At 34.9% G+C, this 124134-nt stretch overlaps 6 protein-coding genes, 1 long non-coding RNA gene and 1 other non-coding gene across 10 annotated transcripts; 4 read left to right on the top strand and 4 right to left on the bottom strand.

Annotated features, from left to right (window-relative positions):
* The first annotated feature begins 3545 nt into the window (after positions 1-3545).
* Positions 3546-8990, top strand: LOC110669893 (protein disulfide isomerase pTAC5, chloroplastic). The gene is made up of 6 exons (XM_021831748.2): positions 3546-4227; positions 6733-6828; positions 6965-7102; positions 7841-8087; positions 8615-8652; positions 8767-8990. Exons 1-6 carry the CDS (start codon positions 3667-3669, stop codon positions 8860-8862), a joined length of 1176 nt encoding a protein of 391 aa, XP_021687440.2. The 5' UTR covers positions 3546-3666; the 3' UTR covers positions 8863-8990.
* A 626-nt stretch (positions 8991-9616) lies between these two features.
* Positions 9617-18938, bottom strand: LOC110669892 (glutathione reductase, cytosolic). Its single transcript, XM_021831747.2, has 17 exons — positions 18614-18938; positions 17924-18083; positions 17245-17309; positions 16824-16893; positions 16145-16216; positions 15455-15658; positions 14525-14598; positions 14349-14432; positions 13461-13548; positions 13219-13300; positions 12831-12904; positions 12000-12107; positions 11815-11879; positions 11269-11382; positions 10780-10879; positions 10074-10127; positions 9617-9909 (listed from the first exon to the last, which is right to left on the bottom strand). The coding sequence occupies exons 2-17, from the start codon at positions 18062-18064 to the stop codon at positions 9814-9816; spliced, it is 1491 nt and encodes a 496-aa protein (XP_021687439.2). The 5' UTR covers positions 18065-18083; positions 18614-18938; the 3' UTR covers positions 9617-9813.
* A 3740-nt stretch (positions 18939-22678) lies between these two features.
* On the bottom strand, positions 22679-24618 carry LOC131173793 (uncharacterized). The gene is made up of 3 exons (XR_009144131.1): positions 24243-24618; positions 23441-23497; positions 22679-22870 (listed from the first exon to the last, which is right to left on the bottom strand). It is a non-coding gene; the product is annotated as an uncharacterized LOC131173793 (long non-coding RNA).
* An 11810-nt stretch (positions 24619-36428) lies between these two features.
* Positions 36429-56606, bottom strand: LOC110669883 (uncharacterized). Of its 2 annotated transcripts, XM_021831725.2 has the most exons (19): positions 56194-56606; positions 55924-56045; positions 54841-54951; positions 54675-54731; positions 54487-54563; positions 54295-54394; positions 53769-53842; positions 53504-53604; positions 53304-53407; positions 52810-52863; positions 52653-52708; positions 52528-52566; positions 50929-51070; positions 49661-49845; positions 48630-48697; positions 48372-48444; positions 42794-42855; positions 37604-38894; positions 36429-37051 (listed from the first exon to the last, which is right to left on the bottom strand). In XM_021831725.2, exons 2-19 carry the CDS (start codon positions 56002-56004, stop codon positions 36793-36795), a joined length of 2934 nt encoding a protein of 977 aa, XP_021687417.2. In that variant the 5' UTR covers positions 56005-56045; positions 56194-56606; the 3' UTR covers positions 36429-36792. The 2 variants fall into 2 exon arrangements, with proteins under 2 accessions (XP_021687417.2, XP_057992140.1); XM_058136157.1 differs by having other exon boundaries at positions 55924-56606.
* A 6019-nt stretch (positions 56607-62625) lies between these two features.
* Positions 62626-62710, top strand: TRNAM-CAU (transfer RNA methionine (anticodon CAU)). Its single transcript is given in 2 exon segments — positions 62626-62663; positions 62675-62710. It is a non-coding gene; the product is annotated as a tRNA-Met (tRNA).
* A 648-nt stretch (positions 62711-63358) lies between these two features.
* On the top strand, positions 63359-67717 carry LOC110669907 (cellulose synthase-like protein D1). The gene is made up of 6 exons (XM_021831764.2): positions 63359-64101; positions 64242-64671; positions 64786-65166; positions 65253-65628; positions 65749-66142; positions 66521-67717. Exons 1-6 carry the CDS (start codon positions 63476-63478, stop codon positions 67470-67472), a joined length of 3159 nt encoding a protein of 1052 aa, XP_021687456.2. The 5' UTR covers positions 63359-63475; the 3' UTR covers positions 67473-67717.
* A 486-nt stretch (positions 67718-68203) lies between these two features.
* LOC110669876 (uncharacterized) lies at positions 68204-82811 on the bottom strand. 2 transcript variants are annotated; one of them, XM_021831717.2, is made up of 23 exons: positions 82231-82809; positions 81974-82035; positions 80964-81101; positions 80579-80854; positions 79734-79820; positions 79214-79315; positions 79065-79130; positions 78395-78505; positions 78239-78300; positions 75645-75689; positions 74387-74460; positions 74063-74130; positions 73261-73329; positions 73074-73168; positions 72905-72986; positions 72745-72823; positions 72552-72639; positions 72313-72466; positions 71471-71662; positions 71332-71391; positions 69871-70169; positions 69179-69284; positions 68204-68441 (listed from the first exon to the last, which is right to left on the bottom strand). In XM_021831717.2, exons 1-23 carry the CDS (start codon positions 82730-82732, stop codon positions 68388-68390), a joined length of 2871 nt encoding a protein of 956 aa, XP_021687409.2. In that variant the 5' UTR covers positions 82733-82809; the 3' UTR covers positions 68204-68387. The 2 variants fall into 2 exon arrangements, with proteins under 2 accessions (XP_021687409.2, XP_057992141.1); XM_058136158.1 differs by lacking the exons at positions 68204-68441; positions 69179-69284 and adding an exon at positions 69408-69725 and having other exon boundaries at positions 82231-82811.
* A 36152-nt stretch (positions 82812-118963) lies between these two features.
* Positions 118964-122851, top strand: LOC110669906 (putative vesicle-associated membrane protein 726). Its single transcript, XM_021831763.2, has 5 exons — positions 118964-119458; positions 121491-121632; positions 121718-121838; positions 122033-122095; positions 122379-122851. The coding sequence occupies exons 1-5, from the start codon at positions 119269-119271 to the stop codon at positions 122520-122522; spliced, it is 660 nt and encodes a 219-aa protein (XP_021687455.2). The 5' UTR covers positions 118964-119268; the 3' UTR covers positions 122523-122851.
* Positions 122852-124134: the final 1283 nt, after the last annotated feature.

A 124134-nucleotide genomic window follows, 5' to 3' on the forward strand; every position in this document is an offset into this window, starting at 1 on the left:
TCTCTTATGGTAGTTATATCATGGACAACATTGATCATATATAAGGTGAAAATTATTAAAGATTGTTCTATGCAAAGATAAAATTACTGGAATTAAAATTTTATTAATTCAATTAAAAAAGTTTTGATTGAAATTTATAAATTTATAATTTTAATTTTATAAATAATTTTAATGCCATTAAATCAAAACCCACAAATAAATTCTATCAAGTCAACAAAAAGAAGAAATCTCCCAAATCCTGAATGAAGAAAATAATTAAAGAAATTACCACACAAATAAAACATGTTTCAATTACGACGGCCCAAGAACATGGTCTCACACCGTACACACAATGTTGAAAATTCAAACCATATGGGGATCGAGAAATCCTCTTGCTTTCATGTCTTTGCAATAATCCTATGTTTTAGATTTATGAATATTTTTCATCTAAATATTATCTTATTATTTTTTTAATATAATAATAAAAAAATCTTAACAGCAATCTTCGGCATTGTGATATAGTCATCTAAATATTAAATTATTATACTAATAAAAAATTACATGTATTTACTTTTTTAAAATTTAAAAGAATAAAATGACAATTTGCTGGTTGTTACAGTTTTTTAATTTTTATTTAGGAAAAAAAGAACACGTGGCAAAGTAAAATGCAAGTAGCAGTTAATTATTTTTCGATGTTGTGTATAGGTAGTTTAAATAGTAAAAAAAAAATATAATTCCATATAGATTTATTATTTAAATATCAAATTATAAAAGTCATAATAATTAAGATAATTTATGTCAAAAAGTATAATAAAAGATACAATAAATTAAATTTAAAAAAAAATTATAATAAAATAAATAATTAAATTTTTAAACACTATATTAATGTACTAAAATTTCAACAAGTAAATTAAAATTTAAAAAAGAAGAAATTCGTCGTATCCTGAAAAAATAATACAATTAAAGAAATACCACAGAATAAAACGTGGTTCAATTACGACGGCCTAAGGATAAAGGTCTCACACCATGTACAAAATGTTCGAAATTTCAAGGAATGTGGTGCGGTGTCAGTGGTCAAGAAATCCTCTGGCTTTCTCATCTCTGCAATAGTCCTAGATTTTATGATTTTTTTTTTCATCTAAATATTATATTTTTTTCTATGTTATAAATTTCTTTAAAAAATTATCATATATTATATAATTTTTTTATTCAATAAAGTCATAATAATTTTATTATAATTGATAGATTACATAATAAAAAATAATTAATTTTTTTTAATATAATAATAAATAATTTTAAAAGAAATGCACAAAGAAATTCGAAAACAATACCTTTCACTTTTCACTTTTTATATCTTTTAAAGATTAAATATAATTAATACATGTTTATTTTTTTATTTAAAATATAATTAATATAATTTTTTTACTTAAAAAAATAAAATGATAAGTTATTTATTGTTACGGTTTTTTTATTAAAAGAAAATGAAATAATTGAAAAAGTAAAATGCACGTGTCAGTCGAGTTGCTCATACTATTTTTTTTTTCCTAGCAATTTCTTAGAATTAAGTTCTGACTATCTTGTTCTTATGATAATTTTTTATTTAAATAATATAATTATAATATATATTAGTAGAAATAAGGAAGTTCTCGGAAGTTGGATAATGATGATGAGATCGTAAAAGATGACTATTATATGATACCATATGTACTTTTCGTTTAAGATGAGAATTCAGTTGGAAGGAAACATATGGATATACCCAGCTAATAAGTTTGACATTTGACCAACCATATGTATATATATATATATATATATATATCTTGTTTTGAATATTTGCATGCATCTCATCCTGATATGATTTTAATAATTCTTTTTCAACTCATTCGTATATTTTTCTTCATTTCCTTTTCATATTAATATTGTTAATGATAAAAAGTTACCAATATCATATTATCATGGCTTTCAAAAAGAGTTATCCATAATTATTGTGGAATTAGTAATATAATAATTAAATATTTATTCGAAGTAAATTATAAAAATAATATATCGACTTAGAGATATATTATATAAAATATAATAATTTTAATTTATAATAAAAAATTATATGATATTTAATTTAAATAACATAAAACTCTATTATAATATTTGGTGGCTAATTTGTAGGTTAATTATACTGGCCTAGCATTTATTAAATTGAAAACTATATTTTCATGTATTGATAATATCGGATAAATAAGTTATGAATTACTAAAGTTTTTGATTTGTATAAATTAAATCGTTGAAGTTGTGAGTAGATACATAACAAAAATAAAATTTTTTTTGATAAATATCAAACTAATAGATATAAAATATAAATTTTAATAAAACAAACATTACATTAACAAAAATAATCTAAAAGTTGACTATTAAATATAATTGACGTTTTATGTTAATTAAATTAAAAATTAAAAATTTTATATTATAAATTAATGTTTGAATGGTTATATTTTCTAAATTGATGTACTGTCTATATAATCTACCCTAATCAAATCAAAAGATTAAGTATATTAACAATTTTTTTTCAAAAAATTAAAATACCAAAAATTTATGAATAATTGGTCGTTTAATTTTAATTTTAAGTCATTTGGTTTTTCCATATTGCCTTAGGAACCGATAAGTTTTGTTTACTACATTCAATGTTATGCAGTTAACAATTACTATAAAATACGATAATTATCCAGTATGCATTTTGATTCTCTTGTGCATGGAATTGCATGTCAAATGTTACCATTCAGGCTCTATTTATTCTATAAAAATTATTTTTTTATATTTTTTAATTTTTAGAATATTTAAAAAACTAATTAATAAAAATATTTTTTATATTAAAAAAAATAAATTATTTAAAAAAAGTTGACTTTCACTTTTTTTAAAAAATAAAATTATTTTTTATACTTTAATAATTTTATTAAAATATAAAAAATATTTATACATACTTGATATTAGTTATTAATTAATGTATACTTTAATAGTAAAATAAATAATGTGCTATATGTTTTTATTTACAAATAATTTTACCAAATGTTTATATATAACAGTTACAATTAACTATCAACAACGACTATGAATTATCAGTTATGTATTATATCTAAAAGTTAATCCAAGCAGTCTGATAGATTTACAGTCTATTTAGTATTGAATTTTGATGACTAAAATTTTTTTTTTTTAATAAAAGTACTATTTTAAATACTATTAAAAAAATAATTTAAAAAAAATTATTTTATATTTTAATATTTTTAAAATTAAAACTAATTAAATTTAATTTTTAATTAATTTTTAATATTTTTTAATTAATATATTTAAAAAAAAGTAATTTTTTCAACTACAACTTTAATAGATACACCAAACGGGCCTTAGTCCTCTGAATACATCTTTATCAAAATCCGGCATTGCTCAAATCGTGAACATTTTCCAATATCATTACCCAGCTTAACGGAAATGGGGCTTGGGCCTGTAAATGGGCCTAAGCCCATTAGCGAAAATATCTTAAATTTATCAGTTTCAATCCTGAGGTTCAACTTCCAAATTCTACACCTAAAATCTTCGTCCCACCTCTCTCTCTCACACTCCACAGTCCACACTTTCTGTCTTTCTTTCCTTTTAATTCCTTCCATTTCCTTTCGTTCCTCGATTCTCTTCCTCTCTCTCTCTCTCATGTCTTTTTCTTCTTTTCCTCTCCCTCTTAATCCTCCCGTTTCCCTCCACCATCCCAAACTCCACGCTTTTTCTCCACTCCCATTCTCCAAGTCCTCCTTCTCACTTTCTTTCTCCATATCTCACGTCTGCTTTTCTTCCTCTTTCCCCTCCCCTTCTTCTTCTTCTTCCGACAGCGAAGACTCACTATGGCTCCGTGAGGAACAACGCTGGCTTCGCGAGGAGCAGCGATGGCTCCGGGAAGAGCAGCGGTGGCTTCGCGAGCGTGAGTCACTCCTTAGCGAGATTCAATCCTTAAAGCTTCAAATTCAAGCACTGGAGAAACGAATTTCACTTCAGGAAGGGGACTTAGTACCAGAGACAATGGCGAATGTTAGGGCCTTCTTGCAGGTTTTGACAGAGAACAATCGGATTGCAGATACTGCGTCGAGCCCGAGCGCCATTGTGTTTAAGGAGAAGGTGGAGGATGTGAAGGAAGTGATCAGTGTTGAAGAGAAAGTGGAGATAAAGCTGAATACGTTGAGGAAAGGAAGTGAAGGAGAGGAGGTGCGAGAGATGCAGGTATGCTCTCAATAAACACATTTTGACGAATATAACTGCCATTGAAATTTGTGTAGTTTGTATTTACAAACATTGAACACGGAGATGAGATTTATGCAGGGGACAGATATATATATATATATATATATATATATATATATATATATATATATATATATATTTTTTTTTTTTTTTTTAATTTTTTGGGAACTATAATGTTTTTAATAATTTTATTTTTAACATGGTAACCAAATGTTAGATCCGCCAGGTTTCGGTTTAAATGAAATTAAAATTGATATCAAATTAAATTGGAATCACCGATTTAATTTTGAACTAAATCAGATTAAAAAAAATTAATTGATAAATGTGCAGCCTATGAATAATATTTTGGTACATTCTATAATTAGGATTTGGATAACATTACTTTTTTAAATTCCTGTTGTTTATACGTATTGTGATGGCTCCAGCATCATATGAGGTTGTCAAAGGCACATGAAATTTAGTGGTATCCTGAAACTGGAATGTCAAGGTGTATTGGTGTCTTGAAATGCTGAACCTTGGCTACTAATTGTTGTAAGATGTGTCATGCATGTTTTCTTTGTTTTGTATTTGATGCTTCTTTAGGGAAAGTTATTCTCTAGCTTCCAAATTCTACATATGCGGAATGCTCATTGCTGATTACAAGACCAAGATTAAATTCCATATGCATTGGGATCCACTAGCGATCATTTTGATATGCATGAGTTGGGATTTTAAGTGGGACAGGACAACGGAAAACAAGTAATAGAGAAATTATTGGAATACACCAACATAAATTACTGGAAATACATACATGTAGCTCTTAGGCAATGGTTTGTTGCCTTGAAAATGTTCAAAGGTTGGCCAAAGGTTTCTTCATATGGCTTCCATCTCGAGGCATGGACTTTGTTATTAGGTAGGCAAGGCTGATGTCACAACTCAATCCCTTTAGCCGAACCGGCACTAGGACCTGGTCTGGCATAAAGCCCCCAACGCCCGTAATAAGCCTTACTGTTCTCAAATCCATAACCAATGCCAAAAAACTGAGGTCCAACATGTAAATAAAATAAAAATAAAATATTTCATTTTAATTCGGGTCAACCTAACTTGATGATTATCAGTTACTAAAGCGAGGGGAGCTCAGCTCAGCCCTATTAACACCATTTACAAATTATTTATATATCAAAAAAATTTTCATTTAGTAAAAACCAATAGCTCAATTTGACATTGTCTTTAATAAGATTCATAATACTGCTAACAAATGCGGAGTTCTATATTATAAATTTAAAAAATAATATTACAAATAAATAACTGTTAATAAACCTGCGAAGAAGAGAACAGGTGTGTCCTGGAAAAATAGGGTGAACAGAAGTGAGCATTCGACTCATAGAGTAAGATATTGATTTTACATACAATTTCTATAACTATTTAACTCTAATGCATCCTTAGAAATGAAATGCGTCATATTCATACAAGCCATACAGATCAGGTCAAAGCACATCAAAGACAATCTCTGCCAGCGAAATCAACTCAAAGCCGGACTTTCTCTTATTATCCAAATGCTGGGGCCAGCGAGATCAACTCAAAGCCGTGCCTACCCCAACTTATCTACAATAAGGATCGGGTCCTAGCGAGTCAAGCTCCATCCGCATCTACTCGTCCTACCTATATCCATAAATACCACATACACACTAACTCACACACCAACTCACACACATAGCTCCAGATTATCATAACACAACAACCAAGGCAATATCATCAAACATAAATGTAAAACAAGGCATGCCTAATATTCCACTGCACACATATATGTATAAGTGATGCATGAGCATGCTTAAAATATATTAATATTGAAATTATAAATGAGATCAATATCTACTCACAGATTAGTTGACTGGACTGCAGCTGGTCCGGCTGAAAGGAGAAGACGGCTGATACCGATCACCTAAACATACACACTGACTTCTATCAAAAGACTGACAAAACTAAATAATTGATTTAAACTATGAAATCAAAATAGTTCCTAAGATCTTACCGAAATCTTGGCAGAGTTTTCCGTGCACCTAGGACTTACCCAACCTACAAAATGGTTCAAATAACACTTTTAGAATCACACTTATCAACTCATATCTCATCAATATCATATGGTCTCTCCTGAGCCATCAAACCAGTCAAAAATTATATAACTACACATAAAATAATTATTTAAAAATTCAAAGTGTTGCAGCTGACATGATGTAATACATATGAAGGAAGACGACCAAATTTGGTTTGTTTAATTATTAAAAAATGTTGTTAACTCAATGCAATGTGTGATATTATTTCAAAGCCGAACTCCTTGTACACACCGTGATTGGCTTCTGAATGCGTCAAACTTGCAATAGGATCTTTTTATCTTTTAGGTTTTGTACCTCTTTCTTTAATGTTTTACTAATCATGTTGACATTATTCAAAACAACTGTATCTTATTTTGATTTCTTGTTCTGTAAATAATTATGATTGCTCCAGGAAGCATTACTAAAATTAGGATTTTACTCAGGCGAGGAAGACATGGAATATTCCAGCTTTTCAAGTGGTACTGAGCGTGCAGTGAAGACTTGGCAGGTAAATGTTAAATTCTCATTTTGTGTAGACAAACAATTTATCAAGAATTATCAAGAACAACATTATATGTTCCATAATCTCAGCTTACAGCTTATTTGAAGCCAAATCAATATATTTACATGAACTTGCCTGACAGGCAACATTAGGTGCCCCAGAAGATGGGATAATGACTGCGGAACTTCTGGAGAGGTTATATATGGAGCAACAGATTAAGGTTGCTGGGTCAAACATCAGCATAGATGAGAAAGGGAGCACTTTAACTGTTTCACAGAAGGTACATTCAAATTGCATCTCTTCTTTCTTCTTCCTTTTTTAAAAAAATTCAGAATATGTTGTCTTTGTTCATCTTCCTATAATTACTAACTTGAATGGTTGACAATTACCTTTTTACCTCTGAATACAAAGTCTTTAAGACATTCTAGCAGTGGACCTTTGCCTTTGAGTGTGCCAATGCTTCATCCTTGCTGTACTTGAGATTTTTCTTTTGAAACAGCATCAGCGTTATGGGTCCTTTAGTTCCCTGTGCAGAGTCATGTTTTAGGCATAAGGGTGATAAGCCAAAACTAAGAAGAAAGTGCCTGCCTTGGACCTTTAGGATGATACATGCTATGGACGATGACCAAGGAGCAGTCTTGTTGGTTCTTTGGATTATCTATCTTCAAGAAATCATGAAAAAAAAAATGCATCAATGTCATATTTGTTCTTTTTCTACAGGAGCATTTAGGGAAGGTATTACAATTTATATCTTCTGTGAGCCTAGAATGAGGCATCTTGCCAAAAATAAAGATTCAGAACCAAATAACATGCAATGTAGCTCTAGATTTGGCACAGTCTGGAATTTGAGAAATGTTATTCTTGATCATATTTTTGACTGATTAGTCATGTTGACGGGAATAATTTGTCACCAAACATTATGAATGCAGCTGTATGTTCACGTTTTTCTTTTTCCTAAATTATGTCCATATATTCTTGAAATATGCTGCTTATTTTCCTGAAATCTGCTGTTTCTTAGAAAGGTCCCAATGGAGCTGCAGTTGTTTCTGTAACAGAAATATCAGAAACACAGCAGAAAGTTGTGAAAGAAGAAGGTGCAACAGAAGTTGAGGTATCTCAACAGCGAGTATTTCTTCTAGGGGAGAATCGGTGGGAGGAACCCTCTAGACTTGTTGGCAAAGACAAAAAAGTTGGAGTAATCAAAACCAAGGATGCCCTTACAAAGTGCCTTTCTTGTCGTGGGGAGGGCCGTCTATTATGCACAGGTAATTGCTGCTGGCAATTCAAGAATATATCGTTTTCTTTTGTTCTGAAAATTAGTTATATATCTTTTTCAAGCTTCCTATCCAATCATTCATGGCAAGGCTGTTGATTGTGATCCTCCATAGTTAAAGAAGGTGTAACATCTACATACTATCTTCCTTGCGTTGTCAACCTGTGTTGTGTACCTTTTCCCCCTCCTACTTTCATATTCCAGACATAATCTGCCTGTTCAAATGAGTTTTTATATTCTTAAATAACAGATAATATTTGAGAATTTACCGATGTTTCAACTAGCTATGAGTACATAAAACAGGTTGCATACTAAGTAGCATATATTTGCTTTTACTTGATGCCTAACCTGTGATTGCTATTTTTGAGTATGATATTAAGAAGATTTAAGTGTGGATAATTACATTGAGATTTGAGAATTGAGATAGTAAGATTTGATTGCCACGAGCAATCTAATGGTAATTTTATTTTTTGCCTCCAGAATTTTGTGTTGTTGTCCATTAATCTTTTTCTGTTGCAGAATGTGATGGGACAGGCGAACCAAATATTGAACCCCAGGTAAGAGGATTTTCCGTTAGTATGCTGCCTTTTTTTTTTTTTTTTATGGGTGCTTGTAAATGTTATTGCAGTGTAATCCTGATATAAGTCTCACAGATGAGTTATCTGATGTAGTTCTTGGAATGGGTGGATGAGGGAGCAAAGTGTCCATACTGTGAAGGCCTTGGATACACAATTTGTGATGTGTGTGAAGGGAAAACAGTGACATAGGTATGATGGTATTTATTCATACTTAAATGTGTAGCGTCTCTCCATCATACGGAAAGAGGGTTGACATATGATACATGTAATACACATCCTGAAGATGAGTAGTTCAAGAAACCTTCATTATTCATTCATCGATTTGGTCAAAAGATAAATTATTTTTGTTGCTTGGCATTAAAAATTCACAGATAGTTGTAGGTCTTGATACAAACCCCACACTTCCTGGAAAATAACTTCTTCAAGGTCGAATGGAGGCTCTTATACTGTGCGGGTACCCAATCCATGCTCTTGGGCTCTATTGGCCATCCAATCTGCATAACGATTTCAATGAATTGCGACATTTGACCTGCCAATTCCTGCTCAACAGTTCCTGGATTGCGCGATCAGGGAATTGTTGGCATGGTTGGGAAACTCACGGCCAAGGCCCAAGGAGTCCCTGAAGGCTGAAGATCCCACTAATCAATAGCGGCCTCCCTAACGATCCTCTTTTAACTGCCCTGTCATTTCTTAAAAGTACCAGGTCTTGGGCGGGGTCAGTGTTCTTCAATCAAACCTTGATTTTAAGAACCCAAGGCCTTACCATTTTTCAGCTTTTTTCTTTTTTTTTTTTCCCTCGACTGAATAAATCTAACAAAATTTTGAATTTTAACTTGAAGAACAATGGCTTGAAATGCCGGGTGGGTATATTGAACAAAGCAGGGTCTCATAGCATTAACACTGCCGTTGGCTGATCTCATTTTTTTCAGATGATGTCGGCTGCTAATCGAACTACTATAATATTATTTCTAAAATCTAAAATAATGTTTATATAAAACAAGAGCGATATTTGGAGAAAAAAAATCACTTCACATCATCTTTCTGAGCATCTGCCCCATTTTTGTCATGCAAATGAAATATGAAAATTTTCAATTCAACCAACGTAATCATACTTTGGTCTCTCTCCCCCTAATAATTTCTTTATATATTTGTATTTGGTTTGCTTCTTGCAGTAACACGCCTGGTCACTGAGCGCATTGTCACAAATTCCTCAGCTGCGGACGGATGTATTCCAACCTGCGCGGAAACGGTGAAAAACCTTATTAATGCAGGTTTGGGGAAAAACGAGAAATGGTAAAATATGACTTTGCGAGCAGTCTCTGGAAAATTTATCGGAAAAAGTGCGGTCATCACCATAACTCATCATTAACCATAACATAGCTTTAGAAAGGAGTACTTACCGTGCTGTCAAATTGGGCCTTTGTCGCTCCACATTTCAGTGCAACAGCAATTCCCTGCAACAAATGCAAAAGCATGATTTTAAATCGAATGCATAAACATATAACTAAGCAAGACGGTAATAGATGGAAATGCTCAATTACATGGACACCGGATTTATGGCTGATAATTAATGAACTTGGTGACTGAAATGATTTTTTCCCCTTTAATCATCCATGACTATGTGTTAAAAATGCTAAAGAAATTAGGTGGCATGCAAGGTCATTCCATACTGTTCTGTGCATGGAATACCACCTTATTACTAATTAGACCCGATCCAAAAACAATATAAAATCGATATCAATCTAAAATTGCTACTAGCATAGATTCCCATAAACAGGTTTTAGGCTAAGCCAATCCTAATTGCTGAATTGTACTAAACTTGCTTATTATGACAAGTTCAAACAATTATTTGATTTGGAGAAGAAAACTACTTGCATTATACATTGGCTTAACAAATAATTTGCTGTTAAATAAAAATACTTGGAATGTTCCAGGAATATTTTCAATGTGTTAAGCTATCTATTCTACAACAATATGAAGTCATTGTCAATGCAAATTTCAACAATTTGAAAAATGGCTCAAAAAAAATAAGGAAATGGTATGTATGCACAAGATAATTGTATCAGAAGAACCATTCATGAAACAAAATCAAAAAGGGAAAATTACCTGTATAATTTCAGGAGCATCTGGCCCACACATGGAAGCTCCAAGAACTTTATCATTCTCAGCATCAACAACAAGCTTCATCACTGTCTTCTCTTGCCGTCTAGAAGCAAAAATAAAGTATATGGAAATAGCATTGAGAAATAATAACTTACACACACACGCGCGCGCGAGATGGAAGTTAAAAATCAACTGAAGCAACACTATTCTGGATCAGTATGAAAATTCTAACTACCAAATTTAGATCTGTCATGAGAAAAATATATAAGATATTAATAATTTTTCTCCAAGTCCATCACATCTTCACACGCATAAAACAAAAGCAAGCCACTTTACATTTCCAAATGAAGAGGTCTTCAGTAACAGCTATATTTCTTTCATACTTGTTCATGTATGCAACACTCTTTAAGTTTCATACTAATGGTTAGCTGCTCTTTCATGGTATTATAACATAATTAGTGAAAAAAAAAATTTCGAATTCGCTGCACATACCCAGAGATAGTATTCTTCATAGGATTGAAGGAAGAAGTGAAAACCAATATATCACTTTTTGCTTGCTTTATTGCCTGCTCTTCACTGAGGCCTACTACAGAAAGTGGTGGTATGCTGTAAAGTAGCAAATCGCATATTAATAAATGGCTATAAAAGGTAAAATAATCAACTAATCACCACAAGCTAGTTGCAATCTGCAGATATGCCTTTTAGATATTTTCATTCTCATTTCTGACCATGTCAGCAAAAACAAGGCTATATTAAGGTTTCAGAAAGGATCCGTACATGGAAGCTCATAAGTGGGCAAAAGACCATGATGCAACATGAGATGTCATTCTGATGCATGCTCTAGGTATTAGGTATGAACAAAATCTATGATTATGACTTATTTCTCTGGGTCCTTTGAAGAAGTTTTCAAGTTCCAAGCGCTACAACCATCTATCAAGTTTCAATATGATTCCATTTAACCAATTGAATTATTAGCAAATGTTCAAACATGAATTTACAGGGACAAGGAAGAACCCATGTGTTTAGAGAAACTGTTACCTAAATACGGCACATGGTACATCACTGTAGTCTGGTTTGCAAGGTTGCCCACCAAAAACAGTTTTCTGCATGCAATAAGAAAGTAAAATGCTGAACATCATGTAATTTATTTTTGGGGATGGCAACATGAAGCAAAATAAATTCAATGGATAAAGAAATGAAAGATATCTCTATGGAAGGCGTACTGCAAAGCATGTTCCCTCCATTAAGGCCACAGGGGTAAGATTCATTCGGTTTGTGACATCACCAACAGCCCATATGCTAGGAATATTGGTGCGTGAGTACTCATCAACCTGAACAAGAAACCAAATGAGATGAGAGATGTTATAACTTGTAGAAAATAGAAATGCATGTAGTATTTTATAGGAAATAGTGCATGACATTGTAATGCCGCTATGGTGTACAATAACTTCCAAATAGATGAAAAAAAAATCCATTGGAAAAAACAACAATATTAAACATAACCATTGATAAACCAAGCACGTGGTATCCAATCCATGCAGCTGGATAACTTGATCAGTTGCTTCCGCTACAATTGGCAGTCATAACTGAATCAAGTTTCAATGCATAAGCACAGGACTGCATTAGAGGTCTTATGTTTTTTCTAAAATCATGTTAGCGATAAAGAAGGTGGTAATATCCCTCTGCAAAATGTTTTAAGGTCTCACAACGCATCCACAGGTTCACCATTCATGGGGCACCCAGCATACAACACAAATATCATAACTACAATGAAGCATTAAAACATGCTTAAGCCTTTCATAAACACTTCACTTTGTGAGAGAGTGAGATTTCAACATCTCAACCACCTACAGTGAAAAACTCATCTCCTCATGAAGCCAAAATAAATTACCCTTATTGTCAAGGACATAAAAAGACACCACAAATACCAGCTGCCTGCATATATGGATACAGTCCATCTAATGAAAAACATGACTAGAATGCAAAAGCTAAATTTTAAATTTACATATCTTGTTTGTGCACTCAATTATAGACAGAAAGCAAAAGCTACAGACCTTAATAGCTCCTGTACTATCAAGCTCCACACCTACGGCCTCCAAATTTAACCTCTTTGTATTGGGTGTCCGACCTGTAACAAATTAAAGAACACTGCCATAAAAAATAGCAATGACAACAATATGAAGACACAAACAAAAGAAGAGAAGAAAGGAGGGAACCCACAACATATAGAGCAACTCTTGGGGTAATTTTGCCCCTTTTTATCCACCTGGCCCAATCTGTCACACTTTACCAAACTTAATTTTTATGGTCCAATCTTAAGATGTGATTTTATCGTACCATGAGCCGATAAAATGTGATTTTGACAAAATTGAGTGAAACTAATGTATTTCAAACACTCACCTTACTTGGAAATGAATGCAATTTAACAACAACAGTTATTACCAGTAGCAAAGAGTACAACATCTGCCAAGAATTCTTCTCCATGATCTGTGGAAACTTTTATGCCATCCTCAGTTTTAATCAACTGTATTTACAGGAACTGTGATTAGCATAAGGTCAATTTTAAATCAAACAATATAAATTGATAAGACTGGAGGATGCTGCACAAGCAGAAACAAATGGGATGAAATCAAAAGTGATGCATGTAGCATCGTCTTGATGACAAGCCCTAAGAAATTATGTACCTGTGTCAAATTTGTCCTAGGGTGCAAATTTATTCCCCTGCCTTCCAGATTTCTTGCAACCACCGCCCTCATTTCATCATCAAAACCTCTGTATAGATAATTGTAGATAAATTGCAGAATCAGACTAAAACCCAAAAAGCCAGAGAAAGATCCTTATTTGCAAGGCGTAGCAAAATTAGATAAGCAGCACACTTGAATCCCAATCACTGTACATGATATGAATAAAAAAAAACTGCTAGCTTCCAACCATCATAAAAAGGCAAAAGAATGAACTTTTCGGCAAGTAAAACAATATTGGTGACGGGATGTAGGGAATAATTCCCAGATATGCAGAAAGAAGGTATCCTCAGTCAATACATTCTTTGCCCTGTTAACTTATAAGAAAACAATGCAGGCTGTATACATAACAAAATTTAAGTACACCCACAGTTATGCAATCTCCATTATTTTGTTACTTCATGGTTCACTATCAATCATCAACATCAGTAATGGACTAAATGAATATATACAAATAAATATATATATATATATATATAGGCATCCTAGGATTTAAGGTATTGCCAATGAGAAGTCGAAAAATATTTGAGCTTCCACAGCAAAGGCATTTATCTTTTCTTGTCAATACTCAATATTTCAAGTGATATGAATGGTCATAACCAAATTTCCAAATGTCCAATTCCATCAGACTCTAAATGTCCAGAAATAATGCTCAAACTTAAGTTTCATCAGCATTGCCTCTAAGTTTACTAGTCTTATATATAGACTTGCTTAAAAACAACTAAGAAAGTACAAGAACAATCAAGAGATGGCAAACAAGAAGCTTCATTTTGAAAATCAAGCCCTTGAACATTCACATTAACAATGCAACATCAAAGCCTAAATAATAACCTTAACGGAAGTTCCTTTCTGAAAACTAGGTCCACAGTGGCACCCATACCACGCCATATTGAAGCAAACTCAACAGCAATGTACCTAAACAAGAACAGGAAATAACCATCCAAAGTGATGGGCACGCTAAGCAAACAAAATTAATAGAGACCATAGCTTATGAAGTAGAGCTTTACCCTCCACCAAGCACCACAGCACGCTTGGGCACATCTTCCAGACTCAATGCCTCGTCGGAGGTTATAGCCAACTCCTTAATGATCGAGGAAACAAATAAGACAAGAAAGAAGGTGGAAAATAAATGCATCTTAAGAACCATCGCACATCAGAAACATTTTGAAGTTGAATATAGTGATTAGTTTTGATTATTAAGCAAATTAGTTTTGATTTAGTAATTTCACCAGGAATAATAAAATTAAACATGCATCCAATCAAATAAACAAAAGATTGGTAGCTAACTGCTAACTAAATCTTGAAACCAAAATTGCAAATTTCAAGGGAATCTGCTACCCTGCCACTATAATCAACTACTTTAAAACCAAGGTCACTCAGTCTCAAATTAATATAACATCTCAGCAACACTCTCTGTTATTCTACTAGGACGAATTTAAGGGAGATAGAACGAGACATGAGACTGCTAATCAGATACACACATTCAAGCATACGTGCAAAATGCCTATCAAAAACTGCAAAATGCCTATCAAAACTAAGTGATTGCAAATTTATAATTTTCAGGCATGAACCACAAAAATGGTACAACCATGTAATGTTTGTAAATCAATATAACTGTGTGCATACTTCATCCGAATTTCTCTAACAATTTCAAAAACATTCCTCTAAAACAGCCACACAAACACATCCTTTAAGAAGAACCTAATAGTTGCCACCCTTTTACCAGTTTACTAATTCAAGTTAAAAACATATAAGCACACAACTAGTACATAGGTTAAACTGACAAAACTACAATACCTTTTTTTATTTTGGTAAAGTAATATAGACCACAGTAATAAGTTATAGGCAAAACCAGGAATATGATTTGGTTGCATAGTCACAAAGAACCCAACAAGCATCAATTTCCAATAGCACATGAAAAGAACCAGGAAATCAACCTGCCCAGAAATACCAGGACGTTGAGCTCTACTTCCAGTTGCAATCAGTATGTGCTTTGCCGAGTAGCTCAATTTAGTCCCATCAAGTTGTGTAACCTCAACTTCATTAGGCCCAACAACCTTGCCCTCTCCTTCAAACAGTTTAACCCCAGCATTAGACAGTAATCGCTTGTAGATTCCATTTAACCTTGTTATTTCATCTGTCTGCAATTTTGACAAACAGAAAAGATAAACAAAATACACAAAAGCAATCATATTCACCTACCTATTTTAAGTTTATTAGCAAAACAGCAAAAGAGATAAGGGGTTCAATATTTCAGGAGTACAAAATACATATAAAGCTGTATAAATTAGAATTCTCTCAAATAGAAATGTTAAAGCCATGAGAAAATAAACATCCTGACCCTATATTTACAAAGATTGTCCAACTGAAGCCTCATAATCTAAACTTGTTTATGGATAAACTGAACCTAGACAGTACCATAAAATAAAAACTTAAGAGCCAAAGTTTGTACTGATAAGAAAGCAGTACTTTTTTTTCTCATCTAGTAAATGCCACCCATGTTTTCATTTGATATCTTCCCAAAATTAATAGCCAAACAAATGAAAGGCAAATAGCACTAGAAAGGGACCATTCAAGATTATGACAATAATCACAATAACAAGTACAAAACTTTAAAATCTATCTACCTTCTTCTGCAACAGCTTTTTCCAGTTGAAGTCCACCTTTTCATTTATTTCCCATCCAAAATTCCTGGCATCCTACAAAATAAACAACATGCATCCATTAAACCATTAAACATTAACAGTTATTCTAACAACATAGAAGGGAAAAAAAACAGACCACAACTCATAAATTACAAAATAAAAGCACGTAATAATGGATCAATTCAATATAGAAACAAAACTGCATTACATCCACAAATTTTTTCTTTTATCTCCTAAAATTCTGTCTAAACAAAAACAATTTTATGGGATAGATGGAAAGAGATAAGAGAGATTGAACAAGTCTGCTAATCAAATGTTTGAATTATATTAATCATGAATATGTTCTCTTCTCTTCCTTAAAGAATAGCAATTTCTAAGGTCTAAAAAGAAAACTGGAAGAATCAATCTAACATCTAAGTAATTTCAAATGCAACATGTCAGACTTCAATGGCGGGGCAACTTTATTTCTCAAAAACATTAAACTAATAGTGAATTTCAGCACTGTTTAACATCAAAACATATCAAAATACAGTCCAATGTCTGCAAGCACTCAAATAATCACAAAGAAGCCTTTCAGAGAGAGAAATTGACCGTTTAATGAGACTTTCAGCTAAACATTCAGCCAACCCAAGCATATGATTCTAATAAATTCAATTCTCACCTCAATATCACCTCCAAAATAGGCTCCATACACCAAAATCTTCTTGGGCACACAACCACGAAGAACACATCTTCAGAAGCAAAATGCAGAAGGATCAAACATCGTGAGCAACTGTGCTTTCAGAGAAAATTCAATTGCAGTAAAATCCATGACCAATTAATATCAAACAAGAAACACAATTTGAAAGTTTGTGCTTGAAATTTTCATAACTAACATGATGCTTCATATAACATTAACACAAAATATAAGTAGCATGTCTCATTACTCAAAATTCATCAACTTCAACTTCCAGAGCATGCTAAATTTTTCTTCCAACATTGGTCTTACTCGAAGAAACTGTATTTAGCACATCTAAAACTCGTTTGCAAAGCCTATGTTCTGTTGTGAGATACACTTAAATTTTTAATTTCAATCAACTTACGTTCCACCAACTCCTCCATCTACATCTGAGCTAATTGGATGAAATGGAAGCTCGCAAATCCCAACCTTGAAACACAACATGAAAAAATTAGTGGGCAATTAACCATTAAATACTTAGAAACTGAAGGAATCAAAACACTGAGAGAAAAATAATAAAAGCATGAAAGTTTCATGATAAGGTAACAACAGAAGGAGATCAGGAGATAAAAACACTTTTTAAATCATTGCAAAAGGCAACATTCATATTTTTTATGCATTTTTATTTTTGGGAAGGGGGGGTTGGGGGGGCCGGGGCCAGAGGTGCAAGGATTCAAAAATGATTTTCGTTTGTCAATATCAACATTACAGGATGGCTTACATGTTTCATGGATTGGTAGTTGGTAGCCCACAAGTCAATAATGAATAACAAAAATGACAAAACTGAACAAAACTCACCAAGCTGTTTTAATTATTGTGAATGTGATGCAATTGGTTTGTGCTGCTGTGCACATGCATTCATATTCATCAAGGTACAAGGCATTATAATCAAAGTACCTATTTGTTCCCTTCATGAATAGTTAGCAAACTTAACAATATCATAAATTAGTAAGGATTTCCCAACCCAAGTAAAAACAGTATGAATTTTCCCCTCTATTTTTCCGACCACGGCCACAGGATTAAATGCTAAGAAGGTAACACACCTTAGCCCCATAGTTAGCTGAGAATCTAGAAGCACGAACACCGCCACTTCCAGCTCCAATGACAAACAAGTCAAAATCATAGTGTGACTCTTGTTCATTAGACTGGTTCAGCTCTCCATCAATTAGCATCTTCCTCGCCATGATTGTAAAATAAGTCGAACTGAATCCACACAAAAGCAATAAAGTTATCACCAAACAATTCAGAAAAAACAGTAAAATTATATATATATATATATATATATCAATTTGCATGCATCTAATGCTTATTTTGCCAACAAAATTGCACAGGTATTCAATGCTTATTCCACTTTGGATACAATAATTGACAGTCAGAATAATTAAATAAAATAAACCGAATCACCAAATTAGAAGAAATCTACACGTTTATAAAGAAAATAAATTAAGTTATACGAGCGCATATAAAAAATATATTACAGAGAAAATCCTAAAATCAAATAAAACACCGAAACTCCGACAACAGAGAATTCCCGATCAAAACACACCACTCCACTGAGTTTAAATTTCTCAGAAAGCCGAGGGAAAAAAAATAAAAATAAAAACACAGCCGTCTAGCACTAGCAGAGGTTGAGTTAAACGAATAAGAAAAAAAGAAACAGTAGAGAAGATGAAAATTCCGATTCATTTCGTGCATTTTCTCGGGAAGCAAAAGGAAAATAAGATAGATCGCACCTTTGCTCAAACTGGCTTCCTTCTTCTTTGGAGACGGATCAGGTGAAGAAAGCAGGGGCACTTTAGGGCTTACGTGAAGAAGAGGAAGATATATTAACGGTGTACAGTTTATACACGATCAATGAGGCGCCACGAGATCGGTGGTCAGATAACAGCGAGAGAAAATAAGCTACTAGCGGAGAAAGAGCATAAATAATTTTTTTTTTCTTTCGTCGGAAGAGCATAAATATTTTAATTTTACGAGGAATGGAGTTTGGAAAGATGGATAATGACGTTAGACTTGGAGGATTCGGGTTTTTATTTTGATTTTGGCTTTCTACGGAACCGGCTGATGGGGACTCGACGCGAAGGTGCATCTTTTTGACTTTTAGGTTTCTTTGTTTGCGGAAGTGGTGTTTTTTATATTTTTATATTTTTTAATATTTAAAATATTAAAAAAGTATATTAACCAAAAATATTTCCTTAATTGAAAAGAAAATAAGTTGCGACCAAACGATTGAGATTTGTTTATAAAAACAAGCTAACTTTCCCTTAGCCAACAGCTCCAAATCTTGTTGAGAATAGTTACCAACTACATTCTACGATTCGATTGTTGGCTCAAGGAGGGTTGGATGCGAGGTGATAGATAGCTTGCAGATGAGTTTCCAAACTTTGTTACGAGCGTATTCCTTGTCAAACTTGGTAAATACCTCAATTGTCACACTGAAATTTTTTTTCAAAAGATAAAATTATTTTCACTCTTATTAAGAAGTGAAAAAAAAATATATATATATTATTAATTAATATTATAATTAAATAATAAAAAATATTTTTTATATATAAATTATTTTTCACGAAATAAATGAAAACTCAGTTCTTGTGCCTTTTTTTTTTTTTAATCATTCTAAATGAAAACTTGATTTAGAACAGGTTTTTTTGAGTAAGCTGCTGTTAATCTTTAATATTATTAAATTTTTTAAATTTTATATTATTTTTTATATAAATAATTAATTTATTTATACATAAATATAATGTTTTAATTTATTCTTTGCTTTTTACTCAATCTCTACATAACCTTTTTATTTCATAAAAATAAAACCCTTGAATTTGTTAAATTTTATTAGTTAATTATTAACTCCGTGAATTATTGAAACTCATGTGCTGTTGAGTAGTTGGACTTTGTCTCTTCGTCCACCTCCAAAATCCTTTCTTTTTTTAAATGCTCTCTCCCTGCAGTCTCCGTCACATCACATGTTGTGTTTCTGCGATTATGGCTCAAAATCGCCTCTTTGATAACCAGCTCGCATCTGCGATTACTTCGTCTAATTTGTTGAGTTTTGATTCCCTTTGATGTCCTCCAATTAATAGCCAACTTCGCCTCTTAAAAAGTCAAAGACTTGAAGACCTTCCATAAAAGCTTGAAGAGCACGAATGGGGAATCCATCTCACTCATAATCACATGAGATCCAGCACGTTTTAAGGCAGCAACACAACTTGATGCGCAAACTATGATTGCTTTTCTTTATTAAAAATATTGTTGCATAGTGCCAATTATATCACTGCTTTGATGTCTTCTTGTTTAATATTAATATCTTAACTAATGTGCAAATTGGATAGCTTTTTCTGTCATTATGGGGAAATTACTCTCTGGGTGGATCTCTAATTTTTGCCCCCAATCTTAAGAGTAAATATTATTCAGTTTAAACTAAATAAATCGAATCGAATCATCTTAATTTGATAATTTAATAATATTTTTAAGATAATTCGATTCGATTTGGTTTTACATTTTAAGAATTTTAGTTAATTCAGTTCGATTTTATTTTGAAGAGAAAAAATTAATTGAATCCAACCAAACTGAATTATTTTTTATTTTTAAATTAATTTATTTTTATAGAGAATTTATAAATTATATATAATTTTATATATATAAATTATTTAATTTTATTGATTAATAATTATTAAGTTTAAACTAATGTTAAAATTAGATCAAATAACTTAAAAATTAAGTATAAATTAAAAAATCATCAAACTCAAAAATTAATCAATTTAAATAGAAATAAATCAAAATAGAACAGTTCGATTTAATTTTTTATTTATTTGAGTTCAATTCAATTTTTAAAATATAATAATTCAATTATAATAATTTAAATCGATTCGATTTTAACCAAATGCTCTCCCACAAAAAAACCTTTAGCCATTTGGCTAAGGATAGGCTGCAACTGCCTGTCTCTTCTTGAATGAAAGTTCTTTTCTAATAAAGCAACAAAGCAGCATCAGCATTCACATAATAATCTTTTTTTAAACCACAGTAAAATAATTTTCTCGAGATGCAAGAAGAATATATTTTTCATCCACACACAAGAAGGTACCACAATGATAATAATTCTCTTAATCATCTCTTATTAATAACTCCCTTTTATATTAATTATTATTTAATTATTTTTTATTTTTCTTTTAATTATCATTATTATTTTTAATATTATCTTAATATTTATAATTTAAATTATTATTTTTTTAAATTTAATTTTTTAAAAATTAACATCTTTTGTAATTAAATTCAATATTTAAAAATTATTTATATTTTTTTTATAAATTTATTTTTGTAAAAATATTATGTATCACATATCACTATCTATTATAATAATAATAATAATAATAATAATAATAATAATAATAGTTTAAAGTAAAAAAAAATTAAAATATGACAATAATAATAATAATAATAAAAAAGTCACTGATAGCTATTAATTTATAATTTCATAATCAAATATCACATAATTTAATAACCTTAAATTATTTTATATTTTTAATAAATATTTTATTATATTATTATATTTTTATTATTTTTATTATGAAATCTTTGTTAAAAAATTTAAGAAATAAAAAGTATAGTCTATATAAAAAGTTATAAAAATAAAATATAGATATTTGACTTACTTATAATTAGTATATATTATTTTTTATGTTAATAATTTAATATTTTTTTTATTTCAATTTCTTAAGATTAATTAGAGACTGTATTGGCATTACTGTTTGAATGACTGTTGATAAAATTACTTTTTAAATATATTAGTTAGAGAATATTAAAAATTAATTTAAAATAAATTTTATAGGTTTTAGTCATAAAAATATTAAAACAATAAAATAATTTTTTTAAACTGTTTTTTTAATAGTATTTAAAATAGTATTTTTATTCAGAAAAAACAGTTTTAATATTCTAAACTCAATATCAAACAGACACTTAATGCTTATTATTATTGTCATTATAGCAAACTTATGGCCATTTAGTTGAAATGGCCAAGTAAATAAAAAATATTTTATTGTTATAAAAATTGAATTTAAACACCTTAATTATCGTTTTTTAATTAAATAGTATTTAATTATAAAATTAAAATTTTCTATAAATTATTTTCATTTGTTTATCTATATATAATATGTCGTATAAGATATTTTATATATCAACCACTCACCTCTCATCAAATTCAATGCCAAACAAACACTTAATGCTTATTATTATTGTCATTATGGCTAATTTATGGCTATTTAATTGAAATGGCTAAATAAATAGAAAATATTTTATTGTTATAAAAATTAAATTTAAATATTTTTATTATTATTTTTTGATTAAATAATATTTAATTATAAAATTAAATTTTTTTTGAATTATTTCTATTTTTTTGTTTATATATGGTATGTCCTATGAGATATATATATATATATATATATATATATATATATATATATATATATATATATATATATATATATATATTAATCAATCTCCTCTCATCAAGTATTTTTATTTGCGCTCAAATCTATTTTTCATTTATTTTATGTCACGACCCAACCTATGGGCCGGACCGACACTAGGACCTGGGCCAGCTTAAAGCCCCCGAGGCCCGTAGTAAGCCTAACTATTCCTCAAATCCATAACCAGGCCCACAATTTAGGCCCAATATGCATATAAAATAATTTAAATCAAACTGTTATAATTTCATTTCGGGCCAACTTAGCCCAAAAATTTTCAGAAACTAAAATCAGGGGAGCCCAGCTCAACCCTGTTACCTTATTTACAAACTGTTTAAATACCATACAAATCTTCATTTATTAATCTCAAAAATTTAAATTAACACAACCTCTACCAAGGTCCACACTATTTCTAACACATGCGGAGTTCTAGATTTTAAATTTAGAAAAGATAGTAAAACAATTAAATAATCGACGTTAAACCTGCGAGGAAGAAAACAGGTTGCTCTGTAAAATAACTCCTCCTGTGGCCTGGAAAAATATTGAACAGGAGTGAGCGTTCGACTCAGAGAGTAAAATATCAATTTTAACCATAATTTCTATAACTATCTAAATCTAATGCACCCTGTAGAGTGAAATGCAACATCAACATCATCTTCACATCATAACATCAAAAAGGTAAATTTGGAGCACTCACGCACCCTGTAACATCAATCATAATATATGGAGCCGATCCTATACTGACTCTCTTAAATCCAACTCAGTGCCCTGAAGAACTCAGCTCGGACTTCCACTTAATAACCAAATCGGGGTCCCAGCGAAGAACTCAAGCCGTGTCTACCCCGAAGGACCGGGTCCCAGCGAAGAACTCAAGCCGTGTCTACCCGTCCTATCCATAGTCCACACCACATCACACGCACGCCAACGCACGCACACTGCTCCAAATTACCACAACAACATCCAAGGCACTTTAACATTTATCAATGCATCAAAAATCGTGCCTAGAGTTTAACTACATAAATATATGCATATAAGTGATGCATGGGCATGCTGAACATATAATAATATCGAAATTACAATTAAAATTAATATTCTACTCACAGTACACCGATGACTATTGTGGCTGCTGGATGCAGAAAAATAGCTGACCTCGATCACCTAATAATTAAATTATAAATTTATTAGTACTAAGTTAAGATAAAAATCTAAAGAGGTAATAGACAGCCTAATTCATGCCGAAAATCCGGCAGAGTCTCCCCTATACCTGGGACCTACCCAACCTGCAAAAGGGCTCAAACAACACTTCTAAATTCTCAATTCCCACAATCACATCTCATCAATATCACATGGCCCCTCCTGGGCCCTCCAAGTCAGACAATACTCAAAATCTTAAAAATTACGTTTTAGTCCCTATAATTGACATTTTTCAAAAATCTACTCAAACAAGCTCTAAAAATTCTAAAATTTTGCCCCGCGGTCCTTAATAATATTATAAGGCTATAGCAAAATGAATTGTAATTTTCTAATCACCCATGAATATTTTATTCAAGAATTTTACTAAATTTCCCAAGTTTTCAACAACTAACATATTCTTAATTCAATCCAATTTAATATTCACATATTTAAACATCCATCCTCAAGCTTCAACCAATCATATAAAATTTAAATATCTTAATTTCAAATAATCTTATATGCCCATATGCTAAAAAATCTAACTAAAATCCATCCATATTCTCAAAAATATTCTACAATCACTCAAAAATTCAACTAACACCATAGAATATCTCCAAATAATTTTACTTTCATCATATATTTTTCTTAGAATTTTTCTCCAATTTTTCCTGTTTAAGAAACACTGTATTTATGCTCCACAGCATAAATGAAATAATGAAAATAGTCTTACCCGAAGTTTATCTGTGTCTCAAAAATTCCAAAAATTTATGAGGAAGCCTCTGGAAGTTGAATCATCTCCATAGCCCACCGGAGCCACCGCCGGAACCACCGCGCACGGTGGCCGGCCGTCGGTCGCCGGCGACATTTGCCGGATCTGATCATACCACCATGTTCCTCTCCTCTTCCTCAGTCCATAGGTGGTCTCGGATCGTCGATCCAACGGTCGGATCTTCGTAGATCTGACGAAAAAGCTTGAAAAACCCGAAACTTCTCTCCTCCATAACTCACTCATCCGACCTCCATTTGCTGCAAAATTGGTATCAAAAGAAAGCTCTCGGAACAAGCTTTCCAACGCCACCTGAATCGCCTCGATCGGACGTCGGATGAAGCCGCATCGCGGAAAAGCACCGCCCATCAGGCGCGTTTTCTCTCTTCTCCCTCTCTTGCCGCAGTTTCTGGTGGTCCTGGACGTCGCCGGAGGGTCGCCGGCCGGTGGGGAGCTGCTTGGGACGTCGCCGGCCGGTCACCGGAAAAAGAAAGAAGAAGAAGGGAGGGAAGGAGAGGGAGAGAAGAGAAATGGGGGGGGGTTTCCTCCCGTTTTTCTTTTGAAATTTTTTTTTTTTTTTTTTTTAATTTTCTGGGTTGTTACATTCTTCCCCCCTTAAGAAAAATTCGTCCTCGAATTCTTGAATAAACAAGAGATATGGAAAAGAATATTATTGAAATAAGTGCAATCATTACTCCTCCAGCTATGCAGATATTGGCAAAACATTTATTCTTCGAACTCTTCATATATTATATATGACATTCTACTGTTCTCTGATTCTACTATAATGTCCTATTTGTCATCATCTCTTTCTAGAGATGCTCTTATCTCTTGGCTATTCATTGACCATTCTTCTGACACTTCAGGTATTCATTATAACTCTATTACTCTCGACTTGATATCTGATAACTTTAATTAACCTTGGCGCTTACCTCACTCTTATTACGCCCTAACGTGTCTCTTGGTGACTTCAGTCATCATTCCTTTGTTTTAATAATCTCTGTTTTCCCCAATGACATAACTTATGTTCCTTATTCCATGGTATCCTATGAGTAGCTTTCCTGTAGCTCCTAATCTAGGCATCTTGTTCGAGATCTTCACTCTACTTATGACCTCAGTGGTCAATACCTATAAATCTTCTCCTCCCATGATACTTCAAATTTTTAATCTCTTTTGTGTCATTACTAAGGTACTTAGACCAACCTCTATCCATCTTATGTAACTAGTCAGGTAGAGTCTCCTCCAAGGGCCAAGTGCATCATTTATCAACATTGGAAAGTAAACTGAGTCTCTTCTCTTATATAACAAAAGTGTTTATATTCCCTGACAACTCAATCCATGCGACTTTATCAATTCTTACTCCTCTGGAATGAGAATATCTAGACATTTTCCTATAGCTTCTTAGTATGTGGCCTATTTCTGACACATTAGCACTCAGATCGAGGCTCTACTACTCCTTTAATCTATCATCTCATAATAACTTGTTTTAAACATCTCTTAGTGTGTTCCTAGCATACCTATTCCTCCTTATCCTCATTATTATAACTAGCTCTATTGAGCTTTCTTCCTATCCTTTGGATCTTATCCACTTCCTTTTCCTATTTCTGCTATTGTTGATATCCTTTCGACCTACTGCACTTATTCCTAAATCTTAATTCTATTTCACCCTTACACCTTTTCCTTCAAGGATGTCCATCCCATCATCAACTTTAACTTTCATTTTTATTTCTTAGTCTTATCTTGATTACTAGTTCTATTACTTCGGGAATTCTAACCTTACGATTTACTCCTACTAGCACATTCTTCACCTTATGTAACACTTATAATTACCCATAGAAATTTCTTTTTGTATCCCCTTTTACCAACTTAACTATCAGAACATTATCATTCCCTACCTCTCTTAGTAGGAAATTACACATCCTAGATGGATATGAGCCCTTGAAACTATAAGTTCCATCTGAACTAACACGGCTGTGGGAAATGTGTGCCATGCCTTAATTCTAAACAAAATACTTCACATGTTCATTCTCCTTAATATAATCACATATACTGCCCATAGCTTTCCAAACTTCAGCCTCATCTTTTCCTATTAGCAACAATCTCATTCGCTATAACTCATTCACAATTAGTATTCTCTCCAGCTCATAATTTAAAATAGTCACAAGCCTTAGTAGCTAACTCAATTTGACTCCTGTTATTACTCTGATCGTCCTTTCATACTTAACACTAGGTATGCACTTACAGTCATTCTCATATCACGAAATTGTATATGAATTGGTGCCTACCAAACTCTCAAATAACTAGGTCTCCTTGACTCAGTCTCTGTTCCTTATATAACCTTTTAGAACCAAAAGCACAAACTAAACTTGAAAAGAAAGAAAAATACTCTTATATTCAACTACGCTCGATTGTCCATATAATAATGTTTAACCTATGTTTCTTGGTTTTTCTCTCCAAATTTCATTATCTCCTAGCACAATTGTGCTCTACCTATAAGGTATCATCTGCATGAACCCTTTACCGTACCATTGTCCTTCCTAACATAATATTTTATAATTTATTAACTTTACTTATACTCGACTTATGATTCATATCTATCATCGTTTATATTGTGCCCTTAACTTTTGTTGATTCCTGAAAGATTTCTCTCACTAATAAATTCTTCCAACACCAAAAATGTTTGCCTAACATTCATAACGAACCTCTAACTACCTTCTCACTATCTCAAAAGTCTAACCTAAAGCTTATGTGTCATTATCTATAATTCTTTCCACTCATCATACCTATTTGATCCCTTAGACTGACTTTGATTCAACTTACTGTTTACTAACTTCTCTTTCTCTACCTAATTAGGTAGTCCGCCATACCATCGTACACCTTCTAGCATTTACTCATTATTATTGTATTCCATACCTCCATCACTGTTCTTACTAATGTGGTCCCATTTTGGGTTTTCCATCCTTGTCATTCTCCTTGCCAAGAATAACACTTAGCCTACCCTATATCTTAACTTTGTTCCTTTTGTTACGCGCCCTTCAGGTTGTCCTTTCATTCATTTCCTTTGTTTTACCCAAAATAGAACTTGACTATTCTATCCCTGGTTCCATTCTTCTTCCTAACATGACAGCTGTACTTGCTGACTATATCTTTCAGAGTCTCTACCGCGTTATCACTTACCTGTGCTACTCGGATTTGGTCTTTTAACCACTCTAGCTATTACTTCCACTGGCATTTAGATTATATTGCATTTGTAATCAATTGTCCAAACCTTCATTCTGCACTTTCTGTATCCATTGGCCTCCTATGATTTATCTTCACTAATTTATTACTCTTACTACTGTTATAATTAGATTATACTATTGTTTTGAACAATATGAAGTTAGAAAAGAACTCAGGAAATTGCAGTCATACTTTTATCGTATGATTTCTATTCTTATCCTTTAGCTTACATAATACCCTTACTACCTCGAGAACTGATTCTGCAGCAATTTTATTTATTTGTTATTATTATTATCATTATTATTATTTATTTATTTTATTATTATTTTATTATTATTATTATTATTATTATTATTATTATTATTATTATTATTATTATTATTATTATTATTATTATTATTATTTTCTATGTTTACTCAATTCGCCAAAACTTAAGATTCCGGGCACCCAAACCTGTCATCCAATTCAAAGGATTTACATCCATCATGATCTGATTATATATGATTTCTATAATGGAACTTGTATCCTCTCTAGGATACCCGAGCCAACTACTCTCTACCACACTCTACAGTCCCATCTAGGACACTATTCCATAAGTCATCATTATTAATAATAACCTTCGATCCCTTCTGAAAAGATAGGACTATACCCTAACTTGCTGCAACAAAGGTACTACATTTACCACCTTGTCCAAAACCATGTCAAATTAATGTCTCTCTTATCACATCATAGCTCTGTAAATCATCAATTCATAGTTTCGACCTTCCCTAGGTAGTAGAGTTGTACTTTACACCTTGCTGATACACAACGGGTATACTATTCTCACTAAGCTCTAAGCAAAACATATGTCGTACAACAAAAACCATCCAAAATTCCATACTGAAGACTAGATGGTCTCACTCTATAGGTGTCACCTTTACTTTGCAACTAGTCCGAAACCTCTGGTCTGATGGCAACTCTTAATGCAACTCTAGCTCATGCTAGGGTAACTGAGTCACTGACTCTAGTTATCACCCAACTGTGACCTTCGATATTCTAGCTCTAGACTCTTAACCAGGAGTTCCCAACTTATCTGCAGATATAGAACTCTATTCTGGTATTACTGTACCAAAACAGAGACTGCCTGCAACATCCTCATCATAAGCACTACAGGGAAGTACGCAGCTCTACACAATAATCTCATGTCGGTACTGTAATCTGCAGCTTACAGAGCAGACATCGAGAACATTGTATAGTTACTACGATACGTCCTGACCGACTAGGCCTCCTAATTTCTTATCTCTCTCGAATCTTCTATTATCATAAACTCATTCTGACTGGGTCATCCACTGATGACTGCTAGCAGTGGTATCCTCATCCTTATCTAGGGCAACTGTACTTTCAAGACTCACCTTTATGTACTCGTGCCTTGCACGAAATGGGCACACCATTTAAACCCATACAGACAGAAACATAGCATTTCTTGGAGTACGTATCCTCATGATAGACCTCACATGTCTACTAACTCTATTTCACATTTCTATGTACTCCACGAAAATCAAGACACTAATTGAGGCACTTTTATATTTCCTGAGGTATAACGCAGAATCTAGAAACAAAGAATTACAAAAAAGACAAAACAGAATCCTATACTCCGCATGTAACATCCTAACAAGACTCCTTTTACACTCCCAAGTTTTTTATTTCCCATGAATCTAGAGCCTAAGCTCTGATACCAACTTTGTCACGACCCAACCTATGGGCCGGACCGGCACTAGGACCTGGGCCAGCTTAAAGCCCCCGAGGCCCGTAGTAAGCCTAACTATTCCTCAAATCCATAACCAGGCCCACAATTTAGGCCCAATATGCATATAAAATAATTTAAATCAAACTGTTATAATTTCATTTCGGGCCAACTTAGCCCAAAAATTTTCAGAAACTAAAATCAGGGGAGCCCAGCTCAACCCTGTTACCTCATTTACAAACTGTTTAAATACCATACAAATCTTCATTTATTAATCTCAAAAATTTAAATTAACACAACCTCTACCAAGGTCCACACTATTTCTAACACATGCGGAGTTCTAGATTTTAAATTTAGAAAAGATAGTAAAACAATTAAATAATCGACGTTAAACCTGCGAGGAAGAAAACAGGTTGCTCAGAAATAACTCCTCTGTGGCTGGAAAATATTGAACAGAGTGAGCGTTCGACTCAGAGAGTAAAATATCAATTTTAACCATAATTTCTATAACTATCTAAATCTAATGCACCCTGTAGAGTGAAATGCAACATCAACATCATCTTCACATCATAACATCAAAAAGGTAAATTTGGAGCACTCACGCACCCTGTAACATCAATCATAATATATGGGAGCTGATCCCCTATACAGCTCTCTTAAATCCAACTCGTGCAGTGAAGAACTCACTCGGACTTCCACTTAATAACCAAATCGGGGTCCCAATGAAGAACTCAAGCCGTGTCTACCCAAGGACCGGGTCCCAAATGAAGAACTCAAGCCGTGTCTACCCGTCCTATCCATAGTCCACACCACATCACACGCACGCCAACGCACGCACACTGCTCCAAATTACCACAACAACATCCAAGGCACTTTAACATTTATCAATGCATCAAAAATCGTGCCTAGAGTTTAACTACATAAATATATGCATATAAGTGATGCATGGGCATGCTGAACATATAATAATATCGAAATTACAATTAAAATTAATATTCTACTCACAGTACACCGATGACTATTGTGGCTGCTGGATGCAGAAAAATAGCTGACCTCGATCACCTAATAATTAAATTATAAATTTATTAGTACTAAGTTAAGATAAAAATCTAAAGAGGTAATAGACAGCCTAATTCATGCCGTAAATCCTACAGTCTCCCTATACAGGACCTACCCAACTCGCAAAGGGCTCAAACAACACTTCTAAATTCTCAATTCCACAATCACATCTCATCAATATCACATGGCCCTCCCAGCCCTCCAAGTCAGACAATACTCAAAATCTTAAAAATTACGTTTTAGTCCCTATAATTGACATTTTTCAAAAATCTACTCAAACAAGCTCTAAAAATTCTAAAATTTTGCCCCGCGGTCCTTAATAATATTATAAGGCTATAACAAAATGAATTGTAATTTTCTAATCACCCATGAATATTTTATTCAAGAATTTTACTAAATTTCCCAAGTTTTCAACAACTAACATATTCTTAATTCAATCCAATTTAATATTCACATATTTAAACCTCCATCCTCAAGCTTCAACCAATCATATAAAATTTAAATATCTTAATTTCAAATAATCTTATATGCCCATATGCTAAAAAATCTAACTAAAATCCATCCATATTCTCAAAAATATTCTACAATCACTCAAAAATTCAACTAACACCATAGAATATCTCCAAATAATTTTACTTTCATCATATATTTTTCTTAGAATTTTTCTCCAATTTTTCCTGTTTAAGAAACACTGTATTTATGCTCCACAGACAGCGAAATAATGAAAATAGTCTTACCCGAAGTTTATCTGTGTCTCAAAAATTCCAAAAATTTATGAGGAAGCCTCTGGAAGTTGAATCATCTCCATAGCCCACCGGAGCCACCGCCGGTCGCCGGCGACATTTGCCGGATCTGATCATACCACCATGTTCCTCTCCTCTTCCTCAGTCCATAGGTGGTCTCGGATCGTCGATCCAACGGTCGGATCTTCGTAGATCTGACGAAAAAGCTTGAAAAACCCGAAACTTCTCTCCTCCATATCTCACTCATCCGACCTCCATTTGCTGCAAAATTGGTATCAAAAGAAAGCTCTCGGAACAAGCTTTCCAACGCCACCTGAATCGCCTCAATCGGACGTCGGATGAAGCCGCATCGCGGAAAGCACCGCCCATGCGGCGCTGCTTTTCTCTCTCTTCTCCCTCTCTTGCCGCAGTTTCTGGTGGTCCTGGACGTCGTCGGTGTAACACCCCAAAATTTTATTATTTATGAGTATTTTTGGTATTTTAATTTTATTTGAATTTTAGGAATTTTTTTGAGATTTTTCGAATTTTAAAAATCGGGTTCGATTTTTCGAAAATATAAACTTTGATGATTTTTAAAAATTAATTTAAAGACCACGTGGCAAAACTAAAAATATATTTGGAGTCTACGTATTTTTCTGAGTTTTACGGAATTTTTTTCGAAATTTTTGGACCTCGTTTTCGGTCCCGAGGCAGAGTAAAAATTCAAAATTTTGTATTTCGAATCGAACCGGCCGAATCGAACCAGACCGGATCGGACCGGTCGAATCGGACCGGTCTCTTCTCTTTTTCTTCCTCCCGCACGCGACGCCCTCTCCTCTCTTCTCTCTCGTTTCTCTCTCCTCTCCTACCAGCCTCACCAACAAGGCGCGCCACCCACCAATGGCCACGCCTAAACCAAATGGCCGGAAAACGCCGCGAACGTCTCGCGCGCCGCGCCGACTTCCTCGCCAAATCCGCCGATCCGCCACCAATTGGACCGGGTCTTGTGTCCAAAATCATCTACTCGAGAGCTTTCCATAGACACCAAGAACGCCAAATCCATCGAGCGGATTGTCCGATTTTTGCTCGGGAAGATTTTAGCCCATTTCGACTTTTGGGCTAGATTTCTGAAAACCGTGAATCCCACGAGGAAACCGAGGCCACCAAAGACGCTCCATTCGCCGAGAGCTTCGCAACGACATAAATTTCGAATTTTTCGACACCGCTTTTCGGTGGGTCCCACGGAACTTCGCAGGTGTATTTTCGAGCATTAAATGAGCTTAGAAAATTCAAAAATTTATGTACTAACCCCGTGTTATGGGCTTCGTGTAGGTATCCTCGATTCGCGAAATTCGACAGCTGATCGGGTGCGCAAATTAGGCGCATGCACTGCACTGGAAAAGTCTCCGAATTGGGCCGAGGTTTTGGCTAGCCCCCATTGTCGACGCCCCGAGCGCCCTCAAGTCGGAATCGGCAAAGGTAAACCCGAACCTAGTTTTTACGTAATTTTCTAGTGCTTAAATAGGATTAAAAATCCATAAAATATTCGTGGTAGCTTAGAAAATTACGATTCTTTTGCAATAGCTTAGTAATATTGCTAAGGACCATGGGCAAAGTTTTATAATTTTTAGAGCTTGTTTGGGCGCTTTTGCAAAAATGATCAATAATAAGGACTAAATTGAAATTTTCGTATTGTGATGGATGATTGATTTGATGGGCCCAGAGGGGCTGTGTGATATGATTGAACTGTTGATATATGGATTGTGAATATAGAAGTGCTTTTTAGCCCTTTGCAGTTGAGTAGGTCCTAGGTATAGGGAGACTCACGGATTTTCTGCACGACTTAGGACGATTTGATATTTTTCTTTGTTTGTATTGAGTCAAATTTATTAAATAGATGTAATGTAATTGTCGTGAGCGGATGACCTTCTTCCTCCGCACCGCCACAAGTAATTTGTCGTCAAGTTTGTGAGTAAAATATTAATTTTAATTGTAATTTCGATATTATTATATGTTCAAAGATGCTCATGCATCACTTATATGCATATATTTATGTAGTTAAACTCTAGGCACGAATTATGTTGCATTCATAATCATAATGTGCCATGAGTGTTGTTGTGGTAATTTGGAGCAATGCGTGCGTTGGCGTGCGTGATGTGGTGTGGACTATGGATAGGACGGGTAGTCACGACTTGAGTTCTTCACTGACCCGTTCCTTCGAGGGGTAGTCACGGCTTGAGTTCTTCACTGGGACCTCGATTTGGTTTATTAAGCGAAAGTCCCGCTTGAGTTCTTCACTGCACCAGTTGGATTTAAGAGAGTCAGATAGGGATCACCCCAATATATTATGATTGATGCTACAGGGTGTGTGAGTGCTCCAAATTACCTTTTTGATGCTATGATGTGAATGTGATGTTGATGTTGCATTTCACTCTACAGGGTGCACTAGTTCTGAGATAGTTATAGAGATTATGGTTAAAATTGATATTTTACTCTCGAGTCGAACGCTCACTCTGCTCAAAAATTTTTACAGTCAGGAGGATATTTTATTCTGGGTTAACCTGCTTTTATACTTCGCAGGTTGTTTATCGATATTTGTGTAATTTTATTTACTCCTAGAATTTTCGCATGTGTTAGCAGTAATTATTTAAATTTGGTCTGTAATACTATTATCATGTTGGACCTGTAAACTTAATATTTTAAGTCTGTTTGATAGATTGGATGAGGGAGCTGAGCTCCCATTTATTATTATGTTGATGAGTATGTGGAGGGTGAGCTGAGCTCCCCAATGGATTGTTTATTGTGTTTACAGGTCGGGTGAGTCAAAAACTCCCCGTTGGTAAGTCCATTTTATGGCTCTGATCATCCGCTTATTTTCTTGAAATTGGGCCCAAATGGGCCTCAACATTGGGTAAATGAACAGTTAGGCTTACTACGGGCCTCGGGGGCTTTAGGCTATCCTAGTGCCGGTCCGGCCCATAGGTTGGGTCGTGACAGCCGGAGGGTCGCCGGCCGGTGGGGAGCTGCTTGGGACGTCGCCGGCCGGTCACCGGAAAAAGAAAGAAGAAGAAGGGAGGGAAGGAGAGGGAGAGAAGAGAAATGGGGGGGGGGGGGGGGTTTCCTCCCGTTTTTCTTTTGAAATTTTTTTTTTTTTTTTAATTTTCTGGGTTGTTACATTTTATTTTTTTATTATTTCTTTCAAAAGTTATTAATTATCATTCTCAAAATTTATTTATTTAAATATATTTAATTAATATTTATTTAATATTATTTTTATAAATTTCCTATTTAATATTTTTAAAATTTTTTAACATTTTATTTCGTTATAATTATATATCAAATACAATTATAAATATTATATTTTGATTATTCATATTTTATTATCATTACTTTTCAATTGAATTATTTTCAAATTTTAATTAAATATCTAAATTTTTATACATAAATTATATCTCAATTATATTTTTATATAAAAGTAAAATTTTAAAGATAGATTATAAATATGGTTATATCAAAAATTTAGCTATAAGTAAAGATAATTAAAAAAATTAAAGTTATAATATCAAAATTATGAGATGTATTTTTAACATTTGTTATATTAATAGAAAATAATGATATTTTAAAAATTTAATTTTTATGAAATATATTTATCTTATATCATAAATTTATATAAAACGATAATCATTTGTGTGAAAAATTATTTTATAAAAAATATATCATATTAATAAAAAAATTTACACTTTATAAATTTTAAAGATATAGTATTTTTAAAAAATAATATAATAAAATATTATTTTTAATTAATAATGATGTTATATATTTTCATCATTATTAAAATTAAATAATTTTAATATATTTTTTTATTATATTAATAACAAAAAAATTATATTTTTATATATTTTGAGAAATAACATTATTTTTTCATTAATAGAATATACTTTATGTAATTTAAAAAATAAATAAATATCAATTTATATAAATTATGAGAAAATATAAAAATGTTATGAAATTTAAATTATATTTTTAATAAAATAATTATAAAAACTAATAAAAAAAGGTCCACCCTCAGAATGAGCTCTCATAATCGATAATTCACGTCCTTGAGGTCCCACATCGGGTGTGGTGTATGTGTGGAGAGTTTATAGGGGATGAGAGATCTTGGTAAAATTGTCATGATTTTATCAAGGTATCAAGTACTGTCGCTGAATTCTGTGTGCAAAATAATTATAAAAACTAATAAAAAGAAGGTTCACCCTCAGAATGAGCTCTCATAATTGACATTTCACGTCCTTGAGGTCCCACATCGGGTGTGGTGTATGTGTGGAGAGTTTATAGGGGATGAGAGATCTTGGTAAAATTATCATGATTTTATCAAAATATCGAGTACTGTCACTGAATTCCGTGTGCAAAATAATTATAAAAACTAATAACAAGAAGGTTCACCCTCAGAATGAGCTCTCATAATCGACATTTCACGTCATTGAGGTCCCACATCGGGTGTGGTGTATGTGTGGAGAGTTTATAGGGGATGAGAGATCTTGGTAAAATTATCATGATTTTATCAAAATATCGAGTACTGTCACTGAATTCCGTGTGCGTATGTACTATCTTAAGACAAAAAAAAAAAAGTAATCTTTGATAGGAGTGTGCATTTGAGTCATCGATGTGTCACGTCATGATTGAGGTCCGTGTTTGCATGAACGTATCTAGAGACTATGTGCATAAAATTTATATAAGATGATTGAGGTCCGTGTTTGTATGAACGTATCTAGAGACTATGTGCATAAAATTTATATAAGATGAATAATCTAGATAAAATTATTATAATTTTATCAGCATGTTAAATCCTATACTTGAATCTCGTATATGTGTACTGTCATGAGAAAAGAAAAAAGGACATTTGACGGCAAAAAATGCGAACCACTAACTAATTTACCCTTGTCTTTCCCAACTACAATTTTTGTTTTTACTTTTACCATCTCCCACCGTGGCTCTCTACTAGCCCCGTCAAAAGCCAACGCCAATAAACACCACAGAATATCTCGCTCTTCATTTTTTTTTTTTTTTCAAAAAGGAATATCTCGCTATCCATAAAGGAGAAAAGTGGGACTGAACTCGATGGGAATAGACCCAGTTTGGGTCCTACTGGAAAAGCTAGCAAAGACAACAAACTTCCAACGAGTCCAATCTTAAGCACTCTTTTAGGACCACCCAACGTTAGCGTCTCATCCGTTAATATCACTAACGCTGGGTGTACCAAATTTTAATTTCATGCAAGTCACTTTCAATCGAGTAGTGGCCCACAAATTTCCCTTGAAAAGAAGCAAGCTTTTTTTTTCATTTTTTGTACACAATCCCTTGTTTTGATGAGGTTTTACAAAGACCAAATCAAGAATTCAAAACTATCCCATCAAAAAGCGAAGCAAATTTCTAAATTATCCATTTCTCTTTCATAATACTTGAATGTTCTAAATTTTAGAAGTACATTGCGCCAGGTCCCCTAAATTCTGGCATGTAATTTAAAGATGGTCTCCCTCACTCAAAACCACCAGGACCTCAAAGTCCTAATTCAAATATTCAGCCTTTTGTAAAAAAATAAAAAAATTGAAAAGGTTATGTCATGTAAATAAATTGACTAATAAGTTACAGCGCGGCTTTTCATAACCCGTCTTGGGAAAGACAGACGTCTCCCAGAGTCTCTCCCAGCTTTCTTCCGGAAGAGTGTTTGGGAATCTATAAAGATATAAAGAACATTTTTCTTTGCAAGGCTGAGGGAACTTGCATGCCATAATTAGCATGCACAGTGGAACACAGAAGCTCCAAAGCATTTAGCTTTATTTGCAATCTTCCTAACTCCTGTTTCGTGAAGGGCGAATCTTGTGCTGGGAGACAAGAGAAGCCTGTCCATTATATTGATCTTTGGGGCCTCGAGAATAGCTTTGGGCAGTGATAATGCCCATTGCATACCCCAGATTGCAAGTGGCCTCATGTAAATAAGGGAACGGAAGTGTCCATCAGTTGTCCATGCCTCTGGTGTCTGGAACCAGTATCTGCATTTGGCAGAAAGGATGATTAGCATACATTTATTGACAAAAATTAATGAATTAATATTCATAACAAAAAAAAGAGAAGACAAACTGTTCCAAGTGGCAATACTGGCAGAAGCATAATTAGAAGTCAATATGGGAAGAGCAGCTAAGGAATGGAATTGACAACAAACAAGAACCACCTTCACCATTCACTAAAAGAATGGTCAATTACAGTGTGATTTTCAATTGAATTTGACAAGATAAAAGAAGCGGACCAGGTCCAAATTCCCAAGTGTCGGGTCAAATTACCCATGAAACAGGCTATTTCAAGTCATGGCTTGTTTTGATTATAACATAAAAGGGACGTGGGGAAGGATCTGACATGTCAAACATTAAAACAGAATTTGTTATGTTCAAACTTAATGTGCTTAAATGAGAGAATATTTGTGTATCCAGTATGAGAATCAATCACTCTTAGATCAAAGACACAAGAAAAAAAATAGATGTACCACACAAAACTATAACCAAATATGACGACATATTTTATGATTGCATCCTGTGCAAGGAACTTACCCATAGCCCTCCTCTGACCAGCCTGCAAGGAATATACCTTCAGCACAAGTGAATGCCTGGTCCTCCATTCCAGCAAGAATCATGGTAGCTGCCACAGCATAGGTGACACCAGTCCATATTTCGCGTGACTGCATACAAGTTTCATCCACCTTTCCATTGGGATGCATTCCATTTACAGCCCCCATCCTGCCTCCTCGTACTTTCATTACATTGAAATCATATATTTTCTGAAGAGAACTTCTAATCTTGACTTCATCAAAAAGTGGAGGTAAGCCCGCAGATGCTGTATACCATTGCCCCGCCAACTGATCTGCTTGTATAGATTTACTGTTACTACTTGATCCGCTGTCATAATTGAAATATGAACCATTCCATAATTTAGCTTCAAATGCTGATTTTGCCTTCACAAATTTGCTTTTGCATAATTCAGCAAAATATTTGTCACCTACTTGAAAGGCCATTGCTGCTGCAGCCTGAAGAGCTGCAAGCCATAAACAGCCACAGTAAGCACTTACACCATGAACTGTCCAGGCATCATATGTTTGATCTGGGAATCCGTCATTTTCAATCAGAGCATCATCATCCCTATCAAACTGTTCCGTGTATTCCATGGCAGTACGAACTGCAGGCCAAACATCAACTCCAAAGGACATATCCTGTGTTGCAGCGAAGTCTCTATACACCTGAAGTACAAACTTTGGATTTAGATCCTTCCACTTGCTTGTATCATGTATATTGTATGCATTCATTTCATTCCAAGGATCATGTGTCCCAAGATCATGAGGGACAGCTCCTCTGACCTTACGGATTCCAACATTACCCTCTGCCAGAAACTTTACTTTCCTTCCATCCTCAGAAAGCACAGCTTTAGCAAAGTCACGCTGAATATTGAGTTCAATTTTGGGAAACAACTCAAGAAGGGCAAACGATGCATAGAAGTGAACATCATATGTGCACCACATGATATATTCCACTCCTTCCAAGTACAGAAACCTACCAACATCATCACTGTCATTCTGGGGTTCCAGAGGTGAGAAAGGCTGTAAAGAGTGGTTGAAATTTCCCTTCTCCTGAGATACTGCTGATTCATCATTGCTTGTACATTCTGCATTTGATGTTTCATCATTGTCCTCAGATCTGACACCAGTCACATTATAACCATTAGTTGTAGTATGCTTGACTGCACCTTTGGTGTGGCTCACTTGGGCTTCAATTATGTTGATAACCATGGTTTCCATTTCTTTTGACTGATGATGGCCATCTCTTGTATCTTCAGTTAGTAAGGGAGAGTCTGTACGAAAAGAACAAAGAGAGAAAATTTCATGCTACGTCTAGTTTTGTTTTACGACCCATAATGCTACCCACCTAAACCCCCCCCCAGAAAAGGGAAACAATAACAAAAAGAGATTATAAAGGCATAATTACAAAAAAAAAAAAAAGGGGGAAAAAAATTTCAAAACTTTTGCGTGAATATGCTTTTAATTTTGGTGATCAACTCAATATCAGTGCAATTTTATCCAAGAGTTGAAATTGATTTAGGGAAGAATGTTATTGCTAACATTAATCGCATGCCAAATGGAATATTTTATGTGTTACAAGTGGCAGTGTCATGTGGATATCACTCATGATAAATAATATTCCATGTGGCATCCATGTAAGCAACAACACACTTTCCCAAATCAATTTCAGCAACTCAATTCAACTAAGCCTTTATCCAAAAAATTTGGAGTCGGCTATACGGATTCGCTTTCTCCACTCTAAACGATTTTGGGTTAAATCCTCAGAAATGTGTAATGCTTCTAGGTCATGTTGTACTACTCTCCTCCAAGTCAATTTAGGACTACCCCTTTTTTTCTTTCAATCCTCTAACCTAATGTGCTCTACTTGTCTAACTGGAGCCTCCGTATGTCTACGCTTCACATTACCAAACCACCTCAATCTCCCTTCTCTCAACTTATCTTCAATTGGCACTACTCCTACCTTTTCTCTAATACTCTCATTATCGACTTTATCTAGTCTAGTATGGCCACTCATCCACCTTAACATTTTCATCTCTGCAACTCTTATCTTAAATGCATACGACTCTTTCAGTGCCCAACACTCACTACCATATAACATAGCCGGTCATATTTTCCTTTCAACTTATTGGGGATCTTACGATCACATACAACTCCCGTGGCACGTCTCCACTTCAACCATCCGACTTTAATCCTATGACTAACATCCTCCTCACATCCTCCATCTACTTGAAGGACTGAGCCTAGATATTTAAAGTGATTACTTTGGAACAGTATCACTCCATTCAAACTAACTCCTTCCCTATCACCAGTTTGGCCTTCACTGAACTTAGAATGCATGTATTCTGTCTTCGTTCTACTTAACTTAAAACCCTTTGACTCTAAAGTACTTCTCCAAAGTTCTAGCTTTCTATTGACTCCTTCTCGTGTCTCATCTATCAGAACAATATCATCCGCAAACATCATGCACCAAGGAATACTCTCTTGTATATGATTTGTCAATTCATCTAAAACTAATGTAAAAGGTAAGGGCTTATGGCTAATTCTTGGTGTAATCCAATTGAGATCGGAAAATCTCGTGTCCCCTCCCACTGTGCGCACAATAGTAGTTGTTCCTTCATACATATCTTTCAACACTAGTATGTACCTAATAGATACCCTCTTTTGTTCTAACACATTCCATAAGACATCTCTTGGAACACTATCATAAGCCTTCTCCAAATCAATAAAAACCATGAGTAGATCTTTCTTCACATCTCTATATTTCTCAATCAAACTTCTAATAAGAAAGATCGCTTCCATAGTTGAACGACCGGGCATGAAACCAAATTGATTGAGAGAGATAAAAGTATCATGATGTAGTCGATGCTCCACAACTCTCTCCCACAACTTCATAGTATGGCTCATGAGTTTAATTCCCTTATAGTTTGAGCAACTCTGTATGTCTCCCTTATTTTTAAAAATAGGTACTAAAATACTCTTCCTCCATTCATCAGACATTTTCTTTGAGTTTAGAATCTTATTAAATAATTTAGTTAATCATGCCACTCCCATATCTCCCAAACACTTCCATACTTCAATTGGTATTTCATCGGGTCCACAGGCTTTACCACTTTCATTCTCTTAACTGATTCTTACTTCTAAAGATCTAATCCTTCTAGTATAATTCACATTATTTTCTATTGTTCTATAGTCTATATTCACGCTATTACCATTTTGACTATTATTAAAGAGATCATTAAAATAATTTCTCCATCTTTCTTTAATATCCTCATCTTTCACTAACATTTTTCCTTCTTTATCCTTAATGCACCTAACTTGATTGAGATCTTGACATTTCCTTTCTCTCCTCCTTGCTAATCTATAATATATATCTTTCTCCCCTTCTTTAGTTCTAAGTTTCTCATATAACTTTTTAAAGGCCTGTGCTCTTGCTTGACTAACTGCCTTTTTTGCCTCTTTCTTTGCTATCTTGTACTGTTCATATGTCTAATTATTATCACATTTAGGTAATTTCTTATACCATTCTCTTTTTCTCTTCACTGCCTTTTGTACTTCCTCATTCCACCACCATCTCTCTTTTGAGGGTGATCCATGTCCTTTAGACTCTCCAAGTACTTTTCTAGCTAGTTCTCTAATCTTTGATGCCATCTGTATCCACATATCATTGGCCTCCATATCCAGCTTCTATACTTCAGACTCGAGAAGCTCATTTTTGAACTTCACTTGCTTTACTCCTTTAAACTCCCACCACTTTGTTCGAGCTATACTATTTCTTCTAACCTTACTTGAATTGTTCCTAAACTTGACATCTAAGACCACCAACCGATGTTGACTTGTTAAAACCTCTCCTGGAATGACCTTGCAATCCTTGCATAGAGCTCTATTTGTCTTCCTAATTAAGAGGAAGTCGATTTAGCTTCTATGTTGCCCACTTTTGAAAGTCACTAAATGTGACTCTTTTTATAAAGTAGGTATTTGCCAGTATTAGGTCGTATGCCATAGCAAAATCTAGGATGTTTTTTCCCTCCTCATTTCGACTGCCAAAACCAAAACCTCCATGAACATTCTCATAACCTTGTCTATCACTTCCTACATGTCCATTCAAATCTCCACCAATGAAAACATTCTCTTCATTCGGTATGCTTTGCATTAAATCATCCATATCTTCCCAAAACCTTTGTTTACTCTCATTGTCTAGTCCTATTTGTGGGGCATAAGCACTAACTATATTTATTGTTTTTCCTTTTAGTACTAACTTTACTAGTATAATTCTATCTCCTTCTCTTTTCATGGCTATTACTGCGTCTTTCAATATCCTGTCTATGATTATGCCCACTCCGTTCTTGTTTCTCTCCTTTTCAGTAAACCACAGTTTGTACCCTGAATTACACACTTCCTTACTTTTCTCTCCTACCCATTCAGTCTCCTCAATGCAAGCAATATTCACCCTTGTCCTTTCCAAGGCATCCACAAGCTCCATTAATTTTCCTGTAAGTAATCCAACATTCCAAGTACCAACCCTGATCCTCCTCCTATCCTGCTCCTTCCTAAGTGGTCTCCTTCTATGATATCTTCTATTGTTTTCTATGTCTATCTTGTGTTCTGTTCTACTATCTGTCCTATGGACTAACTTCTTTACCCACACCCGTCCATGATGTGGGAACCCTTGCTCACTTAACACCACACCCGGGCGCCGGCATGGTGCGTCGCTTTCGGTGAACGCCCTACACCCTTGCATATTTCTCACTACACCCGGGCTTCGATGTAGCGTGTCGTTAGTAGAGGATGCTCCAGCGTTTATATCATTTGAATCCATATCATAAAGGTGTGACAAAATTTTTACGCTGGTTGTCACCTACCGCAACCCTCCTACTTTATCCGGACTTGAGACCGGCTAAGCGCAAACTACTTAGGCGGAGTTCCCAAAGCAATTTTAGCCTTTGGATAAAATTGCACTCAATTTGAGAAATTGAATCTAAATTGCGAAAATTAAAAGCATTGGATTAAAAAGCAATTCCATGCTTTTCTTTTTGTGTAATAAGGCCTATTATAAATGGGTAACAAAAAAAAAAAAAAACTTTGCTTATATAACAAACATTGTTAGAAGCTCTTTTTTTATCCCAGTATTTTATCAAGATGAGAAAAGACTTGCAATGAGACAGATGAGTACCAATCCAGACAGTTCCACCAGCAACCAAAAAGTAGAGTTCATTAAACAATGTGAACTTGTACCTGCAAATATTGAACATGGCATTTAGGGATTAGGATAAATAAAATCCCCAAAAAAAGGTATATGTGCCCACAAAATTTAAGAACATATTTTTAGTATAAAACATAAATGCATAATTAGTACAAACTCTCTAGTACGAAAAATTATACAACTTTTTCTTTTTTTTGTCAAATGAAAAAACATAGCACCTTACCAGTGCAACAACTAAATCACACATGCACGGATAGTTACCACTACATTCTTTTGTTTGTATGTATATCAGGCTCCTAAAGGACAAGAAATAAGTACGAAAATACTTCTGATAGAAATTCAAGCAACATTTAGCTGAGAACAACTTCATCCTTTCAACAAGACAGTTTCCTATGCAACTCTCATTCATTTTCCAGACTAAATGCTGCACATTAAACTGTTAATAGTTTCCAAAAGAGTTACTGTTAGAATCCCTTAATTAGTGCATTAGCTGTAAATTAGAATGTAAATTAGTGATATTAAGAATATTTGTATTTATTAGCTTTTATTTTCTTTCTTATTAAGGCTCTAGCCTTTGTGTATAAATTTAAATCATTGTAACACATTGAAATACACCAAGAAATTCTTCAATTCTCTCTAATCTCAACATGTTATCAGAGCCTTAGCCATTTTATCTGGCCTTTTTTTTTTTTTCACAGAGAGAGAACAGTGAAAAATAGTTAAGGTTTGTGTGGGTAAGCCTTGAAAGCGGGTCTGTCAAGGGAGGTAGTTGTCACTGCCCCTCTAAGAAGGAAGAGAACCTCGTCGCCGTCCTGGCCTGGAGTCTCGCCACCATTCGGTGAAGCGCATGATCCCATGCACCGACAGAAAGTTTCCGCCTCGTGTACACGCGCTGGCTCGTAAGCTTGCTTCTGGTCAATTTTTCCAGTCGCACTTTTTTCCGACGATATCCCTAGTGTACCGCGCCTCTGCCCAACCAATTCCCATCTCTTGATTTGCAATTTTGTTTTTGGGCATTTGTTTTATTGCCTATTGTTTCTTTTTATCAGTTCTCTGAATCACGTCTAATGTAAAAAATTCAATAGTTAAAGGGAAAATGACTACTATAACTGAAAATTCCTCATTAATTATTAGCCCCGTAAAGCTTGATGGGACAAATTACCTTGCATGGTCTAGATCGTCTCCTTTTTATTCAAGCTAGAAGGTTGCAGGGTTATCTTACTGGAGATAAGCAAAAACCAGAAAAGTCTGCTTCTACCTACAGTCAGAGTGGGAGTTAGAAAATTCTCTTATCACGTCATAGCTTATCAATTCCAAGCAACCACATATAGCTCGTGGCTATTTACTGTTGAATAGTGCAGCTGTCATTTGGAATACAGTTTCTCAGACCTATTCTCAAGTTGAGAACGATGCACAAGTGTATGAGCTTCAAAACAAGGTTCATGGTATGAAACAGAGTGAGCTAACTATTGCTCAATATTATGCAGAATTAAGAGGTCTATGGCAGGAACTGGATTTTTACCAGAACTTTCAAACCTCATGTCTTGATGATGCAATTAAATTTCAGAAGTTGGTTAAGAAAGAGCGGATCTATGATTTTCTTGCTGGGTTGAATGTGGAATATGATCAAATTAGGGTCCAAATACTTGGGAAGGATCCTTTACCTACCTTAAGATAGACATACTCTTATGTTCAGTAGGAAAAGAGCAGGAGGAGTGCAATGATTCATTCTATGTCTGTTAATAAGGCAGGGCTAGTTCTAATTCCTCATGTGAACAGTCACATGGTTTATCTGATAAGGATCAACTACATTGTGACTATTGTGGAAAAAACCAACATACTAAGGAATACTGTTGGAAACTGCATGGACACTCCACTAAAGGGCATGGAGGAAAAAGGATGGGCCCTATTAGACCATAAGCTAATGTATCCGAGGCTGTGAATTTGTCTAAAGATACTACTACCACTGGGATGTTTTCCAATGAAGAGGTACAGACTCTAAGGCGTTTGCTATCACAACTTGAATAGCAATCCGCCACAGTTGCTTCTTCTAACTTCGTCAACTCAGGTAATGCTTTTCTTGCCAACCTTAATAATTCTTTTTGGGTTATAGATTTTGGAGCAAACAAGCATATGACAAGCTCTTCAAATAAATTCATATCCTATTCTCCATGTTCAGGAAAAGAAAAAGTCCGCACTATGGATGGATCTTTATCTAGTGTTTCTGGAATAGGTTCTGTTAAATGCACTCCTAATATAAATCTTAGTTCTGTTTTATATGTGCCTAGCTTTCCTATTAACCTCTTGTTTGTTAGTTCAATCACAAAAGCTCTAAACTACAAAATTGAATTTTTCCCGACTCACTGTGTATTTCAGGAATTGACGACAAGGAGAACGATTGGCAGCAGTAAGATGGGCTATATCTCTTGAATGATTATGTTGACCAGGCCATGTTGGGGCAATCTATGGGTGCTGATGAACAAATTATCATGTGGCATAAGAGACTAGGACATCCTTCATTTACTGTGTTAGAAAAATTTTATCATTTTCTGTTTTAACAACACAAATCTGAATTGTTAGTATGAAATGCTTGTGAGTTTGCTAAACATACTAGACAATCTTATCCTGCAATAAATAATAAGGCTTCAGTTTCTTTTTATGACTATGCATTCTGATGTATGGGAGCGTACTCAAACTATATCTTTATCGGGTTACAGATGATTTGTGACATTTATTGATTGTTCCTGCAGGTTAACTTGAGTATATTTGATGAAAGGGAAAAATGAAGTTTTCTCTTGTTTCCAGCAGTTCCATAAATGATTAGTACACAGTTTGATGCTCATGTTAAAATATTGAAACTGATAATGGTACAAAATATATGAATTGAGTCTTTCAGGAATATTTGAAGATACGTGGGATTATACATCAGACTTGTTGTGTTAATACTAGTTCACAAAATGGGGTATTTGAGAGAAAAAATAGACACTTACTTGAGGTTGCTAGGTCTCTTATGTTTACCATGAATGTTCTTAAACATTACTAGAGGAATGCTATTCTTTCTGTTGCATATCTTATTAACAGGATGCCTCTTCGGACATTGGAGTTTTAAAAGTCTTTTAGAGGTTTTGCAAGGTAAAAATTCATATATCGTTCCTCCAAAGGTATTTGGTTGTGTTTGCTTTATTCATAAGCTTAATAGTGGGAAATTAGAACTCGAGCCCTGAAATGTGTTTTTGTTGGTTATTCTAGTACTCAGAAGGGATATAGGTGCTATCATCCTCCTTCACAGAAATATTTTGTGAGTATGGACGTTACCTTCAGAGAATCTAAATCTCATTTCCATCCACCTCTTCAGGGGGAGCATAGGAAGGAAGAGGTGTATTTTCTTTCATCCTCATCCTCTCCCAACCTTCAATTTCAGGGGGAGAATCGGAGTTTAGAGCCTGTACTTAACAATGATACACAGGGAGAGTCACCTAAATCTCGAGAAAGGCTAAAAAGACCAGATTTGAGAACATGTACTCAACGAAACAAGAAAGATACAGCTATCGAGCAAGAGACTACTGATCAAGCAGAATCCCTGGATTCAATTCCTGGACATCTTGAGGTATGTGATAAGTCTCCTTTGGCTCCTGATGAGTATAATTTTGATTCTCAGTCTGTTCTTCCTTCTTCTAATAATGATCTTGATATTCCTATTGCTCTCCAAAAAGGTGTTAAGACCTGTACTAAACATCCCATTTCTAATTTCATCTCCTATAATTCTCTGTCTCCATCCTACAAAGCTTTTCTATTGTCTGTTTCCTCTGTCTCTATCCCATAGGATTGGAAGAAAGCTTGCCTCGATCCAAAATGGAATGCAGCTATGGTGGAGGAGATAAAAGTTTTGGCAAAAAATGAGACATAGGAACTAGTTACTCTCCCACTGAAAAAGAAGCCAGTCAGATGCAAGTGAGTGTTCACTGTGAAGCGTATAGCAGATGGTTCAATTGAGAGTTATAAGGCCAGACTGGTAGCAAAAGGCTTCACACAGACATACGGAATAGATTACCAACAGACCTTTGCTCCTGTTGCTAAAATATCATCATGATTCTGTTGTCATGTGTAGCGAATCTTGAGTGGGACTTGCAGTAGTTTGATGTTAAAAATGCCTTTCTACATGGTGACTTGGAAGAAGAAGTGTATATGAAAATTTCTCCAGGGTTTGAGGGTGAGAAGACCAGAGGGAAAGTTTGCAGATTGAAAAAGGCTTTGTATGGTCTAAAACAGTCACCTGGAGCATGGTTTGATAGGTTCAGTAAACCGATGATCTCCTTTATATACTGTCAAAGCAATGTTGATCATACCTTGTTTATGAGGCATCTTAGAGGCAAAATCACACTACTTATTGTCTATGTGGATGATATTGTGGTAACGGGTGACGATAAGGAAGAAATAACTCTTTTAAAGGAGTGCCTAGCATAAGAGTTTGAAATCAAAGATTTGGAAATGCTCAAGTACTTTCTTGGAATAAAGGTTGCCAGATCAGATAAGGGAATTTTTATTTCTCAAAGAAAGTATATCTTGGATCTGTTGGAAGAAACAAGAATGCTGGGCTGTAAACCGGCAGAGTTCCCTATTGAGGTCAATCATAAATTGCAAGTTGGAGTTGGAAAATTAGTGGATGTAGGGAGATATCAAAGATTGGTTGGCATACTAATTTATCTTTCGCACACTAGACCGGACATAGCATATGTAGTTGGTCTAATGAGCCAATATATGCATGATCCTCGTGAATCTCATTTGAAAGTTGTTTTTCGTATCTTGCGATACCTAAAATCTACACCTGGGAAAGGACTTCTTTTCCCAAAGCATGCTCACCTTCAGATTAAAGCATTTACAGATGCAGATTGAGCTGGGTTTCTTGATGATAGGAGATCGACATCAGGATACTGTACTTTTGTTGGTGGTAACCTAGTCACCTGGAGAAGTAAAAAGCAAAATGTGACAGCTAGATCCAGTGCAGAAGCCGAATTCAGGGCAATAACTCAAGATATCTGTAAGTTATTGTGGTTATGAAAGTTGATGAAAGAATTAAAATTGTTTGAAGCTAATGGTTTGGTTTGTTTTGTTTTGTGATAACAAAGTTGCAATCAGTATAGTTAATAATCCAATTCAGCATGATCGGACCAAGCATATGGAGATTGACAGACACTTCATAAAAGAAAAAATTATGGATGGTTCTTAAGTGTCTCTTACGTAGGTTCGAAAGATCAGTTAGCTGATGTGTTCACAAAGGTGTTAAAGTTATAAGGTGTTTCATAGCCTAGTTTGCAAGTTAGGCATGTGCAACATATATGAACCAACTTGAGGGGGAGTGTTAGAATCCTTGAATTAGTGCATTAGCTGTAAATTAGAATGTAAATTAGTTATATTAGGGATATTTGTATTTATTAGTTTTTGTTTTCTTTTCTATTAAGGCCCTATCCTTTGTGTACAAATTTGAATCATTATAACATATTGAAATACATAAAAAAATTCTTCAATTCTCTCTAATCTCAACAGTTACCATTCTGGTAGCCTTTCATCCTTGAGGGTAGGATTTTGCCACTTCTCAATCTCTTCCTCCCACCACTTGTAATCTGATAAAGATTTCAGAGGTTTAGAATGCTTAAAAACAGAAAGTAAGGAAAGCTAGAAAGAAACAGAGGAAGCAGAATATTAACAATTAATAATAAGATTGAAGAAAGTTTCTTAAGTGATTATTAAGCACCCCAAGCACAGTATAGATAAGTGTTAATGAAACATAAACAAATAAAGAACATACGTGTCAGTGCATCATGCACCAAATTCTGAGCCGCTCTTTCAGAAGTGCCATAAAATTTGGTGTATCTCCTGCATCAAAAGAAACAATATCTATAAAACAGCTTCCATAATGTAGAACCTCTCACTAAAGATATTGCCATGAGCATTTTTTCATTCATTTTTATCTGAAGTTTTGCTAGCAGCATTAATCCATAATTAAAGAGAGAGAGAGAGAGAGAGAGAGAGAGAGAGAGGAGGTGGATGTTTGGTTCAATGCACCTTTTGGTCTTCCCTTTTTATAATTAAAAAACTCTGGTTCTTAGTTCCATAAAATTCGACACTTTAGTCCTGCTATATACCAAAACAGTGTGTTTTCCCTCTTTTTTATTATCAGTGTTTTTGGATTTTTTCTTTTTAAACAAACTTGGGTGATTGCTTTATTTTCCCTAACAGAAGATAGGCATTTTTATGGCATATTAAACTGCACAACATATTCCTAGAAAAACATAATTTAGATTACCACAAAGTAAAACACGGTGTAAACAAAGCCAATTAGTTCTTCATTCCCACATTCAAATATGCATATGCACGGTAAAAAAGACCCAGAATGTAGCCCCCCCAAAAAAAAGGCCACAATCCACTATGATTCATCATTAGCTATCTCTGCTCTATTTGGGTTTGTTATATGTTATTGTTTTGGTCTTTTGAGCACAAAATGTGATATACAAGAAGAGGGGGGGAAAAAAAAAACAACAACAAAAAAACAATAGAGGCTATGCTGCTAAATCATTAAGTTCGAAAGCAATGCAAGTTATCCAATTGGTAAAAGAAGCAGCAGAAAAGAATAATAGTCTACGTAACCACAATCAAATGCTTGATTGTTACATAACCACAATCAAATGCTTGATTGTTACATAACCACAATCAAGTATTTGATTTTGAGCAATCACTGCACTGCCACAGGCGAATAACCCAAGATTGCAGAAAAACTCAAACATGCACTGAAGAACGTGAAAAAGAAAAAGAAAAAGAGAAAAAGAGTTAATCCTTCACCTATGGTATGAGCTTCCCTTCGAGAACTTTATCTTTGGTGATGACCATGCAAGAGCGAATGCAACTGTACACTTTCCATGAGGTTCCACCCATGTGCAAGCAGAAACTGCAGCACAAAGTGTTTCTCCAGGTGATGAAGGCATGCTTGGTCCACAATTAAAGTTCTCCCGATCAAATTGTCCATCCTTGAGAAGCAGCAAAGCAACTTAAAGTTAAACAGAATCTCCAAAATGCAAGAAAACAGGCAACTCCAATCCTTTACAGACAGTGGCCAATGTCAATAATTGTCAACTAAACAAGGAAGGAGACAGCATCACACAACTAGGAGCCCAGAAACAGCACTCTTGCACATGAATTTCAGGAATTCCTAGGTTCAACATTAAAGGTATAAACAGAGTAAAGGAAGTGAGTTTTGCGCTGTTCAAACTTGGCCTAGTCTCTTTAATACCCAACTTAATCCCATCTCAAGCTCAAACAAGCTCTAGCCCCTCTTGTTTGAGCTCAGCTCAAAAGAAAAACAAGCCCCAAAAGAAATGGACTGCTCTCTCATTATTTATTCAAATAATAAGAATTTATGAAAAAATAAATAATGCTGGGACCTGCCCACACAGAGGTTACAGATGCTTCACTTCACAATGCAGAGAAAAGGGATGCCTACTCATTTGATAGTGGAAACAGCCCTCTCATTAGTTTCACGCAAGGACTGTTAGATTCTGTCCCATACTGCTTCCTTTTATTTTTGTGCTTCTTTCAGTTGATAATGGTCATATATTTTATAAATACTGTCTTTCACTTTGGAGCTCCATTTCAGACAAATGACCTATTGTTGAAAAAATTTTGTAATATACTACATTCTAGAACCAATTTCAACAAAATTTATCAGCACAATTATGAATTTTAGCATTCTAAATTTCTAATACTCATTAATGACCAACTGTTATTGAAAACTTTAAACAAACACAAGTGAGCTTAAAATGAGCATGTTCACCGACATAATTGAGCCAAGCTCACCAATGTTCATGTTCATCTGTTCATTAAATGATCTTATTACTTGTGCTCAAACTCATTAATTAATATTAATAAACAAAAATATGGCAAGCATTTATTAAGCCCAATCATGAACAGCTTCCTTAGTGAAACAGTTTACTTAGAGCACAAAGCACCATATATACAGTATAAAGTTCCACATAGATGATAACTTCTAATAGAAATTTCTTTGCAGAAAAAGAAATGTAACATTTACCAACACAAGCACAAGGAACTATTACCTGCACCATTTTACCCCACATATCCTTCGCTGTCATACAACTTGCCTCAGACAGTCCAAAGCATGGCAAAACAGTCACACTTACATTCTGAGTTTCACATGCAGCAATTGCAAAAGTAACCGGAGGGTTACACTTTGCAGTCCTGCAACATTTCTCATTATCATTAGAAATACTTCAAATTTAGTTGCAAAGCTAACCACCTCAGTAATTTAATGCAACAATATCAATGATAGTGAATAAGATAAAGTAAATTGAAAAATCTCCACACGTTAGCAGAAAGTTTCCAAAACACAAAAATTAAGATCTTGTCCTATGAGATTCAATGTAGAAGCAAAGGCCATATGTTGAGCAAGGAACCAAAATTTAAGCATCAAGCAACTGAGTGTGCTCAATTTAACACAAGTCTACCAAACCTTAATCTCAAACTAGCTACATTCAATAATATCGGCTTTTTTTTCCCCTTGCATTCTGTTCCATTAGAGGGAATACTCAGCTAGAGTGATTAAAGCCAACTTCTTTTTTTTTAATCTGAGCAGCAGTATTGACCCTCTTTTAAGTCCACAATTCATTTCAATCAACTCTCAAATCACCCTGGATACTCACAACATCCCATGACATAATGGCCACCTAAATACACCTTCGTAGAAGGTGCTGCAATGATTCTGCTAAATTCTTACAAAAACAACACCTATTGACTACAAATAGTTAATCTTTGCATCAGCAATTGTGATATTTTAGCCTGTTAGCTGCATCTATCATCTTATGTGCTCCCACTGAATTCATGTGGTGCTTCCATAAGCCTACATTAGACATAGTGAAACTATTGCAAGTGACAAACAACTTAACACAAATTTATCATTAATGAATACCGTCTCTGCTTTCCTATAAACACAGTCATTTTAATTTGGTCAACACTTAGCTTTAAAAGGCTTGAAAAGACCTAGAAACTTGCCTAAATGCAAATTATATATATATATAAACATCTCATGGCTAATATATATAATATGAAAGTCTGAGAAAGTTTACACCATGTGAATAAGGCAACTTCAGACAAGCTTTTATGGCCCTCTCATATCAAGAGATTTAATATCTATAATTTTCCTTAATTATGCTACTATGCAACAAATTATCAAGATGCCAGCTCTAAAATTTTTTTTTTTTGGCCTTTTTTTGTTATGAATTCCACAATATAAACCGAATGAAGAGAACAAATAAATCATGTCTGAGACATGACTTTTACATCTTCTCAGCATCAGACCATTTTAAGCTTTGTTTTTATTATTTTTGGAAGTATATTTTATGGAAAACTATAGGTATCGCCCCTCCCTTTTTCCTTTCTAGTGACTTAAATAAATACATGGTCACTTATCCAGTTTCCATTATTTGTAAGCACCATCTTAGTTGATAAAGTTAAACCTAATGCTTCTGCCTACCTTGCCCCCATCTTTTCTTTCAAACTTTTTCTTTCTATTTTCTTCAAAAGAAAAAGATAAAGGATGGTAGGAATTCACTTGTTCTTCACTCCCTATAAGATTGAAACAGCCAAGAGAAATATAAAAACCAACCGTAATATATAGCTATTAAGGTTCAATGACTTGCTTGTGATGTAGAAGTACCCCGGAGACTCCATCTTCACCTCTGTTAAAGAAAATGGAACATGTCAATATATGTTATGGAACATTGATCTACATAAGAAACAAAGGGAACATATCATATGTACTAACATGAACGGTTCATTCACATGATCTCCAGACAAGTGTGAGACTCCTCCAATTGAATTCTGCACAAATCACACAACGACTTGACATTCCATGACCTGTTGTATCTACAAATTGCCAGAACAGTGTAAAAGCAATATGATTAAATGAAAAGAAGACTCACCGCCCATGTGAAGAGGAGGCTAACTTTTGCTCTTTCCTTCCCAGTGTTTACCAACTACAGCAAGGGTAAAAATATATATATAGCAATCTTTTGAGAAAACCAAAATAAATAACTTCATAAATTCACAAGTTAAGAAACTGAACAGTCCAATTAGTATATCTCAATTATAAGATGAACATGATAATACAGTTTAACCGTCTACCGCTTATATTTTTAAACCTGTACAGTGGAGAATCAGTCGTAATAAATTTTAAGTTGACTAGGCAATCAAACTGAATTGTTATTATGTTAGATGAGCGAAAAACTGAAATAATTGCTCTTGACACAGGTATTGAACTGATTTTAATTTGGTGCAAATTTAAGCTACAATAACAATTATTTAGTATCACAGGAATTTGAATCAGTTTCCCTAAGTTATTAAGTATAATCAATGTCATTTAAGCAAAATCCATGTCATTTAAGCAAATATGACATTAGAAGTTGAACGAGTATACCGTATAGACAAAAACAGCAGTAGGAAGGCTGCTGTCTCTATAATTATGTGGTATGAATGGTGATATTTGTCTGCAAGAGACTTTCAGGTCAGCATCTGGTTCACCTGAAAGGCAAAAGTACCAGCCTTAGAACAAAATTTCAAGAGTAATGCGTTGTTAAATTGTTACCCTGCAAAAAGGATAATAAACCAAAAGAATACCATCATATATTGTCCATGCCCTGGGAAATAAAGCATGATATGTAGAATGTTGACCACTTAAGTTCCAGCCCCATGATGATATACCCTGATCACCAGCTTTCCTGTGAGAGATTACACCATAATTAGGGTAAGTATCTCCCGTATCTCCAAATTCTACAAACTTAAATTCCCAGCAACACATTAGCAAACACCCTGTTAAAGAACAAATTGTAATACACGAATTCTTCATGAAGACGGACAGAACTTCACAAAATCTTCATCTTACCCCAAACCTTCATGTTGGCCAGGAGCCAAAACTGATGCATAATTTTTACTCCCTCCATCTCGAGAAATAAAAATCTGCAGTACAAATATATATAAATGAATTAGACTATCACAAGTTAATTCATGGCTCAAATATGCAAAAAGCACAAATCATGAACTAGCAAATGAAAAAAGATTCTCCTGGAAAGAACCATCATAACATATACAGAAATTTAAAAAAAAAAATTGTAATAACATATTGAAGAAATCATCATACAGGCCCCTTACCAAACAGTCCTATCAACAATAATATTGTGAGTGCACCAAGAAATTTTAGTTTGGCTATCACTACTGCCAGTCAACCATTTCATCTGGCTTGGGAGTTTTGATTTATGTTAATTAGGGACACTCAAACCATTTCACCAGTAGTTAATTCAATAAGGACACTCATAAATAACATATAACATCGCAGCCAAAAAGATATAACCATATCAATAAATGGAAAAGCATATAGCAAGTAGATGATAGGTTCAAGTGTAGAGCTTTACGGAGAACTGATTGGCCATGACAGGTGAAGCATCACATATACTAGGTACGATTTGCCACTGCCTGAACTCACCTCTAAAACCTCTAGATATGCTTCCGCTTCTGTATTTTAAAGCAAGAACGATAATATCAGAGAAATCACTTAGAGAAAACAGTAGAAAGAACTGAAGCATGTATTTGACCTCTTTACATACCCCATTCCTCCCAGCGGAACTCCCTGAGATGCTGATGGCTTGCAACTTTCCCGGGTGAAGGGATCTATAGGTGCTTTCTACACAGATGAAGGCCAGTGCAAATTTAATTATACAGTTATTTTTCAATGCACATTATAAAGGAAAGCATATAACCTCTGCATTAAGAAATTGAGATTGGAGAGATTTACCCTTCCATGAGATGCCTCTTCCCTGACATAGGACCACAGCCGTATACCCAATTGAACCTAATATTTCAAATCCAAAGACCAATTAGAGTGAGAGAACCAAGGGAGGAAACAACTAACAGGACTTTTGTCTCGACCCACTTAACACATGCTATAAAGACCATCTCACCATTTTTACTGCTTCCATAAATGTAACACTGAATTCCTTGAGAATATTAGCATGACTGTTTAATCTCCTTCTCCAGGCATGTTCTGGGGGGGCAGCACTTTCAAAATCCAACTACAATACAGGGGGAAAAAAATTAGGTCAAGCGAATAGAACTAAATATCTTTACTGAATCAAAAAGCTATTTAGTACAGGACAATATTGTTTAGCTAAAACCAATGAACCATTCAAGAGTACAATAACACAGCGTTACCAATCTGCCAACCCAATATTTCCTCATTAATGCTTAAATTTTTATCCATTGAGAACTATAATTCTAAGCTTCAAAGTTGGGAACTAACTTATCACGGTTTGATCACAGTATTCAGTATGTTATGGTATAACAGAAAAATCACACGTATAATAAGCGCCATCATTACAACTTGATTGCAGATAGGTTTTACTTCGAAAATCAGAGAGAACTTGGTGATGCAAATCCATATGAAAATACTAAAAAACGGATTCACCATTTGCATGGTCTTAAGAAAGAAGTCTACGAATTGACCAACCAGGTTAAGTTTTATATCCAAAGGCTTTGTTTCAAGAAGAGAAAACCAAGGCCTCAACCTACAAGGTTATTTTGAATTTTCAATTTGCCAACGCAGAATCAAGCTGCTTAACTATATTACAGAATTGCATATTTAAAAGGCAGCAGCAGCAGCAATGGTCAGTAGCTATCAGTGCCAACATTCTATAATCTAAATAAGACTCAAACCCAAACAGCGCTTCACAAGTTCTAAAAGATGTTCTGCACAACGTTTGCAAAACGCAAAAACATCATTTTGTTTTCCACACAAGAATATGCTATTAACTCGAGGCCATGAGCTGATCAAAATCAAATCAATTGATGAGAGAGAGAGAAAGCGAGATTGTTCCCCGATCATACTTCAAGTGAGAGTAACAATTAGAAGTTAATTCGTTTATGCAAACTTTAATCTTAAATTTAACTTTTTATTTTTCTGTCTTTTTATTTTGCTCTCACAAATTTTCTCATCAGCCAAACAGAGCACCGAATAACAGAAACGCAGTGAGATAGAGAGAGCTTACTAATTGCAAGGTAGTTCTGCTGACATACTCCTCAGGCGGCCATGAATTCTTTCTACAGTGAAACAAATTGCTAGTAACCATCTCGATAACTTCTCCCTACCGTTTGGCCTCTCAAACAAACGCTACAAAATCAAATGTACAAATTCCGTTTTTCTTTAAAGCTAATATAAAACCAAACAGAGCCTTTACCTCCAAACAACAACTCACAAAAGTGTACACCTAAATCCAAGTAACCTCACTATCAAAAACAACAATAAACGCCCAAAATACCTTCCTGGAAAGATCTCTCACTCTCTCCAACGTGCCGTTTAGAGGAGAGATCAAGTCCAGCTACAATGAGTCAGTGATATAGGATCGGATTTCACCGATTGCGCGTCATCAAAAAAATCAAAAGAAAATTCGGGAAATTGATTGATCGAACGATACTAATTTGTTAAACAAAATGGAAAATATCTGAAAATCCAATTTCGATGGGGCTGCGTAGCTTGCTGTGGCGTGGCGTGGCGTGCAGAAGATCAGCCGCTAGGACCCTTGACTGCCAGCAACTCCGTCTCTGAGATCGCCAGGTGGTGCAAAATGAATTAAGAAAAATTAATGGCGTCAGCTGCGGTAGGTGATGCGTAATGTTTATGACAGGGGGACGGTTGTACAGTGTTGGGTGGCGTGATTCGATATTTGATGATGCGTAATTGCTCATGAATAAAATAGCCGGTGTGTACGCGATCAGGATTTTTTTTTATTTTTTAGAATTAAAAATTTATTATGGACTTGGCAAGCTGGTGATTGCCACTTGCTTTCGCACCGAATTTGACTGCCAGCAGCGGTCCGCCTGAAAAATAACGGCAAATTGAATTTTTAATCGTGTGTTTGTGTAAGATTAAAATATTAAAAATTAAAATTTTAATTTTATAAGATTTAAAAAAGTAATTATTAAAAGAATAAAAAATAATTAATAATATAATAATTAATAATATTTAATATAAAATTAAAAAATTGAGTTTACATAAAAAAATATAAATATTTATTTTTATATTTTAATAATAAATATTCAAATTATTTTTTATTTTTAATAATATTATTTTTTTATTTATAAATAATTTAATTTAACATAAATCATGAATAAATAAAAAAGAGATAGATAAATAGTATATTTAATTTTTATTAATTTATTCATTTTAAAATTAATATTTAATTTTTTTTAAAAATTAAATATTAATAATATTAAAAATTAACTTATTCACTTTAAAATATTTAAATAACATTAAAAATTATTAATTTTTAGCCTTTATTAATCCATAGCAAACGCACTCTTAATGTATTTTTAAAAAGTTTTCAGGAGCTATATAATTTTTTATTTAAAGAAATTATTATTATTATATATTATTAAAAGAGGTACGCCTTTTATTGTTTTTAAGAATAATAAATGGTTACTATTTACTTTCTTTCTTTTTATTCTTTTTTTTTTACTTTATATTTTAAATTATTATATATATAATTGTAAAACAGAAATGTTTAATATGCAGAAACAGACACGTGGCATCAATCATTTTCTTTGTAGATTTTTTTTTATCGATTTTCTTTACAAATACTTTTTAAAAATGTTAGGCTTTCATATTTTTTTTAAGTTATTATATATAATTATATTAAATGAGAAATACTTTTAGTATTCTTGACAAAAGATATTATTTTTGAATTATTTATTTATTTTATATTAAAATTTATTTTTTAAATTAATTTAAAAATTACTTTATTTTATGATAAAATGTTTTAATTCGTACATTAATAGTATATTAATAGAATATCAAACTTCCATTTCATTACAACAAAAATATAATAAAATTAAATTGTTATTTTGATTGACATTATTATTATTATTATTATTATTATTATCTAATAATTTTAAAAAATTATTTATAAACTTTTTTAATAATATCAATTTAGGGTTTTTTTAAGCAATATTCACATATATTAAATATGTAAATTTAATTTATAAGTAATAAATAATTAAATTTTTTAACTTTTAATTTTTGATGTAATTTATAATATATTTAATTTATTTTTTTTATCAATTTTAAAATATTTTAAAATAATGTATATACAATATTTTTATCTATTAAACTTATTAATATAAGAATAATGTTAAGCTATTTTTAGATGGATTAATGATTTATTTTTCTTAACCAATATTACTTATTATCTTCTTTCTTTAAAATTAAATATTTTTTATTATTAAATTATATTTTATTTAATATATTATAATAAGTAATTAATAAATATTGTACAATTAACATTGATTTGTCCTAAAAGTAAATTATATAGGCATAACTAATATGCAATATAGATAATGAATATAATTTTATTTTAATTGAATTGATTAAATATTTTAATAATTATTGATAAATAATATATGAGTATAATATTTATATTATTTTAAATTAAAATTGAACATATTTTTTATTAAATATATTAATATAATAAATTTAAAAAAATTCTGCAGCATTGCGCGGTTTTCAACTGTTATTAAATAAGCAATTGATCAATAATTATTTTTTTTTTCTTGTAGATTAATTTCTTTTTAAAATTCTAAAAAATTAGTAATTTTTCTAAAAAAATTATGTTTTAATTAATTATTTTTTATAATTTATATTAAAAAAATACAAATTATCGATATTCACGTTTCAAACAAAAAAAATAAATTTATATCAAATAATTCAGGGAATTCTCCCACCCCATTTTATAGTTGGATGGAAAACTAATATCTTCAGGCAATGTTTTTATGTTAAAGTTCTCTCATGAATGACAACTCCATAACGTAAAAATACGTCCAATCAATAGGAGCAAGGGCACATTATCATTCGGCCAACCTTTCATTGGTAGTGTTATATTTACTATTGTTAACAAAGTCATGACATTTTTAATAATACCATTTATTTTTGCTCATATATTAATTTCTTAATATTAAACTTATACTCTGTCAGACTATAGGATCAATTAAATTAGTAAAAATAAAATAATTTAATTAGAAATATTTCAATTATAAATGTGGGTTTTTAAAAAAAAAAATAAAAAGAAATTGCTAAAAAGTAAAGAAATCGTATATAATATGTAAAATGTGGGTCTGAAACCCTAGAGGATTTGATGGTGCAGTCTTTTGTTCCATCAATGTGTAAAATGGCAGATAAGATGAAATCCAGATAGTCAATTCCTAACTGGGTTTTTTTTTTAATCAATTGTTGCAAAATTATGGCCAACTTTTCCTATTGTATTAACTGCATATGTTATAATCCAAGTCAAATTTAGTTGAGGAAAAGAAGATAATTGGAGTAATGAGCCTATGAGGCACGGTGATGTAAAGATTTAAAAAAAGTAAGAATTTGAAATTCAAAATCAATTTAAGACATTTTTTTTTTAAGAGAAGCGAAACATAAAACTTGTTTAAAAAAAAAAATAAAACAGAAAATATATCATTAGATTTAAATTTTGTTTAACATTGCTATTTTAAGTGATTTTGAAATTAATTAAAAAAAAAAGATCAATTGAAGAATACAACTCAACTCAACTAAGCTTTTATCCCAAAAATTTGGGGTCGGCTATATGGATTCGCTTTTTCCACTCTGAACGATTTTGGGTTAAATCCTCAGAAATGTGTAATGCTTCTAAGTCATGCTGTACTACTCTCCTCCAAGTCAATTTAGGTCTACCCCTTTTTTTCTTTCTATCCTCTAGCCTAATGTGCTCTACTTGTCTAACTGGAGCCTCCGTATGTCTACGCTTCACATGACCAAACCACCTCAATCTCCCTTCTCTCAACTTATCTTCAATTGGCACCACTCCTACATTTTCTCTAATATTTTCATTACGAACTTTATCTAGTCTAGCATGGCCACTCATCTAACTTAACATTCTCATCTCCGTAATTCTTATCTTAGACACATGCGATTCTTTCAGTGCCCAACACTCACTACCATATAGCATAGGTATGGGTAGAATTTTCCTTTTAATTTATTGGGAATCTTACGATCACATAAAACTCCCGTAGCACGTCTCCACTTCAACCATCCGACTTTAATCCTATGACTAACATCCTCCTCACATCCCCCATCTACTTGAAGGGAGCCTAGATATTTAAAGTGATTACTTTGGGACGTGCCACTCCATTCAAACTAACTCCTTCCCTATCACCGGTTTGGCCTTCAGAACTTGCAATGCATGTATTTCTTCGTTCTACTTAACTTAAAACCCTTTGACTCTAGAGTACTTCTCCAAAGTTCTAGCTTCCTATTGACTCCTTCTCGTGTCTCATCTATCAGAACAATATCATCCGCAAACATCATGCACCAAGGAATACTCTCTTGTATATGTTTTTCATCTAAAACTAATGTAAAAAGGTAAGGGCTTATGGTGATCCTTGGTGTAATCCAATTGAGATCGGAAAATCTCTTGTGTCCCCTCCGCACAATAGTAGTTGCTCCTTCATACATATCTTTCAATACTTGTATTTACCTTATAGATAACCTCTTTTGTTCTAAAACATTCTATAAGACCTCTCTTGGAACACTCTCATAAGCATTCTCCAAATCAATAAAAAGAATGTGTTTATCTTTCTTCCCATCTCTATATTTCTCCATCAAGCTTCTAATGAGAAAGATCGCTTCCATAGATGAACGACAAGGCATGAAACCAAAATTATTGAGAGAGATAGAATTATCATAACGTAGTCGAAGATCCACAACTCTCTCCAAAAACTTCATAGTATGGATCATAAGATTAAATCCCCTATAGTTTGAGCAACTCTGTATGTCTCCTTATTTTTAAAAATAGGTACTAAAATACTCTTCCTCCATTCATCGTGCATTTTCTTTGAGTTTAGAATCTTATTAAATAATTTAGTTAACCATGCCACTCCCATATCTCCCATATACTTCCACACTTCAATTGGTATTTCATCGGGTCCACAGCTTTACTTACTTTCATTCTCTTAAGTGCTTCCTTTACTTCTAAAGATCTAATCCTTCTAGTATAATTTACATTCTTTTCTATTGTTCTATAATCTATATTCACGCTATTTCCATTTTGACTATTATTAAAGAGATCATTAAAATAATTTCTCCATCTTTCTTTAATGTCCTCATCTTTCACCAACACTTTTCCTTCTTTATCCTTAATGCACCTAACTTGATTGAGATATTGACATTTCCTTTCTCTACTCCTTGCTAATCTATAAATATGTTTCTCCCCTTCTTTAGTTCCAAGTTTCTGATATAACTTTTCAAAGGCTGTGCTCTTGCTTGGCTAACGCCTTTTGCCTCTTTCTTTGCTATCTTGTAATGCTCATATGCCTCATTATTATCACATTTAGGTAATTTCTTATACCATTCCCTTTTTTCTTCTTGCCTTTTGTACTTCCTCATTCCACCACCATCTCTCTTTTGAGGGTGGTCCATGTCCTTAGACTCCAAGTACTTTTCTAGCTACTTCTCTAATCTTTGATGCCATCTGTATCCACATATCATTGGCCTCCATATCTAGCTTCCATACTTCGGACTCAAGAAGCTCATTTTTGAACTTCACTTGCTTTACTCCTTTGAACTCCCACCACTTTGTTCGAGCTACACTATTTCTTGACCTTACTTGAATTGTTCCTAAACTTGACATCCAAGACCACCAACCTATGTTGACTTGTTAAAGCCTCTCTGGAATGACCTTGCAATCCTTGCATAGAGCTCTATTTGTCTTCCTGGTTAAGAGAAAGTCGATTTGGCTTCTATGTTGCCCACTTTTGAAAGTCACTAAATGTGACTCTCTTTTTATAAAGTAGGTATTTGCTAGTATTAGGTCGTATGCCATAGCAAAATCCAGGATGTTTTTTCCCTCCTCATTTCGACTGCCAAAACCAAAACCTCCATGAACATTCTCATAACCTTGCCTATCACTTCCTACATGTCCATTCAAATCTCCACCAATGAAAACATTCTCTTCATTCGGTATGTTTTGCATTAAATCATCCATATCTTCCCAAAACCTTTGTTTACTCTCACTGTCTAGTCCTATTTGTGGGGCATAAGCACTAACTATATTTATTGTTTCTCCGTCTAGTACTAGCTTTACTAAATATATTCAGTTTTATGTAGTCGTTTAAAATTTAAATATTATAATAAAAAAAAGGAAGAAAAGTCCTCAGTGATTTAAAGGCACACACACGATGTAGGGTAACAGAGACAAGTTTTTAAATTGAAATTGGCCCATGAGGCTCTCAATCATAATGCCAATATATATATATATATTTTTTTGGCAGGAAGATAATAATTAATTTCTATCTGATGAAAGTGTACCTCTCTACAATTTGGCAGATCTAAGATTATGGATTATCATGTCCTGTTTCATTGGGAAAATTTTGCTATCCTTCTGGATCTTAAAAAAAAAGAAAAATTAGAATTGAAATTCCCTAAATTTAATAATAAATGTTAACATATAGTAAAAATTTTCTAATAAAGAAGCCACAATTGAATGTAATCCTCAATAACATTCGTTTGACTACTCTCTCCAAACTCAAAATCCATCAAGGAAGTAGCACCTCAAGTTGGTATAATCTTATAGTTTCAGAAGAATTAAGGAAAATCAGAAATACTTAGCAAACTGCTTCTTGAGATCAAAGAACGGATCACAACACTGAAACTATCTTTTCCAGGCTTTCCACCAATTGGGGTGGTGGCGCAGTTGGCTAGCGCGTAGGTCTCATAGCTTCTGAGTTATCCTGAGGTCGAGAGTTCGAGCCTCTCTCACCCCATTTGGTTTTTTGATCCTGAAATTTAATTAATGTGCTTATAATTCCAATTTGATGTGTGCTTTCTCTTACCTGAAGTTGTTCACGGCTGAGTGGAAGCAAACTCATTAGTGTGCTGCGCGTTCCATCAATTTTTATATCGCTTATTCAATCCACTTGATGTATTCAATTATTAGTGATACAATGTTAATGGTTCATGCTAATAATATACCTTAATACAAGAATTATGATAAGTAAAATAATGTTAGATCATGTACAATCAATATGGGGTGCAAAATTATAAAGTTGGATGGTTATCATAATAAGATACTACAAGTCAAAATAGATCTTCTGTCTTTACAAAATTGTGGCGTTCACGATTGTAATATTGGCAACGAGTTTTTTTTCTTTTTTTCAGCCAACTCCAACTGATAGTTGCTTCCAATGGTCTGGCAAATGTTCAGGAAGTTATATATATAATAGCTGGTCTCTTCTCTCTAATAAGAAACAGAGAGGGAATGGCAAGATTTTATTTGGTACCTATAACAACATAAAGTGCAGAGAGGCTATGCTTAAAATAAGGGAGTAAAATTCGTTGCAGTAAATCTAAAAATAGAAAAAAATTCCAGACCATTGAACACGTCTACTCAATTTGGCATTTCTTTCTTCAACTAGCTATGCACCTAATCTCCAGTTCCATAATGTTTATGTAAAACAAGAACAACTTCCTGTCATGGAAATACATGATTTTTCATAACAAAACACCAAAATAACAACATCCAGATCAACATGGCAACTTCATCCAGATCAAAAGATAAATCATTGTCATCACAATCATCCAGCACTAGCCGGCCGCCTCAGGCCGTGAAATACACCCGTCGAACACCAAGTGGTCGGATTATGAGCTTGTCAAGAGATGATGATTTGGATATGTCCAATGAATTTTCAGGTCAAAATGACTATATCAATTACACTGTTATGATGCCCCCTACTCCTGATAACCAGCCTGCCGGACCCTCCTCGGACAATAAACCTGATGGGCCTAGCTCATACACGACAAGCCGGTTTGGGTCGGAGTCGCAACGGATGAGTAGACGGATAGGAGAAGAGGAAGATAATTATGGTAGTAATGGTGACAGTGGTGGCAATTATGGCTCCAAATTGGAACGGAGGATGTCAATAATGAGATCATCAAACAATAAATCAATGTTGCTAAGGAGCCAAACGCAAGATTTTGATCACAATCGGTGGTTGTTTGAGACCAAGGGAACATACGGTGTTGGAAATGCATATTGGTCGGAAGGGGACTCTTATGGTTCTGATACAGGACTGAGTATGTCAGATTTTATGGACAAGCCTTGGAAACCTCTCACTAGGAAGATTAAAGTTCCCGCTGCTATTCTTAGCCCTTACAGGTATACATGCGTGTTTCGTTTTCTAATTATTTATTTTGGAAGGCCAACAAATGAGTCGCAAATTAAAAATATTTTTTACAATAATTATAATATATAATATATCAATGAAATCTTTGATTTTTTTTTTTTTCTTTTAACAGGGTGCTTGTAGCTATCCGAATGGTAGTACTTGCTTTCTTCCTGGCATGGAGAGTACAAAATCCTAACAGAGAGGCAATGTGGTTATGGGGTATATCTATTGTTTGTGAGATTTGGTTTGCATTCTCATGGCTATTAGACATGCTCCCAAAGCTCAACCCCATCAACAGAGCTACTGATCTAGCTGCCCTCAGGGACAAGTTCGAGAAGCCTTCCCCTTCCAATCCAACCGGCCGGTCAGACCTTCCTGGTGTTGATGTCTTCGTCTCCACCGCCGACCCTGAAAAGGAACCACCACTCGTCACTGCCAACACAATTTTGTCAATTCTTGCAGTTGACTACCCTGTTGAGAAGATCTCAGGCTACATTTCTGATGATGGTGGCTCCATCCTCACCTTTGAGGCCATGGCTGAGGCCATCCGCTTCGCCGAGGTTTTATTACATTGAGATAGACATTATACTGTAGTATGCGGAGAAATTATACACTACGTGCATTCAACTGAAAGTGAAACTGTGAAAGTAACCTATTTTTGCTTGTATGCGCAGGTGTGGGTGCCATTTTGTCGAAAACACAACATTGAGCCAAGGAATCCTGATAGTTACTTCAACCTGAAAACTGACCCTACCAAGAACAAGAAGCGGCCTGATTTTGTGAAGGATCGCCGCTGGATCAAGAGGGAGTACGATGAGTTTAAGGTGAGAATCAATGGTCTCCCTGAAGTAATACGTAGGAGAAGCGAGTCATATAACAAAAAAGAGGAGAGAAAGGAGAAAACACTTGCCCGGGAGAAAAACAGCGGCGCATTGCCGCCAGAAGGGGTTAACGTGCCCAAAGCTACTTGGATGGCTGATGGCACCCACTGGCCTGGAACATGGATAAATCCAACTGCTGATCACGCAAAGGGTGACCATGCTGGCATTCTGCAGGTCTCTTCAATCTTTACTCTTTGCTTTCATGAGTCTTGTTCAATGTTGAACAATTTTTGAAACTCTGAGCGTTTACCACTATGCAGATAATGAGTAAGGTCCCGGAAAGTGATCCAGTGATGGGTCATCTTGACGAGAAGAAATTGGACTTTACTGGGGTTGATATCAGGATCCCAATGTTTGCATATGTCTCCCGTGAAAAGAGGCCTGGCTATGACCACAACAAGAAGGCTGGAGCCATGAATGCCATGGTTAGAGCTTCAGCCATATTGTCCAACGGACCATTTATACTCAATTTGGATTGTGATCATTACATCTACAATTCTTTGGCTATAAGGGAGGGAATGTGCTTTATGATGGATCGTGGTGGTGACCGTATATGCTACATCCAATTTCCACAAAGATTTGAAGGGATTGATCCGTCTGATCGATACGCCAATCATAACACTGTCTTTTTTGATGGTAATGTTATGGATTTGCCATATGTATTTTTTTTCTTGTGTTTCCATGCAAATGCAAGTTTTACACCTGTCATTTTTTGCTTACTCCTATCCTGAATAATTATACCTTGTTGCAAAACAGGAAGTATGCGAGCACTTGATGGTCTTCAAGGCCCAGTGTATGTAGGAACTGGGTGCATGTTTCGGAGATATGCACTATATGGGTTCCTTCCTCCAAGGGCAAACGAGTACTCAGGGATGTTCGGCCAAGTGAAGGCCAAGGCTCCACACATTCGGTCTCAATCGGATGACTCGGAAACGCAGCCCCTGACTGATCACCCAGACTTGAATCTGCCAAAGAAGTTTGGGAATTCAGCTATGTTCAATGAGTCCATAGCCATCGCGGAATACCAAGGACGGCCACTTGCCGACCATGCTTCAATAAAGAATGGCAGGCCTCCTGGAGCACTGCTCATGCCTCGTCCCCCACTAGATGCGCCTACTGTTGCAGAGGCAGTTGCTGTCATTTCTTGCTGGTAAACTGCTCTGCTAATTTCTTTTTTATTCTTTACATTTCTTTTCAAGAACTTAGTATGATCATTAGTCAGATCCATGCCTCACTCGATCAATATGCTTCTTTTCTTTAGCTACTTGTGAGATGCACAAAATTATGTCTCATATTTACATGAAGGATTTTTTAATCTATTTGAATATGAAGTTTTCTCAATTAGTTCCCTTTTAGGAACCGTCAGAATGACATTTTATAAAACTTATGGTTATGTCAATTAACAACAACCTCATGGTGGTGGGCTTGCATTGCTTTTGAATGGTTCGAATTTGTTCATTCAAGTAGCTTTCAAAGGTTTTACCAATGGCAATCAAATTGTCCTTACAGTAGATATTTTTTAGCACAGGTATGAGGACAAGACGGAGTGGGGCGAAAAGATTGGTTGGATTTATGGCTCAGTAACAGAAGATGTGGTTACAGGTTACCGGATGCACAACCGTGGGTGGCGATCTGTGTACTGTGTAACAAAGCGAGACGCCTTCCGTGGCACAGCACCTATCAACCTTACTGACCGTCTTCACCAGGTGCTTCGATGGGCTACCGGTTCGGTCGAAATCTTTTTCTCAAAAAACAATGCCTTTCTAGCAAGCAGGCGGATTAAGTTCCGACAACGCATTGCTTACTTAAATGTTGGCATCTATCCCTTCACCTCCTTCTTCTTGGTGGCATACTGCTTCCTACCAGCACTTTCCCTCATGTCCGGACACTTCATTGTCTCATCCCTCAATGTTGCGTTCTTATCATACCTCCTTCTCATTACCATAACACTAACTCTCCTGTCCCTTCTTGAAGTAAAATGGTCTGGAATTGGTCTAGAGGAGTGGTGGCGAAATGAGCAGTTTTGGGTCATTGGAGGCACTAGTGCTCACTTTGCTGCTGTGCTCCAAGGGCTTTTAAAAGTCATAGCCGGTATTGAGATTTCTTTCACGTTAACCTCGAAGTCTGCAGGAGAAGATGAGGATGACATTTTTGCTGATCTATATGTGGTTAAATGGACAAGTCTGTTCGTAATGCCACTAACGATCATAGTAACTAACATGATTGCCCTTGTGATTGGAGTGTCAAGGACAATATACAGTGTCATACCGCAATGGGGTAAGCTTATTGGAGGATCCTTTTTCAGCTTCTGGGTGTTGGCTCATATGTACCCTTTTATTAAAGGGTTGTTGGGCAGGAGAGGAAGAGTGCCAACAATCGTATATGTCTGGGCAGGGCTGATCTCGATTACAGTGTCTTTGCTTTTGGTAGCAATTGATCCCCCAACTGATAATTCCAACTCCATTTCCGATTCCAGTTGAGATGTTCAGATATAGTTATCAAGAACTAGAAACTGATGGAGATATTCTTAGATTTTTTTTTTTTTTTTTTTTTGGTGGGAAGGAGGGATAGGGTGCATCGTGCTTGTGCTCCCAGAATTTAAAATTAAATAGTGAATACTTGTATTTGTATGAGTTAAACAATCATCCATGTTCCACTGAGAAACTATGACAAACATACAGTAAATTATTTCATGTAATCACCAATGGAAAATATACGCAGAGCATTAGATGGCATACGTTAGACTGCATTTTTTTTATAATGTATAGATTTAATTCTTTGATGCTTTTTCCTATTACAAAGAAAAAATTTACCAGTGCCATTGAACCCAAGTTTCTCTTATTCAATATTATTTTTTTTTTCCATTTCATGGGTAGACAACCAATTTTCGAAGTTTAATGCTTTATTTACCTATTTAAGATACGCCTCATTTAATGCCTATTTAACATCGTTTTTTAAATTATTATTGAAAAACGCATTATTTTTAAAAATTTATTAAAACTTTAAATTTTAATTTAAATTTAATATATTTTAATCATAAAAACTTCAAAATAAAAAAACTTTTTTTCCCTAAAAAAACTTTTTTTAGATGCTTTTCTAACATCTAAGTGTGTTTTTTTTTTTTTTGTTAATGAAACTTTAAACTAATTTTTTAGGTCTTCCGGCCACAATTCTAAATGAAAGCTCAAAATGATATTTTTCAAAAAAAAAAAAGAAGTAATTTTTTAATCTTTCAACCAGTCTGAAATGGAGCCTTACAGATATACTATTTCAGGGACAATTATTGTATGAACCAGGAATACAGTGGTAAGAAGTGATATGGTTAACCGTTAAACAGCGTCCCTACACTAATATACATGAATGCACTGCCGCGTTTCGCCAAGCAACTGAAATAATCATCGCAGGAACTCGCGCATCCGAACAGGCCTTTTCACAGCATTTGTGAAACCCTGCCAAAAAGTGAGGTAGGGGTTAGCGTTACAGTGATCGAGCGATCCAATTTTTGTCCAAATCTTAGGCTTGGAGCAAGGACTTCTAAAACCATATTTGGGATGAAATTAATGGTGGATACTGGTAAGACAATTTACGTTCTTTCAATTTCATACTCTTAAGCAAGAATCAATAAAATATGAAGTTATCAATGCAAGTAAAACAACCACGTGATTCATATCTTCCACACTTGCATTGCTACAATGGGTAACCTTACAATAACAATGCTCCAACATATCCTTTTTTTTTTTTTTTTTTGATAAAACTTTCAAAGAAAACTGGAAATATAAAACTATTTTGTGCAAGTTCAATCCAAATTGCACATGCATCAGCAAAGTTTTAATATGAAGTTTAAGGGTCATTCATATATAAAACACTTACCTTTTCACATTGGCAATAACCGTTTTTTAAGGGTACACTTTAGCAATTACCTCAAAGCATTAGCATTAAGTATTTGCAGTCAGCTCCAACTTTGGGACATTCATGCAAGGACACATCAACCATTATAACAGAAAACAATATAGAATGATCCGCATGCTTACAGAAATAGCTAAGTTAGAGCTATCCACTCAATCAAGAACTATAACATTTATGATACATAACACTAATTATAATGCATTTAACGTAGGACACCCATTATACACATAATTGTTGCATTTACTGATGAAAAATTGAAGTTCTATGATCAGTGACATACCTCATTAAACTTAAACAGTACTGGACGTGAATCTCTTTCTAAGGTGGTTGTAGGCTGTACAGCAATGTCAGTATTCTCAGAACCTTTCCTACTCACTTTCCTAAACCTGGTTTGACAGTGGCCACATGTAGTTCAGCAACTAAAAGGAGTACCTTCAAACTTGTTACTCAATATCATGTACCATGCTTAAAAAATTGGACACACAAAAATGCCTTCTTTGCTCTTCAGATGCCATAATTTTTAAATTATCATCACTATAGATATTAAAATTAAACATAAATAAAACGGCATTTATAATACATCAAAGAGGACCCAATGATCACATAGTCTTGCACACCACATGCAATTGAGAGAAAAAGGAGCTAACAGAATGGGAATAGTGGAAGAGAAACACAATGAAAAAGGTTGTGATCAGCAAGGCTACATAAAGTTCCTTATTATCCAGAGTTGTCCTGATTCACAGATGTGTTTTTCACACCAATCTAGTCTGTGAGCTTTGCATCAAGTATCATAATCCCATCATTGCATTGAAATGGCATATGAGATTCTGCGTGAAATGCATATTATAGGAAAGGATAACTATCTACACGTTGATCACATGAAAAGAAATGTTAACCTCTTGAAACAAATTCAAAATTGCGAGCATCAAGAATGACAGCACAAAAAAACAGATGTTTGATATGTTTTCATACCTGTCAAAGAAGTTGGTGGAGCCAGTACAAGGCTTCTTTGCATTCCCTGAAGATTTTAGTTTCACATCAGACCTGGCACTTAAATCCAAGTTTGACAACATTGTTGAGCCACTAGGATTACATTGGTTAGGATTTAGTTTATTCTTTCCAGTTTCTATTTTTACAGTGGATAAGGCTGCACGATCATTTGCAGAATTTGACTCGCTATTCTTTCCATCTGCTAAGTCAATTTTTTCTTTATTGCACCCATCTGTTAAATGTACAGATCTGCTTACTTGCAAAATATTTTGCTTCTCAACCTGAAAGTTAAAATTATTTCAAGGTAAAAAATTTCTGTCCACAAAATAGCTAAGAAGCACTGAAAATTTCTATCAGTGACACAGAAGATGTCATTTCTTTAATTGTTAAGAAATGAAAATTGTTAAGAAATGAAAATTACAATATCTCATTTATGCTTATATGAAAGACCAAGAGGAGAAAACATAAAGAACAAGGAAAGTTTTAGATTTGTTAGAAGACCAATACAACCTCACTTATCTTCTTATTGTGATTTAAAGGAGAAAAACTTGAATCTTTCATCAGGCATTGAGTTGAAACTCCAGGAAGATGCTACTAGGCACAGGCTTCAAAACTCAAACCTCTTATTACCCCAAAATGTTGACATTTGGCTAACACATTTCAATGTGTTCTGTATTGATAATAAAAGTAAAATGCTCACAAGAAAATTATAATTGATAACTTGATATAGTGAACATTAATAATTGTGATTTTCATTTTCTAATTTAGCTACTATAATTACAGGTATTAGGTAATGGCATGTATTATCCTTGTGCAACAGAAACATCTGTTGGTGATGTCTGGTGCACACAGTACTTGCCTGGCATGCAAGCCATAATAACTGAAAAATGAAAACTAGTGTCCTCCGTCACTGCATTTTTGGTAAGACACATAGTATGCTAGAGCCTAGACTCAAGACAAATGCTAAGCATGACTATCTTAGCTAAAATGCAAAGACATTTTAGGTTCCAAAATTTTGTAAGAAAGACTTCATTTAGAATTGAAGTATGTTTACTACTAGATTATCTTGGAACAAGAGACAAAATAGTAAGGAGGTGCATGATACTGATTAAAAAAGAAAAAAGAAAAATCATTCTCTTTCCACTTTTATCCAATTAAAGTACGTGCTTGTTTACTTTTTTAGTTATTTTACTCCATTGAAGATACTTGCTTTCAATACTGCATTCCCGGGAAGTTGCACAATCTTAAAAGCTACAATCATTCAGATATTGCAGGCTAATGAACCCAATGATACTAGAAAAGGACAAGAACAACCACTTAGTTCAAAATCACAACCTAGTGAAGAATCAATTTTGGCTTTTTTACAAGTATTTTTTGGATTTATGATGATGATTTAATCAAACAGAATCTGAAGATAAAGCATTAAAGTGCTATATTACTCACCTCATGAACCAAAACTTGCTTCACTGCCAAGGGAAGTACAAAATGACCAGAATTATAGCCCTGTTTATTTCCAGAAAAATGATAAAGACAAGAATATCGGATATTGAAACCATCATGAAGGTCAAAGAACAAACCAGACCTTAAAGTTAATGAAGTCACAAATAGGCGGATCCAAAGAAATGGCTGAGGCATCTAAAGTCGCTTCATATTCCTGGTTACAGGAAAGAGGATTGGATTTTATGTTCTTGTATGTAACGGAATAGGATACCATAGTGCTCACTAACTGAGCCAGATCATTCCTATCTTTTTGTGATAGTATGTGTAATGCCACCTGAGATACAAAATCAAACAATATGAGAACACGGCAATAACCAAAAACTAAAAATTTCCTTGCTTGACAGAAAAAGTGAAATGTACACAGAACACAGAAATAAAGACTGAAAGAGAGGAAAAATAACGATAATAGAACTTATATGCTTCCTTTTGTTGAGGACATGGAACTTATATGCTTCCTTTTGTAATTCACACTAGTATGACAGCGGCAAGGGTAATAAAAATCAACATCATAGAATTTACTCGGCCAGCCCTACAACCTCAGCATTTGACTAAACCAACATGCTATTATTAAGTCAATGTTGGTGTAATTTTTCAGAAGATTGAGCCTGACAAGCTCATGCAATTTTTCCCCACTTGGGTATCAATTGCAAAACCTTTTTTGCTTTTTAAATTTGTTTCTTTTTCCACTCTCACACGAAGGATAAATCAACGGCAGTATAGAATTGGATTGCTCTCTAGGACCATGACTCAAAACTCCTTTAAAAGTTTACTTTTTATAGAACTTTGACCAAATCAAGCAAACAAGATATAAAATGAAAATACGTAATTTTCATGCCATATAGAATAGTTGCCCTGTTCAATATCGTCAAATATGAAGGGGAGGAGAGAACTAAAGAACGACATAAATAAATGCAAGCACATTACCGGCCTTAGAGTTGAAGGTGACAGAATATGTAATAAAGGTGAAATTGAATCTTCTACGAGGGACTTAATTGACAAATGTCTTGAAATACGTGGTGGAATTTTGTTTTGCCAAGACCTCAATATGTCCATCCTTTCCATCAACGATGTTCTGCATCTGGAAGTTTATGATAAGAAAAGTGAATCTTCCATGTTTGACATTAAGCCTCAATGACTCAAGGTTGAATTAGAAATGGAAATACCTTTGATAAGATTTTGGCCACTCAATATTTGGTTTTTGAGCTTGAGCTACAAGGTGGTGCACAATAATTGCAAGAGGAGGCTGATAAGCTGTATGACAGGAAAAAGAGGAAAAGGATCTAAGAATCTTCTAACTTGACTACTCTTTAACTTTCATAAAGTGTTATTAAGAAAAGAGTTATTGCACAGATATACCATGAAGTTGCATTTGCTGCGTGCGCATAATATATTGGTGTATTAGATCAGAAATGCCAAGACTATTAAAGCACTTGACCTGCAAATAACAAAAGTTAAACATCTTGTTGTGATGATAAAATTAGCTAAAATGTTGTTTAAGAATGCATTAAAGGCTTACTGTCTTTTGCATCAATGGATCATGATAATGGAGCTGCAAGATGTTCTCATAAATCCCATCAAAAATCACATCATAGTCACCACTGCATAGTCATAAAGCACCTGAGCTAGAAATACAAGGAATTGAATTGAGGAAGAACATCCAATGTTCACATGAATTAGATGCTTACCGGTTAGATACAACAGAATGCAAGAAGTCAAATTCATTGCACATGCTGCCACAGCTAGACTTTCTCTCTTGCTTTATTTTTCTCTTTTGGAAAATCTGCAAAGATAATAACACACTTACGTGTAAAAGTGCTGAAAATGGATCAAAAGTTAAGAAACAATTCTAATAGAATTTACTACTTATAGCACCTCTTTCCAAATGTCAAAGGCATTTTTCGACATGTCCTTTCGACCAACCACTTGAGAACCAATCTCCAACTGAGGGCCAATAAAATGGGTTATTGTCAAACAATTAAAGCAGTATAAGATCATAGTTCAGGGCATTAGGCACATGCACACAGAGAGAGCAGAGGAGGTCAGGAAGAAGGGGGAGGGGGGTTGTAAGAAGGACGGAGGGAGAGACTGCCATGAGTGTCTTCACAATCAAACTTTCCTAAGGAGAAGACCAAAAGGCTTGCAGTAGGCTACTCATTTTCTCTACCAATGTACTGATAAATTGCCAAGCCAAATAGGATAATCTCACTAATCTTCTAGGAGATCATTTCCAAAAAGAGGCTAATAATATTGGTAGAATAATAACTGTCAAAATAAGCAACCACCTGCCCTACAGAAGCTCAGCTCATTAGGATTTAAAACAAAACCAACGTTCAATGATCCATGCCCTTGTCAAGTTATATGTGAAGTTCTTTAATGATGATGTGCCTGATGTTGGGGGAGTATTCATTCTTCAACAACTTTCATTATTCTCTTTTCTAATACTTAATGGGTATATTGAATTGCACTCAACATCCACAAACTGAAAAAAGTACTGGGAAGCAAAATGTAAACATTACATTTCATTATCAGTCAATTGATGAATGAATTTTCTTTACTTTAATATGAAAACCAAAATCTTGACCCTAACAGTTCTTTTATGCATTTGGTTTTACTAGGTGAGATTTGTTAAGTTCAATAAATAGATTAAAACCAAAATAACACACCAAAGGCTTACCACATTAAGAGTTTTCTTCTTCTTGTTGAGAAACTGAAGGGTGTTCAAGCAAGAGCGTATATCACATTCTGAAAAGTTAAATCAAAAGAAACAAGCAGGATAAAAAGAAAATGAGAAAAAAAAAGTACTGTGGGAAGATGGTATTTTGAATTGATTCTAACATTTTACATTAAAAGGCATTGATCACCTCAGAAACCAAAACTGGAATCTGAAGTCTTAAAAGCACAAGAAGCATATCTGATATCAAAAATAATTCAAACTATCAAATATCTTAATAAACAAGAATTTTATCAGGAACTCTCAATACAGAGAAACATAACCCACCAGTGTACTCCACCAGTGCAGTAAGGGCGATGGTACCCACTTTCATTCCCTCCTTGTTACATATATGTTTGAGCCTATAATGACCATTTTCAGGAAATGAAATCAATTAAAATATTCCATTTTCAACTAAACAGGTCACTGGATACATAATAGTAGTTGCAGGTTTGCAGTTGATGTAACACATAATCCTCGAGAACTTGTAATGAAACAATAAAGACTAAGAAAAAAAAAACAAAAAGATAGTTGCGATGATTATTTCCCTTCTAAATTATTATATTTTAGTTGCGAAGATTTTTTCCATTCTAAATTATTATGTTTCTTTTTAACTCACTAAAGCATTTTCCCAATCACTTGAGACAAGGTTTCTACTCTCTGAGAAACAGAGTACAGAGAACTAAAATAGAATCAATAATTAAATTTGTTGGAAGTAGAGTTTACTTTTTCAAAAAAATTGCTGGTCTTAAAAGAGGAGACAACTCAAATGCAAGTAGACAGTCACCAGATTTACATACCATGCATGACTAAGTTTCAGGAATAGACATTTTGAAACACATCATGCCATGCCTAGGGGAAACGTATTGCAATTTTCAGGCATACAGAAGCTAAGAATTAATCTTCTTCAATAGCAAACATCGCATTGGCTATGTAGAAATCCTATTTTGATAAAGTAAGTAAAACCTCTAATATAATAATTAAGAAAATTGGAATTCTTGTAATTTTCTCAAACTGTTGTATTTGATGAGAGAGGTACAGTCCACAAAGTTGCCTAGCTCCAATTCCAAACGCAAATTCATGTGTAGGCATGAAAGAGAGGAGGATTGACCCAAAATCTTTGATTTACAATTTGTCTAAAATAATAGAATCAAATGTAGTGTTTTCCCCTGCCTTTTGAAATAAAATCAATAAGACAAGTTCATACAAAGGTGTGGGCATATAAGAGAGCAGGATTGACTCAAAATCCAAGTTACAATTTGTCTAAAATAATAAAATCAAATGTAGTGTTTTCCCATGCCTTTTGAAATAAAATCAACAAGGAAAATGAATTTGATAAGACTAAATATAAATGCATACACTCAGGCAATTGCTGCTTGCATGTGCCCATGCCATGCTTTTGAACTAATGAAGTGAATTTCTCATGATGTGGGACAGGCTGCTAGCTTTCTTTATTCAGTTGAACGATTTCGAGAACCCATGTTTTAGCATAAAACAAAACATCATGTTAAAGTGAACACCTTATCAAATTATAAAGAATCATTACCTGTTTACCACACGACTAACCGTTGGTCGAGCAAACATGTGAACCCTGTTAAAAGAGCAACTACTCATCAGCAATGATCTTAAAATGCTTTAAAATTACAAATAAACTATAGAACTCCTGCGAAGAATCAACTCACATTCAAGATGCTTAGCAATGATCTTAAAATGCTTTAAAATTACAAATAAACTATAGAACTCCTGCAAATAATCAACTCGTATTCTAGATGCGTAAAATAGCTATATTATTCAAAAAATGCGCAGCACGATATCTTCAGATGAATAGTCTGGCGATCTTTTAGCAGGCAAACAAACTATGAAGATATAATATCCAAGAATCATTTTGGGGAAAAGCATAACATGTGTCCATTGTAGGACAAGGAAAATAGTTACAAGCCCCTCATGGAGTGTACACCATTGTAACCAAAAGAAAAAAAAGAAAGAAATACACCACTTACAAGAACCAAAATTCCAAACTCCATTTTCATTTCCCTTGTAAAAATTCAATTATGTCAAAAACTCATTCAAATTCATATAGCAATCATAAAAAGAGTTTTAAATTATAGAACTAAAAATGGTTCCAGAGGAATTGGGGTATCCAAATCCACTGCCAAATATAGTAAATTTTTGCAAACTATTCACAAAATAACTCAATTCAATTAAAAATAAAATCTAAATTAAATATGCAATATATTAATTCAACAAACATATAAAATAATATTTTATTGAATAATAAATATGATTTACATGAGAAATTAATTTGATAATTTTTGGACAAAAGTCATTCTTGTATGTAAATTACTAGCAAGCCAGCAACCTCTTAACTTATTTTATAAACTATTATTAAATTAAATAAATGCTTAAAAGGAAAACCCAATAGAGACCAAGGTTTAAAGAAAAAAAAGGGGGGGAAAACCATTAAAAGTTGGGTAAGCAGCCTCTGCTGCCTCCGTTCTAGTTTCCAAATGAGAAGAATTACAAATAAAATAAAAATAAAAATAAAAATAAAAACTGCAAATCTAGATGGCGCCATCTCTCCTCGATCCAATTCCAGATATCCAACGTCTCCTCCCACATGCTGTTGTTTCACTGTGAGTTACGAATATCATATGACCCAGCAAAAATTATGTTACATATCGACCAACATTTAAATTTTTAGCTTGAAGTCAACTTCTCTTTTTTCCTCAACACATCAAAAACTAAAAAGTTTTAAAACTTTTAATGGGAAAGAAAATGCAATGTAACTGTGCTAAGGAATACTAGAAGAGTAAGATACTGAGCTGATATTCCATTCAAACACTCACATCAGTTAGGTTCTGCAAGGTAACCATCATCGCATTTAGATTAAAATATTCGGGATTAAACTCCAAACTTCCTCAGTGAAATTAAAGAAGAAACCAGCAACAGGAGGGGAGAATATCCAAAACTACTCCCTTTTTTCATTCTATTATATCTAGGCATTTTGACAAAAGTACGTTTGATTCTTTGAAGGGTGCAAACATGAGAGACAGCAAAGAGGAGGTGCCAAATAACCTGCACCTACTTCAATGAACTGAAAAACTCCATTCCCACTCATATCAAAATTTTCACTTGTTACTTTCATTCAGCAATTGATAGAAGTTTAACACGAAGCATTCTTTTAGGATAAGGCTTAGATGTTGAAGTTAACAAATTTTAAGCTCAGAAAGCTGTTCTTCATAGATATGAAAAACTCAGATAAAATATTTCTCAATAATAATGCTTCACAAAATGTAATATTTATATGCTGGAACGTTTATTTTCCATGCTTTGTTCACGAGACTTGTAGGAAAAACCAGGTCCAATCATGATGGGTCAACCCAGTTTAAATCCATATCAGTGGATATGGAATTATGGTTGCAATGCAGTTGTCTGATAAGTACCTAAAGAATTTAGAACACTTAATTAAATGTAAAAAAATTACGCTTATCAAATGGGCAATAGTATCAGATAGCAGATAACAAAGAAAAATAACATGATTTTTCTCCATCTTTTCAATGTAACAGTGACTCGAAAATCAACAGCTAAATAGTAAGGAAATAATATTTTATGGAATTTTGGTGTTCAAGCTATCTCAAGTTGGTCATGTCTCTCTACTAATTTTTTAAGCAATTTTGTGTAAATTTTATGCAAACCAGGTACACTTAGGCAACGGAAAGTATAATTCGTTTTTAATGTGATTATAGCTCTACTAATGATTCAAGCGTGATTTTAAAAGTTTATGTATGCCCATAAGTCAAGATCCATGGAGTTCTATTTTTTTTCTAACAAGACCTAATAGTCCCATTTGGAAAACCCTGTTATTTGTCTTAGGGGATCTTTATCCATTTTGAATCTCACCCTTAGTAATAGATCCCACCATGATTCAATCAAAACCATGATTCATAACATATGTAGTATAAAGGCCACTTTCAGCCTAAATACGAAGTTTACAGTTAAATATATCACATTCATGGCAGAGTAGAACGCTTTCAGTTGCCTTGTGTCCATAAAAATTTGAGAGTAGCACTAGACTTGCATATGATGACTTTCTAGAATTAAGCAAGAGAATGTGACAATAATATTGTAAGAAAGACGTACTTTGCTACCTGACGCAATGGTCTCAAGACAGGTGCATACAGATCATTACATATGCAAATCACCTGCAGAGACAGCCAATTTAATGTGATTATACTTGGAGAAAAGGAAAAGGAAAACAAAGATAACTAAGTAAACCATGTATCATTTCAGACTTACTGGTCTTGAAAGCGATAGTGTTTTCCTCCCCTTTTTTGAGGATGGCCTTCCTGATTGCTCTCCTTTAGTGGCATTTTCCTTCCCAGTACCTGACTTCCTTTCAGCAGAAACCTGTATGAACATAACTGATATAATAGATGATAATAACCACATAGCAAAAAAATAAAGCCTCTGAAAAAAAATCACAAATGATAATGAAGAACACAAATAAAGAATCAACATGGAAATATCTGGCAGAGATGCTCAAATCTAAGCTTCTTAAATCCAATGAATATCTTATAAACACATGCAGTAGATTCTTCATAGAGTTAAAAAGTGGTGCTATAGATGCTTCATGGAAAAATTCAGCAGAAGTGCAAGAAATGAGTTGACCACCATAAAGCAAAGAAGAACAAAGTATGAAACACAGTATTTGGATGAGTATTCACAAGGATGAAAGAATACTTGGTTATGACCAGCGAATTCTTAACAAGGGCAAGGCGGTACAGCCAAGGTTAACATGGGAGATTTGCCAGAGTAACCCAGAGGGCAGAAGAAAATAAAAGTTATGTTGAAAAACACAGTTAATCAGCAGAAACAAGGGAGGGAAAAAAGCATAGTCCTAGCAAACTTCATAAAAAATAAAAAATAAATTAAAAAAAGAAAAAAGAAAAAAGCCATAGCCAAGTACCATCTTTAGAATAACATCCACAGCACCTTTGCCATCACCAAGAGCTCCATCTATTTCATCAATCACCTAAAGGAAAAACATTATTTGTTTGTTCTGCAGTTCTCATATTAGGAAAGAACAAGCAAAGAACTTAGAAAAACAAAACAAACCAAACACTTGGGCCTTGAATCAGCCATCACAGAATTCATCTGAACCACATCAAGGATTTTAGCCTCAATTGTAGATGAGGATCTATCATCACTAGCATTAACCTACATAGGTCCAAACTTCTTAATAAGCACAAGAAGTAAGCCTAGAGAAAACCAACTGAAGCTTCAGATGATAAAATTAATCTAAGCTAAAGTAAAATATATAAACTAAACATGATAAAACATGTTTAGACTACTAACATGAATCAATCTAGTATACTAAGAGATATGCAACATAAAATTGCTCAAAATAATATAGAAATTATATGCTTGGTGGCATCACTATCCATTGTAAAATTCTCCAACATCTGGTTATCATGAAAAAACTCCTATATATCAAAGCCAAAGATGTTGGATTCTAGGTAATATGAAGGTGGATACTTCCTTTCTGTTTGAAAACAAGAATATATAACCTTAAGCAATCAAGACACTGTGTGTGTGCTCGCATGTCCAAGGACAAGTTAGAAGTAAACAACAAAACCTCCACAACTCGATATCCACAATGCTTAGCAGCTACATGTGCAAGTGTGGTCTTTCCAAGCCCTGGGGGACCACAGAGTAAAAGGATCTGCAATGGTTTCAAGATTCAATTACTGATGATTTTCACTTCCAAAAGTTCATATAAATAATGACTATAACAAATAACAAGAAAATACTCAATCTTAATCCACTTCAAGTGACATCAGTTATTACAAAGCCAAATTCCAAAAATCATTATCCTAATGCAAATTAAGGAGATGAACATGGATAAATTGGCCAACTTGTTATTGGACAATTATTTATAAAACATCATGTCACTCAAAGAAGAACAAATCAACAGTTGAAATGACTCACACGATATTAGAATTAAAATCAAGAGAAATGCAAGTAAGAATCACTCTCTAGCAATAGTTGCAAAAATCCACATGACAATTGGCACCATCATTGTGAGAGAAGATTGAAAATTTTCTAGCTTGATTCCTATTTGAGCACCACATTTTTGCAGTTTTTGCCTTTATATTAGACGGTAACTCTCAATTGAACGAGTTTAAAAGCATATTGATTAATGCATTGCACATTTTCACTCTCTGATTCATAGCAGATTCACAAAAGAAAGTAGCAAACAATCTCATCTTAAAAACAATGAACAATCCAGAGCATATTCATGTCAACATCTTTGTCATTCCCAAATTTAAGATTCATCAACTACACATTATTAACACATGTAAGCCTGAGAAGTGGCAATACAAGATATATATGGATTCAAACAAATGTATTTTGAAAATTCCAATTTCTTTATTTTTTTGGGCTAAGTTTAGGGTGAAGATTGATTAATTTTTCTCTGACCTTCTGTTCCGGTGGACCAGTAAGCCTGGACGTCTTGTTCCACAAGTCCTGAATTCCTTTCACATTACTGTTTTCATGATCCTGATCGTTAGAATTTCTAAAGCTCACATTTGTCCATCTATAGTCTCTGCTCCTTCTTGGGAAACTGGAATCAGAAGATTTTTTATGCTGAGTGACAGAAGAATGACGTCTTAAAGCAGACAGAATATCATCTGATGTACTCCTAATTTCAGATCCAAAAACACGAGAATCCCACTGTTTCAACCATAAGAGAACCTGCAATAGGACGGTCATCTAAAACTTAAGCAAAAAAGCCAACAAAGAACTGCCTTCTCACAGCAATTGCATTCTTGAATTTTATCTTTTAGGAGCTTAATAAACGCACTTCACGATTTGTCTGTTCAACACTAAGGAGCTCAGTAAATGAATTTGGAGCATATTTGTCAACCCAAAGTTGTTCATACACCATTTGTGTTTCATCAAGAACCACATCACTTGAGCCTTCAGAACTAGCTTGCAATGCCTGCGGCACCACAAGAGTAATGTATAAGAAATCTTATAATGTGATTGTCTTTTTTCTTTTTCTTCTTAAGATTTTACATAAGCCATACATTAATCCCATCCCATCCCTTTTATGAGTATCACTTCAGCTAATCCCAAGAAATTACTGGTAATGCTTCATCTACACCAATTAATACCACAAGAAAAAATAAACCTGTCTACCACAAGAAAAAAAATTAAATTTATCCAGATCTTAAATATACAAGCAGGTAAAAACCACATGACATCAGATGTCTTCTAAACAAATGTACTAATGTCGCTCTTTTGATCAGAAACTATTTAACACATAAACGTTCATCTCTTCAAATATTCTTCTACCATAGACGATTGGTGAACTAGGTGGATAATGCTAACAACCGGAATCCATTTAACTTGCCTTGATGATTATGACTGAATGAACATCATGAGATGATAGGTACCTCATCAGTAACCAATGATATAAAATGTCATGTTAAGATAAGACTGAAGCTCACCCAACATAATTTACTGATTTGGTAGTATAAATTGAATTATAAATCAAGAGAGCATAATTTGATCCCATATGTTTGAAATTTCTTTCCACGTTGTATACCCTTCTCAAACACGGTCTGTTTCTTCTTTCTATAAACATACATGTGTTCATATAGTTAACGTACAAATAAAAGATAACACAGTGCCATTGAACAACATAATGTAGGAAGGATATATTTCAGAGGTGAATTGGCTTATGCTTTCAGATGTATACTAGATTACAGGTGAATTTTATTTCCCTATTTTCCAAAAGGACTAGCTTTTCAAACATCAACCAGCACATTCTAGTCTTGTATATACAATTTTCTATTATGTAATGCATACCTTGGTGAAAGCATCTTCCTCTACTCTTCGTAAAAGAACATTGACAGGCTCCAATACAAGACCTGCAAAGTGGATAGGTTGCAAAAATATGAACTAGTACTAACTTTTCGAAGCACTGGAAAAGACCTCTAAATTAAAACCAACAATTACCAATATAGCTACTTAATCTTTGGTCGCCAGCAAATGGAGTCCCTAATGCTAATTAATTTACTAATAATGATTCGATCAAAAATCAAAACACATGCAAATTATCCTACCATTTGATTGCGATTTCACATCCAATTTCTTGGATCTTTCTTCCCTCTCCACCCTGCATATCTTTGCGTAAACCCTATCGCCGCCACTCGGCGCCGTCACGGGAATGAAATCTCCTTCAATCTCAGACGCGAATCTCGACACAATCTTCTCTTCATCCACAACAATTTCCTCTTCATGCTGCTCATCCTCAGCGTTCGTCTCCTGCGGAGGCGCGTATCGGAGCCAGTCCTCTTCGGTCTCTGGCCCAGCATCGTCAATTTTTCTTCTCTTCTCGTCGGATGTGATAATATCTTCAAGATTCAGTGAATCTGGACTATCGGATTGGAGGCGCTTGTGATAGTAGGCTTGGGAAACGTTTAGCGGTGATGGAGATTGAGGGGGTGATTGTCGTTCCTCTTCAGGTGGGAAAGGAGAAGAGAGCTCCAGGAGGTCTTCTTCGTGTAGATGAGAGTTAGCTTCAAGCCATTCGAGCTCGTCCGGATTAGGAATGTCCATATCCATGTCTATTGGTGCTGAAATTGTGGTGATGTCTGCTAGATTGCGTTACAGGAAGAGCAGACTGAATAGAAATGGCCAATGGTTCAGTTTTTAGGCGGGAAAAGTGAAAGTCCATGCGCGGCAAAGTAACAACCCTTTGATTCCACTATTACCCTCTAAGCTCTGAAAATCTTTGTCAGGCCCATCGAGTTAAGATGGGCAAAGTAGGTATTTTGTTTTTTAGTGGAATAGATGGACGATGTTATTCAATCTATGCTAAACAATTATTCTTTTTTAGAATAACAATATAAAATTAATATTTAAAAAAAAAAATCCAGATTACCTTATGTTACCTATTCTCCAGTAGACAAATTAGGGGTTCATCTGGTCTCTGATTTGCATCGCATTTTGATGTTTTAGTCATCGCCAAATTAGGGTCGTTGCCCCCTTGGCCCTTAAACCGAAAAAAAATTATAATGATTTATTCGCTTTTTGAAATTATTGTCCCCTTTATTTTTTTATAGCCTCTTCTCTGTATATCAATTAAACTATTTAGTCTCATAATAATTCATTAATTTATTCTTATTTTGATCTCATATTAATTCAACAAAACCCAAATACAATTCTTTTATTTAGTTTCATTTTGATTCATTAATTTTTATTAACCTTTATTAAAAACTTATTATTAATTATTAGACATTAATTTTATTTATATGTAATCTTATTATATTTATAAATATAATACACATGTTATATTCAGTAAAGTATAATTAATTCAATATAATTAATTATGTAATATAGTATAATTGTCATTATATTTTTATTTTTAATTACAAATAAAAGTATAGATAGTATAATATAATGATAATTTTTTTTTTAATAATAAGTAAGTGACGATGGTAGTAGTGGTAGTGATAATGGTGACAAAGTAGGATTAACAATGATAATAATAATAGTATTCAAGTAATGATGGTAATGATAATATTAATAATAAATAAATAAAATAATTATGATTATATCTTTATATGTAATAATTATTATATTATTTTAATTATAATTAATTATATTGTAAAATTAATATTTTAATTAAATATACAATAATTACAATTACATAACAACTTGTTGACCCCACAAGCTCAAAGGAGCATAGATTTTGATGATACAAAAACTCAACTAGAATCAAACTAACATTGTTTTAAGTGTTGTGTATCTCAAAGCTTTTGAAGAAAGGATGACATTCTAAGGATAACACAGGACGAATCAAAGGAGATAAAAGAAGAAAAGGTTACCTTCCAATGCTGCATTGAAAATCAGAATTGAAGGTACATCTAGTATAGAAATTAGTTTTAATTTCTAGAATTGGTTGTGAAAAGAATTGAGGAGTAAAAGTCAATGATCCTTATTTTCAATCCCTCAAATGATTTTTCTTTTAAACATCATTATTATTGGCCTAAAAAGTATTTGACTATGATTTGGTGTAAAGTTTTATAGTTTTGAAAGTTATGCAGAAAAAGTTTTCCTGGTATGCTAACTGGTTTGCTACTTATTTTAGTATGCTAACTGGTTTGCTATTTTCTCAAGTACGCTAACTGTTTCAACTCTGCACAACATCGCAGAAAACGACAAAATAACGGCTATTTTCTTGAAATTCGTATCTGTAACGTTCAAATGAGTTCTGCAACAGTAAAAAACGTTCCAAAGCTATAAATACACCTTCCTTTGGCCATTTTGCACTTAATGAAAGTCCCTCTACTGTTCAAAATCATAAAAGCTTTCATTCAAAGTGCTCAAAGTGATTTATTGCTCATCATTGGCTTATTTACTCAACTCTTCTTTATAGTTTCTGTTGTATTGGGTGAGAGTGAGTTTTAAACACATTATTATCATTTGTGAGAGGTCATTCAAGCACCTATTGAAGCTTGGTTGTGAAAAGTGTTTGGGATAACACTTGATAGAAGTGTGAAGCTACTTGTAAAAGCTTTGTTGAGAAGATTTGTAAAGGGCTTTGTCTCTTGCCTTGAAAAGAGAAGAATAGTGGAGTGAAGACTCAAAGTGGGATCTTTGAGAGAGTGGATGTAGGCTAGTTAAAGCCGAACCACTATAAAAATTCCAGTGTTCATTTTCTAAACACTTGCTTTTTTCATTTTTGCAATTTTGCTTTATGATTGATATACTTTTTCTGAAATGAAAATTGATATCATATCTTTGTTGATCTTCTTCTTGTTGAGAAAATTAGTTTACTGCTAAATCTGCTTTTACTGCTAAATCTGCTGATATCTGATTTAATCTGCATGTTGTTTGATTTGCTGTCAGTTAGAATATTTGGTATCTTGCTCTGGTTCTTTGTGTTAAAAACGTATTGATTCTTGATATATTTCTTGAATGCTAATATAGTGCATTATATCAAGATTATCGATTGCATATAGCTTAACCTTGAGTCAACTTGTCAATAGAGCTATATTATTCATTTTTCACATTAGTTAATTTAGTTGAACCTAGCTGCAATTTTCAAAGGTTTTGAGCAAGAACCGAAAATTGTTTTTAAAGTCCAATTCACCCCCCTCTTGGACATATTTTGGGACATCAATTTGTTATCAGAGCTTGTCTCTCTTGCTTGAGGATTAAACCCCTTAGAGTGATCCACACACATGGCTAGTTCATCTAGAAATTCTGCTGGTATACCTGCCCCCTTAGCTGAAGGATATTCCATCACTAGACCACCACTTTTTAATGGCACAAATTACTCCTTTTGGAAAACTAGAATGAGAAACTTTATACAATCTGTTGACATTGATGCTTGGAGAATAGTTAAAGATGGTCCTTATATTCCTTATAAAACCAGTGAAGGAACTGTACAAATTCCTAAAGCAGAAGTTGAATTTGATGATAATGATTGGAAGAAATTTTCTACAAATGCCAAGGCTATTAACATTCTTCATTGTGCTCTTGATATTAATGAGTATAATCGTGTTTCAGGATGTCAAACTGCAAAAGAGATATGGGACAAACTATAAGTCACATATGAAGGAACTGATGTGGTAAAAGAGTCAAAGGCAAACCTCCTCATCCGTGATTATGAATTATTTGAGATGAAACACAGTGAAACTATTCTGAAATGAGTACAGTTCTGGACCTTGTAAATCTACTTAAAGCTCTTGGAAAGAAATTTGAAGAACAAGAACTTGTAAAGAAAATTCTGAGGTCTCTTCCAAAGACGTGGGAAGCAAAAACTACTGTTATTCAAGACACCAAAGATTTCAGAAAATACACATATGATGAGCTGATTGGTTCTCTCATTGCACATGAGATGATTTATAAGAAAGATGAGAATGAAGGTGATCAAAAGAAAAAGAAAGGGATAACTTTCATATCCGAAAAAGTAGATGAGAAAAAGAAAAATGTTGCTCTTAAAGCTAATTCAAGTGATGATTCAAGTGCTTCAAGTGATGATGATGAAGATATGGCTATGATAGTCAAAAGATTCAAAAGAGCATTTAGAAAAGGTGGAAGCAAATACAAGAAGTTCACAAAGAAATATGCTCCAAAGACTCCAAATCATTCAAGTGAAATAGTTTGTTATGAGTGTAACAAACCAGGCCACATTAAGCCAAAATGTCCTACATTGAAGAAGAAAAACAAGTTCAGAAAGGACAAAAGCAAAAAGGCAATGGCAGCAACTTGGAGTGATAGTGACTCTTCATCAAATGATGAAACAAGTGACAAAGAGGCTGCAAATACTTGCATGATGGCAATTGAAGAAAAAGGTGAAAGCTCACACATCGAAGATAGTGAAAATGAGGTAAATCTTGAACTTTCTAATGTTGATGAATTAGAACTTGCATTTGTGAAGACATATGATAAATATAGAACTTTTAAAAAGAAATGCAAAATTTTAGTTCATGAAAATTGTGCTTTAAGATCAGAAAATATTTCATTGAGTATGGTTTCAAAGGAAAATGAATTTTATAAATCTCAAATGAAATTATTTAAGGAAGTTAATGATGAGGTTCAAAAATCAAAAGAAGTGTGTGAACAACTTCTTGAGAAAAACAGAATTCTTGAAGAAAAAGTTGAATCTTTGATAAGAGATTAATCTAAATTTACAAAAGGAAAAGAAACACTTGATATACTTCTTGGGAATCAAAGATTTACAAATGAAAAATCTGGAATTGGATATGATGGATTTATGAAGTATGGAAAATACAAACAATTTTTTGTTAAAGCTACATCCTTTTCTCAACCAAGTATTACATGCTTTTATTGCAATCACAATGGTCATATGATTAATGCTTGTCCTATTAGTAAAGGAACCTTTAAGGCAAAGAAAGTATGGGTACCCAAAGGAACCCTACCTAATGTTACTAACATCCAAGGACCCAAAGTTGCTTGGGTACCTAAGAACAGTTAATTGATTTCAGGTCTGCCTAAGGAGTATGCTGGAAACAGAACATTGGTACATTGATAGTGGCTGCTCTAGGCACATGACAGGAAATAAAGGCAAGTTTTCCTCTCTTACTTTGAAAGAAGAAGGTTATGTGAAATTTGGTGATAAAAGCAAAGCTAAAATTGTTGGATGTGGAACTATTGGTAAAAATCATTGCATTGAGAATGTTGCATTAGTTCAAGGATTAAAGTATAATCTTCTAAGTGTTAGTCAATTGTGTGACAATGGTTTTAAAGTCATTTTTACTTCTTCACATTGTGAGATTCATGGAAATAATGTTATGTTTGCTAGTGCTAGAATAGATAATATTTACTTACTTGATTTAACAAGTCTTGAAGAAAATTGTGAAACATGTTTTATGACATCAGATGATAGTGCATGGTTATGGCATAGAAAATTAGGACATGCTAGCATGAGTACACTTGCTAAACTTTCTAGAAAGAACCTTGTTAGAGGACTTCCAAAGCTAAGATTTGAAAAAGAATTTCAATGCAAAGCTTGTGCACTTGGTAAGCATACAAAATCATCTTTTAAATAAAAAAATGTTGTAACTATGTCTAGACCATTGGAATTATTACATCTTGATCTTTTTGGTCCAATCACACCTAGAAGTCTAGGAGGCAAGGCATATGCATTTGTAATTGTTGATGATTTTTCAAGATTTACATGGACTTTCTTTCTTGCTCATAAAGATGAAACCTTTGATATATTTGAAGCTTTTTGCAAAAGAACTCAAAATGAAAAAGGATATTGCATTACATCTTTGAGGAGTGATCATGGAAAAGAATTTGAAAATAATTTGTTTGAAAATTTCTGCTCTCAAAATGGTATTTATCATACATTTTCAGCTCCTAGAACTCCACAACAAAATGGAGTTGTTGAAAGGAAAAATAGATCTTTGCAAGAAATGGCAAGAACAATCTTTGAATGAAAGCAGTTTACCAAAATATTTAGGCGAAGTGTAAATATAACATGCTACATTTTGAACAAAGTGTCCATTAGAGCTATTTTAAAGAAAACTCCTTATGAACTTTGGAAAGGAAGAAAACCCAATATTGCATATTTTCATGTCTTTGGTTGCAAATGTTACATTTTGAATAACAAAGACAGCAATCTCAAGAAATTTGATGCTAAATCTTGTGAAGGAATATTTTTAGGCTATTCAACAAATAGCAAAGCATATAGGATCTTCAATACAAAAACATTGACCATGGAAGAATCAATGCATATACTTTTTGATGATGCTAACATTTCCTTGCAAAGGAAAGATTCTTGTGATGATGAAATTGAGCAGATTCTGAATTCAAAGAAGTCGAATAATGATGAGCTTGAATCAAAAGAACAAGTGGAGGATGATCAAAATGACAAAGAAGAAGAACTCCCTTGCTCCACAAATATTGAAATTCAAGATGACTCCCAACCAAATGTGGAAGAACTACAAATTGAGGAACCTCAACATCAAGATATTCCACAAGAATGGAGGTACCATAGAAATCATTCCAAAGATGACATTCTTGATAGTCCATCACAAAGAATGATGACAAGAGCTCAACTTAGAAGATATTTTAGTAATGTTGCTTTTGTTTCTCAATTTGAACCCAAAACATATGATGATGCTCAAAATGATGAAAATTGGCTTTTTGCTATGCAAGAGGAATTAAATCAGTTTGAAAGAAACAAAGTTTGGAAACTTGTTCCTAAACCTAAAAAGCATTACATTATTGGAACTAAATGGGTATTTAGGAATAAGATGGATGAAAAAGGACATGTAGTTAGAAATAAAGCTAGACTAGTAGCTCAAGGATACAACCAAGAGGAAGGTATTGATTTTGATGAAACCTTTGCTCCGGTTGCTAGAATTGAAGCTATTAGAATGTTGTGTGCATTTGCATGTTTTAAGAATTTCATGCTTTATCAAATGGATGTTAAAAGTGCATTTTTAAATGGATATATTGATGAAGAAGTTTATGTAGCTCAACCTCCTGGTTTTGAAGACCCTCACTTTCCAAATCATGTTTACAAGCTTACTAAAGCTCTCTATGGTTTAAAGTAAGCTCCTAGAGCATGGTATGAGAGACTTAGAAAATTTTTGCTTCAAAATGATTTTAAAAGAGGAAAAGTGGATACTACTCTTTTCATTAAGAAAATTGGAAAAGACATGCTTATTGTGCAAATTTATGTAGATGATATTATTTTTGGTGCCACTAACCATTCTCTTTGTAAGAAATTTTCCAACATGATGAAAAGTGAATTTGAAATGAGTATGATGGGTGAACTTACTTTCTTCCTTGGATTGCAAATTAAGCAAATGAAAGATGGAATTTTTATAAATCAGTCCAAGTATATAAAGGATATGCTAAAGAAGTTTAAAATGGAGGATATGAAGAGTATTGGAACTCCCATGAGCTCAACAATTAAATTGGAGAAAGATGAAAAAGGTAAAGAGGTAGATAACAAATTTTATAGAGGTATGATTGGTTCTTTACTCTACTTGACAGCATCTAGACCATATATTCATTTCAGTGTATGTTTATGTGTAAGATTTCAGTCATGTCCAAAAGAATCTCATCTTGTAGCAGTTAAGAGAATTTTTAAATACCTCATTGGCACTCACAATATTGGCTTGTGGTATCCAAAATGTGAATCATTTAATCTTATTGGTTATAGTGATTCAGATTTTACTGGTAGTAGATTGGACAGAAAAAGCACTTCTGGAACTTGTCAATTTTTAGGTCATGCATTAGTTTCATGGCACAGTAAAAAGCAAACTTCTGTTGCACTTTCTACTGCAGAAGCTGAATATATTGCAGCTGGAAGTTGTGTTGCACAGATTTTGTGGATGAAACAACAGCTTAAAGACTTTGAAATTAAATTTGATCACATTCCCATAAGATGTGACAATACTAGTGCTATAAACCTATCAAAAAATCCTGTTCAACACTCTAGAAGCAAGCATATTGAAATTAGACATCATTTTATTAGGGATCATGTTCAAAATGGTGATATTCAAATCGAATTTGTCCCTTCGGAAAAACAGCTTGCTGATATTTTTACAAAGCCACTTAGTGAAGAAATTTTCTGCAAAATAAGAAGAGAACTTGGTATGATTGATGCTTTTGATTAAGTTTTGATGCATTCTCATGTTTTTATATGAAAATGAAGTGATATATGTTGATTTGCAGTGTTGAAAATGCATTCTGATATTTTTGGTGCAATTTGAAAAATTCTGGATCATATCAGATATGAACAGTAATCTGCAGAATTTGATCTCAGTGGCATACTAATCCGTTTGCTAATTTTCTTGTTTGCTAAATGCTTTACCACTGCTCCTACTTTTTCGTTGGCAAACTGGAAGTCAGGTCTGATTGCTCTAAAACTCTAAAATTATTTTTTTTCTCGAGCGCCTATTCTGCATGTTTAAAGCCCATATTACTTAAATACCCCTCTACTTAAAGTATTGCATCATTATGTATTTAAGGGCAAAATGGACTTTTAACACATTAATTTGCGCGGGATTCAATTTTTTTTCTGAACCATCAGTCTTCTCGCCGTCTCTCCTCTGCTACACGCTACCTATTCCCTGCAAAAACCTACAGTTGTGTCTTTTCAAGTTTTAAAATTCAAAACTTCATTTCTTTCCGTCGCTCCGTCTCCCAGAACCCGAACGGCTGCGTTTTTTCTTTCCACCTGCAAACCCATTTCGGTCGCACCCTTCCAAGCCATCGTCTCCCTTCATCATTCTTAAATATTTCTGAAACCTGTTGATAGTGAATCGATTAAATCGATTGTTTGCAGAAAGAAAATCCCCAAATTTTTTTCGTTTCCTTTATTTCTCTAAATCTGCCGAAAGAAATTATTTGCTGTTGAATATTTTTCTTTTGCCTGGATCGATTCGCACTCTCTGTTTCAGTATATCTCAGTCTTCACTGTCCTTACGGCCTATTTTGCTTCTGAGATTGGTTATGGCGCGAGACAAAGGAAAAGGGAAAGCCAAAATCCCCACAAATTCATCATCGGACTCAACTGACGCAAGTGTTCCTGCGTCACCTCCTCCACAAAAAGATGCTCCTCTGGTAATTGGCAAACCAAAAGAAACACCCAAGAAAAGAACCAGTGAGCCAGTTCTAGAAAAGGGAACCAAAAAGAAAAAGACTTCAAAAGCTCCAGTTGTACATATGGAGAGGGCTATTCATGAGCCAAGGTATATTCACTGGCCTGCTTTTATTGAAGTTTCTGTTCCTTTGCAATCCTTGTTTGAGTATCAAAAATGGGATAAACTGTGTTCTGACACTGAAGGAGTGTATGTGGATTTAGTGCAAGAATTCTATAAAAATTTGAGGGTTGATGATTCTAACAAAGATGAGTCTTTTAAGGTGAAAATGAAAGGGACAATTTATGAAGTGACAGTAGCTAGATTAGCTAAAGCCCTAGGAATTCCAAACAGTGGGAACAAAATCTGCTCCCACAAAGATGTTTTTGCTGTTGGTGGATTTAACAAAAGAGATTTTGAGGGTGAAGTGAAGGATAAAACTAGCATTACCCATGCTCATCAACACATCAAAATTCTTCATAGTTTTATCATTTATGTGTTGAATCCTAGAACTGGCAGTCCCAACTATTTGAGTACCCTTGACCTCTGCATAATTTGGCATATAGTGAACCAAATTGAGTTTAATCTTGCCTATTTTATGCTGAAGCAAATCATGAAATGGAAGCCACCTTACAAGCTACCCTATGCCCATCTTCTAAATGGTCTGTTTAGAGACTTTGGGATACCTTTGGAAACCGAGAAACTTAGGACCAATATGATCCCAATCACTAGTTTGCAAAAAGATGATGATGGTAGAAAGCTTAGATTTGAGCAAGGTGCTAGCTCCAAAGATAGTGCAAGTGGTACTTTCAATGTTGAAGGTATTTTGGAGGAAGTAAACAACTTGAGAGAATTTGTTGAAATGGAACTTGGAGAGCTACAGAAATTTAGAAGTTTTCAAACTGTTCTTATGAATGCTCTTGACTCTAAAGTTGATGGAACTTTGATGTTGATGTACAAGATTGTGGAAGAATTGTTTAAAATCAAAGTCCATTTGGGTATTTCAACCACTGAGGCTGGAGAAACCAGTAAGGCTGCTACTGGTTCTGTTCCTCAAACCGAGAAAGAAAAAGAAAAGGAGGAAGTGAAAGAAAAAGAGGAAGAAGAAGAAACAGAAGAGGAAGAGGAAGAAGAAAGTAAGAAGAGGAAGAGAAAGAAACAGAAGAAGAAGAAGAGAAAGAGGAAGAAAAGGAAGAAGAGGAAGAAGCTGAAGCAGAAAAAGATGAAGATGAATCTGATGATGAGAATGGTAATGGAGGCAGCAAAGAAGGTAGTGGGAAAGATATGAGTGACTCAGTCCGAGGCGTAACCCGAGACACACCGCCTCCTGCTCTCCGCAAAGGAAAGGGCAAAACAGCTCAACAAGAACAAAGACGCAAAGCAGAAGAGGAAAGCGGTAAACCCTCGCAAAAAGACTAAAGCGGCAAAAAGTCTGCGGTGAGTGCAGTACTACTGAGTTAGCAGCTGGGCCTATTGTTCCTTTGACACCCGGAACTGAATTGGCTGCTGCAATTCTTCAAACTTTGAGTGACAAACTTGTCAAGCCCAAAAACCTGAAAATGGGTGCTCCAAAACCAATCAGGAGAAGTTCCAGGCTGAAAGGATAAACTGAACTTTGATTGAATTTTGTCTAACGATGCATGCATTAGTTAGCTACTTTTGGTTTTTCCGAACTTTAAATTAGTCCGCTATATCGATTCCATTTTTTGTTGTTTATTCACTGCACTTAAACTGAATTTTGACTTATTCACACATTCATGATTTCTCCCATATTCTTTTGATGCTAACAAAAAGGGGGAGAAAAGTAATGAATGAGTAATCTTGTTGATATTACTTGTGGTTGATATAGTTTGTGATTACTCATGGTTGATATAGTTTGTGAATAGTATATTGTTGATATAACTTTATGGTGTGCATATTGTTGATATCACTTGTGAATGATATACAGTTTGTGATTAGTGTGTATATTGTGCATACTTAGTTAGTATCTTTAGTCACACTTGACTCCTTAAGAAAATGCTTATGAATATTTTATTGAAAGTATTAAGGGGGAGTTATTTGTGATTAATTGTTGATATAAGCACATACATAGGGGAAGTTATTCTCTCATATACATTCATACACATACTCACACTTATCAATATTTACATGGTGATTCAATTGAGTTTTGTCATCATCAAAAAGGGGGAGATTGTTGACCCCACAAGCTCAAAGGAGCATAGATTTTGATGATACCAAAACTCAACTAGAATCAAACTAACATTGTTTTAAGTGTTGTGTATCTCAAAGCTTTTGAAGAAAGGATGACATTCTAAGGATAACACAGGACGAATCAAATGAGATAAAAGAAGAAAAGGTTACCTTCCAAGGCTGCATTGAAAATCAGAATTGAAGGTACATCTAGTATAGAAATTAGTTTTAATTTCTAGAATTGGTTGTGAAAAGAATTGAGGAGTAAAAGTCAATGATCCTTATTTTCAATCCCTCAAATGATTTTTCTTTTAAACATCATTATTATTGGCCTAAAAAGTATTTGACTATGATTTGGTGTAAAGTTTTATAGTTTTGAAAGTTATGCAGAAAAAGTTTTCCTGGTATGCTAACTGGTTTGCTACTTATTTTAGTATGCTAACTGGTTTGCTATTTTCTCAAGTACGCTAACTGTTTCAACTCTGCACAACATCATAGAAAACGATAAAATAACGGCTATTTTCTTGGAATTCGTATCTGTAACGTTCAAATGAGTTCTGCAACGGTAAAAAACGTTCCAAAGCTATAAATACACCTTCCTTTGGCCATTTTGCACTTAATGAAAGTCCCTCTACTGTTCAAAATCATAAAAGCTTTCATTCAAAGTGCTCAAAGTGATTTATTGCTCATCATTGGCTTATTTACTCAACTCTTCTTTATAGTTTCTGTTGTATTGGGTGAGAGTGAGTTTTAAACACATTATTATCATTTGTGAGAGGTCATTCAAGCACCTATTGAAGCTTGGTTGTGAAAAGTGTTTGGGATAACACTTGGTAGAAGTGTGAAGCTACTTGTAAAAGCTTTGTTGAGAAGATTTGTAAAGGGCTTTGTCTCTTGCCTTGAAAAGAGAAGAATAGTGGAGTGAAGACTCAAAGTGGGATCTTTGAGAGAGTGGATGTAGGCTAGTTAAAGCCAGAACCACTATAAAAATTCAGTGTTCATTTTCTCAACCCTTGCTCTTTACATTTTTGCAATTTAGCTTTATGATTGATATACTTTTGCTGATATGAAAATTGATATCATATGCTGTTGATCTTGCTGCTGACTGAGAAAATTAGTTTACTGCTAAATCTGCTTTTACTGCTAAATCTGCTGATATCTGATTTAATCTGCATGTTGTTTGATCTGCTGTCAGTTAGAATATTTGGTATACTGCTCGTTCTTTGTGTTAAAAACGTATTCAGATTACTGATATATTTACTGAATGCTAATATAGTCTGTTATATCAGTATACTGATTGCATATAGCTTAACCTTGAGTCAACTTGTCAATAGAGCTATATTGTTCATTTTTCACATTAGTTAATTTAGTTGAACCTAGCTGCAATTTTCAAAGGTTTTGAGCAAGAACCGAAAATTGTTTTTAAAGTCTAATTCACCCCCCTCTTGGACATATTTTGGGACATCACAACTTTAATCACACCGTATCAAATATCATCTAAATTTTTTTTTCTTTTTTTTTTCTCCTTCCACTTGGAACACCTCTCAACCAAACCATTAACTTTCACTACTTGTTCTTCTTTTTTATAAATGCACCATTCAACCAACAAACATGTCTCATTCATTTTTTAAAATTTCAATGAAAATTTTGACGGATGGGAGTGATAATGATGTATTGAAATTAATTTTTACATTTTCTTAGTGACATACTTTTATGGGTAATATAAAACTTTTACAGTAAATATAGACTTAAAGTAAAATTTCTTGAAAGTAATGAAGTGTTTATTTTTTAATAATTTTTATAAAATTTTATTTTACAAAAATTATTACTTCATTATCATTCATATATATAATTATTATGAAAACTTTGTTGTCAACAGTATATTTTACTGTAAATAACTTTTAATTGATGATAGAATGTTATAATAATTGCTTAACTATTTTATGGTAATCATAATATTTTTATTAAATTAAAAATGCCTATAATTAAATAAAGTAATGAAAAATATATAATCAATAGATTTATGAAGGACTAATAGCAATAGATTTAATAATTCTGCCCCTAACTTAAAGTCCTAGATCTGCTACTAGCTTTAGTTAAAGAATGCATCTCGCTTGCTGCTGAGATCACCTCTGTTTCTTTCACTGTGCTTGTCGTTCTGCGAACACTGTAGCTCATCTCCATGCAAGGGCTATCCATTATATGCCAGATGCTAGAGAGTGGATTTTGTCTCCTTTTTCCTTCTATTGTTGTGCTTTGCCCCTTTGATCGTTCTTAATGTATGACAATTTCTGTCACGACCCAACCTATGGGCCGGACCGGCACTAGGACCTGGGCCAGCCTAAAGCCCCCGAGGCCCGTAGTAAGCCTAACTGTTCATTTACCCAATTCTAAGGCCCATTTGGGCCCAATTTCAAGAAACCAAACGGACAGAGTCCGGCATTAAAATGGACTTTCCAACGAGGAGTTTTCGACTCACCCGACCTGTAAACACAATAAATACTCAATTGGGGAGCTCAGCTCACCCTCCACATACTCATCAGCATAAAAATAAATGGGAGCTCAGCTCTGTAACACCCCAAAATTTTATTAATTATGAGTATTTTTGATATTTAAATTTTATTTAAATTTTAGGAATTTTTTTGAGATTTTTCGGATTTTAAAAATCGGGTTCGATTTTCCGAAAATATAAACTTTGATGATTTTTAAAAATTAATTTAAAGACCACGTGGCAAAACTAAAAATATATTTGGAGTCTGTATTTTTCTGAGTTTTAGAATTTTTGAATTTTGGACCTCGTTTTAAAATTCAAAATTTTGTATTTCGAATCGAGCAAAATCGAATCGGACCGGATCGGACGGTCGAATCGAACCGGCTCCCTTTCCTTTTTCTTCTCCGCGCGTCTCTCTTTTCTCTTTCTTTTCTCTCTCCTCCTTTCTCGGCCAAATCCGGCCGATCCGGCCACCGATTGGACCGGGTCTTGTGTCTAAAATCATCTACTCGGCGAGAGCTTTCCATAGACACCAAGAACGCCGAAATCCATCGAGCGGATTGTCCGATTTTTGCTCGGGAAGATTTTCGCCCATTTCGACTTTTGGGCTAGATTTGTGAATCCCACGAAAACCGAGGCTACCAGCGCTCCACTCGGCGAGAGCTCGGGATATTAATTTCAAAATTTTCCGACAACGTTTTTGGTGGGTCCCACGGAACCGCAGTGTTTTTCCGAGCATTAAATGAGCTTAGAAAATTCTGAAAAATTTATGTACTAACCCCCGTGTTATGGGCTTCGTGTAGGTATTCTCAATTCGCGGAAATTCGGCGAAATTCAGGAAAAGTCTCCGGTGGGCGAGATTTTGCCTACCCCCATTGTCGACGTCGCGCGTCCCGGAATCGGCAAAGGTAAACGAACCTTGTTTTTCGTAATTTTCTAGTGCTTAAATAGGATTAAAAACCGTAAAATATTCGTGGTAGCTTAGAAAATTACGATTCTTTTGCAATAGCTTAGTAATATTGCTAAGGACAAAGTTTTATAATTTTTAGAGCTTGTTTGTTTTGCAAAAATGATCAATAATAAGGACTAAATTGAAATTTTGCGTATTGTGATGGATAATTGATTTGATGGGCGGGAGGGCTGTGTGATATGATTGAGCTGATATATGGATTGTGAATATAGAAGTGCGTTTTTAGCCCTTTTGCGGGTTGGGTAGGTCCTAGGTATAGGGAGACTGGATTTTCGCACGACTTAGGGCGTAATTGGTCTTTTTCTTTGTTTGTATTGAGTCGATTGTATTAATTAGATGTAATGTAATTGTCGTGGCCTTCTTCCTCCGCCAATTTGTCGTCAAGTCCGTGAGTAAAATATTAATTTTAATTATAATTTCGATATTATTATATGTTCAGATGCCCATGCATCACTTATATGAATATATTTATGTAGTTAAACTCTAGGCACGATTTATGTTGCATTCATTAATGTGCCATGAGTGTTGTTGTGGTAATTTGGAGCGGTGTGCGTGCGTTGGCGTGCGTGTGATGTGGTGTGGACTATGGATAGGACGGTAGTCACGGCTTGAGTTCTTCACGGGACCCGTTCCTTGAGGGGTAGTCACGGCTTGAGTTCTTATTTGGGACCTCGATTTGGTTTATTGCGAAAGTCCGCTTGAGTTCTTGTTGGATTTAAGAGAGTCATGCAGGATCGGCTCCCAATATATTATGATTGATGCTACGAGTGCGTGAGTGCTCCAAATTACCTTTTGATGCTATGATGTGAATATGATGTTAATGTTGCATTTCACTCTACAGTTGCATTAGTTTGAGATAGTTATAGAGATTATAGTTAAGATTGATATTTTACTCCGCTCACTCCTGTTCAAAATTTTTTACAGGCCACAGGAGGATATTTTATTCTGGGTTAACCTGCTTTTATCCTTCGCAGGTTGTTTATCCATGTTTGTGTAATTTTAATTACTCCTAGAATTTCCGCATGTGTTAGCGATTTATTTGAATTTGGTAATATTTTTATCATGTTGGACCTGTAAACTTAAATATGTTATGCATGTTGATGGATTGGATGAGGGAGCTGAGCTCCCATTTATTTTATGTTGATGAGTATGTGGAGGGTGAGCTGAGCTCCCCAATTGAGTATTTATTGTGTTTACAGTCGGGTGAGTCAAAACTCCGTTGGAAAGTCCATTTTATGGCCTCTGTCCGTTTGGTTTCTTGAATTTGGGCCCAATGGGCCTTAGAATTGGGTAAATGAGCAGTTAAGGCTTACTACGGGCCTCGGGGCTTTAGTGCCCAGTCCTAGTGCAGGCCCATAGGTTGGGTCGTGACAAATGTGGTATCGAGCTTAGGCTCCAGTTCTTAGGAAAATTTGTCTAAGTGTTGGGAAAAGTCTACTAGGAGTCACATGCGGAAAATTAGGGTCCACATTCGTCTTGCATTGTCGTCTTTGCTTCTAGTTCTTCATATATTGTGTGTAAATATGAGTCTATAGAGCTATGTAATGTGCGTTTTGAATTTTGTGGGCTAATTGAATTTCAGAAAATGTGTAGAAGGGAGAGCGCACGAGAACCAAATGTGCTGACGAGGTGTCAAGACAGATGAGGCACCCAAGGAGGCGGGGTAGGAGGCCTAGAGCTCAAGTAGAGGAGCAGCCAGATCCTTTATGGCACAGGTTCCATGGACCCAATGGCGAGAACCATCGACATGATGGCTCAATTTATGGTCCGCCCCCCCACAGCAGCATCAGTTCACCGCACCAAGAGAAGAACCTTACAAACAGATTGTAAACTTCAAGAAGTTGGTGCCTGGTATTTTTGATGTGTCAGATGACGCATATCGGTTTTGGATTCAGCAGAACTCTGATTGGTGATAGAAGGCGATAGAGTGTGTACAACATGTCATGGGGCCTATGCCTAGGCAATGGATGAATGACTACGTGTTACCGGATGGAGGGTTTGTCATGGGCTCGGTTGTAGAACTTTTCATCAATCGATTTGTGCGAGCTACGAGATCGAAGCAGTGGGCTTTGAGGCCTTAAGGCAGAATGGCAGATGAATATGCTCTGAGTTTCGAATTGAGCAGATATGCCCCTACAAATTTGCTGAAACTATGAAAGTGAAGAGGTTCTTAAAGGGGACAGAGGTATGCAAAGCCATGATGTCCGATCTTTTGACGTGGTGGTTGGCCGAGCGACAGATAGAGATCGCGGATGACGGAAGAGCAAAGAAGAACAAAGCGAAGGTTCCTCAGGTGTCCCTCCCATGGGTACTCAGCACAGTGGTGGCCAGAGTAATTACAGAGGAAAGAGTAGAAATAAGAAAAGTGGATTTAGGCATAAACCTCGAGGATTCGGATCGGTGGTCGAGTTCAGCGCAGTGCGGATCAGGATCCTCTTTGGCACCTTGTGCACAATGTGGAAGAGGGCATTCGGACCTTGTTTGATGGGATCGAGTGTGCTTGTGTGTGGCCAACCAGGTCACTTTGCTAGGAATGCTGAGCCACGGATGGGGTCTTGCCAACGTTCCTCGCCGATCCGGTGCTTCCCACATGGCAGCAATGTGGCCGAGGACAAGGGGGCGTGGATATGGAGGCGGTCGAGGTAGGAGTGTTACGCCACTCAGGGGTCAAGCTCGGGTTTTCACCACGACCCACCAGATGCTCGAGCCTCAAACGCGATTGTGGCGGTATTCTTGTTCTTATGAGGCTCGTGTTTTAATAGATCCGGTGCTACGCACTCATTTGTCTCCATTTGCCATGAGATTGGGTAGAAACCCCGCCACTTTAGAATGCCCTTTGCTGTAGCTACCCCACTTAGTGACAACATAGAGGTAGATATGGTTTTTCCGTAGCCAAAGAGTAGTGGATGGAAAGATCCTCCAGACTTGGTTCCTTTACGATAATGGATTTTGATGTAATTTTGGGGATGGATTGGTTGGCAACTCATTACGCCACCTTAGACAGACAGAACAAAGGTGTACTTCCACATACGTGTGGAAGAGTTTAGCTTTGATGGTGGAAGCGTGGCTCCATATAACTTGGTGTCGGCAATTAGTGCTAGGAAAATGTTGAGGCGTGGATGCCAAGGGTATTTGGCATTGGTGAGAGATACATCGTAGAAGGTGTCGGCATGGAAAATGTTCTGTTGTCGGAGAATATATGGATGTCTTCGGAGGAGCTTCGGGGTTGCCACGGGAAGGAAATAGAGTTTTGCATCGATGTTGTGCGGGTACAAACCCCATTTCAATGCCACCAGGATGGCAGAAAGAAAGAAGGAGCAACTACAGGAGCTTTTGGACAAGGGTTTCATCGTCGAGCACTTCACAGGGTGCTCTGTTCTATTCGTGAGAAAAAGGATGGGTCGTTGAGGTTGTGTATTGACTATTGAACAAAGTGTGAAGAACAAGTATCCACTTCCGGATCGATGATCTATTTGATCACTCAAGGGGCTAGATTCTTTTCCAAGATAGACTGCGATCGCTACCATCGCTTGAGAATCGGGGATGAGGACGTGTCCAGCGGCTACAAGGTATGGTCATTATGAGTTCTTGGTGATGTCTTTTGGACTCACTAATGCAGACCTTCATGGACTTGATGAACAGGGTGTTCAAGCCATTTTGGACCGTTTTGTCATCGTATTCATTGATGACATTGTATACTCTCGGACCGAGGAAGAACACGTGTGGCACTTGAGAAAAGTGTTGCAGACTTTGAGGAGCACGGCTATATGCCAAATTTTCAAAATGTGAATTTTGGCTAAAAGCATCTCATTCTTGGGACATGTGGTTTCTAGTGACGGCATTCAAGTGGATCCCAAGAAAATTGAATCGATTGGCTTAGGCCGAGGTGCGAAGTTTGGTTTAAGCGTTTTGTGCAAGATTTCTCCAGGATAGCGGCTCCCCTAACTAAATTGACTAGGAAGAATGTTCCATTCATTTGGATAGATGACTGTGAGGAGAGTTTCCAGAAGCTCAAGGAGTGTCTAACCACTGCCCCTGTGTTGACACTACCTGTGAGTGGTGAAGAATACACCGTGTATTGTGACTCCTCCAGAGTTGGCCTAGTGTGTGTTTTGATGCAGAATGGAAAGGTAGTGGCTTATGCTTCAAGGCAGCTAAAGAGGCATGAGCAGAACTACCCCACCCATGATTTGGAAATGGCGTAGTCTTTGCACTAAAAACTGGAGACACTACTGTATGGTGAAGTGTGCGAGATATACACCGACCACAAGAGTTTGTTGTACATATTCCAACAGAGGGATTTAATTTTAAGACCGAGGAGATTGATGGAGCTTCTGAAAGAGTATGATTGCAACATGCTGTTCCACCCTGGGAAGGCCAATGTTGTAGCAGATGCTTTGAGCGTAAAATCTTACGTAGTTTGGCGCACATTTCAGAAAGAGACCACCGATTCAGGAGGTACATGAGTTGATGGATCAAGGTTTAATCCTAGATCTTTCGGATGAGGTATTGTTGGCTCACTTTTGGTGAGGCCGGACTTGAGGGAGTTAGAGTTTCCCCCAAAGAGACCAACAATTGATGAAGATCGTAGAAAAAAGGTGAAGGTGGTGAGTTTGGATTTGCCAATGATGGCGCCTAGTGCAAGGTTCTAGAATATGTGTGCCCGATGTGGACAATCTCAGGAATGAAATCATGCAAGAGGCACACTACACGATTCACCTGAGTTCCACCAAGATGTACCATGATGTGAAAGATAGCTATTGGTGGAATGGCATGAAGAGAGACATAGCAGACTTTGTGTCCAAGTGCTTGACTTGTCAAGGTGAAGTTTGAACACGAGACCGGGTGAAGCTGGAAGAGCTCCTATCCCAATGGAAGTGGGAAATGATCACTATGGATTTTGTGATCGGTTGCCTCGTCACGCGAGGATATGATTCGATATGGGTAATTGTGGACCGCTTGACCAAATCACCACTTCTTACCAGAAGACTACATACTGCATGCGGCTCTACATTCGAGAAATAGTCGATTGCATGGAATTGGCCCATAATATCCGATAGAGGATTCACTTCTCGGTTTTGGAGAAAGTTGCAGGAGGCACTTGGCACACGCTGAACTTCAAGCTTTTCACCCTCCGGGTAGTCCGAAGGACAATCCAAACATGGAAGACATGCCGCATGAGTGTCTTGGATTTTGGAGGTCAATGGGATGAGCACTAGCTTTGGTGGAGTTTGCCTACAACAACGATTATCACTCCAAAGATAGGGATGGTACCCTATGAGGCCTTATCTGGAAGAAAGTGTAGGTCTCCTCTGTGTTGGACAGAAATGGGGGAAGCGAAAGTGCATGATGTAGACCTAGTGCAGTACACCTCAGAGGTAGTTCCTTTAATCGTGAACGATCAAGAGAGGCGTAAGAGTTATCGGCACGGAGGGATGTGGAGTTTGCAGTGGGCGACTATGTATTCCTGAAGGTATCTCCAATGAAGGGAGTCATGAGATTTGGAAAGAAGGGCAAGTTGGCACCTCGGTATATCGGACCTTTTGAGGTTACTGATAGAGTTGGAGCCGTTGGAGCTACAACCAAACCTTTCTCACGTTCATCACGTGTTTCACATCTCCATGCTCAGAAATACATTCCGATCCTTCTCATGTTATGATAGGATGTGATAGAGCTAAAAGAGAACTTGACATTTGAGGAGCAGCCTGTAGCCATAGTGGACTACCAAGTGAGACAGCTGAGATCCAAACAGATCCCTATGGTCAAGGTTTTGTGGAGGAGTCAGTGGAAGAGTGCACCTGGGAGTCAGAGCGGAACATGCGTAGCAAGTACCCTTACTTGTTCAATGTATAATCATGTACTTTATTCTGCCTTGTGTAAAAATTCGAGGACGAATTTTCTGTAAGGGGGGAAGAATGTAACACCCCAAAATTTTATTAATTATGAGTATTTTTGATATTTAAATTTTATTTAAATTTTAGGAATTTTGAGATTTTGATTTTAAAAATCGGGTTCGATTTTCCGAAAATATAAACTTTGATGATTTTTAAAAATTAATTTAAAGACCACGTGGCAAAACTAAAAATATATTTGGAGTCTACGTATTTTTCTGAGTTTTCGAATTTTTTCGGAATTTTTGGACCTCGTTTCGAGGCGCAGTAAAAATTCAAAATTTTGTATTTCGAATCGGCCGAATCGAACCGGACGGATCGGACCGGTCGAATCGAACCGGCTCCCTTTCCTTTTTCTTCTCCGCGCGTCTCTCTCTTTTCTCTTTCTTTTCTCTCTCCTCCTCCCTGCCGATCGATTGGGTCTTGTGTCTAAAATCATCTACTCGAGAGCTTTCCATAGACACCAAGAACGCGAAATCCATCGAGCGATTGTCCGATTTTTGCTCGGGAAGATTTTCGCCCATTTCGACTTCTAGATTTCTAAACCGTGAATCACGAAAACCGAGGCTACCCACGCTCCACTGACGAGAGCCGGGATATTAATTTCAAAATTTTCCGACAACGTTTTTGGTGGGTCCCACGGAACTGTTTTTCCGAGCATTAAATGAGCTTAGAAAATTCTGAAAAATTTATGTACTAACCCCGTGTTATGGGCTTCGTGTAGGTATTCTCAATTCGCGGAAATTCAAATTTCGGCGAAATTCTCCGAATGGGCGAGATTTTGCCTACCCCATTGTCGGGCGTCCGCGCGTCCAGAATCGGCAAAGGTAAACCCGAACCTTGTTTTTCGTAATTTTCTAGTGCTTAAATAGGATTAAAAATCAGTAAAATATTCGTGGTAGCTTAGAAAATTACGATTCTTTTGCAATAGCTTAGTAATATTGCTAAGGACAAAGTTTTATAATTTTTAGAGCTTGTTTGTTTTTGCAAAAATGATCAATAATAAGGACTAAATTGAAATTTTGCGTATTGTGATGGATAATTGATTTGATGGGCGGGAGGGTGTGTGATATGATTGAACTGTTGATATATGGATTGTGAATATAGAAGTGCTTTTTAGCCCTTTGCAGTTGGGTAGGTCCTAGGTATAGGGGAGACGGATTCGACTTAGACGTAATTGGTCTTTTTCTTTGTTTGTATTGAGTCGATTGTATTAATTAGATGTAATGTAATTGTCCCTTCTTCCTCCACAGTAATTTGTCGTCAAGTGCGTGAGTAAAATATTAATTTTAATTATAATTTCGATATTATTATATTGGGCATGCCCATGCATCACTTATATGAATATATTTATGTAGTTAAACTCTAGGCACGATTTATGTTGCATTCATAATTTAATGTGCCATGAGTGTTGTTGTGGTAATTTGGAGGCGTTGGCGTGCGTGTGATGTGGTATGGACTATGGATAGGGCGGTAGTCACGGCTTGAGTTCTGGACGTTCCTTCGAGGGTAGTCACGGCTTGAGTTCTGGGACCCTCGATTTGGTTTATTAGCGAAAGTCTTGAGTTCTTTGGCACGAGTTGATTTAAGAGAGATCGGCTCCCAATATATGATTGATGCTACAGTGCGTGAGTGCTCCAAATTACCTTTTGATGCTATGATGTGAATATGATGTTAATGTTGCATTTCACTCAGTTGCATTAGTTTCAGATAGTTATAGAGATTATAGTTAAGATTGATATTTTACTCTAAGTGAACGCTCACTCTGTTCAAAAATTTCAGCCCCCCGGGAGGATATTTTATTAGGTTAACTGCTTTTATCCTTCGCAGTTGTTTATCCATGTTTGTGTAATTTTAATTACTCCTAGAATTTCGCATGTGTTAGCGTGATTTATTTGAATTTGGTCCGTAATATTTTTATCATGTAGGACATGTAAACTTAAATATATAATTCATGATGATGGATTGGATTAGTGAGATGAGCTACCATTAATTTAATGTTGATTAATAAGTGGAGGGTGAGATGAGCTCCCCAATTGAGTATTTATTGTGTTTACAGGTCGGGTGAGTCAAAAACTCCCCGTTGGAAAGTCCATTTTATGGCCGGACTCTGTCCGTTTGGTTTCTTGAATTTGGGCCCAATGGGCCTTAGAATTGGGTAAATGAACAGTTAAGGCTTACTACGGGCCTCGGGGGCTTTAGGCTGGCCCAGGTCCTAGTGCCAGTCCGGCCCATAGGTTGGGTCGTGACAAGCTCCCTCATCCAATCCATCAAACATGCATAGAATATTAAGTTTACAGGTCCAAAATAATAATTTAGTTTACAGACCCAAATCAAATAAGCATTTCTAACACATGCGGAAATTCTAAGATTTAACAAGTTTATACAAACATTAGTAATCGACCTGCGAGGGAGAAAGCAGGTTAACCTCAAAAATATCCTCCTGTGGCCTGGAAAAATTTTTGAACAGGAGTGAGCATTCGACTCAGAGAGTAAAATATCAATTTTAACCATAATCTCTATAACTATCTAAAACTAATGCACCCTGTAGAGTGAAATGCAACATCAATAACATTTTCACATCATAACATCAAAAAGGTAATTTGGAGCACTCACATACCCTGTAGTATCAGTCATAGTATATGGGAGCTGATCCCTATCTGACTCTCTTAAATCCAACTTTGGTGCGTGAAGAACTCAAGCCGGACTTTCGCTTAATAAACCAAATCGGAGGTCCCAGTGAAGAACTCAAGCCGTGACTACCCCCCGAAGGATCGGGTCCCAGCGAAGAACTCAAGCCGTGACTACCCGTCCTATCCATAGTCCACACCACATCACACGCACGCCAACGCACGCACACTGCTCCAAATTACCACAACAACATCCATGGCACTTTAACAGTTATCAATGCAACATAAATCGTACCTAGAGTTTAACTACATAAATATATGCATATAAGTATGCATGGGCATGCTTGAACATATAATAATAGTGAAATTACAATTAAAATTAATATTTTACTCACAGACTTGTGACAATCATCAGCGGTGGCGGAGGAAGAAGGCTCATCTGACAATTATATTACAATTATTTAATACAATTGACTCAATACAATTCAAGAAAAGACCAATTGCGTCCTAAGTCGTGTAGAAAATCAAGTGAGTCTCCCCTATACCTAGGACCTACCCAACCTGCAAAAGGGCTCAAAACACACTTCTATATTCACAATCCATATGTCCACAACTCAATCACATCACACAGCCCCTCTTGGGCCCACCAAATCAATCATCCATCCCAACATGTAAAATTTCAATTTAGTCCCTATAATTGACCATTTTTGCAAAAACTGCCCAAATAAGCTCTAAAAATTCTAAAACTTTGCCCCGCGGTCCTTAGCAATATTACTAGGCTATTGCAAAAAAGAATCATAATTTTCTAAGCTACCACGAATATTTTATGGATTTTTAATCCTATTTAAGCATTAGAAAATTACGAAAAAGTAAGGTTCGGGTTTACCTTTGCCGATTCCTACTTCGGGAACGCGCTCGGGACGTCTGACAATGGGGGGATAGCCAAAACCTCGATCCAATTCGGAGACTTTTCCGATAACGGGTCTGTTTGGCCAGAAATTCACAGACCCGGACAACTGTCGAATTTCCGCTAATTAAGGATACCTACACGAAGCCCATAACACGGGGGTTAGTACATAAATTTTTCAGAATTTTCTAAGCTCATTTAATGCTCGGAAAAACACTGCGAAGTTCCGTGGGACCCACCGAAAAACGGTGTCGGAAAATTTTGAAATTTATATCCTCGCGAAGCTCTCGACGTGTGGAGCGCTCTGGTACTCTCGGTTTTCTCGTGGGATTCACGGTTTTCGAGTAATCTAGCCCAAAAATCGAAATGGGCTAAAAACTTCCCGAGCAAAAATTGGACAAACCGCTCAATGGATTTCGGCGTTGTTGGTGTCTATGGAAAGCTTTCGCCGAGTAGATAATTTTAGACACAAGACCCGGTCCAATTGGTGGCCGGATCGGCCGGATTTTGGCCGGGGAAGTCGAAACGCCGCGCGCACGAGGGAGGGAATTCGCGCGCGGTTTCCGGCCGTTTGGGGCGGCGGCCGGGGAGGTGGGTGGCGCGCGGCCTAGGGTGGTGGTGGGGAGGTGGTTGGCGGTGGAGGAGAGAGAAAATGGGAGGAAGAGAGAAGGGGGAAGGGACGCGCGCGAGAGGAAGAAAAAGGGAAGGGAGCCGGTCTGATTCGACCGGTCCGATCCGGTCCGGTTCGATTTGAAATACAAAATTTTGAATTTTTACTCTGCCTCGGGACCGAAAACAAGGTCCAAAAATTCCGAAAAAATTTCAGAAAACTCAGAAAAATACGTAGACTCCAAATATATTTTTAGTTTTGCCACATGGTCTTTAAATTAATTTTTAAAATTCATCAAAGTTTATATTTTCGGAAAATCGAACCCGATTTTTAAAATCCGAAAAATCTCAAAAAAATTCCTAAAATTTAAATAAAATTAAAATACCAAAAATGCTCATAAATTTAAAATTTTTGGGGTGTTACATTCTTCCCCCTTACAGAAAATTTGTCCTCAAATTTTACACAAGGCAGAATAAAGCACATGATTATACATTGAACAGATAAGGGTACTTGCTACGCATGTCCCGTTCTGACTCCCAGGTGCACTCTTCCACTGACTGACTCCTCCACAAAACCTTAACCATAGGGATCTGTTTTGATCTCAGCTGTCTCACTTGGTAGTCCACTATGGCTACAGGCTGCTCCTCAAATGTCAAGTTCTCTTTTAGCTCTATCACATCCGGCTGCAGTACATGAGAAGGATCGGGAATGTATTTCCTGAGCATGGAGATGTGAAACACGGGATGAACGTGAGAGAGGTTGGGTGGTAGCTCAACCGGTGAGCAAGCTACTCCAACTCTATCGGTAACCTCAAAGGTCCAATATACCGAGGTGCCAACTTGCCCTTCTTTCCAAATCTCATGACTCCCGTCATTGAAGAAACCTTCAGGAATACATCGTCGCCCACTGCAAACTCCCCATCCCTCCGTCTGGGGTCTGCATAACTCTTACGCCTCTTGAAAAGTTTTGATTGTTCCCTTATTAAAGGAACTACCTCAAGTGTCTTGCACTAGGTCTACATCATGCACCTTCGCTTCCCCATTTCTGTCCAACACAGAGGAGAGACTTACACTTTCTTCCATATAATGCCTCATAGGGTGCCATCCCTATGCTAGAGTGGTAATCGTTGTTGTAGGCAAACTCCACCAAAGCTAGCTGCTCATCCCATTGACCTCCAAAATCCAAGACACTCATGCGAAGCATGTCTTCCAGTGTTTGGATTGTCCTTTCGGACTGTCCGTCTATCTGAGGGTGGAAAGCCGTACTGAAGTTCAACTGTGTGCCAAGTGCCTCCTGCAACTTTTTCCAAAATCGAGAAGTGAACTGGGGCCCTCTGTCAGATATTATGGAAGCTGGAACTCCATGCAATCTGACTATTTCTCGAATGTAGAGCCGGGCGTACTGTGCCACAGAATATGTAGTCTTCACAGATAAGAAGTGAGCTGATTTGGTCAAGCGGTCTATAATTACCCATATCGAATCATATCCTCGCGTGGTACGAGGCAACCCAGTCACAAAATCCATGGTGATCATTTTCCACTTCCATTCTGGGATAGGGAGTTCTTGCAGCTTCCCTGACGGTCTTTGGTATTCAAACTTCACCTTCTGACAAGTCAAGCACTTGGACACAAAATCTGCTATGTCTCTTTTCATGCCATTCCACCAATAGCTATCTTTCACATCATGGTACATCTTGGTGGAACCTGGGTGGACATCATGCGATTGTGTAGTGTGCCTCTCGCATGATTTCATTCCTGAGGTTGTCCACATCGGCCACACATATCCTAGAACCTTGCACTAGGGCGCCATCATTGGCAAATCCAAACTCACCACCTTCACCTTGCTGTACTCTTTCTATGATCTTCATCAATTGTTGGTCTCTGTGCTGGGAAACTCTAACTCTGTCTCTCAAGTCTGACCTCACTGAAAAATGAGCCAGCAATACCCCATCATCTGAAAGATCTAGGATTAAACCTTGATCCATCAACTCATGTATTTCCTGAATCAACGGTTTCTTCTCTGCTGAAATGTGCACCAAACTGCCAGAAGATTTTCTGCTCAAAGCATCTGCTACTACATTGGCTTTACCAGGGTGGTACTGGATGGTGCAATCGTAGTCTTTCAGAAGCTCCATCCATCTCCTCTGTCTCAAATTTAAATCCCTCTGTTGGAAGATGTACTTTAAACTCTTGTGGTCGGTGTATATCTCGCACACTTCACCATACAGGTAGTGTCTCCAGATTTTTAGTGCAAAGATTACAGCCGCCATTTCCAAATCATGGGTGGGGTAGTTCTACTCATGCCTCTTCAGCTGCCTTGAAGCATAAGCCACTACCTTTCCATTCTGCATCAAAACACACCTTAGGCCAACTCTGGAGGCGTCACAATACACGGTGTATCCTTCACCACTCACAGGTAGTGTCAATACAGGGGCAGTGGTTAGACACTCCTTAAGCTTCTGGAAACTCACCTCACAGTCATCTGTCCAAATGAATGGAACATTCTTCCTGGTCAACTTAGTTAGGGGAGCCGCTATCCTGGAGAAATCTTGTACAAAACGCCTATAGTAGCCAGCAAAACCCAGAAAACTTCGCACCTCGGTGTTGTTGTAGGCCTAAGCCAATCGATTCTGACTTCAATTTTCTTGGGATCTACTTGAATGCCGTCCCTAGAAACCACGTGTCCCAAGAATGAGATGCTTTCTAGCCAAAATTCACATTTTGAAAATTTGGCATATAGCTGGTGCTCCCTCAACGTCTGCAACACCATCCTCAAGTGCCACACGTGTTCTTCCTCGGTCTGAGAGTATACCAAAATGTCATCTATGAATACGATGACAAAACGGTCTAAAAATGGCTTGAACACCCTGTTCATTAAGTCCATGAAGGCTGCTGGTGCATTAGTGAGTCCAAAAGACATCACCAAGAACTCATAATGACCATATCTTGTCCTGAAAGCCGTTTTGGACACGTCCTCATTCCTGATTCTCAATTGATGGTAGCCTGATCGCAGGTCTATTTTGGAAAAGAATCTAGCCCCTTGGAGCTGATCAAACAGATCATCGATCCGAGGAAGTGGATACTTGTTCTTCACAGTCACCTTGTTCAGCTGTCTGTAGTCAATACACAACCTCAATGACCCATCTTTCTTTCTTACAAATAGCACAGGAGCGCCCCAGGGTGAAGTGCTCGGGCGTATGAAACCCTTGTCCAAAAGCTCCTGTAGCTGCTTCTTCAGCTCTTTCAATTCTGCTAGTGCCATCCTGTAAGGTGGCATTGATATGGGGTTTGTACCCGGAACAACATCAATGCAGAACTCTATTCCCCTTTCTGGTGGCAACCCTGGAAGCTCTTCAGGGAAGACATCCATAAATTCTTTGACAACAGGAACATTTTCCGTGCTGACACCTTCTACAGATGTATCTCTCACCAATGCCAAATACCCTTGACATCCACGCCTCAATATTTTTCTAGCAATAATTGCTGACACCAAATTATATGGAGCCACACTCCTGTCACCATCAAAGCTAAACTCTTCCACACCAGGTATGTGGAAATACACCTTTTTGTTCCGTAGTCTAAAGTGGCATAATGAGTTGCCAACCAATCCATCCCCAAGATTACATCGAAATCCATTACTGGTAAAGGAACCAAGTCTGCTGGGAGTATCTTTCCATCCACTACTACTGGGCTACCCGAAAAAATCATATCTACCTCTATGTTGTAGCTAAGTGGGGTAGCTACCGACAAAGGACATTCTAAGGTTGTAGGGTTTCTACCCAACCTCATGGCAAACACAGGGGAGACAAATGAGTGCGTAGCACTCGGATCTATCAAAACACGAGCCTCATAAGAACAGACTAGAAGAATACCTGCCACAACTGCATTTGAAGCTTGAGCATCTTGGTGGGTCAGGGTGAAAACCCGAGCTTGACCCCTACCCTGAGTGGCAGAACTCTGATACTGACTTTTACCTCCTGATCTGCCTCCAAATCCACGTCCCCCTTGTCCTCGGCCCTGTTGGCCACTGAACTGACTGCCTGCCATGTTGGAAGTACCCGGATACAACTGGCGAGGAACATTTGCAACAGAACCCTGTGACCCCATCTGTGGCTCACTGAAAACGGGGCATTCTCTAGCAAAGTGACCTGGTTGGCCACACCTGAAGCATACTCCTGATCCCATCAAACAAGATCCTGAATGTCCTCTTCCACACTGTGCACAAGGTGCCAAAGAGGATCCTGAACTGCACCAGAACTCACTGTACGAATCGTGACCACCGCCGATCCGCACAGTGCAGATCCTCGAGGTTTGTGTCTAAAACCACTCTTCTTGTTCCTACTTTTTCCTCTGTAATTACTCTGGCCACCACTGTCCGGAGTACCCATGGAAGGGACACCTGAGGAACCCTCTGCTCTGTTTTTCTTTGCTCTCCCGCTGTCATCCGCAGCATAGCTAATCTCTATCTGTCTGGCTCGATCAACTACCACGTCAAAAGACTGATCAGACATCATGGCTAGGTTCGCATACCTCCTGTCAAGCCCCTTTAGGAATCTCTTCACCTTCATAGTTTCTGTAGCTACTACTGCAGGGGCATATCTGCTCAATTCCAGAAATTCTGTAGCATATTCATCTACAGACCTGCCATTCTGTCTTAAGGCCTCAAAGGCCCACTGCTTCTGATCTCTGAAGCTTTCTAGCACAAACCAATTGATAAAAAGTTCCACAAACTGAGCCCATGTTAAACCCTCCATCCGGGGTAACACGTAGTCATTCATCCATTGTCTAGGCATAGGCCCCATGACATGCTGCATATACTCTATCAGTCTTCTATCGATCCAATCAGATTATGTTCTGCACTGCGAGGAATCCAAAAACCGATATGCATCATCTGACACATCATAAGTACCAGGCACCAACTTCTTAAAATTGATGATCTGTTTGTAAGGTTATCCTCTTGGTGCGGTGGACTGCTGCTGCTGTGGAGGGTGGACCATATATTATGCCATCATATCGATGGTTCTCTGCAACCTAGCGAGAGTAGCTGCCATGGGGTCCATGGGACCCTGTGTCATAAAGGATTGATCCTGTACTGGGGGTGGCTACTCCTCTACTTGAGCAGCTCTAGGCCTCTACCCGCCTCCTGGCGGCGCCTCATCTGTCCGACACCTCGTCCGACACATCCAGTTGCAGTGCGATGGCGGCTCTCACCTTCTACGCATTTTCTGAAATTCAGCACATTAGCCCACAAAATTCAAAGCGCACATTACACAGCTCTATAGACTCATATTTATACACAATATATGGAGCAGAAACTAGAAGCAAAGATGACAATGCAAGACGAATGTGGACCCTATTTTTCCGCATGTGACTCCTAGTAGACTCTTCCCTCAACACTTTAGACAAACATTCCCTAAGAATCTGGAGCCTAAGCTCTGATACCACATTTGTCACGACCCAACCTATGGTAGGACCGGCACTAGGACACAGGCGACCTAAAGCCCCGAGGCCCGTAGTAAGCCTAACTGTTCATTTACCCAATTCTAAGGCCCATTTGGGCCCAATTTCAAAAAACCAAACGGACATAGTCCGGCATTAAAATGGACTTTCCAACGAGGAGTTTTCGACTCACCCGACCTGTAAACACAATAAATACTCAATTGGGGAGCTCAGCTCACCCTCCACATACTCATCAGCATAAAAATAAATGGGAGCTCAGCTCCCTCATCCAATCCATCAAACATGCATAGAATATTAAGTTTACAGGTCCAAAATAATAATTTAGTTTACAGACCCAAATCAAATAAACATTTCTAACACATGCGGAAATTCTAAGATTTAACAAGTTTATACAAACATTAGTAATCGACCTGCGAGGGAGAAAGCAGGTTAACCTCAAAAATATCCTCCTGTGGCCTGAAAAAATTTTTGAACAGGAGTGAGCGTTAGACTCAGAGAGTAAAATATCAATTTTAACCATAATCTCTATAACTATCTAAAACTAATGCACCCTGTAGAGTGAAATGCAACATCAATAACATTTTCACATCATAACATCAAAAAGGTAATTTGGAGCACTCACACACCCTGTAGTATCAGTCATAGTATATGGGAGCTGATCCTATCTGACTCTCTTAAATCCAACTGGTGCCGTGAAGAACTCAAGTCGGACTTTCGCTTAATAAACCAAATCGAGGTCCCAGTGAAGAACTCAAGCGTGACTACCCCTCGAAGGATCGGGTCGGCGAAGAACTCAAGCCGTGACTACCCGTCCTATCCATAGTCTACACCACATCACACGCACGCCAACGCACGCACACTGCTCCAAATTACCACAACAACATCCATGGCACTTTAACAGTTATCAATGCAACATAAATCGTGCCTAGAGTTTAACTACATAAATATATGCATATAAGTATGCATGGGCATGCTTGAACATATAATAATAGTGAAATTACAATTAAAATTAATATTTTACTCACAGACTTGACGACAATCACTGTGGCGGCTGGGCGGAGGAAGAAGGCTGTCCCGGCTCATCTGACAATTATATTACAATTATTTAATACAATTGACTCAATACAATTCAAGAAAAGACCAATTGCGTCCTAAGTCGTGCCGAAAATCCGGCAGAGTCTCCCCTATACCTAGGACCTACCCAACCTACAAAAGGGCTCAAAACACACTTCTATATTCAAAATCCATATGTCCACAACTCAATCACATCACACAGCCCCTCCTGGGCCCACCAAATCAATCATCCATCCCAACATGTAAAATTTCAATTTAGTCCCTATAATTGACCATTTTTGCAAAAACTGCCCAAATAAGCTCTAAAAATTCTAAAACTTTGCCCCGCGGTCCTTAGCAATATTACTAGGCTATTGCAAAAAAGAATCATAATTTTCTAAGCTACCACGAATATTTTATGGATTTTTAATCATATTTAAGCACTAGAAAATTACGAAAAAGTAAGGTTCGGGTTTACCTTTGCCGATTCCTACTTCGGGAACGCGCTCGAGACGTCTGACAATGGGGGGATAGCCAAAACCTCGATCCAATTCGGAGACTTTTCCGATAATAGGTCTGTCTGGCCGGAAATTCACAGACCCGGACAACTGTCGAATTTCCGCGAATTGAGGATATCTACACGAAGCCCATAACACGGGGGTTAGTACATAAATTTTTCAGAATTTTCTAAGCTCATTTAATGCTCGGAAAAACACTGCGAAGTTCCGTTGGACCCACCGAAAAACGGTGTCGGAAAATTTTGAAATTTATATCCCCGCGAAGCTCTCGACGTGTGGAGCACTCTGGTACTCTCGGTTTTCTCGTGGGATTCACGATTTTCGAGAAATCTAGCCCAAAAGTCGAAATAGGCTAAAAAATTCCCGAGCAAAAATTGGACAAACCGCTCGATGGATTTCGGCATTGTTGGTGTCTATGGAAAGCTTTCGCCGAGTAGATGATTTTAGACACAAGACCCGGTCCAATTGGTGGCCGGATCGGCCGGATTTTGGCCGGGGAAGTCGAACGCCACAGGAGAGAGAATGTGCGCGGTTTCCGGTCGTTTGGGGCGGCGGCCGGCTAGCTGGGGAGGCTGGGTGGCGGCGCCGGTCGGCTGGGGTGGCAAGGGGAGGTGGCTGGCCGGCAGCAGGGGCAGGAGGAGAGAGCAAAACGGGAGGAAGAGAGAAGGGGGAAGGGACACGCACGGGAGGAAGAAAAAGGGAAGGGAGTCGGTCCGATTCGACCGGTCCGATCCGATCCGGTTCGATTCGGCCGGTTCGATTCGAAATACAAAATTTTGAATTTTTACTCTGCCTCGGGACCGAAAATAAGGTCCAAAAATTTCGAAAAAATTCCAGAAAACTCAGAAAAATACGTAGACTCCAAATATATTTTTAGTTTTGCCACATGGTCTTTAAATTAATTTTTAAAATTCATCAAAATTTATATTTTCAGAAAATCGAACCCGATTTTTAAAATCCGAAAAATCTCAAAAAAATTCCTAAAATTTAAATAAAATTAAAATACCAAAAATGCTCATAAATTTAAAATTTTTGGGGTGTTACAATTTCATAATCAATAAGAGTGTGATCATCAAACGGAAATTATAGATTATCACCATTTACATCTACTTCTAAACAATGCAATCTATTTTAGATTCAATTGAAATTATATATTATTTAAATAAGATAATTGTATAAAATTAAATAAAAATAAATTAATGTCATTTAATAATGATTATCCTTACTTATTATTTAATTTTTTTGAGTTTATTTATTCCTCTATTAAAATTACAATAGCTTTTTTGGATTTTTTTTTTCTAAAATATACCCTACGTTTGCAACTGTTTCACAAAATATATTATTTATTAAATCTGCTTAACTAATTTATCATATAGATTTTTTATCAATTTAAAATAATTAATAAATATTAACCTATGATTATTACAAAAAAATTAAAAATTCTTATTTCACCCACTTATAACTTCAATAATTAATATATTAGGATATTAACTTAAATTATTGAATAATTGATTTTAATTTTTATATGAGAGTATATTAAATTTGTTATTGATAATATTGTATTATAATTATTGAGATATTAATATAAATTTATGTTAATAATTATTTTATTAACAATTTATATATTATTTTTTTATAAATATGCATTTAAAAATTTATATAATATCAAATTAATATTTCTTTTATTAAAATTAGATAATATTAATTTTTTTATTTAAATATATTAATAATTTAAATACTAAAAATTAATACATCTGCGTGGCATTTGACCAGTTATTATGTATAGAGAGTTGACCGTATATATATTTTTTTCAATTCACTTTTAAGGAAAAATTATTCAATGCACATATTGTCAATTCAGCTATATATATTATTGTGTATTATTAAAATAAATAACACTTTTACTGTTTATAAATAACAGTAAAAAAATAAAATTTTATCCTTTTTCATTTTTGATCTTGTGATTATATTCGATAGAGCTCAATTTTAGAGTAAAAAACTGTAGAACTAAATTGGAAAGCATTCTTGACGCCGTTCTAAAGTCATCATTCCTCTATTTCTTTTTTAATATATTTTGAGGGGATTTAATAGTCCAAAATTATAACATATTAAAGAGCAGTGTATATATATATTCAAATTATTTTTCTTTTCAAATTTTAATTTTAATTTAAATTATTTTTAAATTATTTAATTATTATTATTTTCATTTAAAATAATTTTATTTATGATAAAATGAATTACATTTTATTTTATCTGTTTTGATTCTTTATTTTTAATATCTTAAATTTTTTAAATTGTTTTTTATTATTAAAATTTTTCTTTTTAATTTTTCAATGATCTATTTTAAAATCTTTTAAAATTATAACTTATTATTTTTTTTCTTTTCTAATTAATTGAGTCTTTTAAATTAAAATAAATGAGATCCTTCATTTAGTAATTTATATTCAAATGATTTCCCTTTTCAAATTTTGATTTTAATTTTAATTGTTTTTAAATTATTTAATTGTTATTATTATTTTCATTAAAATAATTTTATTTATGATAAAGTGAATTATAATTTATTTTATCTGTTTTGATTCTTTATTTTCATTGTCTTAATTTTTTTAAATATTTTTTATTATTAAAATAAAAACTTTTATTTTTAATTTTTCAATGATCTATTTTAAAATCTTTTAAAATGATAACTTATTTTTTTTCCCTTTTCTAATTAGTTGAATCTTTTAAACTAAAATAAATGAGACCCTTCAAGCTATTTAGATATTTTATTTATTAATTATTTTCAAATTTTATTAATTTATATTCAAATTATTTCCCTTTTCAAATTTTGATTTTAATTTTAATTATTTTTAAATTATTTAATTATTATTATTATTTTCATTTAAAATAATTTTATTTATGATAAAGTGAATTACATTTTATTTTACCTGTTTTAATTCTTTATTTTTATTATCTTAATTTTTTTAAATATTTTTTTATTATTAAAATAAAAACTTTTATTTTTAATTTTTTAATGATCTATTTTAAAATCTTTTAAAATGATAACTTATTATTTTTTCCCCTTTTCTAATTAGTTGAATCTTTTAAATTAAAATAAATGAGACCCTTCAAGCCATTTAGATATTTTATTTATTAATTATTTTCAAATTTTATTAATTTATATTCAAACAATTTCCCTTTTCAAATTTTGATTTTAATTTTAATCATTTTTAAATTATTTAATTATTATTATTATTTTCATTTATAATAATTTTATTTATGATAAAGTAAATTATTATTTATTTTACCTGTTTTGATTCTTTATTTTCATTGCCTTAATTTTTTTTAAATATTTTTTTATTATTAAAATAAAAACTTTTCTTTTTAATTTTCAATGATCTATTTTAAAATCTTTTAAAATGATAACTTTTTTTTTCTTTTCTAATTAGTTAAATTTTTAAACTAAAATAAATGAGACCCTTCAAGCTATTTAGATATTTTATTTATTAATTATTTTCAAATTTTATTAATTTATATTCAAATTATTCCCCTTTTCAAATTTTGATTTTAATTTTAATTGTTTAAATTATTTTATTATTATTATTATTATTATTTTCATTTAAAATAATTTTATTTATGATAAAGTGAATTACATTTTATTTTACCTGTTTTGATTATTTATTTTTATTATTTTAATTTTTTTAAATATTTTTTATTATTAAAATAAAAAACTTTTCTTTTTAATTTTTTAATTATCTATTTTAAAATGATAACTTTTTTTTTCTTTTCTATTTAGTTGAATCTTTTAAATTAAAATAAATAGACCCTTCAAGCCATTTAGATATTTTATTTATTAATTGTTTGTAAATTTTATTAATATATTTTAATTTTAAACCGCCTAAATTTAAATTAATTTTTCTTTTTTTATTATATTTTAAATTTTAATTATTTTATTTAATTATTAAATTTACATTAATTATTATTACCGATAATTTTATTTTATGATATAATGACTTTTATTTTATACATTAATATTATATTAATGAAATATCAGAATTTCATATTATGTTGTTAATCTATTTTGCTAATATTACTTACACTTTTTTTTATAAAATAATATTTTAAAATAGTGATAAAATTATTATCATCTAAAAATATTTAAAAATTAATATTTATAAAGTTTTTCATAATATTTATTTAGAGTTATTTAATATATTAAATATAGGGCTGAATATTTAGTTCGAATTGAATCGAACCAAATCATTAAAAATCAAATTAACCGAATTATCATATTATAGAAATCGAATAAAATCAAAATGAATAAAAAATCGAATCAAAACGAACAACTCTATTTCAGTTTGATTCAGTTTGAATTCATCAGTTTTTGAGTTTTGATTGATTTTTTAATTTAGACTTAATTTTTAATTTATTTAATTTGATTTTGACATTGATTTGAACCTAATAACATTAATCAATGAAATTAAATAATATATATATATATAATTATATATAATTTATAAATTTTCTATAAAAATAAAATAATTTTATTTGATTTGATTTAATTTAATTAATTTTTTTTAAATCGAATAAAATCAAAATAATTAAAATTTTTAAAATGTAAAACTGAATCAAATCGAATTATCAAATTAAGGTAATTCAGTTCAAATTGAATATTGTTCCCTTCTAATTAATATGTAAATTTAGTTTTTAAAAAACTAATAATTGATTAAATGATTTTAATAATTATTAAAAATAATTTTATTTATAACATATAAGTATAATAGTTATATTATTATAAAATAAAATTAAATATATTTTTAATATAAATATAAAATTAATCATATTTTAAATTATATTAAAAATATTAATATAAAAAAAAATTAACATCCATAATACCGCATGGACTTTTAGGGCTTGTACATGCATACGCGTGTGTGTATATAATGCATTGGTTGGGTCAAAATAGAGACTTCTTATTTTTCCATTTAAAATATTCAAAACAAAAATGCCGCGTGGGAGCAGCCGTATTTTGGAAACATTTTTCATTTCTCGCTCTCCCTGCCCTTAATTTCTCATCCACTGTCCACTCCTGCCTCCAGGTCTCTCTCTCTCTCCATAAGTTTTGTCAACTGTTTTATAACATTCAAAAAATAACAAACCAACAAACTATACCATACACACAAGCGATTAGCGCATTATACATCACAGCCCAAATTTCTCTCTTCTCCGATCTCATCGTTTCTCCCTCTCTCCTTCCTTTTCTCTTCCTTTCTGTCTGATTATCTTTGGGTTAGCGTTTTGTTGTTTTCTCCAAGATAAACAAGGGCAGAGATGGGGCAACAGTCTCTAATCTACAGCTTCGTCGCTCGAGGCACGGTGATTCTGGTGGAATATACGGAGTTCACCGGGAATTTCACCAGCATCGCCTCTCAATGCCTCCAGAAACTTCCCTCTTCCAGCAATAAGTTCACCTATAACTGCGATGGCCACACCTTCAATTACCTCGTTGAAAACGGCTTCAGTAAGATTCTCCCGTCTACCTATGTCCACACGCTTTTCCCCTCATCTATATATGTTTGTGTGTGTGTGTGTGTGTGTGTTTGTGTTTTTATTTTTTGAATTCTAATCTGGATCAACGCTTAATGTTTCATTAGAAACGTATTTGCTAATTTGTTTATGCTTTCCTTGATACCTTTTGTTTCCTTGATATTTGATTTAGATCTCCATTCTGGACAGTTCTATGATTTCGTTGACTTTTGGGCATTTTGGTGTTATTTGGTGGATTGGTACGTTTGACAATGTGATTTTATTGGAATTGGATGCTCTTGCGTATATTGATTATTATATTAGAGGCTTATATGAGTTTTGAATTTTGATCTAGACATGGATTGCCTTTTTCCGCAAATTTTTGGTTATTATTTCTGTTGAGTCGATCTTATATGGACTACTAGTCTACTACCTAATGGAACGAATTGAATTGATCTTTCATGGTTTTCTAGTTGGTTTTGAAGGTAATAATTTGTGCTTCGATGTTAAATCTTGCTCTGTTTTGTTGTTGGTTTAACGGAGAAGGATTCAAGGTTTTGGTTATCGCGCGTTATATTGGTTTTTGTTTCCTCATCACTTTCTAGAACTTAAAAGGTTTTTCCTTCGGTAATCCTGGACATTGTTCAAGCAATTCATTGTGTGATCATTGTCTATATAAGAACCTTTTAGGATTAACATTTCGTAAACCAACTCCATATTTGCATCATTCAATTGCATCTTTGAGGCCCGAGGGTCATTATTTTCCATTTGTTGAGATTTATAATGTTTACAAGGGCTAGGACATGTTGCTTACCAAATTATTATGTTATTGTTGCTAACTTGTGGCATTGGATGGTCAATGAAGTTCTACCTCCTCCCCTGCCTTTCCCAGTCATTTATTTCTCTATTGTTCTTTTTAGGGTTGGGGGATTGCTGGTTTTTCTATGATTGTAAATGATTATTGCATGATGAAATTGATGAAGTTGTTCTTTACTAATTGCAAAATATAGCCTTTGTTCTAAATACTTTCTCCTTATTATATACCATTATTAGTTGGAAATTGGACATGATGCTGGGCATGAAATTTACTTATCATAATAGTTCAATGGATTGTTTATCTGTAATTATTATTTATCTGTAGATTGTTTTTCTGTAATTATTATTAATATATATTTTTTAATCTTTTTGGGTGGTAGATTTAGGAGTGAATGAAGATGCTGTTCCATATCTAGACCTATATTATATTAACTGTGCTTGACCTTGTTTGTACTAATACAGTAGTAAATGTAAATGTACACTTTTTTTTTTCACTCTTAGAAAAAAAAAATTGGTTTCTGGTTGAGTTTAACATTTTTTAATGTTGTAGGAAACTATGATTATATTTGTTTCTTCCTTGTGAAATTCTTTATTGAATTTTACATGGAGATGTGAGGACAGGGATGATAACAAATCTGCTGCATGTAACTTCATTGAAATTTGTTGCTTCTCCCCATTTTCAACTGTTTCTATTGTTAATTCTGTGCCTTGTTTCTTTTTATCAACTCTATAAATTGTTGCCTTAGATAGTGAACACTGTTTTCTGAATCAATGAGCTCACAGAGTGCAGAACAAGTAATTTGGAGACATATGACTGCTTTTAGTAATTTTTGTATTGCATGGACTCTAATTTTGAACCTTAACGCATTTGCAAGAAGTTTCTTATTAGTATGATTAGATGCTGCTTGTTTCCAGTGTTTCCAATCTTCAAAATTTGAATCTAGTTTGAATCAAGGTGATTCTAGGCAAATTAATTGAATTATCACGCCAACCACACCCACCCCTTCCCCCGCGCCCCCCGCGCCCCCCAGCCCTCCCTTCTCCCTCCCTTCTCAGGGCACATCTTGGGTTCCCTTTTTTCAAGGTGTTCATGGTGCTTGATTTAATTGAAGCCATTAAAACCCTTGACTTTGAAACTTTACTGCTTCTTTGCCTTTTCATAATGACCTAATTTTGTGTTGACTCTGCTGGTTTATATTTGGATGGTGCAGCCTACTGTGTGGTTGCAGTTGAATCTGCTGGCAGACAAATCCCAATTGCCTTTCTGGAGCGAGTTAAGGAGGACTTCAACAAAAGATATGGTGGAGGGAAAGCTGCAACTGCTAAGGCCAATAGCCTGAACAGAGAGTTCGGGTATACATGTCTATGTCTGAATTTTTCAGATTGGTGAATTTAAGTTTCTTTGTTATCATGATTTACTTGCTTGTTTACATTATAGATCCAAACTGAAGGATCACATGCAGTATTGTGTGGATCATCCTGAAGAGATCAGCAAGCTTGCCAAAGTGAAGGCTCAGGTTTCTGAAGTTAAGGGCGTGATGATGGAAAACATTGAGAAGGTACAGAATAGCTGCTGGATTTTTCTTCCAATTTCTGTAAATGTTGCTTGGATGTCAAAAGAACCTGGGATCCTATTTTGTCATGCATGCTTGCAAGTGAATGTGTAATTGCTGAGGGGCCAACATTTTGAACACTAATCATGGAGATGACTATTTTCAGAAATTTGTAAAACATAAAAATCTCTTTTCTGCAGGTTCTTGATCGCGGTGAAAAGATTGAGCTGCTGGTGGATAAAACTGAGAACCTTCGCTCACAGGTTTGTCCAATGTAACCTGCTTATGTTTTGTAGCTATCTGGAACTCTTCCACTTTTTGTTTTGGGTAAAATAATCGCCTCCTTTCAAATGGCCTTTTGAAATTATTGAATCTTGTCAGACATCACTGCATGATGCTGAATGGGGTATAAACCAGGGCAGATCTCTTTAGTGCTCAGTTGGGAATTGTGATTGAAGTAGTTTGGTCATCATCTGTTTATTTCCCTGAGTGCAGTTTTCTCTTTGATACCTGATATCATTTGTTTAATCTGATGTGATGTTGTAGGCACAAGACTTCAGACAACAGGGAACTAAGATGAGAAGGAAGATGTGGTTTCAGAATATGAAGATAAAATTGATTGTTTTGGGTATTATCATTGCCTTGATTCTGATTATAGTGTTATCCATTTGTCATGGATTCAAATGTTAATCTCTCTTGATTTTCATTGGATGCTATTGCTATCCTTGCTGCCAAGCTGACTGGATTGTCTGATTAAATTGGTTCACATTCTTCTGATAATCCATCTTGCAGATCTCTCTTTACAGGGTCTTTTTGGTTACGCCTTCCCCCTAGTGTTAGCCTTAAGGGATGTGAGAAGGTTTATATCTTGGATTGGTTGTATAGGTTATATGTTGAACTTCACCTGGTAGATATTTTTTTTGCCCTTAATATTCGTTTAAGATGTAATGGAGGACACCTAATGCCTGCAGTTTAGATTTCCCTTTTGGAATGCTATTAATGTATTTGTCTTTTTGATATATTCCTTTGATTTCGAACTCTTCTCGTTTTACTTGATTATATGTCCAACTTTATAGCTTTGCACTCCCTACATATCACAATGGGTAAACCTACAGTGAATTCATGGAGAAATGTTGAAGCTTTTGGCCCATAATATTGGACATTGATCTTTAAGTGATGGAAAATTATGAAATTAATATTGCTGCACTTTTCTTTTATGATATATCTAAAATTCTCTTCGACATGTAAATGATTTTGTATTAACCTTGGATAGAATCTGATATGTCAAGTGCATGCTGTCTTTGCAAGCTCTGAAAAAGGCTTGAAAGAAAAGACTGGATGGGTGCGTACCCTGCTTCCGATGAGTAAAATTTCAATGCGAGTTGTGGATGGTGGACGGTGGCTGATGCCGCTTCAATCTCCTCATTCCATCCCCATTTCACGTTATCAATCGGTAATTGATACTGAATCGGCTATTTGGGCTGATTATGGTGAACTAGATCAAATTTAATGGTTAATTTAAAAAAAAATTAAATCTTATTTGATTTGTAACTCAATCGGTTGATTTTAATTCTGGTTTCAATCCAAAACAAAATCACTTTTAATTGATTTAATTTTGACCTGTTTTAATTTAATATTAATTTTATATTAAACGGATCTGATTTTAATTTCAAATTGACCTTTTGTGATTGGATTCAGTTTTAATTTAATCCAATTCAAAATTATTCTAACCAGTCTAATTTTCATCAGTTAGTATTCAATTTCAATTTTAAATTAAATCAATTTAATTTGAATTTTAAACCGATTCTCTACCGGTTCTAGGTATACGGAAACGGTGCACGCACAAACTTCTTCTCACTAATAATTTACCAGTGGCCACCTTGACTCTCGAGACACGTCCACATGGCTGGCATGAATTATATAGGCTAATCGCACCGGTTTCGCTTCAGTGCACCAATATCAATGGGTTAAATAGGTTAAACTAAAATTCATCTGCTCTAATTTTGTTTCGGAAAAACTCTTTTAAACTCACAACAGGTTTTTAAATTAAAAAAATAATATTTTATTCCTCTTTTTCTAAAAAGAAAATATTTTTTTTTTCTTTCTTTCTCTCTTAATTTTTTTAAAATTTTAATTTATTGTAGTTAAATTAATGAATTTTTATTTATTAATAAAATTATTTTATTTTTTATAAAATTATTTTTATTAAATTATTAATAAAATTGTTTATTAATTTATATTTTTTATTTACTATTATTTTTTTTATCATTTATTTAAATTTCGTTAAACTTAATTGGGTTTG

The sequence above is a fragment of the Hevea brasiliensis genome, chromosome 15 (genome assembly GCF_030052815.1).
Source record: "Hevea brasiliensis isolate MT/VB/25A 57/8 chromosome 15, ASM3005281v1, whole genome shotgun sequence".
Classification (NCBI taxonomy): domain Eukaryota; kingdom Viridiplantae; phylum Streptophyta; class Magnoliopsida; order Malpighiales; family Euphorbiaceae; genus Hevea; species Hevea brasiliensis.

What these genes read in the sequence shown, in the direction of transcription:
- LOC110669907 (XM_021831764.2), top strand. Translation starts at nt 63,476, where the DNA reads ATGGCAACTTCATCCAGATCAAAAGATAAATCATTGTCATCACAATCA. An exon ending in AGGCCATCCGCTTCGCCGAG is followed by an intron (nt 64,672 to 64,785) that starts GTTTTATTACAT and finishes TTGTATGCGCAG; the next exon opens with GTGTGGGTGCCATTTTGTCG. An exon ending in ACCATGCTGGCATTCTGCAG is followed by an intron (nt 65,167 to 65,252) that starts GTCTCTTCAATC and finishes ACCACTATGCAG; the next exon opens with ATAATGAGTAAGGTCCCGGA.
- LOC110669892 (XM_021831747.2), bottom strand. Translation starts at nt 18,064, where the DNA reads ATGGCGAGGAAGATGCTAATTGATGGAGAGCTGAACCAGTCTAATGAA. An exon ending in ATAGTACAGGAGCTATTAAG is followed by an intron (nt 12,108 to 12,830) that starts GTCTGTAGCTTT and finishes TTTCTTGTTCAG; the next exon opens with GTTGATGAGTACTCACGCAC. An exon ending in TGGAGGGAACATGCTTTGCA is followed by an intron (nt 11,880 to 11,999) that starts GTACGCCTTCCA and finishes TATTGCATGCAG; the next exon opens with AAAACTGTTTTTGGTGGGCA.
- LOC110669906 (XM_021831763.2), top strand. Translation starts at nt 119,269, where the DNA reads ATGGGGCAACAGTCTCTAATCTACAGCTTCGTCGCTCGAGGCACGGTG. An exon ending in CCTCGTTGAAAACGGCTTCA is followed by an intron (nt 119,459 to 121,490) that starts GTAAGATTCTCC and finishes TGGATGGTGCAG; the next exon opens with CCTACTGTGTGGTTGCAGTT. An exon ending in CTGAGAACCTTCGCTCACAG is followed by an intron (nt 122,096 to 122,378) that starts GTTTGTCCAATG and finishes GTGATGTTGTAG; the next exon opens with GCACAAGACTTCAGACAACA.
- LOC110669883 (XM_021831725.2), bottom strand. Translation starts at nt 56,004, where the DNA reads ATGGTTACTAGCAATTTGTTTCACTGTAGAAAGAATTCATGGCCGCCT. An exon ending in AAGAGGCATCTCATGGAAGG is followed by an intron (nt 54,564 to 54,674) that starts GTAAATCTCTCC and finishes TCATCTGTGTAG; the next exon opens with AAAGCACCTATAGATCCCTT. An exon ending in AAGGGAAGCTCATACCATAG is followed by an intron (nt 48,698 to 49,660) that starts GTGAAGGATTAA and finishes CTTTTGATGCAG; the next exon opens with GAGATACACCAAATTTTATG.
- LOC110669893 (XM_021831748.2), top strand. Translation starts at nt 3,667, where the DNA reads ATGTCTTTTTCTTCTTTTCCTCTCCCTCTTAATCCTCCCGTTTCCCTC. An exon ending in GGGCCGTCTATTATGCACAG is followed by an intron (nt 8,088 to 8,614) that starts GTAATTGCTGCT and finishes TTTCTGTTGCAG; the next exon opens with AATGTGATGGGACAGGCGAA. An exon ending in AACCAAATATTGAACCCCAG is followed by an intron (nt 8,653 to 8,766) that starts GTAAGAGGATTT and finishes TATCTGATGTAG; the next exon opens with TTCTTGGAATGGGTGGATGA.
- LOC110669876 (XM_021831717.2), bottom strand. Translation starts at nt 82,732, where the DNA reads ATGGATATGGACATTCCTAATCCGGACGAGCTCGAATGGCTTGAAGCT. An exon ending in CCTTTGACATTTGGAAAGAG is followed by an intron (nt 73,169 to 73,260) that starts GTGCTATAAGTA and finishes TTATCTTTGCAG; the next exon opens with ATTTTCCAAAAGAGAAAAAT. An exon ending in CACCTTCAACTCTAAGGCCG is followed by an intron (nt 71,663 to 72,312) that starts GTAATGTGCTTG and finishes TTTGTATCTCAG; the next exon opens with GTGGCATTACACATACTATC.